The sequence below is a fragment of the Danio rerio genome, chromosome 1 (genome assembly GCF_049306965.1).
Source record: "Danio rerio strain Tuebingen ecotype United States chromosome 1, GRCz12tu, whole genome shotgun sequence".
NCBI lineage: Eukaryota > Metazoa > Chordata > Actinopteri > Cypriniformes > Danionidae > Danio > Danio rerio.
Genome location: NC_133176.1, coordinates 23,921,656 through 24,050,694, shown reverse-complemented (window position 1 = coordinate 24,050,694; position 129,039 = coordinate 23,921,656). Strand labels below are relative to the sequence as shown.

At 36.7% G+C, this 129,039-nt stretch overlaps 3 protein-coding genes and 2 long non-coding RNA genes across 10 annotated transcripts in view; 3 read left to right on the top strand and 2 right to left on the bottom strand.

Moving 5' to 3' along the window:
* Window positions 1-23,268: 23,268 nt before the first annotated feature.
* LOC141375515 (uncharacterized) lies at window positions 23,269-32,906 on the bottom strand. Its single transcript, XR_012383582.1, has 3 exons — window positions 32,286-32,906; window positions 27,954-31,386; window positions 23,269-27,833 (listed from the first exon to the last, which is right to left on the bottom strand). It is a non-coding gene; the product is annotated as an uncharacterized lncRNA (long non-coding RNA).
* Window positions 32,907-43,264: 10,358 nt separating this feature from the next.
* chrnb3a (cholinergic receptor nicotinic beta 3 subunit a) lies at window positions 43,265-94,327 on the top strand. Of its 3 annotated transcripts, none has more exons than XM_073949191.1 (6): window positions 43,265-43,304; window positions 80,222-80,373; window positions 88,437-88,481; window positions 88,573-88,682; window positions 90,055-90,958; window positions 92,665-94,327. In XM_073949191.1, exons 1-6 carry the CDS (start codon window positions 43,274-43,276, stop codon window positions 92,794-92,796), a joined length of 1,374 nt encoding a protein of 457 aa, XP_073805292.1. In that variant the 5' UTR covers window positions 43,265-43,273; the 3' UTR covers window positions 92,797-94,327.
* LOC137490660 (uncharacterized) lies at window positions 46,647-54,202 on the top strand. 3 transcript variants are annotated; one of them, XR_012406157.1, is made up of 8 exons: window positions 46,647-46,733; window positions 46,835-46,927; window positions 47,026-47,081; window positions 48,695-48,779; window positions 48,886-48,995; window positions 49,368-49,482; window positions 51,059-51,162; window positions 52,100-52,857. It is a non-coding gene; the product is annotated as an uncharacterized lncRNA (long non-coding RNA). The 3 variants fall into 3 exon arrangements; XR_012406159.1 differs by lacking the exon at window positions 52,100-52,857 and adding an exon at window positions 53,772-54,202 and having other exon boundaries at window positions 46,658-46,733; XR_012406158.1 differs by lacking the exon at window positions 46,835-46,927.
* On the bottom strand, window positions 52,590-57,610 carry LOC108190615 (uncharacterized). Of its 2 annotated transcripts, none has more exons than XM_017356953.4 (3): window positions 54,558-57,610; window positions 53,953-54,120; window positions 52,590-53,843 (listed from the first exon to the last, which is right to left on the bottom strand). In XM_017356953.4, the coding sequence occupies exons 1-3, from the start codon at window positions 54,847-54,849 to the stop codon at window positions 53,218-53,220; spliced, it is 1,086 nt and encodes a 361-aa protein (XP_017212442.2). In that variant the 5' UTR covers window positions 54,850-57,610; the 3' UTR covers window positions 52,590-53,217. The 2 variants fall into 2 exon arrangements, with proteins under 2 accessions (XP_017212442.2, XP_073807063.1); XM_073950962.1 differs by having other exon boundaries at window positions 54,205-56,552.
* A 17,099-nt stretch (window positions 94,328-111,426) lies between the features above and the next one.
* Window positions 111,427-129,039, top strand: part of chrna8 (cholinergic receptor, nicotinic, alpha 8) — a 135,256-nt gene continuing 117,643 nt past the window's right edge. Inside the window, exon 1 of the mRNA XM_021473897.3 lies at window positions 111,427-111,554. Coding sequence (XP_021329572.1) covers window positions 111,482-111,554 — 73 coding nt within the window. The 5' untranslated portion in view covers window positions 111,427-111,481. The remainder of the gene's footprint in view (window positions 111,555-129,039) is intronic.

Sequence of the window (129,039 nt, the reverse complement as noted above, 5' to 3'; positions counted from 1 at the left end):
TGCAAAGACATAATCCTCTACAACTGTTTACGGGGTGTGGAATTTACAGGCTTTGCAATTTTATTGCCACGTTGTACAGTAATCTAAGGTGAACAATGATTTAAAGAGGAATATATGCTATGTTTATATATTATGTGTTCATATACAGTTGAAGTCAGATTAACCCTCCTAAATTATTCGCCCCCTGTACATTTTTTTTAACGGAATTTGTTTAACGGAAAGAATATTTTTTTTCAACTCATTTTTTAAACAGTTTTAATAACTCATATTTCTAATAACTGAATTATTTCATGATGACAGGAAATAATATTTTACTACAAATATTTTTTAATATATAGTATTCCGCTTAAAGTGCTATTAAAAGGCTTAACTAGGTTAGGCAAGTTTGGCTAATTAAGTGGGTAGCCCTTCGAATGTGCTGCTCGGCATTGTGACACGGCTCGCACATGGCTGTTGAAAGTATCATATACCAGACGCGCAAATTTCCATAATATTTAAAATGAAACCATTCAGATGCCGCTCTGTAGTGCGGCAGAAATATGAATAGTGTCCTGAGTCGTAGCTGGGACAGTTACCTACTTGTGGCACCGATGTGCGCACCCTGATAGAAATCTATGTTTATGTCACCGAGTGGCTCATCAGTTGTGCGACCACCTTTTGGCAAGTCATTTTATAACAATGGTTTGCTCAGTAGCCATTGGAAGAAAAAATTTGCTGAAGGGGGCTAATAATATTGACCTTAAAAACTGCTTTTATTCTAGATGAAATAAAACAAATAAGACTTTCTCTAGAAGAAAAAAAATTATCAGATATATTGTGAAAATATTCTTGCTCTGTTAAACATTTGGGAATTATTTTTTTTAAATCACATGTTTGTTGTTTACATGACATTGCATTTTCACTTTCACGTATAATTCACAATTCATAAATTTAATAAATTTTGTCACTGAATAATATGTCCTCTGGAGTGACTTTATATGTTAATTTTTAATCTGCAATTTCATAAAAAACGGTTGGGGGACCCCATTTAAAATCATGCCACTGAAGCCCCCTGTGACACCCATGAAATGAACCTCTTTTAAACCTTTTTTTTTAACCAATATTAAGTTTTGATGTGCTATGGTGTGTGACACCCCATTTAAGGAAGTTATTTAATGAATTTATAGAGAAACAAAATATTATTCATAATTTTATACAAAATAAATAGTACCATACAAAGTTAAGTCCAACAATGAAGATAAATCACATTATTTGTATATACTTCTGAGTTGTTTTTCTTAATTTTTGCTTTGTCATACAATATTTTTACAGTACAACACAGTAAAAAAGTGAAAGAAATTAAGTTAGTGACTTATATTTTCTCAAACATCAGACTTAAACTACATAAATAGAAAAAAGTTTTACAAAAATATTTTTTAATAGAAAAAAACATTCACATATATTCTCAAATGTAAATTAAGATTTTTAAGCAATTCTAATGTTTTTCCCCTGTATTTGCACATTGTTTTTCTGTTTAAATGTACATGCAAGCAATTTACAGTCTTCTCAGGTGTTCTCTCCTCACCCAGCACCAATTGTGTGGCACCAATATACACACAAGCTATAGGTGCTGAGAAGCAATAAAAAATAAAGTGGTACAGTAGAGACAATTATTAGAAGGTCATGACTGATAAGAGGTAATGGGACCCAGGGTTAGAGTCCAATTTTTTTTCTAAGAAGTGCAATGCTACAGAAAGTCTGGATCTAGATTTAAATCTTTTATAAAGGACTGTGCTTTTTGTCAGAATAATGTCATTATCACTATACCAGTGCATTAGAACTAATAGAGATTGCAGAGTAAGAGACTGTCACTGCCTTTAAAAACAATTAACAGCAACCTAATTTCAAGATTTTCCATCCAGGTACCAAACAGGTTCAACCCTGATTAGTAACACAATACTTAATCTAACCATAATTCATTTATAAATACATTTTCAAATTACTACATAAGAGCAATTTTCACAAATGGTAAATTGAGGGCACTCAGTGCTCCTCCTTTGAGGGAGAAAGAACAAAGCATATGGCAAATGAGATAGAGCAGAAAGACTGTGAAAAGACAGGGCAACGTCTGCACTGCTTAATGTTTAGGAACGTCTGTTTTTTTCTTAATTAATTTCATTTTCTTTTCGGCTTAGTCCCTTTTTTTTCTGGGGTCGCCACAGCAGAATGAACCGCCGACTTATCCAGCATATGTTTTACTCAGCGGATGCCCTTTCAGCTGCAACCCATCTCTGGGAAACATCCATACACACTTATTCACACTCATACACTACGGACAATTTAGCTTACCCAATTCACCTGTACTGCATGTCTTTAGATGGTGGGGGAAACGGAGCACCCGGAGGAAACCCACGCGAATGCAGGAACATGCAAACTCCACACTGGCTCGAACCAGCGACCTTCTTGCTATGAGGCAACAGCACTATCTACTGCGCCACTGTGTCGTCCTTTTCTTTTTCATTTAAAAAAAATGTCTTGAGTAAGAACCGACAGAGATATACTTTAATATAATATGTAAATTATATAATGGATGTACACATTTTATTGATGCATGGTAAAAAAAAAGCTAATTGCCAACATTAGGCTGGTCCCTTTAATCTACAATTTTGCACACAACTTTTTATTATTAGCATGATGGCTTCAGGCAGCAGATGCGCTTTATCACGGGTTTTAGGAAATCACAGAAAAAAATACATGAAATGGCTTCAGGTTTGTTTGTTTTAGTATTAGAGGGCTATCAAGGAGAAAATGCACTTCTCTGCCTCCTCTTGATACATTCCCAGTATTGTATACCCCTGAGAAAACATGTTAATGCATAATACCTATATAACACTTAGTGTGTAAATGGAGCGTGTTGTCTGGAACTTGCTAACACACAAAGTCTTTCATAGTGATACAGTCTAGGGTGAAATTCAGGACATTGAATAATAAAAAGAATATTTTTTTCTTAATTCAAAGGTTATAATACATTTATTTTTTCTATATGTTTAATATGTTTTTCCCATATGTTTATATATATATATATATATATATATATATATATATATATATATATATACACACACACACACGCACGCACGCACGCACGCACGCACGCACACACACACACACACACACACACACACACACACACACACACACACACACACACACACACACACACACACACACACACACTACCTGACAAAAGTCTTGTCACCTAGCCAAGTTTTAGGAACAACAAACAACAACTTGACTTCTAGTTGATCATTTGGTATCAGAAGTGGCTTATATGAAAGGCAAAGACCTCTAGATTACTGTACATTATTTTACCAAAATAAATATGATCATGGCCTGATTTTTTATTATTTAATTAGGACAGTAAAGTCTGACTTTGCTTAAAGAAAAATCTTGTTACAGAAATAATGTGCAGTGCAGAATATAAAGTCATGCTGCAGTGGGTTAATATTAATTAAAAAATGATATTGTGTATTACTCCTATGGGCTTGGAGGACTGCATCCATACATCTCTGAAATGACTCAAATAACTTATTAATAAAGTCATCTGGAATAGCGAAAAAAGCATTCTTGCAGGACTCCCAGAGTTCATCAAGATTCTTCAGTGCCTTCTCCTTCATCTTACTCCAGACATGCTCAATAATATTCATATGAGGTGACTGGGCTGGCCAATTCTGGAGCACCTTGACCTTCTTTGTTTTCAGGAACTTTGATGTGAAGGCTAAATTATGAGAAGAGTGCTATCCTGCTGAATAATTTGCCCTCTCCTGTGGTTTATAATGTGATGGGCAGCACAAATGTCTTGATACCTCAGACTGTTTATGTTGCCATCCACTCTCGCAAACCCTCATACATATCGTAACGCCAAACCATGATTTTTTCTTCAGTAAACTTGACTGATTTCTGTGAGAATCTACAGTCCATGCGAGTTCCAGTAGATCTTCTGCAGTATTTGTGATGATTGGGATGCACTTCAACAGATGACTTTTTTGGAAAAATCTACCTTGAAATATATAAAATCTCAAAACTAAATATAATTTTGATTTTAAATAAATATTTCATTGAAGACAGATATTTATATATATCAATATACTTAAAATATTTTTTGGCAAGGAAAGAAGTATAGGTGCATTTAGATGTCTCTTTTTGAAAAGGGCTTATAAAAAAAAAAAAGTTTTCTATTTGCACATTTTCATCCACTTGAGAAAACATCAAATTCATTTTCTTAAAAATTGTTTGAAAACATCTTACACTTACTCTTTCACCCTTTTCCTTTCTGTTTTCTGTCTGATTCATTATAATGATTACCGTGGATGTGCTGCCATATCCAAAATTAACCTTTGTTTATGCATTTGCATGTTTTTGCATTTGTAATACTGTTCCTTTGTCATTTTTTCTTCGGTTGCTTGGATGTGTGGCTGTGAGAGCTCATAATAAGATTTCGTTTACCTAGAGGAATAGTTTTGATATTTTGCAGCGCTTAAATTCTGGGGTCAAGCTTATCTCAAAATACCCCATTTCTGCCCTTCCTGGATTAGTCAAGCGACATTGTGCTGTTGTCATTTTATTGTTACCCCTGTTATTGTATAGTGGTTTTGAGCTCTTTGTTCTGGTGTGTCTTGGTCTCCGTGGTCCATGGTATAGCTTCCTTGTCACTATATATGGAATCTGAAGCTTTTGTCACAGCAATAGCAGCCAGTAATCCAATAGCAAAGCCTCCTTCTCTGGAGCGTATTGTGTATGTGCTCTAAAAACACACCCGCTGATGCAACTGGGCTGAGCCAGCGGGAGACGGGGTTCTTGTAGACTGTCTTCATTTCTAAGAGCATTCTTATAGCTCAAACAGAAGGACATGTTGCTAGCAATGTCAAGGTCATCTGCAAAATGTATACACTGAATTTAATGCAAGTTGCTTTAGATAAAAACCTTTGCCAAATGCAGAAATGAAAAGCTCAGCTGCTGCACCTGACCTAATTGTTTGAGGATGCTTGTTAGCTAAGCTGCATTCAGCATCAATAGCTTTTGACGTTAGCTAAGCATTCATTCTAAGCAGAGAAAAAAATCCCAGACAAATGCATTGGAAGTTCTTTGGGTTTGTTTGTTTGAGTATTAGAGAGGTGCAAAGGAGAAAATGCATTTTGGAACTTGTTATATCCCTGACATTTAACCTGATGAATTGAAATGTGGTTCTAGTGTATCTGATTGTGATTTTTTGTTCTGTAAGAATTGACTTTCTTTTCATTGTGATGGCGTAAACAATTGAGTCACTGTAACAGTTTCCGTAAAAGGTGCAGTAGGTGATCTGCTGAAAATGCTAACCGGTTAGTTTACTATCTTTCAAATACAATCCATCCCCTGCCGTCCAACGCCATGCCTCCTGAAATCATGAATGCACTCATTAAAGCAACAAAGGCTCATTCTGAAAACGTAGTCCCGTGGACGCTTCTGGAGACTGTGAATTATGTTGGCGGAGGTATGTATGGCTGCATTTCATTTTTTAAGTTACCACTACGGGACAGCATGACACCATTCCTTTTCGCGCTTACTGGCTGACCGCTCGAGTGCTTTCCCATTGCAACCAGTTTGTCCAGTTAGCTCGTCGTGTACTTGGTGGACTTGAGACGCAGAGAGGAGTTGACCACTACGAAAACCGGGTTTGAGTCTGGGGAAGAGCGGTTACAGAAAACAGGTAAGACAAAAACAGAAGCCAAATAATAAAGTGAACAAGTTCATAACAGGGTAAAAATGTGGTAAAATCCAAAAACATGGTAAAAAATCAGATGAAGGCTTTTCTTTTTCTGTATGGCTTTTGTAAATTGTTGTTTGTGTTTAGGGAAGTAAACGGGTAGGTGGGTCAATTGGTAAAATGGGTTGGGTTTAGGGAAGGAGGAGGGTGGGTCAGTAGATTGGCCGGTCAAACATTCAGTCAGTCAGACATCCGGTCGTTCGACAGCAGCTCTGGTTGGTTTACCCGAGAACAGCGCTGGTGCAAATGGCACTCGTGAGAGACATTTGAGATACGAAAAAGCACACAACGCGACCTCTCGTGGATTCGCAAAAACAAAAAAATATGAACCTCCCAGAAACGACCACGGGACTGCGTTTTCAGAGTGAGTCTGGGTTGCATTAAAGATGACAGAGAGCCACTAGATTATGTAATTTACCAGTTAGAAAACTTTATAGTACTTTATAAAACAATTCCCAATGAAAAAAAACTGTATTATATCTAGCACTTTTTAAGTTGTGTAGTTAGCAAGCTAAACTTGTCATAATGTGCAATATTTTACGCATGCAAGGATCGCTGGTCTCACTCTCTCACACGCTGTGATAAAGCAACTGCTAATGCAGAAATTACACTTATTACTCAGCCATACAGACATGCTATTTCAGACCAAATATTCAGGGTAGTATGGTAAACAATATAGGGAGCACTTCACTATATATAACCACCTTGACCTCAGTAAAGCAGGCTAGGCTAAAAGCACTATTTACCAATGTTTTGTGGTTAAACTAAATTAAAATCTACATTATCGATACTGTAAAAGGTACCTCATGAAACTAAATAGTCACATCAATTGTTCACTGGAATATTTCACACAACACAACTAAATCTACATTAGCTTTGTGTGACTAAAATAGTTTTAAAACATAACATTACCTGTCTAAAAGAAATACTTCAGCCATGGTGTCATCCTTCATCCAATGTGCAAAAGTAACTCCAATGTTCATTCAGGATTTTAAAAAGCTTTGATTCAGCATTTGTTTACACCGCTGTCTGCACATGAATGCGTGGGGAGCCTCAAGATGTGCATACATTACGAAATTGTCCAGAAAGAAATGTATGTGTACAACTGAAACTTTATATTCGATCAGAAAGATCAATAAAGTCATGTAATTTGTCTTAACAGATTGTGTGATAACAAAAATAGGCAAGATGGAATGACATGAATGGACAAATCAGCAGACCAAACGCATTATAAAATATATTGTTTTCGTCTTTCTTAAATGCATCAGCTAAACTCCATCATCAAAGTGCTTTGAAATAGTGCTTTATTCACAAATGTCTTATACAATATTCCAGTTTTACACATACTGTAAGTTTAATTCCTATCTTTGAATGGAAACAGCTTATGATGGAGTTCAGCACCAAGGACAGCAAACACTAAAATTAAAAAAACTCAGAGAAATAGGAGCACATGCAGCACATAGCTGACAAGAAAAAAAAAAAAAAAAAAAAACATGAGACTTTTACTGTGTATGATAGCTCCTATAGGGAGGGAATGGTCTCTATATGAATATATACCTGCTGTGCCTCTGTTGTCCGCGGCTGAGATAATTAAATTGTGCCACTTCATAGTCAGAGACCTGGGAGTCTTATTAATGCCAAACTCAGGGCTACTGATCAAAGAATGACATTCAGCACCAGAGACCACATCATACGGCTTCCTGTAGCAACGCACCCTCATAACTCAAACACTAACTCTGCTGCTGTCTGGTTGGTTCATGGTGGACTGACCTATTTGTGGTATGTTTCTGCCCAAGGTATTGTTTTACTTAGATATACTTCAAAGACCAAATTGTCCAAATAAATGGGCTTAATTTGATAAAATCTCGTTTGCTAAATCTCATGGGATGTTCTTAAAAGATAAATGAGTCACGAATAAAGTACATTTTAGGTTTGAAATTCTGAACATTTTTAACACTGTGGTAGTTTCAAAGTTTCAAAGAGCAGAGTGCATGACAAGTTTTGTAAAAACAAAAGAAGGAACGGATTCGAAATTGTCTGAAATGAGTCAGCAGTAATTGTATTTTTATGTTATGCACAATCCTATTTATTTTGGTAAAATAGATAAAAATAAAAATAGTATACATTGCAACCCATAGAAATCTAATATATGGCAACATATGCAAATAAAATTTGTTTTTAACCATTGGAATTACAAGCATGTACATATAGTGTAGGTGACGAAGTGGCGCAGTAGGTAGTGCTGTCACCCTACAGCAAGAAGGTTGCTGGTTCGAACCTCAGCTAGGTCAGTTGGCGTTTCTGTGTGGAGTTTGCATGTGCTCCCTGCGCTCGCGTGGGTTCCTCCGGGTGCTCTGGTTTCTCCCACAGTCCAAAGACGTGGTACAGGTGAATTGGGTAAGCTAAATTGTCTGTAGTGTTGAGTGTGAATGGATGTTTTCCAGAGATGGGTTGCAGCTGAAAGGGCATCCGCTGCATTAAATATGTGCTTGATAAGCTGGCGGTTCATTCCACTGTGGCGAAGCCGGATTAAATAAAGGGACTAAGCCGAAAAGAAAATGAATGAATGAATAGGGGTGTCACGATTCTCCAAATTCTCGATTCGATTACATTTTCGATTCTTAAGTCACGATTCGATTCGATTTTCGATTATGAATAATTAATTAATTAATTAATTAATAACAAATTAATTATTTGTAGTCTACCGTTTAAACTACCTGACCTGTATGGTCTTTGTTTTACCCATAAACAAATCATACAGTAAATGAATAAAGGCAAGATACACACATAATTACCACCTGTCAATCACTTTTTTCTTGTGAATAGGCAGTGATCTCTGTCGTTATAATGGCGTCGGTAAAAAAAGGTGCACAACCAACAGGAACCAGCCAACAGTATCTGAGGTTTTCGCTAAAATGACTAAGTACTAGTGTGAAAGTAAAAGATTGAAGCAGTCTTAACTAGGTTAATTAGGTTAACCAGGCAGGCTAGGGTATTTAGGCAAGTTATTGTATATTGATGGTTTGTTCTGGAGACAGTCTGAAAAACAATTAGCTTAAGGGGCTAATAAATTTGACCTTAAAATGGTTCATAAAAAATTAGGAACTGCTTTTATTCTAGCCAAAATAAAACAAATAAGACTTTGTTCAGAGGAAAAGATATTATCAGACATACTATCAACATTTCCTTGCTCTGTTAAACATCATTTAGAAAATATTTTAAAAAGAAAAAAACAACAAAGGGGGGCTAATAATTCTGACTTCCACTGTATATATATATATTTACAGTAATTTTTAAAATGTTTTTAAGAAAACATTCAGTTCATCAAGGCTACATTTATTAAATGTAAAAATTGTTAAATTGTTAAATACTTATCAAAATTTTAAATAACTGCTTTATTATTGTATGTAGTTTCAAATAAAATTATTACTCCAGAAATTATTGCTTTTGTTACTATTACCATTAATAAATATAATAATAATTAATATTAGTGATTTCTGAAGGATCATGTGACTGGAGTAATGAAGCTGAAATTTCATTTTTAAAATCACTGGAATAAATGAATAAATTAAATGATAAACTACTTTTGAACAGTTATTTTATAGTGCAACATTTCACAATTTGTATTTATGATGAAATAATTGCAGCCTTGGTGAGCAGAAGAAGCTTATTTTAACATATTTAATCATACTGACCCCAAACTTTAGAGCACTTGTGTATAGAATATTTTATAAGTGAAAATGTGCACTATAATTTTAACAACTCACAGACATCGTCACCGAATATAAAGCCGAGGTCAGACTTTCTCATATATACAAAGCCTCATTTCAATTTTCAGGTTTTGTAAAAATCGATCTATTGAATTAATCAATCTATTAAAGGAACGTTGGCTAGAATTCTGCATTATAGGCTTAAATTAGAGAGACATAGCAGATGAACCGAGACTGCATCAGATCAATGTAAATCTTTCTTTCGAGCTGTCAGTGCGGAAATGAACAAAACAACAGGCCTAATACAACATATTATACGATTAAAATATGGAAAAATTAACAGATAGTAATTTCGGTCAATTTTCCTGACGGATAAACCGAGATCAGGCTGGATAAACAGCTCTCGGTAATATTTCAGCATGCTTTCGCATTTACTGGTAAGAATGACATCTGGCCCTGCTCATCATTTTCTCTTCATATAGCCGTATATATATGGCTATTACACGATCATAATACACTGTGATATAGCCTGGGTCGTTAGTTCGTTGCATTGTTTTGTTTTCTCACTACAATCGATCCGCTCAATAGGGCAGAGACCATCTCAGGCGATCTCGGACTGATTGATTTGGCGCGGATGCGAGCGCAACTGCTGGATATATGCCAAACAAACTAACGGGGGAAACGAGACAGATTCCGAAACAAACGTCTATGTGTGAAAGCACCGTAAGATTGTATTTGCACACAATTGACAGACAGTCGCAGCACACAGCTCTGGCTCGATCTGTCAGTCAACAAGGCAGCACTGTACACTGACCCGAGCGTCTCGCATGCTGGCCCCGGGCTATCGGGCAGTCCTTATTGTCGAGCCCTGAAGGTTTAAGCTCTGACGATGGGTCTCCTGCGTCTGCACAGTTTAACAAGCACTTCAACAAGCGTGTTTTTCCCGCTTGGCAAGCCAAGCTGACGTGGCATGGGGGCGTGGCAGCATCGACGATTCTATTTTTTGATTCGATAATCGAAATCGAGCATAAATTTCGATCGATTTTCGATTAAAATCGAAATCGTGACACCCTTATGAATGAACATAGTGACTATTAAAATATGTATGCATGAGCAATATCACACGAGTAGCAATACGATATGGCAGTATATCTGCACTGGTGGGGGGCATGTCTTAGCATGAGGCTGAAGGATGAGCAGAGGATGAGCAGCACATGCGCAGCGCTTATGGAGAGTAGAAGCAGCACACAGGCTTTTGCCTTTTACACACACATTGATTTGATCAGCTCTCCTAAGGATATGGAATGTGGTCTCTGTCACCATCTTGTGGTAAAGCGTCAACTGTCTTTGCTGAGCTCAGTATGACAGCCTGATGGCCGCGAATGCACTGAATATCCGAAATGATAAATCTAAAATAGGCACTATCCTTATAAATAAACTGCATAGTTGCAATCTAAACAACTACATTCTTGCCTGAAAAGCTTCAAACGTACATTATGTTGTCCAACAGCTGCAATATTTGTCAAACTGTAGGGAGTTTATTTATCTGCTGTCATTCTACGTGGGAGGAGTAAAGCACAGTGGTGAAGAGGCTGTATGAGTGCTGTTATTACGGGAATATCGCTTGGCTATTAGTCAATCAGATTCAAGAAGCAGACAGAACTGCTTTATAAAGATGTTCATTTGTGGGCATGTATGTTATTTTTGTATTGAAAGGTAAGCAACTAAATTTTAAAATACTTAAAATAATAACAATTTTTACCTTTCTCTAAACGCATTAAGTTAGAAAAAGTGGAGCACTTTCATATGCCAGGTAAACCTGTCATTCCTTTAATCCCCATTTTATGTTTATTTGTGTCTGTGATATTCTCAAGGAGTTTTGCATGATAAGGAGTCAGAAAATAGAGTTTTAGGCATCTCTGAGGACGACCTGTCAATTACATTAGCAGTGAGGTGCTTCACTTCCTCTGTCTCTCTTTCTCTCCACACAACATAACAAAATCCTTGCTCTTTCCTGTTCTGATCAGGCATGCAAAATCATTTCCTAAGCTTGACTGACTGGCTTGGTTTTTATCTTGTCACTGCTGGTCTTTCAAGGACATCACTTCATTTCAGCCCACAGAATAGCAAACGCTGCACGGATATACGTATTTGAGCTCTTGTTAGGGCTGTCCTCAAATAGTACAAATGAAAGCTCAAACTTTTTATTGTACCTGTTCACCGGGTACTCCTTGTACTCCCGTTTTCTTGTGTTTATGCTGTTGGCTCTTTCTGCTTTGTTTTTTTTTAAGAGGCATATAAAATGGAGCTGAGGAGTGTTTGTTGTTTTCCACACACAGAGACACAATGAAGGAGCCATAGAGAGCTTTTAAACGTCTAATGGATCTCTCAAAAGGCTTTAACAAGGATACGTTTTACCGAAAAATCAATGTGAGCACTCTTTCTAAAAGCTGTGCACTCATCACTGAAGTAATTTCTGCAAAATTACACAAGGAAGAATAAATATTAGCTACTGGCACACATGGAGTATAAAAGGGCCCCAGGTGTGATTTGGGGATTGTTCATCTGCAGGAGCCTCTTGTGTGTTCGGTGTGAAGGGTTCACAGTCCAACACAAACAAGTACAAAAACAGATGCACAGTCGCATACAGATGTCATCCATTCTGAGAAAAAAAAAACACTGCTTCATCTATTTGGGTTAAATTTACAATGTAAAATATTCAAGTGCAAATGTACAGTTGGAGTCAGAGTTATTTTCCACCCTTTGATTTTTTTTTTCATTTTTAAATATTTCCCAAATGATGTTTAAATAAGCAAAGAAATGTTCACAGTATGTCTGATAATGTTTTTTTTTCTTCTGGAGAAAGTCTTATTTGTTTTATTTTGGCTAGAATAATAGCAGTTTTAATCATTTATTAACCATTTTAAGGTCAAAATTATTAGCCCCTTTAAGCTATATTTTTTTCGCTAGTCTACAGAACAAACCATCGTTATATAATAACTTGGCTAATTACCCTAACCTGCCTAGTTACCCTAATTAACCTAGTTAAGCATTTAAATATCACTTTAAGCTGTATAGAAGTGTCTTGAAAAATGTCTAGTAAAATATTATTTACTGTCATCAGTTAAATCAGTTATTAGAAATTATTTATGAAAACTATTATGTTTATATATGTGTAAAACAGAACTTGGGGAAAAAATAAACAGCGGGGCTAATAAATCAGAGGGGCTAATGATTTTGACTTCAATTGTGCGTATCTGTTGATGGTCAGCAAAAATGCATGATGAATAGAGTACAGTACATGCCCATGCAAACTTGTGTTCACATTCACTCACACGCAGTCTAGTCAACTGGAAGTAAAGGGAAGAGGCTATCGCTCAATAATTCATTTCATGTGCAGGGCTTCTGTTCTACTACGTTGTCTGAGCCACACAGACAGCAGCATTTGTTTTAGTATGAAACCTCCCTCATAAACCAGCGCTTTTCCACCATAAAACTCTTTTATTGTGGTGTTATTCTGTAATGTTAACAACTGGGATGTTGTCACAATTAAATTTCTGTTATACTTACTGCAGAACAGGTTACTGAGAACCTCACAAGAATGAATTTTACTTAAGGGGTTATTAAAGCTAATTGCCCTTTTGTTAGATGTCACTCAAATTAAATAGCCACACTTTATGAGCTCATTGTCTGCACTGACAAAAGATCAAGCTTGGGTGGTCTTGGACAGTTTATCTTTACAGTACTGTGAATCAGTATATTGGTATGTTTATTTTTTCATTTCATTTTCCTTCGGCTTAGTCTCTATATTCTTCAGGCCTCACCCCAGTGGAATGAACCGCCAACTATTCCAGCATATGTGTTACACAGCCCTTCAGCTGCAACCCAGTCCTAAGAAACACCCATACACTCTCATATTCACAAATTCCACATGCAAACATGCAAACTCCACAGAGAAATGCCAATTGACCCAGCCGAGACTTGAACCAGCGACCTTCTTGCTGTGAGGCGATGTTTGTTTTGACAAATAAAAAATTTAAAGAGGAAGAAGAAGAATAAAATAAGAAACCAATTCTCTACAACGCTATTTTTCATCAAGTGAGTTTTTACCTTGAACTGTTTTGGCGAGTCTGTCGAGATTTTCTGGTTTGTAAACCAAGGCTTCTTTCAACACACTTCAACATTATTCCTTAGATGTAGGCTGTTTCTTCTTTGTTACCCTGTCAAGGTGATACCACACTGCCTGTATAATACTCTGGTCTCGAGGCCACATCAAGACTGTTGGTGTTCTTTAAGCTGTTTTTTTTCCAAATGTCATTTCACTGCATTAACAGTGTGCTTGGGATGTGTGTGCTGCTATCCAGAAGGAATGACATGATGAATTATTATTATTCATTAATATTTCCAGAAGCAATGGCATGAGGAAATATCACCAACACCACTGGCACTAGGACAGACCCTGCTCCTATAAGGCAATTCTACAGAAAACTACAAAATTCACTCTTAAATCTGTTACAACCAGTGTCTGTTTTTATTTTATGAATTATACTATATTGGAAACAGACTAATACTGGAAACAGAGTATAAAGTATACATTTCCTTTGAGGTGAATGAAGTCAAGAAAACATTGAACGCATTTGAATGCACACAAAGCTGTATTTAAAGGTGGATAAATGGAGAATCAGACTTCAATATTGCTATTACTACCCTTTCACATGAACAGTAAGTTTTAAAGACTTCTGCAACCCCTTTAGCATGAGTTTTTTTTTATTTTTTATGTGACCATTATTTAGAACCCATTGCTTGGGCAAACCCATTGACGAGGGATAAAGTTTATCATGTGATAAACAGCAGCCCAGATGATTTATGTATATCTAATGTTTTTTTTTTCTCTCTTTTATGAATGACAGATGTCCTAATTATATTGTGAAATATTTGATTCTGATACTTAAGTAGGCTGCTTTGTCATTTAAACAGCTCAATGATCTGTGCCACAATGATAGTGGAGGGATCAGAGCTGCTTTATTTACAACATGCTAATTCATCAACTTCTTCTGAATTACACTGAATGTTCCAATAACCCAAACAGTGTGCATCTGATGTGAATAAGGCACATCATCAGATTGTAAATAAAATATGTTATTGTAGCCTTCATAGACATCAGTGCTAAACAATTAATGTTATATTGTTCTAGTATTTATTTATAGAGTACTTGAATGTCTGAAACCTAAATAAACATTTTGTTGGTTAAAAACATACTGCACTGGGGCTCCGTTGTTAGCACAGTCACCTCACAGCTGCTAGATTGCTTATTTGAGTACCAGCGTGGTCTGGAGGACTTTTTGTGTGGAGTTTGCTTGTTCTCACGCTGGAGTTTCCTTCAGGTGCTCTGTTTTTCCCCACAGTCCAAAGACTTGTAGTATAAGTGAATTAGATAAACTAAATTGGCTGTAGTGTATGATTGTGTGTGCGTGTGTGTGTGTATGTGTGTGTGTGTGTGTTTGTGTGTGTGTGTGTGTGTGTGTGTGTGTGTGTGCGTGTGTGTGTGTGTGAATAAGTGAGTGCACAAATGTTTCCCAGCATTGAGATTTTATGAGTTAGTGTACTTTCAGTGCCTGGCTATGTCACTAGCCACTTCAAAACATGCAAGAGTAATTGGTGGTTAATTCCAATGTGGCCTCCTGATACTGTAAATGAGGAACTAGTAAAAGTGAGTAACCGAGAGTCATTACAGGAAATAGATTCAAATGTATCCGCTGATTATCTACATCCCGCCCTGTCTTCTTTTATATTTATATAAAAAATGGTATTGAAAAGCATTGATGTATGTTAAATGTTCTTTAAAATGTGCTAATAGTTATTTAGCTGCAAATGCACTTGGACCTTTTAAAATAAGCATTATCATTATATTATGTATTTCCCCTGTTGTTATAAAGAATAATGCTAAAGACAAAAATTCTTTCCAAACAGTCTACAGTAAATTGTGGTGAACAATAAAAATTGGGGTGTGAATAATTCTGCATTCTGAATAAAGAAATATTTCCACGTGGTATTTTATGTATTTTTTTCTTTTGTTTTTGTTATTTTCATTTATTTATTTCCAGGTTTTTTTGTATAGTTTCATTCCTTTTTTTCTTCATTTTGTAATGTCCAACAACAGCTTTACATTATATGAGTTTGCCTTTATTCAGATGAGAATAAAGCTAATAAATATAAAAACACTGGCTTTTCCCATGGGCGCCCCTGACTTTATTGGGCCACCACATTAAGAAAATCCTCGATAATCTCCTGCCTCCACTATGTTTCACTAAAGGCTGCAAACACTGATTTTTCTTTGTGGAACGCTCTTAGAGATCAAAATTATAAAACAATAATGAAAGTTTTTACTAGATTACGTACCAGTCTCTCACAAGCACAAGACATAATTTGTCTCTCACAGCACTTCACTAGAGTTTTCAGCACATCGCTTGTTTCTTATAAAACATTACTCTATTACAGGACATCACTAGTGTAAGAATGTAAATTATCATATGCATTTGTTTACAGTATATTGCAAAACATGTGATTTTTATCAAGAAGGTCAATAAAGATTCTAAAGATACTGATATGATCAAGGCCTGGTTAATATGTGTGGGGACTTTGGGGGTTTTGTGGGGACTTTGTGGTCACATGTTGATTGGTCAGTTTGTATGTCTCAGTATTTGGGCTTTGGTCACATGGTCAAGAAAGACACAATAGAGGAATTACCAACCTACACACGTGTTCTCGGTTGCAAAAAAAGACCGGCTGCAATAGCAAACATGTCGTGTTGTGAGGTAGGATGCCAAATTCGACTTAACTTTTAGCGTACACCACACTGCTTTTAATGCCAACCGCAGATGTCTTTGACTAAAAGGGAGCTGAATAAAGTGAGGACCTAATTAAAAATGCTCGACTCGGCAGTTCTCATTTTACATCAGGTATGTTCACACTATACTGAATCATACACATTACTCGTTTTTGATTGCAGCAATGATTTCAGCAAAAACAGTTAAATATGGTTAATTAACTGCGGACTTAATTACTGCCGGACTGCGGACACTGAATGCTTAGAATGAAATGTACAAATCTAAGTTCAAACACCCTGCTGTATAGGTGAAGTTCACTGTCAAAATGCAGTTGCTTTGTTTGTTGATGATTACCCAGGCCTTGTATAGCTCTGTATTTTTTCCTTGTCTTTGGCTAGGCAGAACCTTGGTTTTTAGCACTACATAGTGTTGAATCTGGTAATCATGGAACATTATTTCTTGCACATGACCACACAGAACAAAATTGTTGGCATCCAAAGAATTGTAGGCCTTTAACTTCTTGCTTGTAAAATCACTTGGAGTTTCAATGAGTTTCAATGAAATATTTCGGGCTGGATGTTTGGGCATTTTGTCTTATCCATTATCCATTGGTAGGATGCTATGGCAAATTAACCTGTCAGACAAACACCGCTAACTTCAGTGTTAATTTTGCTAAATAACTGTGCTTATAACTGGGTGACAAGCTGTTATAATACACTGAAAGCATTATGTAAATATATATATATATATATATATATATATATATATATATATATATATATATATATATATATATATATATATATATATATATATATATATATAATATGTAATCAATATAACTTATTTCTAAGACAACAAACTCTGTACCTCATCAGATGTCATTCCCTTGCTGTAAATGCTAGCGCTCCCATTTTTTTTTCTGCAACCTCGCTTCGCGTGCATCCTGAATGTTTACAAATTAGTAATTTGTCTATAGGTGGTAAACTTTGCTCTTTCTCTTTTCCTACTCTGCTCTTTCCTTCTGTATCAGGCTCTCTCTGTTTTTTTTCTCTCTCTCACATTTAAGCTAGGTACAATTAATATCATTTTTTTTATCATTTCATGTTTTATAATTTTAAACAGTTTTTTTTTTCTAATTAATTCAGTTGTAACCATAAAGAATTATTCTCAATAAATCATCTTATTTTCAAGTATTTGTGAATTAATTTTTGCAAACCCCACTTATGGTATAAAATTTAAGTCAATTTAGATATTGTAAGTAAAGTATATGTAATTGGACCAGTTCAATCAGAAGATAATGTTTGCCCATGGAGAGAGATGATTCAACAGCAGTGGACAAATTAAGACAACAAAGTTTGAGGAAAGAAGGGAATGTATTGTATTTGGACAAACAAACTAAATAAATAAATAAAAATATATAATAATTTTAAATAAAAGAAGTATGAATAGTTTCACTAACGTGTGTTTCTTCCTTTTCAGAGATGTGATGGTTATGGCTACTCTATGGTAAGTGAACAAGCGGATGTGTTGAGTAGAAACCAGGCTTTAATGTCAGCGCAATCTCATATGACTTTTAAAAGTGAGATAATACAGCATTAAAAATCACACCTATAATGTTAATATATATAATCTATATTTTTTTAGAACAATATAACTTGCTTATAAATTATATTAATGTTTTTAGTGCTTGATATATGTATATAAAAATATTTCAAATCTGTACTTCATTTTAGGCTATCAGATTCTATTTAGTAACCTGGGTTACATTTTAATTTACCATCAACACTTAATTGCTCCATATTGCAATACAATACAATCACATAATGGCAATGCTCTCCCACATTTTTAGCTATTAATACTGCCCTTATTTCAGTTTTTAGTATAAGATTGCAGAAGGATGGTTTGACTAGTAATGTACAGTTTTTCACCATTACCTTTTAAGCCATTAGGCAAAACTATAGTTTAAAACCCTTCCTTATACTATATATATATATATATATACATTTACTCAACCAGCTAGAACTGCCAACTCTTGAACTCTCAGTTGCCCCAACAAATCTCCTGTGCTCAATTAGAGTGGGTCTGTATTTGTGTTTTATCTAGTCCTCCCCCTGCTGTTAAACCAGAGCTGATCAGCTCCGCTCACTGCTCCCTCACTGTCAGAGTGCTTTTATCTGGTCATCCAGCACTTTGTTCATTAGTGGCACGTTAAAGCTGAGTCACAGGCCCCTTGCAACCCTCTAACAGCCTTTTAAATGGCATTTACACTGTGACTGGGTCTCAATGCTCTACCCTTATGATTATAGGGCTTGAAACTTATTGTTTACTGAATCTAAATGACCTGTGGTGGAAGATATATGCCGATTTATTTCATGATGGCTCCAGGTTAGTTTTTATGTGACCATTATGCATGTGATCGGCATTTTAATAAACCTTTTTTTTTTTTTAAAGCTGGTATAACATGGCTACAGCTTTTATATGTCAATATCAGTCAGTGTTGTAATCATCAGGCTGGATGTTACAAACTGGACAGCACAGATATCCTATCTGTTAATACAGATGCATGCTAATCTTCAATTTCTTTTGTATGATTAAAAATATACATTCAAAATATGACAGAAAGGAAGGAGGACCCACATTTCATGGTTGCACATTTTTACATCAGTTTTTAAAAGTTGGAGTTAAATGTCAGTACAGAACAAACAGGAAAAAGTACTAATTGCATTTCTGCCATCAGAGGAAATCGTAGGTGAATAAACAAAGCTAATTAATGACAGGAATTGGCTGTATAATGCTGCTTTTCAGACATTTTAGTCTCTTTATAAGTCAGTGTTTAATTGGCCTCATGAAACCAGCCATTAACAGTATTTTAATTCCCATATTCCCTAAAATCCATATTAATGACAAACAAAACATAGTCCTTGGGTTATTTGGCAAATAGTGTGCACCTGTTTCTCTATCTGAGCAAAAAGTATTTAGGCCAAAGGTATTTGTCTCTCAAGACCTAAATCTGTCTTATTAGTGCCCTAAAACAGTCAAATATGGAGAAGACTACATTTGTAGTGGCCAGCTGAATGCTAAAAAGTAAAAAAAAAAAAGCAGTAAAAAGACATGCATGTGGTCATATCACATATGACAAATTTGTTATTTAAAATGTTATTGTTTTTTTTCATTAATTTACTATAAGTTGTTTTGAGTTTCCTCTGAAATTCCAATTAATAAGACTGTGTATGTGAGAGCCATTCAAAAGTATTTTATAATATTGTATTATGGGTGTCACGGTGGCGCACTGGGAAGCACAATCGCCTCAAAGCAAGAAGGCTGCTGGTTCGAGCCCCAGCTGGGTCAGTTGGCACTGCTGTGTGGAGGTTGTATGTTTTTCCTGTGTTTGTGTGGGTTTTCTTTGGTGCTCTGGTTTCCCCCAGAGTCCAAAGACATGCAGGTGAATTGAATAAGCTATATTGGCTGTAGTGTACTTGTGTGCATGCAAGAGTGTATGGGTGTTTCCCAGTGTTGGGTTGCAGCTGGAAGGGCATTCGCTGCGTAAAACATATGATGGATAAGTTGTCGGTTCATTACACTGTGGCGACCACTGATAAGTAAAGGGACTAAGAATAAAAGAAAATGAATAAATATTATATTTTCAGACATATCGGTACAAGCGAATCCCTCCGTGGTGGGTGAGAATTACTGTGATAATGGTACTAAATGCTACTTTGCCTACGCTTTGTGTGTGTTTGAAGTTCGATTTCTCTTTGTGGAACGAAAAAACAGGCTCAGGCTCAAGCTCAGGCTCAGAAAACAGCTCTCATTTCAGGCGGCTGTCATCTGTTTGGTATGTTCATGGATGGCTTTTTGGTCCAGACACAATCCAACATGACATGACAACACAGTTGGGTGTGATTCTTATTTGGCATCAGCTTGGTGTGTCCAGGCCCTAAAGTTTGGAATAATATTCAGATAAATGTCGGTGCTACTTATTCATTTATTTTCTTTTCGGCTAAGTCCCTTTATTAAGCAGGAGTTGCCACAGTGGAACGAATCACCAACTTATCCAGCATATGTTTAACACAGCGGATGCCCCTCCAGCTGCAACCCACTGGGAAAAACCCATACACTCTCATTCACACACATACAATACGGAAAGTTAAGCTTACCCAATTCACCTATAGCGTTTGTCATAGGACTTGTGTGGAAAACCAAAGCACAAGTAGGAAACCCACGTCAACATGGGGAGAACATGCAAACACACAGAAATGCAAACTTCTTGCTATGAGGCAATCGTGCTACCCACTGCCCCACCGTGACGCCCCTGTCAGCCCTACTCAACAGACAAAAATCAAATCAAAACAAAAGTATTTGAATGAGATATGGAAGAAACTATTACTACATTCAGGAGCAGTTTGAGAACAAAAAGAGTTCGGAAATACAACATTTAAACAATGTCTGAGATAACCATAAGTTGAACAACAGATGACCAGCTGTAAAATTTACATATAATCTATATAATCCAATATACAGTATCCAATATACAGTATTTTCGTAAAAATCCATTTTGACAATTTATCTCATATCAACATGTCAAACTATTGTACTACTATCAACATTTGTTCAGTGAAACTTGATTAATTTATTTAGAAAATGTTACAACAAAGGCTCATTCTGAAAACAAAGCCTTATACATTTCTGTTTATATCTCTATACAGTTCCTTTCTGTGCTTACTGTAGCAGCTGGCTGCTTACCTCTGTGTGGACGGCTTTCTAGCTGTTACCAGTTTGTCCAGTTAGCTAGCCATGTACACCGGCAGACTTGAAAGTTCCAGAAAGTGGATAAGACAAAAAAAGAGGTCAAAAATAAAAAATAAACTTGTACATAAAATGGTGAGAATGTGGTAAATTCTAAAAATGTGGTAAAAATCAGGGGAAGGCTTTTCTTTTCCTGGATTTAAAATCTGTCGGTTGTGTTTAGGGAAGTGGGTGGGCGCTGGTCAATCACTGCTTTGAAAGCACTGTTGGTTGGGTTTCTGGAAGGAGGAGGGTGGATCAGTCGATCAGTCAGTCAGTCAGTAACTCATTTAGTCAGTCAGTTGACAGCAGCCTCTGGTGTATTCACGTGAGAAGAGCAGGCATAAATGGCTCTCACAAGAGAAATTTGAGATCTCAAAACACTCAAAAACAAAAACTAAAAAAAAAACCCAAAAAAAATAGTTTCTAGGATGTATTTGGTGCTCTCCAGAAATGTATATAGCGATACGTTTTCAAAATGAACCTGGATGTAAATCATTTGACCGATAATAAATAAACTTACCCTGGTAAATATTTAATGGTAGTCGATTTCTACCCTATAAGTGCAATCATTATAACAGAAATTTGTTTAACAAAAGACTAAATTAAAAGCAAAGTTTAACATTTCTTTGCAACTCTAAGATTAGCTCATTTGACATTAGAGTTCTCACAAGCTTTACTGTATGCTATATGTGATAGAGCTGTCTATGTCTATTTATACTGAACAAGCCACATTGCTATTGATAGGTAAATCAAAGAATTATTGACGCACACAAAGTTCAGGCAAAGAGGGCTTACTCAGCTTTCCCCCACACATAAAGACACAAACACACAGCAAACATCTTTGAGGAGTTTTTCAGAACAATCCATCTGCCCACAGGGTGAATCTAATGAAAGTAACTCCCTCAAACGCTCTTTCTTTCTAATCCTTCTAACCCTCTTACTGTGCCCTGCAGCTATCTCTCTCTCTTTCTCTTTCTCTGTGTGTGTGTCAGAGCCATGTACAGTAGTATGCATCACTGCATGCTTAACTTTTAGAACGCTGATTGAGTCTAAATGTGGAATAGTAAAAGTTATGCAGTTTTATATCTATTAATTTGCTAAATTTCAAATCAATTAAAATGATTAAAATACACACCTGATTAGAATATTATGATCAGTGAAAGTAATTATGGTGCATCATAAACAGGTTGTAAGTATCATTTAAAAAGAAGCCAAAATAGGAAACCAAAGCAAGTGAGAACAAAGAAAGAGCATGAAATGTCTTGAAACCTGATGTAAACCTAAACAGCTTTTCATCAGCTGATCAAAGGTTTACCAAAAGACCCTAACCAACAAAAGTTCTGCTCTATCTGCGCAAAAATATGCCTTTGTTATTCATGAAGGTACAGCGTTCATCTTCAACTTTTATGTTAACAACTCTCTCTAAACATGGCAGGATTGTTGAACTTTTAAGCTCTCACCATCATTGCCAAGTGTGAACACAGGCTGTTTCTCAATTTGCATGATACAGTGTTTTTGTATCCTCATGTTCCCATGTAATTTCATCATCAACTGCCAAAGTTCAATCCCAAAACTCATGACCGCAGTAATGGAGGCCTTGCGAAAGTTCCCTGATGTGTTCTTGATATCTTGGATCCATCTATGCAGACTTGAGCACCTAACTCCCTCTAGAAGTTCCAGAAGTCATTGCAGCTGAATAAAGAAGGTGGGAAGCATGGCATTTTATATAGATTTATTTTTAAAGTTTGGAGATATACCTTATTTATCTCAGGAGTTTCCCTAAAAGAGACAGTGAAAGTAAACATCACCATGAAAATCTTAATAAAGGCATAAACATTAAGGTTTTTTTTTTTTTTTTCAAAAAAAGTATTTGAATTTTAATGGTGTTTGTTGAACTAAAATTAAATAGTCACACTATTTTATTCTTAAATTATAAACTACACTTCACCAAGCGGTTAACCTAATTAAGGTTTAGGTATAGGGTATGTTTAAGTATGTAATATAAGATTATAATTGCAGGTAACAAGCAAGTAGTTAATAGTGACAATTGGTACTTAAACTAAACTGTTACCTATGATATCCCTACTGAAAAAAAACAGCCTAAACCAGCCTAGGCTGGTTGGCTGGTTTTAGCTGGTCGACCAGGCTGGTTTTAGAGGGGTTTTGGCCATTTCCTAGGCTTTTTTAAGCTGGATTTTTCAGCAGGGATTATATTTGTTGAAATAATATTTCATTGTTGTAATATGATTATTTTCATATATGATTCTTTCAAAAGCAACTCAATCAATCAATCAATCAATCAATCAATCAATCAATCAATCAATCAATCAATCAGTCAATCAGTCAATCAATCAATCAATCAATCAATCAATCAATCAATCAATCAATCTTTCAACCGATCCTTAGATAAAACAAATTTGATCATGAATGTTAGTTATTTTAATAATACACACAGTCTCTGCAGATGAAAGACAGTCCTGAAAAATTAAACCAATTATCTATAGAAGATGTTTTACACAGATTATACCAGAAAATATAAAAGCCTTAAAAAATTCACATGAATACCTAATCTTTTCCATCTTGCAACTAGGTCATGATTAAGCTTTTTACCAGGCAGCATGTGATTTGCTGTCATGTGGATCATCAGAGTTGTGGCTTTTTTTTACCCACCCTTATATATAACCTAGTGTTATGCAGAGAACTTTATGTGGTTTACTGGTGCGACTTTTTATCTCTGATACTAAACTCTGCAGCTCCTTTAGTGTAGTTCTGTGGCTGTGTCTCTTTTGCCAGTTTCTTTCTTTGATCTTGAAAAGTTTTGAAGGTTGACCTTTTCTTAGCGACATTTGTTTTCTTCCACGTACCTCACATTTCCTGACAGTTGCATCAACAAGACTCAGTGGGGTTTCCAAACACTTGGAAAGTGTTTGGTATTTTCACCCAGTTTCTGCAATGGTCTCATACATTAAGTAGTCATTCTCCTCACTATTTGTTACTGCTGAATCCCAGGGCGCTGAATCCTTTGATGAAAGCAAATATTGATGCAATTGTTTGTTTATTAGAGAATGTAGAGAATTTTTGTCTTTTGGATATTGAGGACTGAACTGTGCATATTAATGTAAACACATATACATTTATTTGGAGCTTCTGAATGATTTTGATTTGCTGATAAACATAAGACGTGCAATTATTTTTAGATGAACCCAAAGCTAAAGTAGTTCCAGTAATTCAAAACAAAACAGTAGGCTTTGTAGGAACGTAAGAAACTAGTATACAGGAGAAGCTTGAGGGCAACCAACCAACCAACTAACCAAGCAATCAAACAAGCCACCAACCAACCAAGCAACTAACCAACCAATGAGCCAACCAACCAACCGACCAACCAAGAAACCAACCAAGTAAGCAACCAACCACTCAACCCACCAAGCAACCAACAAACCAACCAACCAACCAACCAACCAACCAACCAACCAACCATCCAACCAACCAAGTAAGCAACCTACCAAGCAACCAACCAAACAACTAACCAACCAACCAACCAAACAACCAACTATCCAACCAAGAAACCAATCAACCAACCAACCAAGTAACTAACCAACCAGCCAACCAACCAACCAACCAACCAAGCTAGCAACCAACCAAGCACCTAACCAACATACCAAGCAAGCAACCAACAACCAACTAACCAACCAACCAACCAGCCAACCAACTAACCAGTCAACTATCAAGCAAGCAAGCAAGCAACTAACCAACTAACCAGTCAACTATCAAGCAAGCAAGCAAGCAACTAACCAACTAAGCATCAAAGCAACCAACCAATCAAACAACCAACCAAGTAATCAAGCAACTAACCAAGCTAACAACCAAGGAAACAACCAGGTAAGCAAACAACAAACCAACCAGCCAACCAACCAAACAACTAACCAACCAACTAACCTACTATCCAAGCAAGCAAGCAACCAACCAACCAACCATGCAACCAACCAAGCAACTAAGCAAACAACCAAGCAAACAACCAAGTAAGCAAACAACAAACCAATCAGCCAACCAACCAACCAAGCAACTAACTAACCAACTAACCATCCAACTTAACCAAGCAAGCAAGCAAACAACCAACCAAGCAACTATCCAACCAAGAAACCAAGCAACCAAGTAACTAAGCAACCAACCAAGAAATCAACCAAGTAAGCAACCAACCAAATAAGCAATCAACCAACCAACCAACCAACCAAATAAGCAATCAACCAACCACCCAACCAACCAATTAACTAACAAACCAACCAACCAACCAACCAACCAACCAAGCAACTAACCAAGCAAACAACCAAGTAAGCAAACAACAAACCAAGCAACTAACCAACCAAGAATCCAACCAAGAATCCAACCAACAAACCAAGCAATCAACCAAGTAAGCAAACAACAAAACAAAGCAACTAACCAACCAAGCAACCAACCAAGAATCCAACCAACTAACCAACCAACTAACTAACCAAGCATGCAAGCAACAACCAACCAAGCAACCAACCATCCAACCAACCAACCAACCAACCAACCAACCAAGTAACTAACCAAGCAACCAACCAAGTAAGCAACCACTCAACCAAACAACCAAGCAATTTGAGCTGTTTTTAACTTACATAATAAAAAGTTTATGGAATGTTTTTTTAAAATGTGCAATTTGTTCAATATGTGAAACCTGATGACAGGGGCAGAACATATAGTAGCTCCTTCCATTCTAAAAAAAAGCTGCCAATAGCGTGTCATTGTCAACAGCTCCACAAAAACAAATAAGAAACATCTTGAAGGGGGCGGGACATATCATATACAAAAGAACATGTGATTGTTCAGAAGATTTGATGAGAAACTGTAGTATGAGATGATGTTAAATAAATAAATAAATAAATAAATAAATAAATAAATAAATAAATCACTAACACATTTCCACAGAAGTGACGAACTTTGAATGCTTATATATTCTAAATGCAAAATTTTTCACTGTCTTGGCACACACAAACTTACAGATATCCTTAAGACTAACATCCTTATACTAACACCTAAAAAGTTATTTTGATTTCACAAGAGCTTTAAAGGCTATGGGCTTTCATTGTTACTTATGTTTAGACATAAAAGTTCAAAACTTAAATAGACGCCTCTTTCAATACAAATAATTCAAAATAGAAACACGTTGAAGGCAAGCTCACTCGACCTTTAATAATTATTTGCATAATCATATATGTGTCTGCACAAAAAGACATTTCTCTCCTATGACTAATTAGTGTTACATCAGTAAATATCCAATGAGTAAATATCTCAATGGATTAAAAAAATATAGATGAACTGTGATGCTGGTACCCACAGCTGTTGTCTGTTGGAAAAATATGGACATGTCACAAATCCATCATCATGAACCCTTGCATGTTGTGCATTACTAAAGTGATGTGAGTGTGGAGGTGTGCTGGTAATGTGAGTGTTCTCTGAGCAGGACACTAGTGGTAGTGTGGCGGAGAAGAGCCTGTGTTATTAATGTCTCCACACCGTTGTGCTCTGTGCCTTTGCAGCAACTGGAGCAGAAAATCGCCTCATCACGCTGTGCAGATTAAAAATCTCTCCGCTGACTGTTTGTATGCATTTTACTGTTTATTTATATATTTATTTATGAATGTATTTGTGTATAGTTCATTTTGTTCCCAACTTGAAGTCTTCACAAGTTACAAAGCTTCTTCTCATTAACGGCTCAACGTTTTTTTATTTTTATTTTTTGTGACCTTGTTGTTTTTTAATTTAAGTTTCTTAAATTTACATATGTACGACTACAAAATAAAATTAAAAATGAATCAACATACATGTACCTGTATATATTACTGTAAAAAGAGATCAAGCAACAATCAACAAATTTTGTAATAATCAGAACATTTTACTTTCAACTCTTCCACATTTCACTTTTCATGCTGGAATGGCTCACCATACATTTAGGTTTATACATTTATAAGCACAATCAGACCCAAAAGAAATATGCCTTAGAAAAAGATGCTGGTGCCTACAGCAAATGTCTGTTGGAAAAATACAGAAATGTTATAAATTCATCATCATAGATCTTTTGCATGTTGTGCATTACTATAATGATGTGATATATTAAATAATATATTTTCACGAACAACCATCTCTAGGGTTTACAGAGAATGGTCCAAAAAAAGAGAAAATATCCATTGAGCGACAGTTCTGTGGGTGCAAATGCCTTGTTCATGCCAGAAGTCAGAGGTGAATGGCCAGACTGGTTCATCGAATATTAAGGCAAATGGGATACAGCAGCAGATAACCACACCAGGTGCCACTCCTGTCAGCTAAGAACAGAAAACTGAGGCTACATTTTGCACAGGCTCACCAAAATTGGACAATAGAAGATTTTAAAACGTTGCCTGGTCTGATGAGTCTCGATTTCTGCTGCGACATTTGGATAGTAGGGTTAGAATTTGACATCAAAAACATAAAAGAATGGATCCATCCTGCCTTGTATTAATGGTTCAGGCTGCTGGTGGTGGTGTAATGGTGTGGGTGATATTTTCTTGGCATACTATGGGCACATTAGAAAGAATTAAGCATTGTATAATAACGCGTGAATTATCTCAGACTGGTGTTTTGAACATGACAATGAGTTCTCAAGGACCATACCACTGGGATGTGATGGAACGGGAGATTCGCATCATGGATGTGCAGCTGACAAATCTGCAGCAACTGTGTGATGCTATCATGTCAATATGGATCTAGTAAGGTGTACCTAATAAAGTGGCCAGTGAGTGTGTGTGTGTGTGTGTGTATATATATATATATATATATATATATAACTTTTTTTTCATTCTATGTGCTAAAGTGATATTCAATGTCAAGCTTGTCAATCAAAATAAAGGAAATAATGATAGAGAGGTTGTCTTGGTCATCTTCAATTAAAATACAGCTAATGTGTTTTGTTGAAACAGAATAGCCTATAAATTGAATTTTAGAACCTACTAGGAGGGAAAAAAATTAGTAATTACCTCTGTTTCAGTTCATGAATGGAGATTGAATTCAGTTTTCCACTTCCCACAGAATATAATTTACACAGAATAGTTTTTTTTTTTTTAATTTGTACATATTTTGTGAATTTTATGGTTACTGTTATGGTATGTGGAGCAGTTGTCACTTTTTATTTTTTACCTGTTGTGACATAGGGATGGTACTTGATTTTGTCCATCAGAAATGTATTAGAATATTGGATTTTTGTTTGGTAATTGCTGTAATCACAGCATGTAGAATGCACTTTTCTGCCATTCATACTTGCACATTTTTGTTTATACAGTATATTTCAGTTGCAATATTGTGAAGGATATTTTACCGCACCACTTTCCTCTCTCATTTCATCAAGTAGAAAAGATCTAATTAATAATTTTTGTAATTCATTAACATTTTCTATATGGTTCACCTTTCTCATATGATTATTTTCCTATGTTTTCCATCTTTTATTGATGTTCTTTAAACACTAAATGTATGCCTTGACTACTGTGTCTCTGTGCTTAAGAGAGAGGAATCCAAACTCTCAGACTCTCTCAAGACATCAGAATTTCAGAGTAGTGTTTTCCAATCATGTTCCTGGAGGAACATCAGCAGTGTCTCTCTTTCTTTCACAGGCCATCAAGTTCAAGTCTTGGAGTGTCTACTAACAAGATGATGTGTTTGATTAAGATGAGTTTAAAAAAAAGTGCACTGCATTTGAGAGAGGAAAAACTACTGGCAGCAAGCGGAGGTAGGCAACAAGGCTTGACTGAGTGCTTTGATCATGTCATATACACCGAGGAACCTTCATCTAATTGATTTTTTAGGGCAGCATAGATGTGTCCTCTGCTGCTTATGGTGTTCCACTGATCCAGAGTTACTCAAGTTCAGAGGCCAAGGCCACATTAAAAGTAAAAAAATGTAAAGAACCACAAATTACAATTTGCATAATAGGGCTTTATTTAAGATAATATTAGCAGATTTTTTTGGATTTAAAAGACTTTTATCACTAAAATGTGGAAAAACAGTGCATTAACAATTACCCCATATTAATAAAGGTACTAAGCCAAAAAGAAAATGAATGAATGAATGAACACCTGTGAATCAATTCAGTTGTTCCGAAACAGTGATTCAAATTGTTACATTGTTGCTCTTTGTACTTGGTGTGGTTCACTTTCACATGGCAAAGTTTCTAAACGGACCAAAAGAGCTAAAACAAGTCACGTGTGAGTAAACTCTCCTCACATTGGTCAGAGTTTCATGGTTTTTTTTGCAGAGTCCCACTCAGCTGTCAGGGGGATGGTAGTGGTTTGGTGGTGTTTGACAGGGTGCACGCGACGTGTCTGAAGAGCGAGGAGGGATGCGGTGGGGAGGGGTGAGAAGGGTGCGCGACGTATTTGAGGACCGGGAGGGAGAGGTGCGACTCTCGAAACTTCCGGGAGATTTTGGATGTCTGTTGAATGACCTCCCGGCTCCCGCCCTACACATAATTCTCTCTTTATATAACCGTATGCCGTAACTGTATTACATCTCCATAAAACACTGTGTTATAACCAGGCTCGGATCGTATCGCTTTCTCACTACAATCATTCTGCTCCAGAGTTCGTTTCAATCGAGCCGAGACCACCTCATTCAAGCTTTTTCGGAGCGATTGTTTTGGCGCGGATGCGAGCGAAATTGGTGATTTCACCAACACAATCTCACGGCAGTTCGTAACTTTTTTACTAGCGGCTAATTCATATGATTTTGTACAATCTATTACGCACAATTTAGTACGATGTGCTCATCCCCCAATGACGGTTGGGTTTAGGGGTGGGGTTAGGTGCCATGCCTCCTTTTTAAAAATGACAACTTTGTACGAACCGCGCTAACTGGGCAAATGAGACAAAAGTCTAGGTGTGAAAGCACCCTTAAATAGATAAGTTGTTGTAATGATGTTGACAGGACTTCATAGTTTAAGTGTAATGGGCATGGTTTAAGTTTAGTGAACTTAAATATTGAAGTTGACTCTCTCATATTCACAAACTACAGCCAATTTTGTTTATTCAATTCACTAATACCACATGTCTTTGGGGGAAACCGAAGCACCTGGAGGAAGCACACACAAAGACAGGGAGAACAAGCAAACTCCACACAACGACCTTCTTGCAGTGAGGCGACAGTGCTGACAAGAAACAGGTAACTGAGAAGACCCTCATACAAACACACACCACAACATTACATTGAGAAAATGGCCATTCAAAACGTCCAAACCTACCCATATTTTGTCAACCTACTTAAGCCTTTTTTTTACAAGTATAATCAAATTTCAGGCCTTCAGAAAGAGTATTATAAACTATTTTAGCTTAGAGCTTTCAAGTCTAATAAGTTCAGCCAAGTAAACCTTTGATATAAATTGTCAACACATTCAATCCAGATTAGTTCTCAATCTCAAAATTGTAAGTTGTGATAACTAATTGGTGCAATCACTTTTTACAGTGTAGTAGTAGTAGCAGTAATTATATATGTATCAGTACTTGTACATTATCTTTTAGTAAGTCATTTTTACTGCTAAACTTAGCAATTGAAATCTGCACAGATGAATCTCTCAGCACGACCAACCAAACAAACAACAACAAAATCAAACATCTATTACACAATGCAAGAAGTATTCTATGCATTTAAACTGGCTTGGGAAAAAGCATTTTGTTATATCTAGGAGTGTTTTCAACAGTGTTCTAGAAAACATTTGTTTTTAACTAAAAATGCCACAATGTTTCTAAAAATAGCCTCTATATTGTGTGTATAATGTCTTATTCATGAGCAATTCCTTGTCTATAAATATATGTGCATGAATTAAGAAAAAAATAGACTTCTTAATTTTACATCAGTCATTGTATTCTCATTTACTAACACTTCAGCACCTGATTTGATTCAAATGCCTGATTTGGTATGCACATTTTAATTATGAATGGGGATATAAACAAAGACTATAAAATTCACAAGAGTGTCACTCGTAGGCCCATAGTCTTTATAAAGTATGGGCATGGATGCTCTAGCAAAGTAAGCCTCATCTTAATCATGCTGATGATTCTCCGGGGTGGTGCTCAGTCTAAATGTGTGACTTAATGACAGTTCCTGCAAATTTATTGTTATAAACCCTCTGGGGTCAGGTAGCGCACTGGAAACTCAACGAATGCTTGCCTTACATGAGAATAAATATCTACATCTCTACTTTTAAACAACCCAAGAACCCTTAAAAACAAATGTTCTTTGTGTGGCAGGAGAGGTAATTAGTTGCCTAGTGTCATTAATTTACAGGTCCTTTTCTCTGTCCTATCACAATACGGCATACGGGCTATAAAAAGAGGGAAGCATTTGCTACCTGGGATGCGTCACTTGATTAGTTGCGGCACCGTGAACGCGCTTCGACACTTCCCACACCTGTTGAGGGCGATGAGGGGTTTTGATCGGGCTGGAAGTTGCTTCGCCTGAATTGTTTGGCTGCAATCGCCAACGCTAGAACGCGTGTAAGGACTGGAAAAGCTGCGAGAACCAGATGCAGGTGCGCGACTGTTTGTTGGCTGTGCCGGCTGTTGACTGAAATGTACGTGCTATCTGCCTTTTGATTGACTGATTGAACCCCGATTCCCTTCGGTGAGCAGTAGGCCAGTGGTCCGACTTTAAGGCTGGTGACAGAGCCAGAGCTCCCTGGGGTGGGAGGCTAATTTTATTGGACATTTTAGAATTTCTCACAGTGTGTAGTGATCACTGTGTGCTGGTTTGTGCGTGTGGGTGCTCTCTTTTTACACAGTGGATTGTAGTGGTTTTCACTTGCCTGAAGTACAGTTTGGCCACTTTCCCTAACGCTGGCGAGCTCTGGCCCTGGGGCACCTTTCATAAATTTACAAACTGTCATCTCAATGTCGAAATATTGGTTTTAATCCTGTTTTTTTTTATTTGAGATTTGTAAATAAAGAAATCTATTTTTGTACCGTGCCAATGTCTCTGACTGCAATTTGGTGGAACGAACTTGTGCATGCCTTTTATATGGGTGGTGCGTGTATTTAAATTCTTTGGGTGAAATTCCCAAGGTGGCGTAGTCGGGTAAATCATTAATATTGTCAGATTGGAGGTCTAGCTCCATCCGCCCACCTGCCACCCCGTCACATCTGGTTAGGTATGAAACTACAGTGAGGTCTTTCCCATCAGACCTCATTATTTTAAATGAATACCCATCTGCCATTCAAACGCAAAACAAATGATGGCTAAGTAACATGTAATAGAAATAAAAGCTGTATTGACATATCATCCAAATGCTCTCTTTAGATGTCTATGAGCACAATCAGTTGGATGTCCACAAACTTAAACCAAGAGGTTGCTATCCCTTTGGGAGAATATTTTTTGTCCAGAATAAATAGGAAAGTACGTCAGAATCCCAGCAAAATCATACGAGAAGTATTCAGAGGATGATATTGTGTAACACATGTTATGCATTCTTATACACTCCAAAAATATTTTTTTGCTCGTTTAAACTACTTACTTAAAATGAGCTGAACCAACACAATTCTTGAGATTTCATTGAGACAACATAATCTTTTTTATGTGCTAGGTAAGAAAAATAATCTTGTTTTTCGATTTTGGTAAGATTATTTTGCTTAGCCCATTAGCAGATTATTTTGCTTGATTTCAAGAGTTTACACTTAGCTGATGATTGGTAATAAGCTAGTTTGACATGCTGTCCCGGGAGAGAGGCGCGAGCTCATGAGAGCCTTGAACCCGGAGCTCCCTCCCATTGCAGGGTGAGAGGGGAGTTTGAGCTCGGGTAGATCTCGAGAACCCCCCCTCCCTCCTGCTGCGTAACGATTGCTAAGGTGATGTGTTGCTGACAGAATTGAATTTGGTGCTAATTTGGTTTAGTCAATTTACTTAAGTCTCATGTTTTTGGGAGTGTGGGGGAAACCGGAGGACCCGGGGAAAACCCACGCAAGCACTGGGAGAACATGAACACACGAAAATGCTGTCCGGTTGGGTGGATACCCGAGTATTTGCTGTGAGGCCGCAATGCTAGCCACTGGGCCGCCGTGCTGCCCTGTAGAAAAGAGGAGGAGAAGGGGTGGAAGGGGGGATTCTTCAAGACGAAGATGACTAAAGGTAAGATGTTTGGTTATTTATACTGGGTTAGGAATAGTCTGATTGGTGGTTCGTACATTAGCTTGACTCGGGGCCAGCCGTGTCAATAATAAGCACGTGATCTTCTCGTAATTAGTTTATGAATAAGCTTCACTTAGGGAAAAACTCACTTGATTTTTGGCATATTATTTCTTAAAACAAAACAATATGTTTTGCTTGTCATGAAAATGCTTCTTGATTTAAGAACTTTTAGATATTTGGACTAGAAACAGGAGAAAAAATCTAAGTAATAAAAGCATTTTTTGCAGTTTTTGTTGCATGTGCCTTAAATGCTGGTTCTCCCTGCCCACTGTTCCCACGTGCCTGTCAGAATGTGCCTCAATCTCCGCCTCGGCTATGTCAGATTAACAGCACAGTGACAGACAAGGAAACAGATCTTGTTTAACGTTTGTAAGAAGTACTGCAGTAGGAAGTTTCCCAATGAGTATTTGATGTATTTGTGGTGGAGTTAATTTAACCTTTTAGATGATTCAACCACAATGTCAATACAAAGTCCACACACAGTGGACACACACAAATGTCAAATGTGAAAGTATAGATGTTAATATCCATTGCTATATGGATATCCGTTATGTTAATGTACAAAATAAATCTGATGTAAAGTCTACAAACCGGGATTGACGCATCTTCTTTTATACTTTTACTGGCATGCTGCTTCAAAGTAAAAATGTTAGAAATAGAGATAGGAGCTGCACTTGCATGCCTGAGAGATGTTTCAAAGATCAAGCGAAATGATGATTTGCCTTAAAGAGACATTGATGCGTTACTTAGCCACTTTAATTCTTTTGTTTGTCTGTTGATCTTTATTGGATTGTCATTGACAAATATACTTTGAAAGGCCAAAATATTCAAGTACTGTTTTACAAATTTTAAATGAATAGAAATTCAGTGTCCTTAAATAAACAAACAACGGGTCAACTGATGTTTACTCACTTGCTGACTCACTTTAGACTGTTTTACATTCTCATTTAATTCACTTCAAACTGCCTAAGGCACTACATTTATCATACATGACCATAGGTTTTCATCTAAGAAAACACACTGTTTAAGAATATTCAGAATGTTCTAAATACTTAAGTGAAATATTGGCATTGCCAGAAGCATTATGATTACATCATATCCAGCTTGTTCTCCTTAGCGATAGTCAATCTGTATTAAATAGTGAGGTCTTCCCCATAACTTTGCACAAGGTGTTCTTGGAAAAGGTTTTTTCTTTTTTATCCTCCCTCATCTCAGCAGTCCTTACAGACTTAGAAACAAGCATGCTTACAGCAATGACTAACTCTAACATTTTACTTAAATAACCACCTATCAAAGCTAAATATTCACATGAAATGTGACATTTTTATTTAAATTTTAACTTTTTTATGAATTTTTGGTATGATTTTGGAGATTTAAACATCTAAAGATCATGAATAATGTTCTTATGAAGACAGCCAAGTATCAGTTTAAGTCACCATCAGTCTAAATGACTTATCATTTCTGCTCACTGAGACTATAAAGGACCTTCTGGAAAAAGAAACCCAATGATACCCACAAGAGTTAATGCATTCGCTGCCAGAATCCACATCCCTTCATCCTCCAGTGCACATTGTGCTCAGGTCTCCTCTGAGGGTTTTCCCACTTTCCACCTGCCTTTATATGAACACAATCACAGCTGGGTAAGCAGTGAAACACCAGCTGTATGAGCAAAAACAGACATTATGTTCAATGCTGGCTATTGCTATATATATATATATATATATATATATATATATATATATATATATATATATATATATATATATATATATATATATATATATATATATATAWTTTTTTTTTTTTTTTTTTTTTTCTAACTGACCATGAACATTTAAGGAATTAACACTGTAAAAAAAGCAAAAAAGTTAAATTTATGGAAAAAAATGGCAGCTGTGATTACCGTAATTTTACAATAAAAAAAATGGGTAGGAACATAAAATAAACTTTACAATTTTATAGTGAATTACTGTATTTCATTGATCTATAGTCATACACCAATGTTTGGAAGTAGACAACCATATAAACAATACAGGAGTGGATGAGAAGGTCATATAATGAATCAAAGCTCATCACAATCAACTTTTCCCACAAAGCAGAGAAGCATATTTATATAGAAGATGCTCAGTAACATTTACTAAACGACTAAACACCATCCTCATAACGCACATGCCAATAAAGTAATGCAATGAGGGAAGTTTATTTATGAACTCATTTTAAAAGGATTGTGTGCTTATGATTGATCAGGACTAGTCCCATTCATTCATTTACTTGTCGGTATAGTCCCTTTATTAATCTGGGGTCGCCACAGCAGAATGAACAGCCAACTTATCCAGCACATTTTTACGCAGTGGATGCCCTTCCAGCCACAACCCATCTCTGGGAAACATCCACAAACACTTATACACTACAGACAATTTTGCCTAGCCAATTCACCTGTACCACATGTCTTTGGACTGTGGGGGAAACCGGAGCACCCGGAGGAAACCCATGCGAACGCTGGGAGAACATGTAAATTCCACACAGAAACGCCAACTGAGCCGAGGATTGAACCAGCGACACAGCGACCTTTTTGCTGTGAGGCAACAGCACTACCTACTGCGCCACTGCTTTACCCACGGCTGGTCCCACATTATCCAATTCGTGATTCACCTAAGTCACCATAAATAGTCTAAGTTCCATATCACAGCCATCTTCGTTTTGAAGAAGCCCCCCCTTCCACCACTACTTCTCTTTTCCTAGATGGATGGCACAGCGGCCCAGTGGTTAGCAATGTTACCTTACAGCAAGAACATCACTAGTTCTAGTCCTTACCAAGCTAATCAATGTTTCTGTGTGTAGTTTACATGTTCTCCCTGTGCTCGCCTGGGTTTCCCTGGTTTTCGACTTAAGTTAATTTACTAATCCAAGTCAGCACCAAACACATACGCCTAGTAAGTAGTTATCTCTTCATAGAAAATCCCTAATTGTTAATTAGCTACAACAGTAGGAGTAGGAGAGTTCTGGATATCTACCTGAGCTCAAACTCCCCTCTCGCTCTGCAAATGGGAGGGAGCCCTGGGCTCGAGTATCTTATGAGTTTAGGACTCCTTCCCCGGACAGCATGCCAAACATGCTTTATAATCAATCATCAGCAGTGTTGTGCAAGTTACTTCCAAACTGTAATACATTACAGATTACTTGTTACTGTTATTTAAAAGTAATCCCTTACTTTACAATATTACAATAGTCTCAGAATTGTAATATGTTACATTACTCTTATATTACTTTTTAGTTACTTTCACCAAAGTAACTACAGAATTAGAACTTAACATTCTAAAATGACAAAATGTACTGCTGAGCATTTTACATTCAGTAGTAAGCGATATGATGTAGCAGAATGACTGTGACCTATCCAGACTACTAACAATATAGTATATAATTGGCAACGTGAAGGCTCAAGACTGAATGCAGGAAAGGATGACAGTCAGAATCAAAAATGATCTAAGCCTTTTAAAAGATGGTAGAGGTAAAGTGATTACCTGGTAATATCTCTGAATAGCTTGGGTATATTCATATTAGACACAACAGGCCATATGTAAACACCAATACCATGACAAGATGCAGATTTTTTCTTTTCTATTTGTTGCCATTATTCTATTCACTTTACATTCAAGTGGTTCACCACATAAAACTGTCATGCACAAAGTGAGCATGATGAACATAGCTTTCTCAATATAAGTTATATATAAAGTCAATATAATAAGTTTGACGGAACGTGGCTTAACGTTCCTGTGAACCGGGCTGAGCCAATAGCCCTGGACTTCAAGCTCAGAGGCTGAAATGATTCCGCATTCAAAGTTAAAAGTTCCAATAGCCAGAGAGAGATTAATGACAACACACACGTATGTTCACTAACTAGAACAGGAAATAGAACTGCGGTATTTTTATTTGTTAATGTCTTGCGGGCGAAATGTTGGTTGTAACACATGCGTTACTGAACATGTACCGAGTAAAACATTACTAAAAATGTATTAGTAATGCCTTACACTACTGTGTTACAGGAAAATGTAAAACTCCCAACACTGATCATCCGTGTGAACTCTTAAAACATTATATATCAGGATTATGTGTAAAATAAAACTCTAATGTATTTAACTGATGTGAAAAAAATAGAAATAACCATAGTCATGTCAACAATGAGTGTAAAGCAGGGAATTCTAGGAAAGTAAATTTACAGTTATTCATCGTGTATACTGTATTAAGGAAACCTACTTTTCAGTTTTTTTTTTGTTGTTGGAATCACAGACAGTTTTACAGTTTACAAGATCAACAATGTTTGCTTACCATGTTTTCATATCAGCTCAAAACACACTTTCTAACACCAGCAAGTATTTGAACTGACCCCTGCTTGTGATCTAATGTGGATTCTGATCACCAAATAAGGCAGATATACATTTATTGTTTCATATGCATTATATAATATTCAATTAAGCTAACAACAGGCATAATAACTAATCATTGTTATCATTATTATAATCATTGATTATTATAATATTATATACCACTTTAATGCATGTGCATATTTAGGCTTTATTTCCTGATTCATCAGGGGTTGCCACAGTGGATTGAACTGCCACATACTCTGGCCTATGTTTTATGCTGCGGATGCCCTTTTAGCTGTAACCTAACACTCGGGAACACCCATACACTCTCTCATTCTTAAACACTGTACAGACAATTTATGGTTTATTCAATTTACCTTTACCACAAGTCTTTTGACTGTGAGAAAAACCAGAGCACCCGGAAGAAACCCATACAAACACAGGGATAACATGCAAACTCCACAAATAAATGCCTCCTGGTAAGATAGGATACTAACAACCTTCTTGTTTTGAGGCAACAGTGCTATTAAGATTTAGCCACCTTATAGCCCAGAGTGAATTGACTTGCCTTAAAGTGACTTTGACTGGGGGTTTGTTAGACTAGTCTGCTAGCGGGTTACTACTTTTCAGTTTATACATTATTGAAATGAGACCTAATGCACATCCCCAGTTGATTTCCGTTTCTTTTCTTCATAGTGAGCTTGTATGACTGAGCCTTGTGAGACTACTTCAACTTAAGGACCAATCATTTGTATGTTTCATGTGAGGTTTGCAACAGCATGAGGTTGAGTAATTTCGGTGGATTTTAATTTTTTTGGTGAACCATACTTTTAAATATCTCAGCACTCTGTGTGACACTCGAACTTTCACAACAGATCTTCACCTCTGTTTGTCACTCTTTTTCACCCAGTACTTCATCTCGCCATTACAACATGCGCACACACTCAGATACTCTAATCCTTCATGACAGGCTTTACTCGCATCAGTTCTTCTTACTCTCATGTCTCATCAACTGCTCTCCATCGTTATCCACTTGAACTCGCATCGACAATTTAAAGAGACATATCATAAATATGTAATAAATATGTCTGTTTATGAACTCTCCACCAAGCAAGTTTGTGTTTTAAAAACATCCAATAGACATCCAAAATAGACATCTTGGTTAAAACAAGGCTGAATAGGCTGTCAGTTAAAATTGATTAAATGTCTATAGACAGTTGTTTAGAAATAGACTAGCCATCTAATAAAAAGATTTAACAGACTTAATGTGCAGTCATTCATTCCTCTCCAGTTGACGATTAATATATTTTTGTACTGCTGTTTGACGTCTATCAAAGTTTCTCTAAAAGATTAAGCATTGTTTTAGCCAAGACATCTATGTTTGGACGTCTTTTAAACACATACACACACACACACACACACACACTCACACACAAACACGGAGAAAAAATGCCTTGCTGTGTTGATCTCTCTCTCTTTCACATTTAATCTTGTTGTATAAGCTCATGCAATGACGGACTGCAGTGAAGACAACTGTTTGCTGCCCTGCAGGCCGTTTTTATGAAAGCTGACTCCAGCCTTGATAATTATGAGTTTAATTGGCTGTGCAGAAATTAGAGAATGTGGTGAGCCGTGTGGTAACTGAAATTGTGTTTCTTTTTTTAGGAAAGGATTTAGGCTGGAAACAACAGTGAACAATCAAAACCATGTGTAATAATAGTTAAAGTTAAATTGACATTGTTATTTACAGGAAAACCACATGGATTTCTTTGTTCTGTGAAGCACAAATGCTGTAGTTCTGAAAGATTTTTTTTTTCTTTTGAGCTTTCAAAGCTTCAAAAAGGACACAAAGAAATAATAAAAGCATTGTAAAACAGTTCATGACAGATGTTGTCAGATTTTGAAATGTTGCTAATTTGAAATGTCTTTCAATACACAGATGCGTGGTAAATTTATCATCAAAAATGTATTTGTTTTGGGAAATTATGGTCATTATGACATCATTTTCAGTTTAAACTGCTACAATAATTGAATTACAAATATATTTGTAATTATATTTAGAATGGATACAAATATTTCTTTTAATATGTCTTTTGTATTCAAATTAATAATTTGTACAAGGAACACGATAATGCAGGAATACAGTATATAAAAGTGGTTATTCTATTCAGCCATACATTTTTATTCATTCTTTTTATTTATTTATTTATTTGACTTGGACATCACAATTACACATGAAAGCTAAATGCATTTGTTTAAGTATTTTAGCAGACTTGCTAAATCTTAACACCTGTCCACGGGAGGCTTGACAAAATAAAAGAATATATACACAACATTATAATTCTTTACATAAAATCACATCACTGTAAGCCAACAGCAAAGGCAGCATGATCAAACAAACTAATAGTAGGCTATTTGTGCAAACACTGCTGTTTTGTTTTAACCACTTTTTAGGAACACTACTAAATATATTTATACTACTTTCTATTTTAGGCTAACAGGTAAATCATTCCATAATTTGCCTCCCTTAACAGAGAAAACAGGTTGACCAAAAGAGGTCTTACACTTTGGCACTAGACAATCATCATAGATAAAAACACATATCAGCTGGATAAATTCCTTTATAAGCAACCAAAGCTGTTTTATTTGTGAGTTTTAAATAATAATTCATTAGAAATTGATATATTTAATGGCAGTAGACTCAAAAAAAAAAAAAAGGTTTTGTGAAACTCAAACAACAATACTCCCTTCATAAATACATTTTAAATAATGTATTTAAACGGGATTATTTTAAATACTGAATGATTTTCCTTTATTATTATTATTATTATTATTATTATTATTATTTCTTAGCAAAACTACATTTTTTTTGTGTTTAACTAGGGTTTTAATGCACTGATATGCTTAATTTTGAAATATGAAACCAGCTAATATTTCTAAAAGGGTTAAAACATTTTGTAACACACACTACCCTGGTTTGGCAAGCTAACTTTCGCAAAACATGTCTCGTTTATGTCTAGTTTTATACATTTAAAGTTTATACATTTGGAAAAAGAATAAATGTATATCTTACACATGCACGCACACACATATACATATGTATATGTTGTGTGTATGTGTATATACAGTCTATGTCTATGTGTATATAACGTGTATGTGTATATACAGTATACTTTATTAGGTACACCTTATTTGTACCGTATTGGATCCCCTTTTGCCTTCAGAACAACCTTAATCCCACTTGGCATAGATTCAACAAGGTCCTGGAAATATTCCTCAGAGATCTATGTTGACATGATAGCATCACGCAGTTGCTGCGGATTTGTTGGCTGCATATCCATGATGTGACTCTCCTGTTCCACCATTGCTCTACTGGATTTAGATCTGCTGACTGTGGAGGCCATTTGAGTACAGTGAACTCATTATCAAGAATCCAGTCTGAGATGATTCACACTTTATGACATGGTGCATTACCCTGCTGGAAGTAGCCATTAGAAAATGGGTACACTGTGGTCATAAAGGGATGAACATGGTCAGCAACAATACTCAGGTAGGCTGTGGCGCTGACATGATGCTCAATTGGTACTAATGAGCACAAAGTTTGCCAAAAAAAATTCCCCACACCATTACACCTTTGTGTGTGTGTTACACAACCAGCGATCTCGCAGTACTCCATGCCCTCTTCAGCCTCATGACCCAGGTCCACTACAGCTCCACGCTCCAGGGCCTCCGCTGTCACACGATCCAGGGCCACTGCAGCTCCACTCTACGGGTCTTCCGCAGCTCCACTCTCCGGGTCCTCTGCAGTTCCACTCTCAGGGTCTTCCGCAGCTCCACGCTCCAGGCCCTCCGCAGCTCCACTCTACGGGTCTTCCGCAGCTCCACTCTCCAGGTCCTCTGCAGTTCCACTCTCAGGGTCTTCCGCAGCTCCACGCTCCAGGCCCTCCGCAGCTCCACTCTCCGGGTCTTCTGCAGCTCCACGCTCCAGGCCCTCCGCAGCTCCACGCTCCAGGCCCTCCGCAGCTCCACTCTACGGGTCTTCCGCAGCTCCACTCTCCGGGTCCTCTGCAGTTCCACTCTCCGGGTCTTCCGCAGCTTCACGCTCCAGGCCCTCCACAGCTCCACTCTACGGGTCTTCCGCAGCTCCACTCTCCGGGTCCTCTGCAGTTCCACTCTCAGGGTCTTCCGCAGCTCCACGCTCCAGGCCCTCCGCAGCTCCACTCTCCGTGTCTTCTGCAGCTCCACGCTCCAGGCCCTCCGCAGCTCCACACTCCGGGTCCTCCGCAGCTTCACTCTCCAGGCCTTCCGCAGCTCCACGCCCCAGGTACGCCCCAGCTGCATGGTCCTGGCCCTCCATCCCTCCCCCTGTTCCACCTCCGCTCCGCCTCTCACCTGAACAGTAGTGGGGTGTCTGGAATCTACTCTAGAGGGGGTTATTTTACACAACCAGCGATCGCTCTCCAGAGATCGCTGCTTCTCACACGAACACCAGGACTACACTTCCGCATTTCCCAGGACTACATTTTCATACATGCACTGCTCCCAGACACCCATGCTCACACATCTAGCTTGATTGCACTCACCAGCTGCACCTTGTCAGAGACTGATATCACACCACTCATGAACCCTTCCAGTTTGCCGAGTCTTATCAGCTGTATCAGTGACATTACAACGCGTTTCTCCTTGTCTTGTTTCCTGTGTTTAGACCTTAGCCTATTTTATCCATGTTCTCCTGTTTAGCCACCTGCCTTATGACCTATTGCTTGTATATTGACTATACACTGTAAACGATTTCTGTTGTTTTCACAGTATTATACTGCATTTCTCAACAGTTTTTTACTATATAAGCTCTGCACAGTTTGTTACTTTATATATTGTTTTTTACAGTATAATAATGTATTTTCAACTTTTCTATACTGTGAACATGGTTAATAGTATGTTACTGTAGATTTTATAATGAATTTTGGGGAAAAATCAGTTACTGTGCATCTAAATACAGTACTGCAAATTACCAAGAACAACTCCACACACACTATATATTATGATTTTTATGTTTATTTATTTTTAGACGAATTATTTTGTGAAGTAAACAACCTAACCAGTTTCTTCAGACTGTTCAGTGCATTAAACTGTCCCCTGGTTTTCCATTTTTGGGTGCACTGCACTTTCATTTTATAATGGAAATATTAAATAATATTTAATAAACATAACTTTGTGCTAAACCAAAACGTAAATTGGAACAAAAATAATTGTTTCAGGTAACCGACTGTTAAACACACAAAATGATTTCAAAGACAGCTTAAATGTCAGAGTGACCAACCTGCTTTAGACGGATTCAAGAATATTGGGCACCCATATGGGCCACCGTAGAGGTCACATATCTCCGCATTTTCAAAACAACATTTTAAAATATGCACTATCTTAATAAATAAACCACAAACTTGAGTTTAAAACAACTACATTCTTGCATGAAAAACAGTTAAAACTTTATTTCATAACACATTTATTATCTAGTCATCGAAGACAGGGGCATGTCTCAATAATGTCTAGGCCGATTAAAGCATGAGGTTTGCCGGATACATGAGTGATGGAGCGCCGTCAACCCCTGGAGGTCAGAATCTCCCCTATCCAAGTACACCCGTCTGCAGCCCGCAGATCGGGGCGGGGCTGAATACGGGGCGGGACTAAACATGTCACTCCGCCTACAAGTCTTTCATTGGTTCACGGAAACAGACGTTGATGTAATGTATGCTTTCGATTCCGGTTTTCATCTCTGCATGGTAAGAACACATCTTCTGTCATGTAAATGGTCAAATTATAGTCCAGTACACCTCACGTATTATGTGTCATTTATTTAATTAAAGGCCTTTAAGGAGATATGAAGTTTTAAAGCCTTAAAAAAAGTTTTCTGTGTTAGGGTTGGCGTTTTCCAGGTTGATCGTACAGTTGGTGGTTTTATTCACTTAGAAGAATAATGTAAACTTTAAAGAGTTTTGAGCAAAACAGTCCACATGAAGTTTATTAATATCAAAGATAACAAAATATATTTTTCTTTGTGGCATGTTCTCTAATTTATATATTCTGGTAATGTTAATGCTAAATATGTACAATATAAAACTTGATTCTTAACTTACTGATCTACACTACATTCTGTTTGCAGATCATTGGCATTGATATATAGTCATCACTATGATTCCTTAGGAGCATATTCTCTGTTTTATTTTATTTTACCTCAGTTCTTTCTCTCTTTTTGTTTTAATAGATTTGTGCATTTAATAATTTTTATTTTTATTTACACTTCATGTTCTCTTTTTTTTGTTTACTTTATAACCCATGCATGAAACTTATGCAGAGGGGAATGTGAGGAGGGGGCATGCCTAGTACAAACATATTTAATTCTTTGAGTTTAACTTTAATATACTGTATGTTAAGCGACATGTTGATGATTGTTGGTTATTTTACAGCGGTACAGATGCCGCCTGAGATCCTGCAGTGGATCCTACTGAGAGTTGTCACACAGGATGGTGATGGGACATTTCTGCAACTCTCACTGACATCCAGGACCTTCTGAGCCATTGTCATTCATTCATTCATTTATTTTCTTGTCGGTTTTGTCCCTTTATTAATCCAGAGTCACAACAGCGGAATGGACTGCCAACTTATCCAGCAGGTTTTTACGCAGCGGATGCCCTTCCAGCCACAACCCATCTCTGGGAAACATCCACACACACATTCACACACACACTCATACACTACAGACAATTTAGCCTACCCAATTCACCTGTACCGCATGTCTTTGGACTGTGGGGGAAACCGGAGCACCTAAAGAAAACCCACGCGAAGGCAGGGAGAACATGCAAACTCCACACAGAAACGCCAACTGAGCCGAGGTTCGAATCAGCGACCCAGCAACGTTTTTGCTGTGAGGTGACAGCTCTACCTACTGCGCCACTGCCTCGCCGAGCCATTGTCAGTAATCCAAAATTCAAGAAGCAGGGTGTGTGTGTGTGTGTGTGTGTGTCTGTGTACACATGATAAAGAGTACAGAATATGCCAAGCACTTTTTACTGCAGATTGTTACTAATGCTGTGGTGGAATTTCCCTGTAAAAAATATATAATTGTTTTTATGTTTATTAAAGATAATAATCACAAACTGCTGTATCTTAAATTATTATTAATATTTTCTATAAATTGTCAGTCTTCCTTTTGTACGTGTGCATGTGCATACTCAGATGTTCTGTAGGTGAGACATCTGACATCTAAAAAAACACAGATCTGCCAGATTTTTACTTGAACCGAGAAAGAGGGACTTTCAACTGACTGTATTGCTTTGTGTTAGTGTTTTTACTGAAGATGAAGTTGGTATGTATTTATCAGGATTTGTCATATAAAAAAATCAGAAGTTTACACGAGTGCTGCACTTATTAATGTCAAATTTATTTTCATTAATTTGTGTCCTGATAGATAAGTAATAAATAAAACTGGCCGTTTGTGCCACACTATTAATATAATATTAAGTGTATTTAATATTCTAATTAAATGAAATAGAATAACAATGTTGTACGTGACTCTTAATAACCAAACAAAATCATTATAAAAAATATTTTTAAAGATCTACAGTGCAGAAATGGATCCAGAAGGGTTGTTAGAAAGTGGTATACGTTTATATTCATAGCAGCGTCAAAGTAAAAATAAATCCATTATATGATGAAATAATCTGATTTAATAAGTAAAAAGGTTACAAACGTATACTTCCCTTAATAAATAATAGCTTATCCCTGCTCTTAATAAAACTCAAAGCAGTGCAGTATTGAAAGAGAAACAATTGGACACATGCCCAATATTTTTAATAGTATAATTTTAATATTTTCAATTGTAAATTTTCCAGAGAACTCTCCCATTCAAAGGGAAAAAATTAAACTGAACTAAAAGCACTGCATTTTTATTTATTTATTTTTTCAGACTCCACCTTTATTTGCTGTAAATATGCAATATGCATTTGCATTTTGAAGCAAAATAATAAACCATTAAAATAGAACTAAAATCACTGAGTTTCTGAAGTGACACCATTGTGAAAAGAGTCTTTTGTAATATTTTTTAGCAGGAAAAATACCATTATGAAATTCACATAACTGTTAACATAATTAACATATAAAACACTCATCAAGAATGCCCACTTTTGTGCATTTTTGTGTTTATTAACAATAAAAACAATATTTAAGAAATTGTACATGCATTTCCTGTTTACTGACACCACGTAGTGGGCATTCACTCTATTGCGTTTCCCCTAACCAATGAAATTACAGGTGGGCGTGGCTGAACATGCAGCCCCGCCCCACATTCATCCCCGCCCAGATCTGCGGGCTGCAGACAGGGGCTTCTCCCCCTATCGGCAAAGCACACTTAAAATTAGACATGATATCTAAAGACAAACCACAGATTTGAGTTTGGAAGAACTACATTATTGCATTAAAAACTGTTAAAACTTCATTTCGTGACATATTAAACGCAATATTTATGATATGATCTGGCTTTTCTCATCCGCCATTATAGTTGCTTGTTGTGAAATGAACCCAGGGAGAAAAAAATATTAATTCTCAAAACACTTCAAGCGAACCTTATTCTTATTGGTAAAGTCAGATATATGTAATATTTTCGCTGGTAAAGTGAGAAAAAAAAACAATATTACTATTTTATCAATATCACGTTCGCACTGGTTCGGTTCAGCACTCAAACGACACCGAATCTGATTGAACCGTTTGCTCGGGAATTATTTTATCACACATGTTCACAAGCACATTCAGCAATATGTGTATAAATGTGTGTGGCCGAGCAGTATAACGAAATAGTAATGATTTATTGTTGTCTCTTACAATAATATACATAAAGGAATCGGTTTTAGGCGGATTCGACTCTTTACTGTTCAAAGGAGCCGATTCATAGAACCGAGCCGACTCGAGTCGAGCTTCACCAGGCAAGCAACGGCTCTTCTAATTTGAAATCCACCCCTCGCCTTTTCTTCCAGTGAATTCATCCTCGGTAAGTGTTTAAAAGTCAAATTCTGTTCGTTAAATGATTGTTTTGTGTATATTTCCGTGTAGTGTGTGTATAATTTAAAATAATTAACCAAGTTACTTTAGTTGTAGGTATGTCACGTTATTCGACGCCAGACCGTGTTTTTTTACAGTCATTGGTTTGTAGTGATTGCGAGGTATTAGATAACGTAACTTACAGTGAGTATATCTTGAGTGAGTTTTTGACCATAGTAACTTTACCTATAAAAAAACGTAACTTTTTACTTGGGGTTAACTGCATGAATTCTCTATTTCAGCACAACACTGAGATGAAGGCAAAGTCACCATGAAAAGTTAAACGTTTAAGATTAAGGTAAGCTCTGGTCTTCATGTGGTCATTATGACTAAATTATCATTATGGTTAAATTTGTTAACTGTAAGTTAGTTATTTAAACTAAACTCACAATGAAACAAGTCTAACTGTTCTTTTAAATTGAGCTGATAATAAAAAATGTCTTTTAAGCTAACGTTAATATTAACATAATTCATATTAATTGTCTATTTCTCACTGGTTAATGAGCTTATTGTATAGTGTATCATTAATTGTACATTTTATTTTTGGTGTTCAGGTGTAGGGAATGATTTGTATACAAATTTATTTGAATCCCATACAGATTGGTATGGTTGTACCATAGATTTAGATTATTAAATGTTAAGTCTTATTTTACTCTTATTATATTTATCTTTTTTGCAGCTACAGCAATTGATGTTGAAAAACTACGGAACCCCGGAAGGGACGTAGTGGAGGAGAAATAAATTGGCTGGGTGAAAAAAAATAATGGGTGAAAGAAAAAAATGGGTGGGAGGAAAATATATATTTCTAAGTTTTTGCGTTCTCTCGCTAAGTTTTGCGTTCCCTCGCAAAGATGTTTTGCGTTCTCTCGCAAAACTGTTTCTCCACAAACACTTCCTGTTCACTTCACTCACGTAAACCCTCCCGTTTTTGCTGAAATTCTCCCATATTTTACCATTCTATCCCACTTTCTTTACATTACTGTGCGCTGATCGTCGCCTTTCACTTTGCAACCTCTGAACCAGTGAATGCATGTTTAAGCACTGACTGACAGACGCGCTTCGTACAATAAACTGATCCCAGATCAGCGTCTGTACACGCCATTTAAAGGGACACTTCTGTTATCAAACAAGTGCGCAGCAAATGAATCTCATGTATGTTTAGTTTGATAACAGAGGTGTCTCTGTAAGAATGCACAGATCTATAATGAAAGCAGTCCATTACTTTAGAAACTGTTTGTGCTCATTTAAGAGAAAATAAGCTGTTTAAAATAAAACATGCAGGACGGAGATGTTTCATATTATTCAGTGTATTTGTCTGTTTAAACATACAACCGCTCCTCTGTAAATGGTGTGTAAAGACGCTGATCTGGGATCAGTTTATTGTACGAAGCGCGTCTGTCAGTCAGCGCTTATACTTGCATTCACAGGTTCAGAGGTAGCATACGCACAGTAATGTAAAGAAAGTGGGGTAGAATGGTAAAATACGGGAGAATTTCGGCAAAAACGGGAGGGTTTACGTGAGTGCAGTGAACAGGAAGTGTTAAACATCTTTGCGAGATAATGCAAAACATCTTTGCGAGGGAACGCAAAACATCTTTGCGAGGGAACGCAAAACATCTTTGCGAGAGAATGCAAAACATCTTTGCGAGATAACGCAAAACATCTTTGCGAGGGAATGCAAAACATCTTTAAGTGGGAACGCAAAACATCTTTGCGAGATAACGCAAAACATCTTTGCGAGATAACGCAAAACATCTTTGCGAGGGAACGCAAAACATCTTTGCGAGGGAACGCAAAACATCTTTGCGAGATAACGCAAAACATCTTTGCGAGGGAACGCAAAAACTTAGAAATATATATTTTCCTCCCACCCATTTTTTTCTTTCACCCATTATTTTGTTTTTCACCCAGCCAATTTTTTTCTCCTCCACTACGTCCCTTCCGGGGTTCCGTAAAAAACTGATGCTACCAAACTCTCCTCACTTGATTATTCAAGGTAATGTTGATGTCTTCCTCATTTTGATTAGATTTTGAAATGTCAAGTTGTTCACAGATTTGTTGTGAGGAGTTTCATGTACAACCTCTTTTTCTTCTTCCATTAGCAACGCAGTGGCAGTGCTGTCACCTCACAGCAAGAAGGTTGCTGGTTCGAGCCTCGGCTGGGTCAGTTGGCTGAATACAATGGCATAATGATTCTGCTTGCTCACAGGAGGTACTTGATTTAGTTTTCCTCAAGCGATACATCAGTTTTTATGAGTAATGCGTGACACTTGAATTGAAGGGACAGTTCACCCAAAAATGAAAATAATGGCATCTTTGGCATCCTCCACTTGTTTCAAAATAGTTAGTTTTTTTTTGGTTCCATTGAACACAAACTCATATTTTTTTTAAAGATATTTGGTTCAAATATGGATGTCAATAGTTTCTAACATTCTTCAAAATATCTGCTTTAGTGTTCAACAGAAATTTAAATGGATTTAAAACACATGGAGTAATGGTGGCAGAAAAGTAAACTATCCTTTTAAATATTTTATTCTGAGACTTATTTATATGTGTCTTGTCTTTTGCCATATTGTCTTTCTAGCTCAGATTGTGATGGACCTGGAATGCGACACCAGTTACTTTTAAGTCAAGAACCAAATAAAGCACAGATGTGGAGGGATCTGCATCTAAACTAATTGGAGGAAATGAACCTTTAGGTATAAACACCTGCTTTATTTAGATCTGAAGTATTTTATTTGGCATAGAGTATTATTTTTTATTCTTATTCTAATTTTATTTTATGTATATACTTGGGATGTAACGGTATTGTAAATACCGTCATACCGCAATATTAATTTTTTTCGATATTACCGTAGTCGCATGACTCGGTAAAACTATAGGTCTTCTGAGAAAATTTGCTCAGGCGAATGAAGCGAACGGGAGGTAGCAAAAACTACAATTCCCATCAGCCCATGCTTGACCATCATCCCTTGCGGTCTGTTGTCGCTACAGATCCAGTAATGCGGAAATGGAGTGTGCTGCTAGAAGCGGGGATGAAAAAGAGCTGGAAAACTCTAAAGCAGGTGTTGTCGCCGCGCGCGTACTGAATAGCGGTGTTGTCGCGCGCATACTGAATAGCGGTGTTGTCGCGCGCGTACTGAATAGCGGTGTTGTCAGCACACTGTTCAGATTGATGCAGACATGAGACCTCTATCTCACTCATGGTTTGTCCTCTTAAGTGGGGGAAAGACAATGCACAACGTTACCCACTGCTGTCAACCTGGGCCAAGTCATATCTCTCTTGTCCCAGAAACCTCAGTGCCAAATGAGAGAGTTTTTTCTGTTGCAGGGGACATTGTAAATACCCAGAGATACCAGCTTTTACCAGATTATATTTATATGATAATTTTCCTTTAAACCCATCTCTATCTAAGTGAGTGAGTGATTAAATGTTGAATGTGATAAGTTTTCAACAATACTAAATTGAAACTTTATTTTTTTACATGGTTTAATATTTTTTTGTTATTAAAATTGAAGTTCCTGTTTCAAAGCTTACAGATAGATGGCTAATTTGTATGTCATTGACACTTTTGGCACTTTTTTGGAGTATTTTCATAAGTTTTGTTTTTTCCTGTAAATGATTCAATAAACACCGTACCGTGACATTCATACCGAGGTATTACCGAACCGTGAAATTCTGATACCATTACATCCCTAGTATATACTGAATAGAAGTCATTTAAATTTCACAAATGATTGAATATAAAATATCATCTAGATGTCTTATTTTTCATTGTCTTAAACAGGGGTGCTCAACCCTGTTCCTGGACATCGACCTTTCTGCAGAGTTTAGCTCCCACCCTGATCAAATGCAACTAAACAAACTAAATAGTATCTGAAGGAGTACTTGGTAATTAAAGACAGGTGTGTTTGATCAAGGTTGCAGGTGAGCTCTGCAGAAAGGTAGATCTCCAGGAACAGGGTTGAGCACCCCTGATCTAAATGCTCAAAAATGCTGTTTCCGAGGCGAGGTTGGATGTAGTTCAGAAATAGATTCATTAGGATCAATGCTTAAAGTAAATGTTTACTTCTCTCTGTAGACCAAACATGCTTAGTATCCCACACATTTTAATAAATTATTTATTTTGGTTACTTTTACATATATATATGGGTAAGCAAGTATTTAATAAATAAAATTATTTTAAACCACTTGATTTAACCAAATGACTCTATTACCCTAGCTGCTGGGAAAAAAACATGTAAAATAACAGATTTTTTATTTTTTTTTTACAGTGTGAGTGAACATACTACCTTGATGTCCAACAAAGACTGCACAAGAGCTCATTTGATGGCACATATTCTGTCCTGTCTATCTCTGACGAAATGCTTCGACATCAGTGAGTAATAAATCTTCATATTATCATGCATTCAGGATTTATGTAAGCCTATCTTTAATGTTAGTTTGTAATCAGCAGTGACTGTTTAAAAAAAATTGGTATTTAAATTATTCTTAACGTTTTACTGATGCTGTGCACGGTAACGTCATGATGATTTAATTTGAGGAAATGTCACTAGTGAGGTGTAATAATATTTATTTGTCTCACTGACATGCCATCACTGCATATTGAAATACAGTAATACGAATTGACCGAAAAATATTATCACAAACATTTTATGAAGTAGACTGCTTGACTACTCTTCAGTTCTCTGCTCAACTTTGACACATTTGATTGTGTTGCTGCGCCTTTCGGCAGATTTTGCCAAAAGTGAATGCTTAGTGATTACTTTGTTTTATGCGAACCAAATGTCAGTAACTTATCATTAGCATTATTTTCAAAAATCACCCACGGCTTTCATGTTCTCTAACGTAATCTTGTCTGTAAGTTAGAAGTAGATTTTCACATGTTAAAAGCCTAAAAGTACTTGATTAACATTAGTCACGTTAAATTAGATTATTTTATTTATTTATTTTAAATATGTAGCCTCTTAAGGTCAGAATGAACTGTGTTCACCCCTCTTAAATTCGTGGAAGTGCTAGTGTGGTCATGGAATCAGATATTCAAGCTATACAGAGTCAGACATTAAGTTAAGATAAGACTTTATTTTTTACATACCTGTGTGGACACTTGACTAGTGTTGACTTGACTGATCTTTTCCCCATTAAGGTTAGTGTAATTGTAAATAGACAACAATCTGTATTTTGCCGACAAAAACGATAAAAACGTGTTTTATATATAAAACAGCAGTGCGGTGTTTGGTTTCTGAATGAATGAAATAATTTGAGGTATGATAAGTTTTTACTCCAGTGATTGATTTTGCCTGTCATTTTTGCAGGATCATCAGAAGTGCTCCTGTCCTTTTTCACTGTCCCTTTTCCACAACATAATTTGGCCTTCATCATTTCGTGTCTTGTAGCAGTATTTTCACCTGTTTTTAAAATTGTAATACTTTTTGATACATTAATTGTTGACTAATTTTAATGATCAATTGTTCATTAATTGTCATTAGTGTTCTGTTGCTTTGATATATTGAATAATTGCTACTGTTTCAGTGGGGTTTACACAATAAACTTTTATTGTGAAGTTAAAGTTTCTGTTTCTGTATTTTTCTTGTATTTCTTGAACAGTTTAAATAACATTTGTGCAATTTTTGAACCTTTTTTTGCTCATTATAAAGTAGCACTATTAAATACAATAAAATAACATTTAATAACTGTAAAATACTATACAGTAATAATGAAAGTAACGTTAAAATACCATAGTTCTGCATGGTAAAAATGTACAGTAAAATACTGTTTTCAGTTTTGCAGTATGTGTATCAATACTGTAATTGGTGTTACAGTAAAAAAATAAAACAGTAAAATGATGTATTACATTTTACAGTAAATGTAATACTAAAGTAATTAGTATTACAGTAATGTTACTGTTTTATGAAATACAGCAGCTACTGGATAATTGTTGCCAGTAACTTACTGTTAATTTAACAAGAAATCGTTTACAGTGTACGATTTTGGATTTGCCTACACATACCTGTTTACACCTGATTTGACCATTGCTTGCCTGACGCTGAATAAACCTGCATATTGGATCTTACCTCCAGTTGTCTCTGTCACTCCCTCCCCGGTTGTAACAGTGTGTGTGTGTGTGTGTGTGCATGTGTGTGTGTGTGTGTGTGTGTGAAGCTGCGTCTTAAGGTGACGGAGTGCATAGGGCCCTGGTAATTTAGGGGCCCAGCGGCAGGTTACACTTTTTTTATTTTCCTGTTTCATCTTCTTATCCTTCTCCTTTTACTTCTCCTCCTCATCGTCATCCTGCTGCTGATTATTATTATCTTTTTCAGTTTATTTACAACACCAAGAGTTCATTTTAATCAGATATTTGAACAGATGAACAAAACAGACGGGGACAAAAGAATTTGAATGCATCTTTTATTGTTTTTCTCCACCTCCTCCATCATCCTCTCATTCTCCTCCTCTTATTTCTCTTTCTCATCATTCTCCTGCTCACCCTGCTGCTGATTTTCCTCTTTCTGTTTCTCTTCTTCACCTCCTCCTCATCCTTTATCTCCACTTTCAAGTCCATCATCTCAATGTCCTCCTCATTCTCCTCACTTTCCTTCTCTTCTTTTATCCTGCTCATCTCCTTCTCCTCTTTCCTCCTGCTCCTTCTCTCCTTTTTCTCCTCTTTCATCCTTCTCTTTCTCTTTTTCCTTCCATCCTCCTCCTCCTCAATCTTGTCCACCTCCTTCTCCATCATTGTCTCATGTATTTCTTCCTCTTTTATCTTTCTCTCTTTCCCTCCGTCCTCCTCTTTAATCTTTTCCTCCTCTTTCTCCATCACTGGCTCCTCCACCTTTTCCACTTTCTTCCTTCTCCTTCTCTTTTTCTTGTCTTTCACCTCCTCCTCCATAATCCTGTCCTCCTTTTCCTCCTTTTGATCTCCGCAGGATAAGTTAGTGTGTGTCAGTGTGATTTCTCCTTTACTGACGTCCATGTCGTCCTCCACAGAGCGTATTTCATGAATGATGACAGAATTCACATCCAGACAGACCTCAAACGTGGAGCAGCACAGAGAGTCATCTGTTACAGGAGAAATGAAGTGGATACACATTTTACACTCTCATTTTCAAGATGTCTGTGTGAAGAATACAATGTGTTAATAGCATTATAGACTGATGTGTTTATTTACCATCAGTGCCTTTGTCTGGAGAGTTTGGGAGCTCTTTCTGCTCTTCCTCCTCTTCATCCTCCATCTCCTCTTTGTTGGACGTGAGGCAAGAGATCTTCATGTGTTTTCTGCACGCTCTGAAGAACGACGCCAGCCGGCTCTTTTTCTTCCTTTTATCTTTCAGCTCATCTGTAAAAAGAAACAATTGTAGTACACACTTTTCCACAGTCATTTGAGAGGAAATACAAAGAAAAACAATATTTAAAGATGTACCTTGGATTTACAACATTTATTTTTAAGTTAAGTGCTTGTAAACAATTTATTTGGGCTGAATTTAAACAAACAAATTAGGTTGAATATTACTAAATTTGATTTGTTTGCTTAAATTTAACATATAAATTGTTTGCAACAACTTATATGAAGCTCTCAAATTTAATCTAAGATATATTCATCTGTGTCCAGAAGATAAAGGGAGGTCTCATGGTGTTGGAACTACAAGAGGTTGAGCAATTAATAACAGAATTGTAATATTTTGGGTGAATTAATCCTCAAACTGTATAGAATGTGGTTTAAATAATCTCATATCAGGGAAACCCCTTTACAATGTAGGCCTAAATACCACTCACCATTGGAGCTGTCAGGTGTTTGACTGGACTGCACATTTTTCGGGTGAGCTCTGAGGAAAGAGGGCAGTTTGAAGAAGCTCTTTTTCCTCGGCTTCACCACTGGTTCCTCCATTCTCGATTGGTCGTCCTCCAGTTGGAAACACATTGTTGACGGTGTGTCACTGGGATATTTCTGGTCCGCAGTCATAGCGATGGCAATCTCGGTCTTACACCGTGGATTGTCAAAAAACTTCGGGGTATGTAGCTCGGACATCAGCAAATCACCAATAGCCTCGCTAGTTTGAAAAGCCATGAATAGCTTAAGTTTTTCACAAGGAAAGATGTTTAGTCGATGTCAGCAACTGCTACAACCTCCAAGCCACTATTGCAAACTGAGTTTTCAGAGTGCTGCACGGCTCTACGTACAGCTCAGAACGCGTTCTAAATGATGATTCTAAACGGTAACTATGGCAACGGGACACTTCTCTGAGATGTTTTCTTTCTATGAGAAATGACTGAGGATGAATTAAAAGTACATTAATACACATCTCAGCTGGATAACCTCCTTTATAAGCAAGCAAAGCTGTTTTATTTGTGAGTTTTAAATAATAATAGTAATTGATATATTTGATGGCAGAGGACTCAAAAAAAAAGTTTTGTAAAACTCAAACAACAAAACTCCCTTCATAAATACATTTTAAATAACGTATTACAAAAATACAGAACTGCAATACTTTTGTAGGCTACTACACTTTCAGAAAAAAAGGCAGGATAGGGACATTTGTACCTAAAAGGTCCCTATTAATACATCAAGGGTACATATTAGTACCTGAAAAACACAAAAGTCTACCTCTTAAAATGTTTAGGTACAAATAAAAGCTTTTGAGGTGTCATTATGGACCCTTTATAGTGCAAATTCGAAAAGATCCACCCCAGTGGCAGCTCTTGTACCTTTATTTCTGCATACTGCACAATCAGGGGCGGACTTAACCAATAAGCAAGGTAAGCAACCGCTTAGGGCCCCGGGAAATAGGGAGCCTCGGCCAATGCCAAGAAGCCTATATTAATAATCCTAAAGCTAGTTAATAATGTTCCTATTATATTAATAGAAACATTAACTATTAACGTTATTACTTCTTTTCTAAACCGGGGCCAATATGAAAAGTGAAACGTTCCTTCCTTACTGGACATGCAAATATTAAAATCTAATCACAAATCACGGCTAATGAACTGTACATAATTTGTGAGCTTGTTTTTTTTTATTTGTGAATTTAAGCAGTTGCTCGTGTGACTCTGTGGGAGATCTTATGCCTGATTAAATCTAAAGACAGCATTGGAATATAATTATTTAAACATTTAAAAAATAATTAAAGATAATCAAATTTAATAAAACTATCAAAACTTAAAAGGTTATGTTTACATATAACTTCACAATGATACCATTGCATTTAAGGTCATAATTTAAATTGCTTGTTTATATATTGAGTCAATAGGTTTCAATGTAGTTAAAGAGGCTTGTGACCATGAGGCAATGCAATATGTCAAGTGAGAGAATATCATTGTGTGCATGTATAATTTTGCAGTTTGATATTTAAAAAATCTTCTGATAAAACAAAAACAGTTTTGACTGTTGGCTTGACCTTCTTACACATATTTTAAACATGAATATGACATTTTAAATCAATGTCTAAAGTTATGCCAAGAAACTTAAATTCATTCACTTCTTCAATAACTTAATTTTTAATCAGCACCACAAATTTATATAACATAGAATCTGTTTTCTTGACATTTAACGTTAAATGAGGCAGCTCAAGCCATTTTGAAATATGGTGTAAAGCCTGAGTCAGTTGCTCACCTGCCCAGCAAGGTGTTTTAGCAGACATATAGATGTCTAGGTCATCTGAATAAAACTGGCAGTTAACCCCTGGGCCGCAATCTGAAAGATCATTTATGTACACTGTAAACAACAATGGGCCAAGAACAGACCCTTGAGGTACTGCCATATTGTTAGAACCCACAGATGACTTCACCCCACTGACCCTTACATATTGCTGTCTCCCAGTCCCACCCCAAAAAATACTAAACCACTGTAAGGCCTCTGCTGACTATTTAGCAGACGCATTCATTCAGAATAAGAAATTAAACAAAAAATATGAGTCAAATATACAAAGGTGCCATATTATTAATTAATTTATTTATTTATTAAAATAAAACTAAGAACAAACCAATAGACAGATTTAAAATTGGATGGGCTAGAGTAAGAGAGTCAAGAATTTATAAAAACGTCTGCCTCATTTCTGCCTCTGGGATGGCTACACCTGCAGTTAAGTGACACATATACGTCACATATATGTCAAGAGTGCAGACATTTTTTTTTGGCAAATGTCAGTGCATTGTATTTGATGTGAGTGGCTACTGGCAGCTAGTAAGTATTGATGAACATATGTGTGACATGCACTCTTCTTTGCTTATTAAAGACCACTCTCGCTATACATTTGCAGAGGTTTGAGAGTGTTGGTTAGGTAATTGCTTTTGTAGGAACATCAGGTTGGAATGAAAGCTATAGTTAAGTGTCATCAGCAAACCAGCGATAGGAAAAAGCATGTTTCCGAATGACAGATTCAACTGATGTCATGTAGATGGGGATGTGAAGCGGTGCAAGAAATGAGCCTTGAGCCATCCCAGTAGCTAGATGTTATTACTTGAAATCGTCACCCTTCCAAGACATCCTGAATGACCTACCTGAGTGGTAAGCTTTGAACCAATGTAATGCGGTTCCTGAGATGAGAATTTGGTGGTTGACCATGTCAATAGCTGTGGGTAAATCCAGCAAGATGATTACTGAGGATTTTGCAGTCACAGTTGAATCTCCTCTTTTGGAGCCAGACTGGTTGCTGTCCTGCAGGTTGTTCTACATAAGAAACACTGAGATTTGATGGAAGTTCAAATCAGTTTTATTGTGAAATGCTATTGGCTCACATTGTTTGTGACATACTGTATAATGCAAATTTTGGATTAGCTATAATGTCAGATTCATATTTTAAATTAAATTGTATTGATGAAGCTGGAACATTTACGACAATTAAAAACCTTAAGTTTCATTTTTTTCCAAATATAAGGTTATTGTGTGGCTTTAGAAGTGTCGAATTGGAAGTTATTTGTGATGCTTCTAGCAATGTTTGTAATTAGTTATTAATGTACATTACGTAACAACAGTCTTGTCGTCTATCCAAGTTTTAGAAACAACAACTAATAACTTGTCATCTAGTTGTCCATTTGGTATCAGAAGTGGGTTATATTAAAGGTAAATGTCTCTAGATTATGCTTATTTTACCAAAATTAAATATGATTATGCCTTGATTTTTAATTATCAATTTAGGACAGTAAGGTCTGACTTTGCTTAGATAAAAGTCTTGTCACCTAACAGAAATAATGTACAGTATAGAATATAAAGTCATGGTGCAGTGGAAAAAGAATTAATATTGTGTATGACTCCCATGAGCTTGGAGGACTGTATCCATACATCTCTGCAATGACTTAAATAACTTATTAATAAAGTCATCTGGAATGGAAAAGAAAGCATTATTGCAGGACTACCAGAGTTCATCAAGATTCTTTAGATTTAAATTTAATGTCTCTTTCTTCATCTTACCCCAGAAATGATCAATAATGTTCATTTCTGGTGACTGGGCAGGCCAATCCTGGAGCACCTTGGTCTTCTTTGCTTTCAGGAACTTTGATGTGAAGGCTTAATAATTTGCCCTCTCCTGTGGTTTGTAATGTAATGGGCAGCACAAATTTCTTGATACCTCAGGCTGTTGATGTTGGCAGATCTCTCACACGCCCACATACTGAATGTAACCCCAAACCATGATTTTTCTCTCACCAAACTTGACTAATTTATGTGGGAATATTTGGTCCATCTGTGGGTTCCAATGGGTCTTCTGCAGTATTTGTGATGATTAGGTTGCAGTTCAGCAAAAGATTCATGAGAAAAAAAACTACTTTCTGCCACTTTTCCAAATTATTAACTAGAAATCAAGTTATTATTTGTTGCTTTATAACTGGGATCGACGACAATACTTTTGTCAAGTAGTGTATTTAATTTAAATAAAAAGTCAACCCATAATATAAAACTGATGCAAATAATTAAATCTGTTTGGATCTGAAGCATAAGGCAAACAACTGAAAGTACTGGAGAACACCTGAAACCAGTGCGTATTAGAACATGATGTCAAGAAGGCTTGACAGAGTGTCTGAAGATAAACAGACTTTTCTGTTTTCTCTTTTCTCTGAGTAGAAAAAAAATCACCCTTTAATCTCCAGCTACATATGAATTATGACTTAAATTGTGGTGTTTGACACTAAAGAGAACAATGACACAAGAAAAATGTGATTTAGCATATTAGGTTATATGGAGTACTTGAGCATTTTACATCCCAGGCTCATTCTGATTATATTCTGATTTCCATACAGTATATACATATTTGGAAAGGGCCAATGACGACCCAAGAGTGTTTTTTTTTTTTCTTTCTTAAATCTGCTAGAGGCCACTGTGTACGCTTTTTCAGATCTCACATTTCTTTTGCGAGTGACTGACTTACTGACTGACACACCAACCGACCAAGCAAACCCGCATTTCCAAGAATAATTGTTAAGTAAATTCCTCATAGTTTTTCCTTTGGCAAGTCAAATAAAAAGCAAGTAGGTTTGGAACAAAAGGATTAAATGATTAGATCGTTAAAAATAGTATTTAGACTAGTCCCTTAAATCATAAGAATATCAGACAGCATCCTACAAATATTTCTGAGTAGACATGTTCTTGCCATCACAGCTTTATTAGTAGTAAATTTGCATCTTAAAGCTGTCTCCATTTATTTTCTCCTCACCCTCTACCTACATGCTAACTGCATTTCCCCTCAGCTGTGTGTCAGCATTGACTGGAAGAGATGAACCACTAAAGTGCTGTCTCAGCTAGAGCTCTGGCCAGTCTTTCTCTGCATTTCTCACTCTCTCTTGGTGAAAGCAACAGTCTTTTGCATAAATATTTTAAACCGAATAAAGTTTTACAGACACAAAGTTTTCTCCCACGCCGTCTCTCCTGTCATTTAGTTCAATTTTTTTGACAGGATAAATGATACCTGTTCAGGCTCAACAAGGAAATAACACATTTATGGACAAATGAGAGAAGCTGAACTTCTGCTGTGTATTGTTCTGTCTGTGAACATGAACGAGCTTGGCAGAGGGTATTGGAGAGATCAGGTGCTGGATTTCCGTGCTGTTTGATGAGCTTTTCATGCTTAATTAGACTCACATTTCACACATCAGAATTCAGAACCTCTTTTTCTTAGCAGGTTTGATGCTTGCGTGTGGTTTGTTTTGCCAGTGCTTATCAGAATAGGGCTCCCTTGTGGCCCAGCAGGGAAACACATGCAAACCTGCTCACTCTCATACACACACATACGCGTGCACACACACACACACACACACATGCATGCAGTATAAAGGTGCAAGTGCGTAACAGGACCCCTGCTGGTCTCTGCTGATCTGTTCTGCTGAGAGTTTTAATTAGTTATGGGAGATTTACCCAGCATGCTCCTTTAAACACATGTCTCTGTGGCCTCAGCATTACTCTACTTTGCTTTGTTACCCACAAAGTGTTTATCCCATGTTCTTGTTTCTTTTTTGTAACTTTCATTATTGTACCAGATGCATATTTCCAATCATTCATTGTTTTTTTTTTTGGCTTAGTCCCTTTATTTATCAGGGGTCGCCACAGCAGAATGAACTGCCAAGTTATCTAGCATATGCTTTACGCAGCGGATGCCCTTCCAGCACTGGGAGGCATATTTCTGATCATTATGTTTATTGTAATAATGAATATTATTTGATTTGAGTTACATTCATTCACATTCTGATAAAAGCTGTATTGTTTTGATTCAGGCTGGATACAACATGAACACACCCAACTATTGGGTTAACATGAAATTTAACTTCAAATTGGGTTGAAGCAACTCAAATAGTTTTTAAATGTACAGTATTTTGTTTTATACACTGAGAATGGTGTACATTGAAATAAAAACATAGTATAAAGGTTATATAATGTAAACTAAATTTAATGTCACCTATAAAGCAGCACAAATAAGGCCATAAGCTCAAGTTTAGCTCAATATTGGTTTGATTTACAGGTTCAATGTTTCAATTCACCTATTTCGTCACCTTGGAGTTATAAGGCTCTATGCATGCATTCTAAATTATGTTTTGCATTCCATATAGCTAACAATATGTGTGTAACAGTTCTCTTTCATGCATTAACATGACCCTAAATGTACTCTAAATGTAAATTATCAAATTTCTCTTGAATTTGCAAATTGGGGTAAAACAAATAGGGGTGAATGTAGATAGAACCTTCTAATTCTAATAGTCATTTTCTGCTTGGAATTATAAGGTTCTGTCAGGCAGAGAATTAACTGACACATTACCTTTCCACAAATACAATCACAAAAAATAAAAATTGTTGTTGTGACAACAGTGGCGTTAAGAGTACTGAAAAATTATACTAAAATAAAAGTACCATTACTTGCCTACAAATATAGTGCAAGTAGACTCAAAGGGCTCTATTTTGATGATCCATGCGCAAAGTGCAAAGCGCAGGGCGCAAAAGCATTACTATTTGCTATTTTGAGGACATAAAAATACACTTTGTGCCGTGGCAAATGGTCTAACTGGGTTGAACTTATTCTTTTAATGAGTTATAGGTGTGTTTTGAGAATAAACCAATCAGAGTCTCATCTCCGATTGCCTAAGAGCCAGTTGTGCAGCGCCATAGCGCATTTGCTATTTACATGGCAGACTTTGTAAGTGGAAAAACTGAACACTTAACTAGAGAGAAAACAGTTATACTGAGCGTCTACAGCACGGGAATGAGAGATGAGCCTCCTCCTTATTTTATTTTACTTTCACTCTTGTGGATAGGGAAACGTGTTGTAGGCACAGATATCAATTTGCCTATACATAATTCATTCCATTTGTTAAGCGCAAATATTTGTTTCAAAATTTTCTAAATTCAGTTCTAATTTCCAGAAAATGAATAAATAAACAATAATAAGGAAGTGTGGTCAAAAAACCACCAAATACACATGCTATGCCCCATATGATCTATAACCTGACAGGTGGACAAATCTAAGCTTGTTTTTAATAAAACAAATATAAATATGCATATAATAAATAATACTGCTGATAAAAATAACATTATACAAAAGCAAATTGTTATGAATAAACTGAAAATGCCCCCCGAAATGAAGAAGGCATGAAAGTATTGTTTTTTAATAGGCTAGAAAATAATATTTTTTGTAATATTTTATTTTATTTTATTTTTTTATTTGTAAAGATTTTTGGGTATTACTGTACATCCTGAGTGTTTTAAGCAATGTGTAAGCAAGGCACAGAACTAATGCGCTCTCCGCTGCACAATAGACCAGCTTTGTTCTGATCTATTGAACCGTCTATTGAAGTTCATCAATATAGCAACGCGCCAGCAATGCGCTTCAACACACCTCCTTTTTTACACCAGAACGTCTATGGGCACACACATGAGCGCAAATGCATTTGTTATTTAAACAGCATGGCGGAAAACGTCAAAACGACTCTTGCGCCTAGCTGAAACTAGCAAACAACAATTGCATCGCGCCTTGCGTAGCATTGCGCCGGGTGTATGATATAGGGCCCAAAGTATCTTTCGTAAATATTACTCAAATTATGAGTAAAAAGTAGTTCTTTCAAAAGTACTCGTTTATTATGATTTATTATGCTGTAAAAAGCTGATGCATTTACATGTCATTTGTGGTTGTCTTTAAAATAGCATTCTGTGGTGAATTTAGTTATTGCCTAGCAGGCACATAACATCTTAAGACGTTAACATTAGGTTAGATTTAGGTTGTGATGTATATATCGCTGACGCTAAGGACAGCGTTATTTTGATGTCTAATAATGACGTCAAATGAAGTTGATATTTGGTTGATTTTACCTTGTGCTAGAAACTGACCAAAATCCAACACCGAACCAACATAAAAGCAACTTAAATCAGCGTTAATCAACTTAAAGCAACGTTATATTGACGTCAAATAGGGACATGTATACATCAGGTATGGCAACCAAAATCCAACATCTGATCGATGTCATAGTGTTAACGTCTACACAACGTCAAACTGTAACATGATTAGACAGTGATATTTGGTTGATTTTTAGGTTGGCCGTTAGACATTGATTTCGGCTTGACGTTGGGTTCTGATGTCAACCCAATTTTCATTTCCAAACAAAATGTGCCCATGGCATTGGGATACAACTTCAGTCTGACGTCATGTTGAATTCTTGTGCCTGCTGGGTGTTTAAGCCCATTTCAGTCATCATACAGTAAACATCCGTCTTCTTCTCATCAGTGACATGCATCTAAACAATCTCTGGGTCAACGCCAGTAAAGATTTTGGACATCTTCTTGGACACTTCTAATCCTTCAAAAAGTTTGTTGCAGTTATAAATAACCCATGTCTTAAGGTTGTTCTTCATGGAGCGATTTACCTTCTATGTGCAATTTGTTTGGACAGGAATTACATGGCTGATTTTTCTAATCCCTATAAAGTAGTGACTGCATGTTGAAGGAAAGTAGTGGAGTGAAAGTACTGATACTGCACTAAAAATGTACTCAAGGTAAAGTAGAAGTTCACATTTTTAAAACTACTTAGCAAATTATAATTTCTGAGAAAAAACTACTCAATTACTGTAGTTTGAGTATTTGTAACTTTGTTACTTTTGATGCTTGACAAAGTATCATTTTTGCTTTCTATAACATCTGATTAATGTTAGGATAAATAATTTTCCTTGGTCAAATTAAGCATAAAAGTCTGTGCTAAATATTGTATCCAGTGCAAATGTTAATTTTAAGTAATTAATATACTACTATTTATTGAATTTTGTTCTTTATTTGAACTATTGAATTATCTTTATTGAATCATATGTCCCACAAATTAAATTAAGTAGACTATTCTTGTCAGGACCCAGCCCTTACAGTTCTGTCACTCCTGTCTGTGTTTAATCTCTTTGTTTGTTTTGTGTATTAGCACATGGTTGTTTCTTTTGTTGTGTTGGCCATGTGCTCCCCTTGTCCTGCCTCCTTGTTTTCCTATGCCTCGCCCCCTTGTTTAATCCTTGTTTGTCTAATTTTGTTCACCTGTTCCTCGTGCTCTCTACTCCCTTCATATGGAGTTCAATTTCCACTTGTCTTTGTCGGTTCGCTATGTGTGGTTTATTCATAAACTAATTTCGAGAGGATCACGTGCTTATAATCAACACGGCTGGCTCCTTGTTAGCTCCGAAATCAGCCCTATTAGATGGTTACGGAAGCATTATAAATAACCTGAGTTTTTCACTCCAGTTATCTTCGTCTTGAAGCTCCCCCCCTTTCCACTCCTACATCCTCCCACTTTTTCTGATCGGGCGACACGGTGGCCCAGTGGCTAGCACTGTTGCCTCACAGCAAGAACACCGCCAGTCCAACCCATCGGGCCGGTTGGTGTTTCTGTGTGGAGTTTGCATGTTCTCCCCATGTTCGCGTGGGTTTTCCCCGGGTTCCCCGGTTTCCTCCCACCGTCCAAAAACATAAACCATAGCCAATCGACTAAAACAAATTATCACCCAATACAACCTGAGTTTACACTTCTCACGGTGACAAGCAGGGGAGTTCTCGAGACCTACCTGACCTCGAATTCCCCTCTCGCCCTTCTAATGGGAGGGAGCCCCGGGCTCGAGGATATTACGAGCTCAGGGCTCTCTCCCGGGACAGCATGCCAAATACGCTTTATTGATTATCAGCTAAGTGTGAACTCTTGAAACTATATTTAGAGTGCATGTCTACCTAATCTTGTTTGGTGCATGATTGAGGTTTTGTGCATGATTGAGGTTTTTAAATCTAGTCTAGTTTTGTTTCTTTTGTGTAGTCCTAGTCTAGTACTAGTCTTTTTGATCTTTATCTTGGATTCATTTATTCTTTTGATTCGGTCAATTAATTTTTTTTCCTCTTTCAGCAAGGTTGCAGCAAGGTTGTCGTTTTATTTCTGTTTGTAGTTCAAGACTAATTTCAAGTTTTCGTTTTGTCATTTTTGTGATCCTAAGCCCCAGTCTAGCCCTAGTCTTTTGTTGGTTCTTTATTTTTTAATTCATGTTCCTGTGTTTTGCTTTGTTTTATTTCTAGCTATAGCTTCTTTCAGCCTTTTGTTTTAATTTACTTTGTTAGTTTTTTTTTTTTTTTTTTTTTTTGCTTGCTCTTAAATTTTCTTGTTCCCCCTAGCTGTCTGGTCCTGTTGTATTGCTTGTGTCACTTGCCTCTTGAGTTTTCACTGGTTGTGGATCCCCTTGACTTAATAATCCATCTGTTTGCCACCCCTCTCCCAAACTGGTTTTGCTAGCTACTTGTAGGCTGATTTTACGCGGATGCCATTTTTAAAAGTGAAATCGAGGCTGTGGTGGAAAGAAATCCAGAAGTATTGTTGGGAGTTACATAGAAACATTGTGTACTTAGCTGTATATCTTATCAGCGAAGAGAAAATGACACAAATTTATAATTTCAGCACCTTCCGAGTGACCCGAAGGTCCGAATGGTGAAAATAATAAGGGATGTTAGAGCTCATTTTCAGCAAAGTTAAGGGAAACAGCTAAGGTTTTCTTTCCCAAACACATGTTTTAGATGCCATTTATCAAACTCGAGTTAATGAACTGATTCTTTCACTAGATTAGACTTGTCATGATGCTGAATTAAAAGAAAAAACAACAATTTCCTGCTAACATTTAAGGCACTGTTGAAGGCTTTCAACAGCGCGGATTTGCCTTTGTGTTCATGATAAATGCTGGTGATTGGCCGAGAAGGTCATCAGTTCACCCACCGCTTTTTACAGAGCACAAACACAGAAGAGCAATCTGCTTGATGACTCGACTGATCTTCACGGCTGCTTCGCGCTCCCGTATCTGTGTTTGCACTGGGTGAAGAGCGGTAAACTAAGAGCAAACACAGCTACACGAAGATTATCACACAGCATAATCATCTCGATTGTTATTTCAATATTTCTGAACTTCCAGAGCTAAAATGCCTCATCAAAATAGGTTTGTATACTTACCTACCTTAACCACAAACAGCAGGCACTCTTCTCCAAACACAAGAAAGGTGCAGCGCATTTCTTATGGGGGAAAAAATAACTTTTTTCCTACTTGCAGAAATTTTCATATTGATATCACTCTCGATTCTCAAAAACTGTGGATTATATTGTCTTGAATACATGGGTTTGAAACAGTGCTTCATATGCCAATGTTTTTTGTGATATTCTAGTTTTATAAAATAAAAAATACTTACACAATTTTGGATGAAAACAGATCCACCTTCTATGTGTTGGTATTTTAAAGTTTTGAACCAAAATCAGCTTAACAAAGAAGCAATAACATTATCATTTTTAATAAGATCAAGCCATTTCAGTTTTCAGTTTAGTTAAGTAATTGTTCAGGGTTCGTTAAATAAATTATGAAACAATGCTTATAGAGCTATAAACATAGAAGGCAATAGTCTCAGGTCAGGTCGCGCAGGTCAAGTTGGTGTACAATATATGCTCTGCTGACTTGTTGTTTACTACAGCAGCTACTTTTTTGTCTTGTGTAAAACATTTTCTCTTCATCACGTGTATTAATGCTAAATGCCATTTAAATTAAATCTATAATACTATCACACTCTGCTCTGATTATTTTATTAACCAGCAGGGCCTCATCTTAGCATGCTATCTTGTTTTCATATCTTTGTCCAGCTGGCAGGCTAATCTCTTATTTCATTACACGGATATTAAGTATTTCAGGCAGACCACATTAATGATAATACAAATCCTTACTGTGCCCTTTCTAAAGTTACAAGTCATAAACACTTCTAGGTCATTGAATGATAGATGAGCTTGAAAAACATATACAATAATAAAACACTATGTGTTTTTTTTTGTTTTTTTGTTCTATGATCTGTTTGAAGCTGTTGATGAACAACACAATGCCTTTAGTCTGTAGCAGTATGCATATTTTGTCAGTACTCTGCATATTTTAATGCAGTTTGGGCTCTTCTAATTAGGTATGCATGATCACATTAACATAATCACAGTATTCTGCTTGCATTAGCTTCAACTTAATCAAAGAGCAGCTTTAATCACATTTCAAAGGTAGATTATATCTTTAAGATCTGAAAGGAAAATCACAAATCTGAAAGGAGGAGGTTTTAGTTTTATTCAGAGAAGGATGTCATCTCTGTTTTCAGTGTTAGGTAGGACAAAAATGTATTTAATTTGACAAGGAACTGGGTGGCACGGTGGCTCCTGGCCAATTCTGCCCACTGGCCTCTGTCCATCACGGCCTCCTAACCCTCCCCAAATCATAACTGGCTTCATCACTCTGTCTCCTCTCCACCAATCAGCTGGTGTGTGGTCTGGTGCAAAATGGCTTCCGTCGTGTCATCAAGGTGGATGCTGTGCACTGGTGGTGGATGAGGAGATTCCCCCCTATGTGTAAAGTGCTTTGAGAGCCCAGAAAAGCGCTATATAAATGTAAGGAATTATTATTATTATTATTATTATGAATATTAGTGGTTAGCACTGTTGCCTCACATCAAGAAGGTTGCTGGTTCAAATTCTGGCTGAGCTAGTTGGCATTTTTGTTTGGAGTTTACATGTTCTCCCCGTGTTGGTTTCCTCATGGTGCTCTGGTTTCCCCCACAGTCTAAAGACAAGAAGCATGCGTTACAGGTGCATTGGATAAACAAAAAATGGCCGTAGTGTATGTGTGTGAATTAGTGTATGGGTGTTTCACAGTACTGGGTAAAACATAAACTGGAATAGTTGGCAGTTCATTCCGCTGTGGTGACTTCTGACAAAAAAGGGATTAAGCAAAAGGAAAAGGAATGTATTGAATGAATGAATAAATGACAAGGAACCCAAATAGTCAAAGGTAGAGAAAAAATAAGTGTCTTAATGCCTCCGGCACTTAGACTGCAGCTCTGCACAAGATGTTTGGCCAGTGGAGAAATGGTCGTGCCCATCTGAGCCTGGTTCTCTCAAGGTTTTTTTCTTCACTTTCGCCAATTGGTGAAGTTTTTTTCCTCGCTGCTGTTGCCACTAGCTTGCATGATTTGGGATATGTAGGGCTGCGCATCGATGGATTTAATCTTCAGTGTTTGGACTCTCACTAGAGATTATTAAACCACACTGAACTAAGCTAAACTGAACTTAAACTTTAAAATCTGAACTACACTATTTCAATTTACTCTGATCTTTTATGTGAAGCTGCTTTGACACAATCTACATTGTAAGAGCGCTTTAAAAATAAGGATGAATTGAATTGAATTATAACCTTGTTGGATGCCATTGATAAATGTGTGGATGATCAGTCTCACAGTTTTTTTTTTAAAGAGTTTTTAAAATGCATTTTAAAATTCATAATTTTCCTCCAGCTTAGTTCCTTTATTCATTAGTGCAGAACAGCAGAATGAACCGCCAACTTGTTCTTCCTCACATGACATTTAGATCATTTTGATTACATCATGGATTTTGACATGGAACTTGTGTTTATGTATTTATGGTTTGACCAGCAGGAGCTAACAGAAACATAACAGCAAAACGTTTACTCTTATAAACTGCTCCAGCCATGACCCCAAAGATGTGGGTTTCCTTAAAATAAATATATTTTGAACTATACTATTGCAGATAAGATATTACTGATGGACAAATTTTATGTTTCAACAAAAGCTCCACAGGAAACATGCTGATTTTAGACAAAAGTAGACTGAAAAGTTTTCAAAATAAAGTAAAATTGACATTATAGCCTACAGACAAGCATGTATCCTGTTGTGATAAAGGTCTTTGCATGTCTTTTTTGAACTTCAGTAATGTGAATAATAGAAATATACTCCATAGGTCTTAATTCAACATTGGTTATACTTGTAGCCAGATTAAGATTATAGAAAATCTCTCTTTAGATGACCAAGAGCAGGGGTTCCCAAACTTTTCAGCCCGCGACCCCAAAAATAATCATATCAGTGGCTCGCGACCCCCATTTTTCAAGGTGGTTGTACTGTAAATATGTAAACGTTGCAGACACAACTATAGGCAAATATAAACATGAGCTTATTGACAACACAAAAATGCAACAGTCTATTAACCATATAATGTTTTTTAAAGTCATTTATAGATTTAATTACATTTTGCTTTTAAAATTAAAGGCTGATGGCTGATTGTTATTTTTATGTTGTTGTTTCTTTAATGCAACTATTAACTATATTCTGTCGGTTATGAATAAAATATGGTAATTCTAATAGTTTAATAAAATTTATTTGAGTTTTGGATATCACCAAGCGACCCCTTGTCATTGTCCCGCGACCCCCCCAGGGGGTCCCGACCCCCACTTTGAGAACCACTGACCTAGAGTATTGTCTTAATTGTTGTAAAACCAGAGTACTGATGTTCTCATATAACTATATTTCTGGGAACTTTTTTGAACCTGTTTTTTTATGATAAGAGCAGAAATGGATTTTGTTTATTCTCCTGCCTGTCTGGGTACCTGCTATCTGCAAGTCTCATTAACGATAACTTTTTTACTAATTTTCAAGAGGGCAAATGTTCACATTAGATGGTGTCTGGCACATTGTAGAGCAGTTCTTTTCACAGATGAATCCCAGTTTTCACTATACAGTGCAGATGGCAGACAGCATTGTGGTTGTGGGATTTGCTGCTATCAACAATTTGAATTGAATGGCCCATAGTGGCAGTGGAGTTAAGGTATAGCATATGTTGTGGATGATGAAAACAGCTGCATGTTATTGTTGTCATTTTGAATGGCTGCGACAAGATCCTGACCCCCATTGTTATGCCCTTCATCCATGAACATCACCCCATCCCAAAAACATATATTTGAAAATAAAAGTAAACATTTAATGAATTTCTTTTTAACTAGCCTATTTTTAAACAATTTAAATTTTATTGTAAAACATATTATCATTTAATAATATTGCATTTGCATTAAACATTTTTTCATTAAAATATAATGAAATTAGATTTTTGATTTCATTTGAGCCTCACAGTCACAAAATAAAGTATAAATATGCATATTTAAACTAGATAATTATTTATTACTAATATTAATTTAGTTAGTTTACCGCACAAGGGTCGCCACTATGACTACTGTAAACTCTGGCTCCTGAAGCCAAACCAGTTGATAACCACGTCTTTAAAATCTGTATGTCAAAGCACATTTGATTCTTAAGATGCTGGTTTGTTTATCTCCTCCCCTCACGGTGCTCTCGAGCGCTCATTTCGCCCTGCTCCGCTGCGGCTGCTCGGCGAATGAATGGCATCTTTTTCGACATCACGTAAACGCCGAAGGGGGAGCGAGAGCGCGAGCCTCTTCCTCTTGTGCTCGCATCGGATGGAGCAGGATGAAAACCCCACTCCGTTGATTATTAATTTACAGCTTTGTCACACAGCGGGTCGCAGTACATCTGATCGTTTTTCTAAACGGCCCGTGTCCAGCCGTATGAATAACGGACACTATATATTTACTCCCCCCCTTTTGTCGATGTCAGGGACTCACTATGCAAACAGCATGAAATAATTCCATCGCACGAAGGACCTGGAGCCGGGAAAGACAACATGAAGTTACAAATCTCCGGTATTCTGCTCGTAGCGGCAGTAGCCTATGCAACAATAGAGGGTGAGTATAACCTACTTCAAGACTTTTCCAGCATTTATCCGTGGCCGTTGAATATTTCGACGCTTAGATTTGCTTACTTATTGAAATTATGCAAGCATGGACTGTACTATAATTGTGACCTTAAACGTTAATCAAAGAGATCACAATCAATTGAGCAAGTGTATTATCGGTTTTACCTTGAGCATTCAACCCTACAATTGACTGATGGAAAAGAAATTTGGCTCATGTTTAATTTACGCATATTGCTTGACTTCTAGCGCCCTCAACTGGGTCTCTGAATGTTATTACTGTTCAAAGTCATACATGCATGACTGATTTGGTTTTCCACCATTTAGATATGTTGAATGTTATTTTGAACCAACTTTAGAATGAAAAGCCACTATTAGGTGAGAAACATGTTGACTGTCTTGTGTTAATAGTGAAACACTGAAGCACTAATGCAAGAAAATGTGTTTTGTCTGGGTTTGGCAGTGTGTGAAAGTGAACAAATGGGGGTTCTTATCAGTATGGAGGCAATGAAAGCCTTCATCTGCAGCTTTAATCTGAAAAATGGAGCCACTGGACTGGCTATTCATTAATTTTGTCAGTCAGCATATCTGGAGAGAAATGCATGACAGCTTCTCTCTTCGTGTCTTTGTTCATTTTAAACAAGAGAAAGTGTTTAATCAAGGGGACTTTGCTGTCAAACATGACAGTCATAGATTCACAGAATATATATTCACAAAAGGAAATTCTGAAAGCTGATTTTTCTTCATGGGCAGTATTACATTGAAGCCTGACTGTTGCTCTGAATATCAGCATGGCAATATAATGAGTAACTAGTATTTGATTTCCAGGACAGCTTGATTGCAAGTTTGATGTTACTTTTAATCAACAATTTATTCCAGAAGCTGACCAAGAGAGAAATCAACTTAATTATTTTTGTAGAAATGAAATATGATGAAGGGGGTCTTTTATCACCCTGAAGCAGTGGCAAGGCCAGAAATGTGTAAGTTAGTGAACTTTGGTGAAATAGGGTAGAACTCAGTGCCTTAAACTTTGTGCACATACTGTATGTAAAAACAAGTTTCTTATATTTATCATCACTGATAATATAGTAATTAATTTAATGAGATGTGAGCTGACATTCCAACACTAGGGCTGTTCCTAACTAAATAATTTCTTAGTCAACAAGTAGTCATTCATTAAAGCCATTAGTGGACAAGTTTACCAAAATTGTTGAATTAGGCCTATTTAAATACCAGGGGAAACGGTTTGAGCTTAAGAACTGAGAAAGAGTGTCATTTGTAACATTGTTTTATGCTGTACAGGAATACAATAATAATACGTGTTAAACGTTGACATCAAGAACTTGCACATGCATAAAACTGCCCAGAAAAAAGATATGATAAGGATTGTGTTATGAAAATATGTCATGGAGCTTTACTGAATATTTATAACTTATTAATAAATCATCACCTTAGAGTTATAAGGTGCTATCTGGCATTTTTGTCAAAATTGAGTTATTGATATTCTTATTAAATGACAACTTCTTTACATTATGGGATGTTTTTGTTTATAAGTTGTTTACATCTTTAGTACTTTTTATTTAAAAAAACAAATGTTACACACATACTGTTTGCTATGGAATACAAAAACTTTGAAGCTCAATATCTCAAAATCATTCAGAACGCAGCTGGAACCTTATAATTCAGAGGTGACGAAATGAAAAGGAAAACATTAACACAAATTAAAATGTATGAATTTACAAAAAAAATAACAAACCCACTGCAAAAAAACTAAAACAAATCAATGTATCACAAAATGCAACTGAGACTGCCTAGTAGACCTACGGGGAGAGTCACATAGTCAAAAAGAGAGTCTTTTCTTATCAAATAAATATTTGTGTAAGTCAAATATACGTTTGTTCGTTCATTCGTTCAATCATTCATCCATTCATCCATCCATCCATCCATTCATTCATTCATTTTCTTTTCGGCCTAGTCCCTTTATTAATCTGGGGCCGCCACAACAGAATAAACCGCCAACTTACCCAGCACGTTTTACACGTTTTATGAATATACAATAAATATGAATATACTACAGCTGCACGATATTAGAAAAAAACTGACATTGCAATATTTTGCATTTCTGCTATATATATATTGTGATTAGAATAGAATTTTACAAAATAACATAAGTGGCAGTTTGAAAATAAATCATAATTTTTCATTAATTGGAATGATTTTGCAAGATCTGCATAAAATATAAAAAAAAATTCAACAAATTAAAGCACAGATGAAAACAACAGAACAAAGATAAATGAAATATGACATAAACAGCGATTTATCGTTTTCGATGGAATCTAACAAAGTTAAAATACATACATTTAACGATCAAATCTAAAAGTAACTTGTAATTAAAATGTAATCCTTTATTAAGCAGCAACATGTTATACATTCTTTGGCCCAAATTATTTTACATTTGCTTTAAATCTTATAATCGTAAGCCTTAAAAACACATCCAAGTAAAAATCTTTCAAAAGATTATGTTGTAGATGAGTGCTGCCGACAGATGTCAAGACAACAAACTGTGTTATATTATATGATGCATAACTGTTCAATTATTAAATGGAATTCAGTTAATTAGCTATTGAAAAATAATATTTAAACACCATATACATTCAAAAAATATTTTTTTTTTGCTCGTTCAAGCTACTCATTTAAAATAAGCTTAAATAACGGAATTCTTCAGATTTTATTGGGAAAACTTAATTTTTTATGTCCAATCCACATAAATTTGTTAAAAATGTTAAGTTAATCAGTTTTTGTGATCAATGAATGAATTGTGCAGATGTGCACATTGCGATATCGATGCCTAAACAATATATAGTGCAGCCACGAAATATTAAATACGGTATGTAATTAAAATGAAATGAAAAAAAAAAAATTCATTTAGAAGTTCTCAAATTAAATAAAGCATATCCTATATATATATATAAAAAAACAAATTAATTAATACTAACCAATTAATAATTAACAATATTGTCAAGCTAAAAACACTGTTTATAGAAATTAAAAAATTTGCAGCTATTGCCATCTCTATTTTCATTATCCTCAATATTTTTTTTTTCTCTCAGCCTTAATCATTCACTTTGTCTAGAATTCTAAATCACTTTGTGAAGGGGATATAATGTCAAATTGTAACACTTATTATTATAGTATTCCTGTACAATGTAAAACATTGTCACAAATAAAACTCTTACTCAGTCCTTAAACTTTAAATGTTTCCCCTTGGTTTTTAAGTATTCCTAATTGAATAAATTTATTAAATATAGTAAATTAATATATTAGTTGACTATTGGCTTTAATGAATGACTATTCGTTGACTAAGAAATTATTTAGTTGGGGACAGCCCTAGTGCTGGATACTCCAAAGCTCACATCTCGTTAAATCAATAACTATATCAAAATCACTTTGTCATGAGGCCTAAAATAACCTTATTTAAAATATGAATTCAGAAAAATTTATTTTTTAGATTTAGTTTTGACTTTTGAATTATAAAATATAAAACACACCTGCAGAAAACAGTGGACAGTCTGAATAAAATGGCTAATTCTCTACCAGTAGATGGCACTTAGTCATAACTCCATCATGAACACTGCGCTGTTCTGCAGGATCCGATTTATGTTTCAAATTTAACCAGACTCATTTTTAAAGCGATGAAATGACTTTTGTGTTTCGACCATAGACTGTAAAATATATGGACGTAGTGTCCGTGACGTCACTTATAGGTTTCTGAAGAGCGCAAAAGAAGCCACAAGTAGGCGCGGCCAACCGTCGCCATTTTGGTCACGCGTCATAACACCCACGGCGGGATACCAAACAAGGGCAAAGAGGCGGAGAGTGAGCGGAGCTACAGACACCTGCTAGCATTTAGCTTGGACCTGGTTCAGACACACTTTACTTTGGGAGAAATGCTTAATACTTAATCACTTGTGACTCGTTTGTATTCTGACCACTTGTGCTTGGTTGTACACTATATCAATAAAGTGTTTAGACTTTTAAAAACACTGCTGTAATACATTGAGCCACTAAACATTGTTCTTATGACTTTTTTAAACAGGAGGAAAACGCGAATTACATACAAACACTTCAGATATAGTCTGTGTTAGTTACTGTAAGACTATTGATAAAATCCAGCATAACACTGTATGACAACGCTTCAGATGACTGTTCTAGAGCCTACAGCTAATCAATCTGACAGATTCTGGAGTGCATTACAGCTCTAAATATAAATATAAACGATAAATGATCTTAAATAAAACAAATACATGTATAGAGATGGTATATAAGTATATAACTTTACTCACATGGGAAACGGAGGCCACGTGAATGGTTTGTGAGCACAATTAAGTGCCCTCAGCATGCCATGCCATCTAATAATTGTGGGAAACAAGTCCAAAAGGCAGTTGACTTTGTAAAGCCACATAAAACAACGCAGAAATACGATAAATATGCCGAGTTCAGTGGCTAATCTGCAGAGGTGACGTGACGGCGACCAGCGAGACCTAACTGTCACTCAAGTGGCCACTCCCTTAATTATGCAAACTTAATATAACTTAATATAAAGGAAACGGATGAGTTATAAAAAAATTCACCCCCCTCACAGTTGTCATGAAGGGTAATATTAGCTGTATTAACCAAAATCTTTTTTTGTACCAGGCTGTAAACACCTTTTTTTCTGCTGTAAAGTTGGCCATTTTAACAGTGGGCTCAATTGAAATTTGCTCTGTTTTGGAGCCAGGAGCGGCCAGGACTAGCGGAATTTCGGATGAATTGCAGTTTTAGTTACTTCCGTATTGGCTTCCTGAGGGAGAGCGGGAGGTTGCCGCTTGGTTTCGACTCATTCGCAATATTTTCCCCAAACCAACTTTTCCCCTTTAAAGCTTGCTTTGGCCAGATGGCTTGCTCTAGGGGAGGATCAGAGGTTGTCTGCACATATTTGCGGCCAATGAATAATGAGGTCATGTCTGTGAACTTTGTTCACACAGAAATGCAAAAAGCTTGTATGATATTTTATTTGATTCTGTATTAAGCGAATAAACATTGAAATAATTATTCTATATAATATATCTCTGCAACAGATGGACACAGATGTCCTTGGACAGAAAAGGTGATTTACAGTGAGCGTGTTTCTTCTCTTTGTGCATTGGATGTCCTATGAATTGCAGCATGTTTGAGTTCATTAAAGTGGCTTTGAATGTCCTGATGCAATTGACAGTAATCTTACTTCTTTAGAAATGAAAAAGAACTCATTATCACAATAAATGAAGAACAAATAACCTCATGCATAATCCCTTTTCTCATAGTCCTGGATCCTTCAAATAACATCTCTGTATGCAAAAAAAGCTTCTACAAATACACTTCTGTTTTTTCCTCCCACCCTCATCTTCCTTGTTTTTTTATTTATGCGTCCCAGTCCACTGCCTGACTGGTTGAATTGTAAACCCTGTAGAGATGGCTATCCCAGCACACAGTCTTTATTTATGATGTCACTTCATATAATTGCTGTTGCAAGACCCACAGCCCTGTTGAGCGGAAAAAACAAGTTTCCCAAAGCCAGGCAGAGAAGTCCTTTTTGCCATAGTAGGGTAGGCAGTGATGAGGAAGGAAGTAAAGGCTGGTCGTTCAGCAGCGATGGGCATAACATCCTGTAAAAATCTCATTAAAGTGGTAGAGCACAGAACGCTATGCCACTAATGGTGGAGGAGACCATTCAGAAGACATTTATGATCAACCCCCAACACGAATACACTTAATGTTTATTTAATGTCTATGGTCTGTCTGTGAAATATGTATAAATAAAATAAATATGCATAAATAAAAAGTATATAATGTAAATTCATTTATTTAAACTATATAGAAAAAAGAATAGTAAATGGTAGTAGTTAAACAGTTGATGAACAGTTGCTTAATAATTATGTATTTTAGCATGGCTGGAGCACAATGTGTTGAACAATCAGTATCCAAGCCTGGAAATATAATTATGAATTATACTGTATAATAAAATTATGCACTCGCAGTGAGTGTATGCATGTTCTGGTTGTACTCTTAATATAACACTAGGAGAGTGTAGATATTTCTTCAAGGTCTATAATTCTGCTGCACTTCCAAAAAAAAAAAAAAAAAAATATATATATATATATATATATATATATATATATATATATATATATATATATATATATATATATATATATATATATATATATATATATATATATTTCAAAATGCTTGTTTCATGTGATACACAGAAAACCTATTTCCATTTCTGAAATAGTAGGTTTTTACATGTAAAGAGAAAGTGTTGAATGTAAACAACTTTTTTTCAGTACTTACATTGGAAGAATTAAGTATTGAACACAGTTTTTTTTCCTGTAAATAATATTTCTAAAGCTGTTAAAATGGAATTGCGCTAGATTTTGATAAAAAAACAAACAACACACACATAAAAATAAAACAAAACGAAACAATCTGAAAAAACTGTTATGTGTAATAACAATGGAACGACACAAGGAGAATGTACAGAACTTTATATAAGTAAAGTTTCACAAACTAATTTCATGAGGAGAACATTATATGATTGATTACAGCTGGTCTCTCATCCGTAATCATTAGTGAGCCAATCGGATTAATCCATACTCATCTACTATAAATTCTTTATCTGTATTTTTTGAAGAATCTCCCGTCCACTCTATCTCTTCCTTTTCCTCCTTTACCAGGGAGAGCTCTCGAGAACTACCTAGTCTCGTACCTCCTTACATTCTCATCAATCAGGGCTTTAGGCTCAGTTATCTCTGAGCTCAGGGTCCTCTCTCTCTTTTGGTTTCTCTCTTTTGTTTTTATTACACTTAACTTCATTTGTAAACTAATCAGATTTGTTTGCATATTTATGGATTTCTTTGGTTTGGTTTATTAACATCCGGTGAAAATGTCAAGTCAACAGCACTGTTAGAAATAGTTTTCTGAGAAAAATGGTGATGTGTTGAATATTTATTTTCTCCACTGTATATAATGTACAAATGCGTAAATAGTTTTGTTTGGTATAAGTGCTGTGTAATTTAGAAATGCTATTAAAATGCAAATTAAAGGCATATTTTACCCATTAAGTAATATTGTCATTGTTCGCACACATGCTTGCTTGGTTTGGGACTTGTGGAGCTGCCCATTGATGGATTTGCTTTTCAGTGTTTGGACTTTCAGCAGTGAAATTAGAATCTCAGAAAACTGGACTGACACAGCTTCAATTTAATAGCACTTCTGTGTTAAGCTGCTTTGACACAATCTGCACTGCAAAAGCGCTATTGAAATTAAGATAAATTGAAAGAAACAAATTGAATGTGGTTCAAAATCCATAAGACTTGTTCATCACCTTTATGTTCCCTTCTTCATAGGCCAAAAAGCCAGTATGCCCTATGTTCAAGTGAAACTTATCGTTTGTCTGTTTCCTGGGTTCGAACTGAAACAGGGATCGAGCCTTTAGTCATGCCCACCCCCTCATCCTGGAATACTCTTCAGTCTGAACTAAAAATGTCTGAGCTCATCCCAATAAATCATTTCTCTTCATCCTTTATACAAACAACAACAGTCTATTTCTCAATGTACAGTTGAAATAAAAATATTAGCCCCTCTGGGTTATTAGCCCCACTGTTTATTTTTTCCCAATTTCTGTTTAATGGGGAGAAGTTTTTTTTTTCAGTACATTTCTAAACATAATAGTTTTAATAACTTATTTCTAATAAGTGATTTATTTTATCTTTGCCCTGATGACAGTAAATAATATTTGACTAGATATTTTTAAAGACACTTCTATACAGCTTAATGTGACATTTAAAGGCTTAACTAGGATAATTAGGTTAGCTGGGCAAGTTATTGTATAACAATGGTTTGTTCTTTAGAATATCAAAAAATAGCTTAAGGGGGCTAATAATTTTGTCCTTAAAATGGTTTAAAAAAAAAAACTGCTTTTATTCTAGCTGAAATAAAACAATTAAGATTTTCTTCAGAAGAAAAAATATCAGGCATTCTGTAAAAATTTCCTTGCTCTGTTAAACATCGTTTGGGAAATATAAAAAAAAAATCAAAGGGGGGTTAATAATTATGACTATATGTGTTTTTAACATATTGTAATGGGGTATAGCTGAATAGTATGGAGTCAATCTAGGGTCATATATATTTGCAACTTAAAAGAGAGTTTTGCAAACAAAAAAATAAAGTATTTTGCAAAAAATAATAAAATAATGTAAATCTCAAAAAATCTGGAAATTAAAAGCAAATAAAAATCAAGTAGTGCAAAAAAAAAAGAAATATTTGCAATTTAAAACTAGATTTTTATTTGCACTTATTTGTTTTTGTTTGCAAAATTCCTTTTTATTTCTCAAAACTTAATTTTCCTTTGGGATTTTTTTTGAGATTTGCATTATATTTTTACATTTTTTGTTCAATTCTTTATTTTTTTGTTTGCAAAAACTTTCTTTTATGTTGCAAGTATATATGACTCTAGATTGACTCCATAGAATAACTTAATTGTAATTTATCATTATTTTTTAGTTTTATTTATTATTATTAGCTTTTTTTTTTTTTACCAGGTCTGTGTTGCGGACCTCTTGGCAAGGTCATCCTTGTAAATGAGATCTTGATCTCAACGTTTTTTTTTTTTTTTTTTATCTGGTTAAATGAAGAAACACATATCTTGGAAAACCAACGGCATTTTTAAAATGATTATCCATTGAAAGTTTATATATTTTACAGTTTTAAAATGTACATAACGACACTGTAAAATGAACTCATATGTATTGAGCAGGTTAATCAGAATCAACATCACTTTAAATGGTAGACAGATTTTAACTTTAACTTAAGTTTTTTTATTTATAGTTATTATTCATTCATTTATTTTCTTTTCGGCTTAGTCCCTTTATTAATCTGGGGTCGCCACAGCGGAATGAACCACCAACTTATCCACTATAGGTGTTACGCAGTGGATGCCCTTCCGGCTTCAACCCTTTTCTGGGAAACATCCACACACTTATTTACACACATATTGTACACTACAGACAATTTTAGCTTACCCAATTCACCTGTACTGCATGTCTTTGGACTGTGGGGGAAACCAGAGCACCCAGTGACCTTCTGGCTGTGAGGCGACAGCACTACCAACTACGCTACCGTGTCGTCTACTGTTATTATTGAAATGTTAACTATTCACAATAACATACCTTATTGTCTTTTGTGTTTGGAAGGACATGAATAAATGAGAACAGATTTAAATTGTGACTTAGTTAACCATTGAAATGGTTAATTCAAAATTACAGCAATTTATGATTGACTTTTACTTCTTGAGATTTAAATATACCTTTTAAAAACACATCTTTTATTCCAATGTCTTTTTAAGCGATAGTCTTCTATATTTTAGTCAGTGTGTGTGTGTGTGTGTGTGTGTGTGTGTTTGAGAGAGATCGAAATCATTAGTAGTAAGAGTGTGTATGTGTGTGTAGTTTTGGGCTTGCCTTGTTCTCCAGCTGCTCTGTGTAGTGCTCTTGTCTGTGGTCTTCATGTCATGGCAATGCTTGCGTCAGCAGCTCAGATGAGCCTCGGCCAGCTGTCACTTCATGACTCTGCGCTCATTTTACACTCGTGGGAGAGTGTGTCTGAATTTAATGTGCCATTTCTCAAGATGGCAAATCAAATGTGGTCCTACTTTCTTCAGACAGTTTGTGTGTAGGCCTGTTCAACACTGATAATCAGCATGGTAGCTTTAGGTTATGCTATACCTTATCACCACATTCCACCTGAGGCTGTTATGTCATTTTAGGTTTTTTTTTTCTTTTTCTATCTAAATGGTTCTGAAATTGTTCCACCATCTCTTTCTAGCTCCTGAGGAGTTTGTCTCATTGGCTGAAATGGAGGACACTTTATTGAGGAATCTTTTTCGGGGATATCAGAAGTGGGTGAGACCTGTCCTTCACGCCAACGACACGATTACTGTTCGCTTCGGTCTGAAGATCTCACAGTTGGTGGATGTGGTAAGACACACACACACATATGCAGTATGCAATGTAGCATATGTGGCAGGTTGCATAGACATAGGCCTTACTGGTTTAAACAAGTGCATTTACTGTACACAACAGTTTTACTTTTCAGATTGAAGTTGGACTGAATTCAAAATTATGAGTGGTTGATGGGGAAAGAATTAGTCCTAGCTCTTTGGAATAAAGAGAGCTTTGGCATTAGGGGGCATAAATTGGCCTCTGTTGTTCAAAGGCTGATTTATACTTCTGCGTCAAGCATACGCGTATGCTTTAGTGCAGCCTATGCATGGACACATAGCGGTGGACACATTGGCATCTCTCAAAAAATGTAGCTACACGTTGCAACGACGCGTAGCGCAAGCTCTGTGATTAGTTGGCTTGGTATCGCTGCCGAGTGTGGGCGGGACTGAGAGCCGTGCGAGCCCAATGGAGCAAGTGTTTACAAGTGTGGAGTCCATTGAAGAAGTTTAGGATGGAAAGATTTGTTTTGTGTTTACCTCATGGTTAAAGTTGTTGCCTCAAAATGAAAGAGTTTGAACCACTTGTACATTAAGGAAGCGTTTCGAAAAAAATAAAACACCAGCGAAGAAACTCGACACAGAGGAACATTAACACCTCACTGCCAACTAGCGTTTCGGAAGTGTTATTGCAGAGAAACAGTAACAGCACGCAAAAGTATGAATGCACAGCTACGCGTGTTGCATGCGTTGTGGGTCATGCCGATTACTGACGCAGAAGTATAAATGAGGCTTAAAGCCTTGTTTATTCGAATACGCTTGAGTTTTAGAACGCCGTTTGAAAGCGATCCACGTCCACACTGGCGTTTCACCTTGCATTTCTGAACAGCTCTTCATCTACACGCTAAAAACGCACATCACGTGACCATACACATGCTCTGGCATACACTGCAGTTTTGGCTGTTTTGGCTGAGCGCAAAGATAGGTTAATATACCAGCGAAGGTCGCTGGTTTGAGCCTCGGCGGGGTCAGTTGGCATTTCTGTGTGGAGTTTGCATGTTCTCCCCACGTTTGCATGGGTTTCCTCTGGGTACTCCGGTTTCCCCTACAAGTCAGTGGTACAGGTGAATTGGGTTAGCTAAGTTGTCCATAATGTGTGTGTATGGATGTTTCCCAGAGATGGGTTGCAACTGGAAGGGCATCCGCTGCATAAAACACATGCTGGATAAGTTGGCGGTTCATTTCACTGTGGCGACCCTAGATTAATAAATAGACTAAGCCGAAAATAAAATGAATGAATGAAATGGTCTGGTTTTACCTTATTTGGAAGGGTTATAAGCATTAGAGCTCTGATTATCTTTTTCACTGTGGCTCATTCATGAGCTACCAGCCTCTCATAGCAAACAGATATATATTGTCAGGTGTGAATGCAGTAACTGTGATAAGCGTGCTCTGAAATAATCATTCTTCAGTTGCCAAAAAAGTTTTTAACAAATTGAGTAAATGTCTTGTCAAACGACAATCATTTAAACTTAAATGGATAGTTCCGCCACATTATTAACCATAAGATAAGTACAGCTACAGTAGCTGACTAATATTAACATTGTTATAGAAGCATCTATATATGCATACAGTGCTGGTCAACACTGCTAGAGCACCCACTAACGCAGAAATAGAGGTGACCCAAAACTATTTATAAGAGGTGAAAATAATTAGAATTTGATGTTATTATTGATGTGAGAATTTGGTCACCACTGTATATGTCTGTTAAGTCCAATAGAACATAGAACATAGAATGTAGTACACTCTTTTGCGGCTGCCATGCACACTTGATGCTCCCCTCTGCCAAGTTTGCACTGAGACAAGCTCTGAGACTTCTACTCGACAGTGGCATTACGTCACAAAACTGCAGACTCAGAGGAAACCCATTAGGATTTCAGGTGCCATTTGGGATTGGGCTAATGCAACAGACTCATGGTCTTAACTTGTCCAGTCAAATGACCTGTGCAATCATGTTTACATGTGGCAGTTTTGACTTTGTCATCTCATCTGCCTCATCTTCCAGATCCTAGATCCTCATTAGCTCAATAAACTGCCCCTTTTGTATTTTTATTGTTTTTTTCTACTATTTCTCTTATAAAAATGTGTGCTTAGATTCACCAGCATCTGCAAATCAGTAATAATAAATTAATTACAGGACTTAATATATTGTATAACTTTAAAGGGCCAATTTACTTAATTTTAATTTTGTCATAATACATTAATACATTACTCGCACTTAAAGAGTTATTTGTTCTTGTTGATTACTGTTGTATGCAAATGAAACACATTTTTTAAAAGATTGTTCCATAACTATGTGAGTGAGAAGATCTCAAGATCTGCATATTTAGAGTGACATGAGCTTGAGTAAAATGATACGAGTCAAAATTGTCAACTAACATTTAAAATAATTTGTTTTGGTAATTATTTAATAATCATCTCTACTTTTCACACTGCTAAGCACAATGATTTTTTCAAGTTGTACAAAACATCTTTAGATGCTGCTTGACATCACAAACTGGTATTTCTGACAAAACTATTTTAATGAATTGTCTTAATTATTAACACACAGGACAGTTTTGGCTTTACTGCACTTTGTTGTTTTGATGAGAACATCATTAAAAGATCAACGGCATAATTCTGTACAGCATAATTATTTTATAGTTAATGCATATTTATGTTGAGTAGTTCTAGAAAGCAGACTTTTCTATCATAATTAATAGTGATTGTTTCTTTTCTGTGCGGATTATTCATGATTAATTATTCATTCAATTTGACAGATATATTAAGAAGAGAGTGAGACTGGAAGGGACATGAGAGAAAATTCTCTAGTTATCATAAACTGTCATGGAATGCTAAATGCTGTATATTTTGTTGTTGTTGATTTTACTGTTTATCTCTCTGATCAGTTTTGTACGTTATAATTTTATGTTACTTTCTTATTTAGATTAATACAGTCTGTTGCAATACTTTAGTCATGTGTGTTACCATAAGATGGTGTTTAGTTTACCGATGGTGTTTAGTATACTATACTGTATATATCAGTATGTTTCTATATTTCTTGACTTATATAAAAGCTGTTTGGGATTAGCAGTGGTTCCTCATAGGGGTTCCACATGCTTTTTGGTTGTGATTTTGTCTTTGTAATATACACTCATCAGTCACTTTATTAAGTACACCTGTCCAACTGCTCGTTAACACAAATTTCTAATCAGCCAATCATATGGCAGCAACTCAGTGCATTTAGGCATGTAGACATAATCAAGTCAATCTGCTGCAGTTCAAACCGAGGATCAGAATGCAGGGAACAAAGGTGATTTAAGTGACGGGTTGGTGTGAGTATTTCAGAAACTGCTGATCTACTGAGATTTTCACACACAACCATCTCTAGGGTTTACAGAGAATGGTCCGTAAAAGAGAAAATATCCAGTGAGTAGAAGTTCTGTGGGCGCAAATGCCTTGTTGATGCCAGAGGTCAGAGGAGAATCCAGCTGATAGAAAGGTAACAGTAAGGCCCAATCCTAATTCTACCCCTTAGCTTATCCTCTTACCCCTCCCTACCCCTCATTTTGCGCATGCCCATGAAGGGTTAGTGGTGTCCCAATTCTCTTTAGCTTGAAGGCGTAGGGCTAAGGGCAAGGGGTATACACCCCTTCAAATGAAGATTTTTCAGGACCACACTCGAAACCAAGAGGTAAGAAAATCTCCCAGAATACACCAGCCACAGCTGCACCTGGAAGCAAGGAGATCTACAAATTAGTATTTTTTGCCATTATTATGAATTTTTACAACAAACAAATAAACACGTTTTAATATATTCATAACCGCGTTCGTGTTTTACAGTCAACATAAAAAAAATAAATAAATAAAATAAAAAACACTAAATTTCACAATCTATAATTCCTAATCATAACTCCTATACAGCAGTACCACAACATTCTGACACTCAATGACACTGGAATACCCTGCTAGAAAAGTCTAGTGGCTGTCAATGGGCTTATTACAGTGTCTTGTCACGGTCGTGGTGGGGAAAAGGAGCGAGGACTCAAGTGCAAAGAAACAATGGGTATTTATTAATAATAAAATAAAAATAAAAGGCAAAACAAAACTACCCCGAAGGGGAAAACATGAATACAAAGGCAAAAACAAACTTGACAGGGCTGGCAGGACAAGACAGGGCTGGACACAACAAGACAGGAAACTAGCAACGACGAACTGGCCAAGGACTGAAAACATGATGGGGATTATAAAGCAAAAAAGTAAATTGACACACAGGTGAACACAATTAACTAATGATGGGTTAACAAGGAGGGTGGGACTAGACAATAGACGGGAGAGCGCATGACACAGAGGGACAATACAAGCCATGCGCTCACATAACACAACACTGAAGCACACGACAAAAGCACGTGACCACAATGTAAACACCGAGCCACGTGCTTTGACAAAAGACGCAAGACACGAGCACACGATGAATGAAAGCACTCACCGTGCGCTGACACACGCAGCGTGCATGCTTCATCCCAGCGCCGACCAAAACCGAAACCAACAAGACTGAGACGCTGGGAATGAAACACCACGCTGCTGACAGACGAAAACACAAACACGAGTACAAGAGCGCACGCGTCTGAGGGACGCAGAGCGCGCGCGCGGCCGCGTCAAGCAGAAGCGCGCACACTCTGCGTACACCCACGACGGCGCGCGCACACACAGAGACAGAAACAGGACCAGACCTGAGTAGTGTCAGAGCTCTGCCACCAAAACAAGAATTTACAAGACCAAAGTGGCAGAACCCTGACATGTCTACTATAATGTTAATGTTGTTTTTGTGAGTTTACATAGATGAATATGGCCACTGTGTAAATGAACAGCACAGTTACGATCTTATTGCCACATTACATCATTATGATAACAAAATATATGCCTTCAGTGATTTCCAGAAGATAAAAACCAAAACATAACACAACTGCAATCACTACAGCTGTCGCGATCGTCTGATCTCATATGAAGCAAGAGATCATGATGACGTGTGCAGGTGCTGTAGTGCTATTTCAATTCTAAGGGGTACATTTTTAAGCCCTTCCCCATAACCCTCAGTTGTAAGGGCCAAGAGGAAGGGGTAGGGGTACTGCAATAGAATTTGGAATGGGCCTAACTCAAACAACCACTCGTTGCAACCGAGGTATGCAGAAGAGCATCTCTGAATGCAGAACACGGCCAACCTTAAGGCAGATGAGCTACAGCAGCAGAAGATCACATCGGGCGCCACTCCTGTCAGCTAAGAACAGGAAACTGAGTCTACAATTTGCCCAGGCTCACCAAAATTGCTCAATAGAAGATTGAAAAAACGTTGCCCAGACTGATGAGTCTTGATTTCTGCTGCGACATTCAGATGGTATGGTCAGAATTTGGTGTCAACAACATGAAAGCATGAGTTCATCCTGTCTTATATCAACGGTTCAGGCTGCTGGTGGTGATGTAATGGTGTGGATATAGATATTTACTTGGTACACTATAGGTCTATTAGTACCAATTGAGCATCGTGTCAACGCCACAGCCTACCTAATTATTGTTGCTGACCAAGTACATGACTTTATGACCACAGTGTACCCATCTTCCGATGGCTACTTCCATTAGGATGACGTGCCATGTCATAAAGCATGAATCATCTCAGACTGGTTTCTTGAACATGACAATGAGTTCACTGTACTCAAATGGCCTCCACAGTCACCAGCGCTCAATCCATTAGAGCACATTTGGGATGTGGTGGATTGTGAGATTTGCATCATGGATGTGCAGCTGACAAATCTACAGCAACTGTGTGATGCTATCAAGTCAATATGGACAAAAATCTCTGAGGAATATTTCTAGTACTTTGTTGAATTTATGAAGGATTATCCACAAAGGATTAGGGCAGTTCTGAAGACAAAAGGGTGTCCAATCTGGTACTATTAAGGTGTACCTAAAGTGGTGGGTACAATGTGTAGATGTTAGTATTTTAAATAACTGGTATATTAACACTATAAATTAAATAAATACTGTAGATTACCATAAAATTTAAGTTTAATTTTGGCAACCACAGCTGCCATTTTAATGTTGAGCTAGAATAAAAGCAAAAAAATTTTTTTTAAGTTTTTCATTTCTCAAAAGCCATTTTAAGGTCAAAATTATTAGCCCCTTTAAGCTATATTTTTTCGATAGTCTACAGAACAAACCATCATTATACAATACCTTGCCTAATTACCCTAATCTGCCCAGTTAAACTAATTAACCTTGTTAAGCCTTTAAATGTCACTTTAAGCTGTATAGAAGTGTCTTAAAAATGTCTAGTCAAATATTATTTACTGTCATCATGGCAAGGATAAAGGAAATCAGTTATTAGAAATAAGTTATTAAAACTATTATGTTTAGAAATAAATCTTTTCTCAGTTAAACAGAAATTGGGGGGAAAAACAAACAAGGGGGTTAATAATTCAGGGGGGCTAATAACTCTGACTTCAAGTGTGTGTACATACATATTGTCACCTTAGAATTATAATATTCTATCTGACATTCAGAGAGATTCAGACATTCAGAACACGGGTAGAACCTTATAATCCTAAGGTGAAGATATATATATAATATCTATATATAATTTAATATAATATATATAATGTTTTTTTACAGTGCATATAGTTTTCAAATTTATGAACTATCCCTTTAAGCTAATGGCAGTTGACAGTTAAATCCAATCAAGGAATCTGAGTCATGCTTGCACCAGTCCATTAATCAAATAATAATTCAATTTACATAAAGTGTGTGAATAATTATATCTTACCGTATTTGCATCTGACAGCACCTCCTCTTTGTTCTTTGTATAACATTTTTTTGTGTTCTCAATTTCTCTACATAAATAATTAGCATCTTCAAAAACAGCATCTTACAATTTTAAGATGCCCTTATCAATAACCATTGATTAAATTTATAAGTCTTGCCATAATTCCAGTTATTTAATAAATATAAAATTTCCTTATCTTGACTTATTATCTATATTTTTTATTAAAAGCACATTAAATACATATCACCTAAATAGTTCTGTTTACATTCAAACTTATCATAATCAATACCAATTTGCTTCTGTCTGTCATCTTGATTGACTAATCATAGCAGATATGAAGTTTCCTATTGGCACCTTATTTTTGTACTTAGCTTGTAAAAATAACATTGGGAGAACTTTTTTTTGGGTGAACTCTTTAGGTGAGCTCCCATTCTTATTTCTTTATTAACCGGAAGTGCTGAGTGTCAAGATTTTTGCCTTTGCAAGTAGTATAAGGAGATTGGAAGTCGTCCAAATCCAATGTTTACATCTTCATACTGTAACATACTGCCAGCGGAGATGCCTTTGTCAGCTTGATTTTTGAAAGATCTGGACAGACCCCACAATCCTCTGCATATTTTTATCTGGTTTGTGACAACAATTAAAATATAGGATATAGGATGAATGTTTTATTTAAGCTGCATATGAACATAAATTCTTGCTAACATTTACATTGTGTTTAAGTCATTATATTTTTGCCTGACTGTGTCTAAAGCTAATTTCAGATATAACCAAAGTGACAATGTCTGCGTAAAGCTTTTTTTATTTTGACTAGTGAGGCAGCAAGGAACATGCCATATTTAGCAGTGCTGCAGAGCCACCTCATGGTCATATTCTGTAATCAACACTTCATGGTTTTGGGCTCACCTTGTAGTCACGACTTGACAGTGAGAATTTTCTGGCTGATGAACAATGAAAACTGTTGGAACAATCGATTTCACACCGTTCTTATTTTAACAGATGTGTCAGATTATAAGTTCCTATTCAGGGTCTGAAATTCCATTTAACGAAACAAAGGACATAAGATTATTTCTCTTGAACTGTATTCATTATTAGCACAGCTAAGATAATAATCTGTATGACACAATTAGTTCAATGGTGAAAGATTTGTCCAGTCTTTGATTTGGATTCCAGACGTCATAGTGTGCTAAAATCATTTTTGTAACAATATATTTATCTCTCTCTTTTTTATATTTCTTCCCCAGGATGAAAAAAATCAACTGATGACCACAAATGTCTGGTTGTGGGAGGTAATACAAAGATAATTAGCTTTTTATGTTTAAGTATGTATCATAATACCTTCTTGATTGATTATTTATTTGTTTAATCACTTTTTTGCAGGAGTGGACAGACTACAAACTGCGCTGGAATCCAGAAGACTATGGGGGAATCACATCTATCAGAGTACCCTCAGAAACGATTTGGCTGCCAGATATTGTCCTTTATGAAAAGTAAGCCTATTATGACCATATAAAATGTCATACAGGTGCACATATTTCATACTGCAGTTGCTGATCTTGGTTTTGGTGCATTTGTTCGGATCTTTTAAAAAATGTGTTTAATCTCTTGAAATATTCAAATCTGCATTATGTCATGGAAAGACAGATTAAATAACTGCTTGATTGTAACTGATGGGGCTGGCCGATTAATCGAAAAGTAATTGAAATTTTGAAAAGTTGTGTAGCGCCATCTAACGCCAAGGAGTGATTTTGCATAATCTTCTGCTTGACGGCAGTGAAAATCGATTGGTTTTTGAATCCGGAAAAACATCTTGTAAAACGCTGACGATAAACGCAAACGAAAAGCAACCCGGTGTGTACGAGCCTTTAGCCTTACTCCTCGTTTTGCACGTTCAAATGAAGGTGTAGGGATGTCCAAACTCTCTTTATCTTAAAGGTGTAGGCCTAAGTGGAAGGGCTACATAGCCCTTGAAAGAGAGATTTCCCTGAATACACCAGCCACAACGGCTGCATAGCACTAAAATAAAAATTGCCAAATTTTGCTATCTGTAATAATAACTCCTGTATAGTAGTTCTACAACATTCTGACACTTGATGACACTCGAATACCCTGTCAGAAAAGTTTATTGGCTGAGAATGAGCTTTTTACAGTGTCTACTATAATGTTAATGTTGTTTCCTTGTGTTTACAATGATGAATATGGCCAGGGTGTAAATGCACAGTACAGTTATGATCTTATTGCCACATTAGATTGTTATGATAACATGATATTATCCTGAATATATTATCCAGGGTAATAGATATTATCCTATTATCCTGATTTTTTAGCATTTACTACAGCAGTCTCGATTGTCTGATCTCATATGAAGCAAGAGACTGTGATGAAGTGTGCAGGTGCTGTAGTGGTGTCCCATTTCAGAGGGGTAAAATTTAAAGCCCTTTCCCTTCACACTCTGTTTGAATGGGGAAGGGGTAGGGTACAAAAACAGAATTGGGATTAGGCCTATATACTGTATTTGCATATTTTTTAATAAAAAAGCTGAACCTAGTGGCATTGACATTTCGTCACCTTATAATTACAAGGTTCTATCTGACATTTTTGTCAAAGTTGAGTTATTGACATAATCTTAATCAATGACAACATATTTACATTATGGGATGTTTTTTTATAAGTTTTTCACATTTTAAGACTTTTTATTTCAAAAAACAAATGTTAAACGCATACTGTTTGCTATGGAATGCAAAAACTTTGAAGCTCAAAATCATTAAGAACGCAGATAGAACCTTATAATTCTAAGGTGACGATTTGTAGTCACATTGTCTTCAAAATAATTGCTAATATCGCTGTATGTTTCTCTCTTAGTGCTGATGGCCGATTTGAGGGATCTCTAATGACTAAAGCCATTGTAAGGTTTAACGGTACCATCATGTGGACTCCTCCTGCCAGCTATAAATCCGCCTGCACCATGGACGTCACCTTTTTCCCCTTTGACAGACAGAACTGCTCAATGAAGTTTGGATCATGGACATACGATGGCACTATGGTGGATCTGACCCTTGTTGACGCTTACGTGGACCGTAAAGACTTCTTTGACAACGGCGAATGGGAAATACTCAATGCCACTGGCCAAAGAGGCAGTCGACGTGACGGCATTTACTCTTATCCTTACCTCACATATTCATTCATCCTTAAGCGTCTCCCTCTGTTTTACACACTCTTTCTCATCATCCCGTGTCTCGGTTTGTCGTTTCTCACTGTGCTGGTCTTCTACCTTCCATCAGACGAAGGGGAAAAGCTTTCCCTCTCCACTTCCGTCCTTGTGTCTCTCACTGTGTTTCTTCTCGTCATTGAAGAGATCATTCCGTCTTCCTCTAAAGTCATTCCTCTGATTGGAGAGTATCTACTTTTTATCATGATCTTTGTCACTTTCTCGATCATCGTAACTGTCTTTGTCATCAACGTTCATCACCGTTCCTCTGCCACTTACCATCCCATGGCACCTTGGGTGAAGAGTCTTTTCCTCCAGAGATTACCCAGACTGCTGTGCATGAGAGGACACACTGACCGATATCAGTACCCGGACATCGAGCTGCGGAGCCCAGAGCTCAAACGAGGGATGAAGAAAGGGCAACAGAAGAGTGCTGGAGGAGGACGAGCTGGAGTTAAGGAGGATGAAAACCAGGCCTGGATTGCCCTGTTGGAGAAAGCCACCCACTCAGTGCACTACATTTCCAGACACATCCGGAAGGAACACTTCATCAGAGAGGTGCTTTATGGATTTTTTTCAGCATTAGCATTTAGGTTAATGATTTGTTCACATATGCTGTGCTGTTCACATGGGTTTTTCTCCGGGTGCTCCGGTTTCCCCCACAAGTCCAAAGACATGCAGTACAGGTGAATTAGGTAGGCTAAATTGTCTGTAGTGTTTGTGTGTGAATAAGTAGGTATGGACGTTTCCCAGTGATGGGTTGTAGCTGGAAGGGCATCCCCTGCGTAAAACATGTGCTGGATAAGTTGGTGGCTCATTCCGCTGTGCCGACCACAGATTAATATAGGGACTAAGCTGAAAAGAAAATGAATGTATGAATGATGCTGTGCTGTGCTGTAAACCAAACATTCATTCATTCATTTTCTTTTCAGCTTAGTCCCTTTATTAATCCGGGAGTGCCAACTTATCAAGCACATTTTTTGGATGCCCTTCCAGCTGCAACCCATCTCTGGGAAACATCCACACACACAATCACACACACACTACGGACAATTTAGCCTACCCAATTTACCTGTCCCACATGTCTTTGGACTGTGGGGAAACCGGAGCATCCGGAGGAAACCCATGTGAACGCAGGGAGAACATGCAAACTCCACACAGAAACACCAACTGAGTCGAGGATCAAACCAGCGACCTTCTTGGCGTGAGGCGACAGCACTACCTACTGCGCCACTGCGTCGCCCTTGTAAACCAAACAGTAAAATTAAATTACAATTAAATTAAACAAGTTCATTTCACTCCAATAATTAAAAAAATAATTACTTAATAGAAATAATTACATCAACTCAAAAGTTCTGTGTATTAAGGTGAACTTAAACTCATTGAGTAGAAGCAGATTGCTATTTCTCAGCATATGTTGCATCAGACTGTTTAAGGAAAATCTGTACTGAAATTAGGTGTTAAGCTGCAGTCACACTAGAGTAACAAGTTTCCCTATACTGGGTTGTGGCTGGAAGTACATTCGCTGCGTAAAACGTATGCTGGAAAGTTGGTGGTTCATTCTGCTGTGGCTACCCGTGGTTAAAAAGAGACTAAGCCGAAGGAAAATGACAAAATGTTTTATAAATGTATTATTTTAAACTTTAATGTAATTTAATAGTTTTAAATAAGTGTTTATGTGTCAATTTAAGAAAAAAACTTATAAACAATAACAGAAATTAAGGCAAGAATGCTTCCTGCATGAAAGTCCCCATGCTAATTTTCTGCAGCAAAATTTACACAATTTACTGTGTTAGCTCACAGATGAACAGTTAATCTATGCGAGTTCATCCACTGAGAAAGATGTTTGTCTTCGTTATCCTTAATCAAAATCTGTAAAAATATTTCCACCCTGGAATGCATCCATTATCTGATGATGTCAGTTTGACAGCTTGGGTAGAATATTCTTAATCACTCTGACTATCCCTCCTCTATGAAGATAGTGAGGAGTGCAAAATAAATGCAAATTAGCTATCTAGCTAATTATCTATCTAGCTAATTCTGACACAATATTTGTGTTGTGCATAATAAACTAATCCAATGAAAACTACTACATTTTCCCTTTCAGTAAGAAATACATCACAATACCGAAGTAATGTTGAGCTTTCAAATCACACATTCAGTTTGTTACTGATATAAATTCTATGAAACATGCTTTGTTATTAAGATGAAAAACATTTTAATGATGTAATGTATTTACCGTTTGGTCTGTGTTTCTCTTTCAGGTTGTTCAGGATTGGAAATTTGTGGCTCAGGTGTTGGACCGGATTTTCCTGTGGGCCTTTCTCACAGTTTCTGTGCTTGGGACCATCCTCATCTTCACCCCAGCTTTGCAGATGTTTTTTAGCACATCTTAAAACCCTTTTAAAAATCACCTTTACCCCCAGTAACGTTCTTATGACCCTAAGAAATAAATGTAGTTCCCACAAGATTACGGTAATCCCTCTGTAAGTCTTTTTTTGACCTAGCCACATCTATAATCCCTCAAAATTCTGGGAGGAAGCAAAACTCAGCAGAAATGAAGTGCAGGAGTTTTATTTTTATTTATTTTTGCCAAGTTGACACATTATTAAATAAAGTTTGAATATCTCTATAAGGCATCTTGGTTTAGAAACCCTCAAAAATGTGACTTTACACTTTGTATGTCACTGTTTAACTATGTCTCTTAGGCCTGTCATTTTTGCTTTCGGGTTTTATTGATATTTTATTTTTAAAACTAGAACTGTGCTCACTATCCATGTAATACTGTGCTGTGTAATTATGTTACTCAATAGATAGCAAACTATTATGGTTTTTAATTTATCTCTCTTTTTGAAATAAAAATGCTGTCTGTGGGAAAGATTTTAACTTTAGAATTGATTTTCATTGAATTAATTAGTAGGATTATATTTTAATGGAACACATTTGTATTCATTTACCTGAAGCAAGATATATTCAAATCAAGAATAAACTTAAAAACTCATTATTTCAAAACATCCGCTCATTACGTATCCATAAATACATTTCTGGAGAGAGCAAAATACGTCCCCGGAGCTAAGTTTTTTGCGTTTTTTTTTCACGAATTCGCCAGAGGCCGCTGTGTGCACATTTGCGATCTCAAATTTTTCTCGCAAGTGCCATTTACGCCTGCTGTTCTTGCGTAAATCCACCAGGGACCGCTGTCAATTGATTGAATGATTGACCCTTCCCTAAACCCAACCAATCCGCTTGTTAATTCATTTATGGCCACTTTTTTGTCATATCGCACTCTAAGTGAATTTTGTATAAAATCATAGTGTACACATCTGTCTCTGGGCTTGCTGCATCACAAATACCAAAATTTTAACAATTTCTGAAAAAATAATCACTTTCTGGCCACCGGATATTAGGAATGGATATACATTGCGATCATGATTTTCGAAAGTATTACATCACTTTGTAAACGTTTAATATTAGCATTTGATGATTCTCCCCATACAGTTTAATTTAGCACTTACGCCCAGAAGCACACGTCACACTTAACAAGCAGATAGCGTTTTGACCCGCCCACCCACTTTCCTAAACCCAACTGACAGTGATTTCAAAAGCAATCAAGAAAAAGAAGAGCCCTTACAGCAACCTGATTTTTACCACGTTTTCATATTTTACCACATTCTCACCCTGTTATTTACTTGTCTATTTTATTTTTTTGGCTTCTGTTTTTACCTGCTTTCTGGAACTATTCCTCACTGGACTTGAATCCCAGCATTGTTGCGGTCAAGTCCATGTTATTCTACTTCAAGTGTTATTTTTGTGCATTACTACACGGAGTTCTGCAACCTAGTGGATAAAACTTTAGTGTGGTCTTACCAATGCATTTTTTATTTTTATTTTTTGGAAATACTAATAAAATCAGAGAAGTCAGAATTATCAGCCACTCTTTTATTCTTTTTTTCTTTTTAAAATATTTTCCGAATGTTGTTTAACAGAGCAAAGAAATTTTTACATTATGTCTGATAATATTTTTTTTCTACTGGCGAAAGTCTTATTTGTTTTATTTTGGCTAGACTAAAAGCAGTTTTTAATTAAAAAAAGAAAAAAAAACGTTTTGAGGTCAAAATTATTAGCCCCTTTAAGCCATATATATTTTTTCAATAGTCTACAGAACAAACCATCATTATGCAATAACTTGCCTAATTACCCTTACCCACCTAGTTAACATAGTTAAGCCTTTAAATGTCACTTTAAGCTGAAAAGAAGTGTCTTGAAAATTATCTAGTAAAATATTATTTTACTAGATAATTAATAAACAGGGAATAAACAGGGGGGCTAATAATTCTGACCTCAACTGTAAAAACCATTGGGTAGCATTATGCATATGGTGTGTTGATTTTAAAATAATTTCTATTTTTGATGTGTCCGTGCATGACACAAAGCACATGTTTACTGTATTTATGTTCAGTCTTCCACTATCTGAAATTTATAAATTTGCACGGGTTTTGTCACATACTGTAAAATGATTAGCAAGTCTTAAGTGCCCCTATTAACTTTATTTATTTTTTAAATCTCATTTAATATCACCTATCATTCAATCTGAGCCTTTTTATTGCAAAATGTTTGATATATTTTTAAATTTATAGCCTACACCAAACAAAGTAGCGTAAAAGAAAGAACTATTTCTAAACTGCCAAAACGAGTTGACAGCAATTTCCAAACTCTGGCATTTTAGTGAAAAACCAATGATTAATATGAATGATGCATTTATAAGCTCAACGGAAATGTGATGGATATTATTCTCAGTACTCAAAAATATGATGCCATGAGTGCATATTTAAATGTGCTGTATCTATGACAAATCACGCAATGTATATTTGACTTATGCAGGGGGTTCTTTCCCTCATCATCTTGTATTTTGTCTATCTTTGTTCATTTTTCAATTACGTCTTGTTAATTCCTGATTGATGCAATTGTGCAAATATCAATGTAGCACAAATTGCGGGAAAAAATACTACAGCTGTCCGCTAGTCATATATGAAGTTTCAGGTTGTTAACTAGTAATTTTTTTTTTCAATTGAGATGGTAAAGTTGAATTTTGAAACTCAGATATGGTAACTGGTATTTGTTTCTCACACAAATGCTAAACATATAGTATGAGAAAAGGCAAACCTAATGTTTTCTAAATATGAAAATTTTAGAATAGCACAATATTAGGCGTTTTAAATTCTTTTATTTGCAATTTTGCACACCTTTGGATGAAATCTATGCCATTTGTTAAACATTAAGTCTCCTGATCTTTTTGTCGCCAATTCAGTGGAAGCAATAGTAGAGATTGCCTGATCACAACTGATTTAAGATCAATAAATGGATATATTGTATAACTTTTATAATGTTTATATAAAAATGATACAATATTTAATTGAGCAAAATCAGTCGCACAAATTTATGTAAGTCTTGTCAGTGATTCATGTTTTTTCGTGTTTTGTACTTACCTTAATTGAAGCACTTCTTCATGCTTCAGAATAGGCCAGCATTTTGCTTGGAATAAATTGGTATAATTGATTGATTATTAAATTACATATCTGATTCGTTTCATTTAAAACTAATTAAAATAATCAAACAATTAAGGCAAAATGAATACCTTAATCATATAGTTTGACTGAATATATTCACAATGATTAAAAAAAAAACATTTTTTTTATTTCAATAACATAAAAAGAACAGTTGTCATTAAAATTATTTAAAGGTTATTTGAAAACAGAATATACTGTATTGCCAACATTTCACTTCCTCTCTAAAACATCTCTCTTTTTTCTATTAATTACACTGAAATCATACGTTAAAGTCAGCATGGATTCTGTACATGAATAGTCAGTGCATCCTCTGCACATTCAGACACTTTATTAATGTATTTTAAACATGATTAAAGGAATAAATTGAATAATTCCTGTTTCATGTTGCTTCACTGCATCTTCATTTGATATAGAATGCTGTGGGGTGTTACTAATGGTGTAGTTTGCTTCTTTGATAGATAGGCTTTATCCTAGAAGCTCCTCATCCAAGAGTTATATCGTCAGTGTTCTCAGAGTGTGAACTATTTCTATTTGCAAAGGGTGTGAACTCCTCAGATGTATTTTCAAGCCACATCTGGGCTCTGTAATCATGAAATAGCAACTGATAATGTGTAAACAGTAGATTGAATTTCATGCTGTTGTGCCATTCCTCTCTGTTCAAAGCATGAGCTCTTGCTGGATTCTCATGAGGTCCACATGCGCTTGCAAATCACAGAGCTGCTCTCTGTGTTAACACATATTCATACACATACTGTATTTGTCAATATCGAATACATGTCACAAAAACAAAATGGTTTAGTGTTAGGCCTGCACATTATATAGTTTTAGCATCTATATCGCAATGTGATCATTTGCAATTGTCAGATGACATCGTAGAATATACAATGTTAATTTGTATTAAAATTCAAAATTTGCTTATGTTTTTGAGGCCTGTGATTGTGTAATGATTTTAAAACATCCAGGCGTAAGATTTGTGCTGTTTACAACTTTAATAACCGTTTATTTGAGTGTATTATTTTTATTGTTTAATTACTTCACCTGAACACTGTTAAATGGCAAATGGCAAAACACTGTTTATTTCAATTGTATCTGTTTCCTTATTTTATTTATAGGTTTAAAAGATTGTATGCAGATGTGCTCACCCAAAATCATCATAACCTATCTAAAGTGATCAATTCTTCCCAAACAAAGATATTCAAGTTGTCTTTTGAAATTGTATTCATATAGCAACATTCATTCATTCATTCATTTATTCATTTTCTTTTCACTTAGTTCCCTTATTAATCAGGAGTCACCTCAGCGGAATGAATCGCCAACTTATCCAGCACAAGTTTTACGCAGTGGATGCCCTTCCAACTGCAGCCCAACACTGGGAAACACTCATTGACTGTGGCCAATTTAGCTTATTCAATTCACCTATAGCGCATGTTTTTGTACTGGGGGGGAAACCAGAGCACCCGGAGAAAACATGCAAACTCCACAAAGAAATGCTAACGAACCAGCAACCTTTTTGCTGTGAGCTGATCATGCTACCCACTGCACCACCGTGACACCATATCGCAATACATATATCACAGAAAAGCAAAATATCACAATGTTAGATTTTTCCAATATTGTGCAGCCCTAGTTTCTGTTCTGTTTTAACACACAGCCAACATGACAAAAAATGCTGTGCAAAAATGGTGTAAGCATGGTTTTAGAGTAAAAAAAAAATTCTGATAATTCCTTATGGAAATTAGCCATGTTTTTTTTATACATACAGTAGTATAGTAAAATTATAGTAACTGTTTTTTTTCTCCCATAGAGTTATGGTTTCGCAAATCTAACCATAGTTTAACCATGGTATTTGTCGTAAAACTCTTGATTATGTGGAAGTCAATGTGCAAACTACAATTACAATTAACTACATCTTTTGCCCAGCGTATAATTTTCATAAAAGTATAATAATTAAATAAACATGAAAATTTTGATACATTTTTGGTTTCTTTCTTACAAACTGGTATGATTTTTATCAATAAATTACCAGTAAGTATAGACAGTTCATTGTACCGAAGAATTAAAAGCAATAGAGTGTCATGGGGTGTTGTCTCAGCATCTGTCTGCAGCACTCATCTACAATGCTGCATGTTTTGGACTGCTGTTCTGTGAACTGAACTCAGTTATGTGTCGGGGAAAAAGGCCTAAGTTTAGTTAACTAATACTATTACTTCTGTTGTTTATGCTATCTTGCAAACACTACTGCTGTACATAATCACTGACAATAATAGTTTGTTGGTAGAAAGGACATTATTATTTTTAAATGTAAAAATATTTTTAAATGTACATTTAAATCTGTAGGTGGTGACACGGTAAGAAGGTTGCTGGTTCGAGTTGTGGCTGGGTCAGGTGTTTTTCCATATGAAGTTTGCATGTTCTCCCCTTGTTGGCGTGAGTTGTTCCAGTTTCCCCCACAGTCCAAAGACATAGATGAATTGAATATACTAAACTGGCCATAGTGCATTAGTGTGTGTATGTGAATGAGTGTGTATGGGTGTTTCCCAGTATTGGGTTGCGGCTGGAAGGGCATCCGCTGCATAAAACATATGATGAAATAGCTGGCGGTTCATTCCACTGTGGCGATCTCTGAAATAGAGACTAAGCTGAAGGAAAATGAATGAATAAAGTTAAATTTCCTGTACATTCATCCTGCTAAATCAACAGGCTTTGATCAACACTGTCCAATTTGTACAATTTGTAATTAAAAATAAAAATAAAAAACCTTACAATACTACTACTACTACTACTACTACTAAAACCTTAAGGCATAAAATAGTTTTAACACAAAACAATGTAATAAATGTATATACAAACAATAAACACATTTCATGCAACTATGAAATTAGATGAGATGCCGGGATGTGGTAGTGGATGAAGTGATGAGGAATATATAAGAACTGATGCAGTGTCTGGTGATGAGGAGCCAGATATCCCACAATGAGATGTTTTGGAAATCAACCAAACTGTTACTCAATAATAATATATTTAAATCACAGAATATTAGTTAGATAACAAAATAAATTAAGCTATTCCAGATACTGTTTTTATAATACACACAACAATATACCTAAAGGTCCTGTCCGTTTTCTGAAGGAAAAAAAGAGACATAACACAGGCAGCTTCGGCTCTTGAGTAGTCTGACCTCATTTCCTCCTGTATAATTTAAATCAGAAACCTCATAACATCATAACAAATTTACCTAACCTACTTCGTAATACCCACACTCTCATCTGTATTTCTTCTTTTACAAGAGTCAGAGTACATAATTCTTTAACTGACTACTCTCCATAACTATGACCTAACACACAGTTATAAATGAATCTGTACATCAATCCTCAGTTGCATTTCTTGTTAAATATAATACATAAAATCATGATCAAAGTTTGGAGTACTGTATATTTTTGAGTTAGAAGAGTAGGATGATAGGAAAATGTACAGAGCTCTGCATATATAAGTACACCCATTAAAAAAAAAAAAAAAATTATATATATATATATATATATATATATATATATATATATATATATATATATATATATATATATATATATATATATATATATATATATTTAATTCATATTTTAATAAGAAGCTATACAATATTATAATTGTGCATATAAATTATATTAGTCAGTACTGAAGGCAAATCTGAAGCTTATAACAAAATAACTTACGATAAAGATCCAAAAACTAGCACACCCAAAAATAAAATATTAATTACAAATTTTAAAAAGAGAAAAAGTTAAAAGAAGAAAAAAAATTAGCTAAAATTTTGTTAAAATTTTTGTAGTTTTTTTTTTCTTTTGCAAAATTTTGTTTGAATTTAATTGTATTAAATTCTAAATATGTCTGGTGACTAAAATATTATAATAATATTTTTAAAAATATATCTATTTAATAAATCTGTTTTGTTTAAATGCATCAAAATATATTGCCTATATTCAGTTAGAAATGGATAAAAATATTTATCTTCAAAATGGGGTGCACTCAATTATGCTGATTTATCATCATATAATCTATAATTAAAGGGAGGTTTACCCAAACATTAAATTCTGTCATTATTCAGTCACCCTTTACTTTTTTCAAAACTTTATGAGTTTTGTTCTTTTCTTCTGTTGAGCACAAAAGAAGATATAAAGAGTTCAGATGCAGAAAGTTCTAAATGCCATCAGTAATTTGTTCCTAAAATGAGCATGAGCATTTCTCAACCTCATATGTTTATGTTTAGCTATTTTACTTTAAAGGCAATGAAAATAACCTATTTCTCACTATAAAAGAAAATTGTTGAGCCTACCCACCATAGTTGGAGAAAAAAAATATTAAACTGCATTTAAATGTGTTTGCATCTAAACAAACACAAAAAAGTTGGAAAACCGTAAAAGTCGACTTCCATAGTATTTGCTTTCTGGTTACTGCATTTCAGCTGCATGGTTTTCTTTTTTTTGTGTTCAACAGAATAAAGAAACTCATAAAGGTTTGGAACCTCTTGAGGGTGAGTAAATCGAGTTTCGTTTTTGAGTGAAAAATCTCTTTAATGTTTCTTAAATAAAAACGAAATTGTTTTCCTGACACACGAAATTTGATCAGCTAACTTCAAGACTGTATCAAATGACTAAATATCATAAACACTTATATTCATCATTAATGACAACATGGTAAAATTAAAAGCACAGCCACTTTTCAAATGTGTTGCCGTTTTGGACAAAAGGGTGGAAAGCAACTTATTGCCAACAGATAGCAGCATCCTACGCTAAATATATTGGCTCCAACAACATTTAGCATTATAACCAGAATTGATTTTGCATGGGTTTTGTAATGAATGAATGTGTATAACACTGTTATATGCTAATATAAAACAAATACATGTAAATAAATATTACACAGGCTGCACTGTACTCTCTCAGAGAGGCTTAAAATAACATTTTGCTCTCGGTATTGTCTTTCTAAGTGTAATGTACATCCAACACTAACAGATAATGTGATATGACAACATATGTAAAACTATAGTGTGTGATGTATTTAAGATACAATAGGTCTACATACAGTCGGTCTTTCAAGTGCATTTATCAGGAAAGCCAAGAAAATATAAATTAAACCAAATTTAATTCCATTACGCTTTGCTTTTTGAGTCCTTTATACAATATTATTTGAGTTACATCATCTAATAGTTGTTGCTGTGGTAACATGATCGTGAAAAAAAAAAAAAAGTCACCTGCTAAAAGTAGCATGCTCAATTAATATAAAGGGACATCATGCCAGTCTGTATTAACATAAATGCACACCTACTGTACATTTCAATGCAACTGTGCTGCATCTGTATCTCTATATAATGAACTGGCCTGTCACAAAATATGTGATTTAGACAAATGAAATGCAACTATGCAAGTGATTGTAATGTATCATTTCATTTCATTTGAAGTGAAATCAGAAAAGACCATTTTTTTCCTTTCTTCATGTCTTCTCTGAGTTGATTGAGGGTCAGAGTCACAGAAGTTGCTTTCTTTTTCTGCAGTTTTTCCCCTCCTTGCCTTCTGCCCTCCAATCTTTGGAGCTTCAACTCCAATCTTCTGAACACTCATATTCTTTCTTATTTGATGAAAGGCGAGAGAGTGGAAGAGTAAAAGAGAGGGAGGGAGATATGGAAACCTTGATAGTCTGCCCACTAGGGTCTTCTGGGAGGTTATAAGGGTCATTTAATATAAATCTGTGACTGGAATATTTCCTATCATACAGTATTTCTCATTCTCTCTTGAACTTTATATGATGTGATCTAATTCTGCCCCATCTTTCGATGATTTAAATATCATTGTGTCTTATTTTGTCTTTTTTTAATTTTATTTTATTTAGTACAATTTTCTGGAAGCTACTTTTTAGAATAGAGAATCCAAACCAAAAGTTTTCCACAATAAAGGAATAATTCACTAAATATACTCCATGTATTTGATTTACTCCAAATGTATTTGATATATGTTATTCAAATGAAAAGCTCAGTGTAGACCATTCGTGATGGTCCTATTTTAAAGTCTTATCCAAGGTATGACCCCAGTCTTCAAATTCACCAAAGAAACAATCAGTACATTCCATAAATAAAAGAAAAATAAGAAAACTATAATAACTTAATTTTACTGCTTTCTGATGCTCGTTGAGGAGAGGGTTTCTTTTCCCAGGTCGACTTCTAGCTGCCCACTCTAACAGCAAATATTGAACTCTTAAACAAAAACAACAACTACTGTAAATGGTTAAGTGAAGAGGTTTATGGAAAAGGGGTTTGAATGATTAATAATCAATATCTGACCTGATAAAAATATTTATTTAATGGAATCCATATTGTGAGGCAGTGGCGCAGTAGGTAGTGCTGTCGCCTCACAGCAAGAAAGTCGCTGGGCCACTGGTTCGAACCTCAGCTCAGTTGGCGTTTCTGTGTGGAGTTTATGTTTTTCCTGCCTTCGAGTGGGTTTCCTCCGGGTGCTCCGGTTTCCCCCACACTCCAAAGACATGTGGTACAGGTAAATTGGGTAGGCTAAATTGTCCGTAGTGTATGAGTGTGCGTGTGTGAATGTGTGTGTGGATGTTTTTCCAGAGATGGGTTGTGGCTGGAAGGGCATCCGCTGTGTAAAAACTTGCTGGATAAGTTGCCGGTTCATTCTGCTGTGGCGAACCCGGATTATTAAAGGGACTAAGCCTACAAGAAAATGAATGAATGAATGGTATCCATATTCTAGTTCATCTGTAAACAAATTTGGTTTTTACTTTTGAATTTATCATTATGCAAATACAAACGCAGATCTTTGCACATGAAAGACAGATGAGTAGCAGATTAAAATGCTACTTTGTCTTCAATTTGGTAGAATATTAAACAATTTGTTCACCAAAAGCTGAAAATTCTGTACCATTTGCTCACCATTCATTTGCCACAAACCTTTAGAAGTTCCCTTTTTATCTGAGAACACAAAATAAAACAAAAGTCTCTGTTACTCGCAGACGATGATGTTCTGTTGGCGGTTTGCTGCCAAGTGTGATGAGGCTGAAATGAGTATCAGCATCTCCAAGTCTGAGTCCATGGTGCTCTACTGGAAAAAGGTGGTTTGCCATCTCCAGGTTGGAAGAAAGTGTTTACCCCAGGTGGAGGAGTTGAAGTATCGTGGGGTTTTGTTCAAGAGTGAGGGAAGTATAAAATGTGAGACTGACAGGCAGATTGGTGCGGCGGCAGCAGTAATGCGGTCAATTTATCAGTCTAAAGTGGTAAAGAAGGAGATGAGCCGTAAGCCAAAGCTCTCAATTTACCATTAATTCTAAGTTTCCACTCTCATCTATGGTCATGGGTTTTTTGTCATGACTGAAAAGAGAACATCTCAGATACAAGCAGCTGAAATGAGTTTCCATTGCAGGGTGGCAGCGCGCACCCTTTTAGATAGGGTGAGGAGCTCTGTCACCCGGGAGGAGCTCGGAGTAGAGCCACTGTTCCTCCACATCGAGAGAAGCCAGCTGAGGTTGCTCTTTCAGATGCCTCCTGAAAGCCTACCTAGGAAGGTGTTCTAGGCATGTCCCACTGGAGGGAGGCCTCACGGAAGACCCAGGACACGATGGAGGGACTCTCTCTCGGCTGGTCTGGAAACCGACATCCTGTCAGAGGAGCTGGAGAAAGTGCCTGTAGAGAAGGAAGTCTGGGTTTCTCTCCAAAGCCTGCTGCACCCATGACCGACCCTGGGAAAAGCGGTTGAAAATAAATGAACGAATGAACACAAAAAAAAGTTATTTTGAAAAATATTGAAAACCCTTTCTACTATGGATGTCAATGGTTACAAAGAAAAAATATATATTTTGGAACCACTTGCATATTTAATTTTGGTTGAACTAAATAAAATAGAGGATTTTTAGGATGTTTGCTTATTTAGCATGATCAGGCTGCTCTGCACTGCACCTCATCAAGCTCCTTCTAACTGCACATCTTCTAATCCAGGCCCCACGTCTTGGATGGATTATTGCAATGCTCTTTTGGTTGGACTTTCATCATGTGACATCAGACCTCTACAAATGATTCAAATAGGATTATTCTTCAATAAACAAAATTTTGTAAAACATCTCTTTATCCCCCTGCACTGGCTAGCAGCTGCAGCTTGCATCAAGTTGAAAGCATTGATGCTTGAATACAGAACAACTAGGATCTGCATCCTTCATATGCTCTTACAGTATAAGTCTGTATAGGTGTTTCCCAGTACTTGGTTGCAGCTGGAGGGCATCTATCGCGTAAAACATGTGCTGAAATACTTGGTGGTTCATTCCGCTTTGGTGACTCATGATAAATAAGAGACTAAGCTGAAGGAAAATTTATGAATGAATGAAAGGAACAATTGAAAATTAATTCTGAAAAAAGAAATCTGTCTCCCTATTCTGTTTTTTTATTTTCTAACAATGACAGACATTTTGTATTTCTCGTGTTGTTTTTGCTGAATCACTTCTTGTAAGTCACTTAAATAAATGTAAATAACAGAATCTTAATAGGCCTTTTTACATGACAACATTTTCAGCCAGATTTTTTATGCATTTTGCCTGTTTGTTTATTCGACATCTGTCAAGTCTTGTCAAAATTACTATGAAAGTGATGGGAGTAAGTAAGTAAACATCACTTGTATCATTCTATAAGTTGTTAGTTTTTAGTAATGCACGAGCAATAACGAATAATCCAAAACTACCTTGATGGGTCTGTTTAATGTCACTATTGTTGAAAAATGTTACATGTTTTTTTTTTCCAACACAAATGTGCTGTTCTTGGACAATGGGGTATAACTCAATTCAACTGCATTTTTGGAAATGAAAACTTCTAAATCAGGAAACAGGAAACAAACACTGGTGTGTAAACAACCAAAAACAAGATTTGTTTGTTAACTATGAGATAGTACATAGATACATAGTACTTGCTTGAGGAGGTATAGTTTAAATTCAAGCACAAACACACAACAATGGAAGAGTAGGTGGTACAGTAGTATTGTTCGCCAACACTTCGTCAGCAAAGTGTAGATTTCCCTACAGGTATTATTTACAAACAAGGTGACAGACACAGAAAAAAATATCTGCCTGCCATATAAAATACCTAAAGTATTTTTTGGTTGTTTTCACAGAACAATTTGAAAACTTTCTTAAAAGGCAAGGAAAAAACTTTTTAGCTACATTTTTGTCATGTAAGTGTAGTCTTAATTAAAGGGCACCTATGATAAAATATATTTTGTGAGCAGTTCGGACAGAATTGTGTGTAGGTACAGTGGAACGATATAAAGACAATAAGTCTCTCTTTTTAAATTTCCTAATATTAAAATAGGATCCAAATTCCTCCCATTTCGAGGACGTCTCCCAGATAGCATACGAATATGGGCCTCTTTAGGCAGTTATGCAGCACTGATGGTATTCCTTCGGCCCAGACAAAATGCATGTGAGCTTAAATTGGCCGACCTGTTTAATGGCGGTGGGGGGGGAGGACAAATGTAGGCCACTGTTGGCAAAAATGTGGCATAGTCATTTAAGGGTAATCTGGGTCTAAACCTAAAGTGGCTCACATGTATAAGTCTAAATGTGACACAGTTATCTTAAGACAAATGTGGGCCACTTTTGGCAAATATTTGGCACAGTCAGCTCTGGTTATTGCAGTTGTAAGCCTAATGTGGCCCAGAGAAGATATGGCAAATGTGGCCCAGTCATTTTAAAACATGTGTGGGCCACTTTTGGAAAATAAATGGCACAGTAAGCTTTCGCTAACGTGGATTTGAGCTTATAGTGGCCCAGATATGATATGGCAAATGTGGCCCAGTTATCTTTAAACAAATGTAGGCCACTTTTGCCAAATATTTGGCACCGTTAGCTCTGGCTAATGTGGCAGTGAGCCTAAACCGGCCGAGAGAAGATATAGCAAATGTGGCCCAGTTATCTTAAAACATATGTGGACCACATGGACTAAAATCAACATTATGGAGAAAAATGTTTGCTTTAGTTGAGCTCATAGCCCTGAACCTCTTAATGTAAATTTTCTTTTGGGGTGCTGTAACTTTTAAGAACTTTGCTTGAAAAGTTTATTCATTACAGCAAACAAGCCAAGTAAAAAAAAAGAAAAACAATAAAATTAAGTGAGGCACAACCTGTGATGAAATAACATAGTTCACTGAAGTTAACCAATGTTTAATCCATTATTAAAAGTAATGTGATAACATGCTTGCACATGCCAGAGAATTTTGAAGGTTTATAAGTTAAAAAACTCTATGGTTCAACTTCTGCTTACAGAGACATCAATAATCAGTGAATGAACCCCAACAACGGTGGCAATTACCAAAATGAACAAAACTCACAAACATCACAAACAGGAGACTAAAAGTGACTAAATCAACAACATCAGCATAAACAGCAGAATCAACAGCAAATAACGAAAACTGGAGCACTAATAAGCTATAGAATTTGTTTATACTGCAATGCATGCTCGGATTTTTGTACTTTGCCACACCCAGCAAGTGTAAGGTGTAGGCCAGATCTGGGCCAGAATAAAAGCAGAATGTGGCTAAGAATAGGCTCAGTTCTGGTTCACTTGGTTGAATTCTCGCTGGCATGTGAAATGTCTATGGCTTAATTGTGGCCCATATCTGGCAAACAGGAGTGGACCGCCCTATTGCCTTCTCGGTAATAATTGTGTGCCATATTGCGGTATGTGGGCCGGAGTGTCTGGCGTGGGCCGAATTTGAGCCACATGAATTTTGTTGTCTGTGCTGCAACGTGACGTAGGGGTGCAGTGTCCCCTCCCATCGAATTGATTGACAGAAGCGTATTGACATCTCTCCATAGTAACGCATATATTCATATCAACAAGACAGGACGTGTGCAAAGCAACAGCGATTAAAAGATCTGTTTAGCTCGCTGTGATTACCAGTCATCATCAAATGAGTTCAAGAATGAGGTTTACAAGTTTAAAACGTTTTTAAAAACAGTGCATGTTTTTCAATAAGACCCTAAAATAGCTACATAATTAATCACGACAGCAGCATATCAGTACAATTATAAAAGTAGACGCTTCAATTCTGGTTTATGTTAAATCAGGTTTACTTTGTACAGTAACATAACAAATATCCATACAGCAGTGGATGCTATTTCCTACTATAACTATTTCCTGTTACATTCGCATGTAAAAACAGTGCAAAGTTGAATGCTCACACTATGTGTGTGTGTGTGTGTGTGTGTGTGTGTGTGTGTGTGTGTGTGTGTGTGTGTGTGTGTGTGTGTGTGTGTGTGTGTGTGTGTGTGTGTTTGTGTGTGTGTGTGTGTGTGTGTGTGTGTGTGTGTGTGTGTGTGTGTGTGAGAGACGGATATACATTCTGATAGGCACGTGGGAACAGTGGGCGGGGAGAACCAGCATTAAAGGCACAGGCAACAACATTGTGTTCAAAGCAGAAAAATACAATATTCTAAAAGGTCTAATGAATAATCTGATGGGTGTGTTGAGCTGAAACTTTATAGACACTTCCTGAAGACACAAAAGACTTATCTTAAATCTTGAAAAAGGGGTCAAATAGGTGCTCTTTAAACTGTGAGAGATGACTGGCAGAATGCACATAACCAAGCAACAGAACTCTTAATGACAAAGTAATATGTCCTTGGCATATACTTTGCTCACTCTTCTGTTACAGACTCAAAAGTATTTAATTTTTCTTCATAATAACAGTACATGCTTTTGAAATATAGTACAAGCTGGCAAATTATGACACAGTACACCACATTTTTGCAACTACTGTAAGAATTAAATCCATTTGTAAACTCCAATGATGAATTGACTTCCAAAGGCTATGTTTAATTAATTACAGTACATTGGTATTCCACCGAATGCAGGATTTCCATGGTTGTAGGCTCTATGCCAGTACGGATTGAGGAAATGACTTGTGATATCCGAAAAAAGAAGAGGGAGCTGCGTGTTTATTTGGCCAAGATAAAACTGCCTCATTTTTATACAATAAAAGTTAGTTCATGCGCTCTGAGTCAAGCTGACGGTGCATGAGGCTTGTCTTTTTCCCCCAACTGCTCTCCGCTCTCGACTGATGCTGAGAGACAGTTGTGCAAAGCTTGTGGATGCCTTGAGAAGGAGAAAAGAAGGAGAGGTCATATACCGGTGTCTGCCACCGATGGGGTTTTGGGGACTGTCAGATTCAATGCCTCGCTCTCTCATTCATAGTCCTGCGTGAGAACAAACGTCTGCCGGGTCACCAGTGTGTGATGAATCTGTTTGCAATTTATGCGGTGCAGCACCCTGTAAAACCATATGTGCTCTGAGGGCCAATTCAGTTTTGCAAATCTGCAATGTCAAAGCAGAATAACAAAGTGTTTGAAATTGTTTTTTAATTACGATTGTTTTGTATGGATAAAGTGTACTATTTAATAAGCAGGTGCTTGCTTGTATATCACATGGGTTTTCTGCTTTATTGGATAGATGAAGCACTGCATCCCTTATCTTGGGAATACTCCCACACTTCAGGTAAATGCACTTACATGCCTCTGGATTATTTATTTAAAAAAATTCTCCTGACATAACAAAAAACACCAGCTAATAATGCAAAGATGTATTTTAAAGAAAACAAAAATGCATTACAACAGGTGAAAAGTAGGCTATTTGGTGTTTAAATATTATTTACAATAGCTAACTAATGGAATTGAGTTTAATTATTGAACAGTTATGCATTATATAATATAACCCTGTTTGTTAATATTATTCAGCAAAGATGCTATAAAACAATTCACAGTTTTACAAGTATTTCAAATATTAAATGATACATTTAAATGATGAAAACTATATTTATATATTTAGTTTGAGCTCTGTCATCATTTAATCTGAAATTTTTGATTTAGATTTTTTTATGGATTTTATTTTAAATCCATTCATTTTATATCTCATTTGCTATTTATTTATCCAAATTTCTGTATTTCTGCTCTGCGTATTACTTAAATTGGGTAAAACAAAATTGGCCGTAGTGTATGAATGTGTGTGAATGAGTGTGTATGGGTGTTTTCCAGTTCTGGGTTGCGGTTGGAAGGGCATCCGCTGTGTAAAACATATGCTGGAATAGTTGGTGGTTTATTCTGCTGTGGTGACAAAATGTATGGATGAATGGAAAATGTATGAATGAATGAAGGAATATTACTTAATATTTATATTATGATATATTATATTAATTTATTAATATTATATTATAATTACTTATAGGGCAGCATAGTGTCGCAGTGGGTAGCACAATTGCCTCACAGCAAGAAGGTCGCTGGTTCGAGCCCTGGCTGGGTCAGTTAGAATTTCTGTGTGGAGTTTGCATGTTCTCCCTGTGTTTGCGTAGTTTCCTCCAGGTGCTCTGGTTTCCCCCACAAGTCCAAAAACAATTGGTATAGGTGAATTGGGTAAGCTTAAATTGTCCCTAGTGTATATGTGTGAATAAGAGTGTATGCATGTTTCCCAGTGATGGGTTGCAGCTGGAAGGACATCCGCTTTCTAAAACATATGCTGGATAAGTTGACGGTTTATTCTGCTGTGGTTACCCCAGACTAATAAATGGACCAAGCCGAAAAGAAAATGAGTTAATGATTTATTTAGTACATTTTTAGAAATCAAGGTACACAAACTGTCACTGGGGTGGTACTTTTTTAATAGGTAAACATTTTCACTTTTTATTGGTCGCTTAAAATTATATATTAGCACCTAAAATATTTAAGATGAACATTTTTGTACTTTTTAGGTACTAATATGTTGCCTTAAAGTATTAATATGGACATTTTAGGTACAAAACTTTACCTTTTGAAAAGTGACAGCTCGCATACCTTTATTTCTAAGAGTGTATGATTCATTTTTTGCTTGTATCTGAAAGGTTAACCATTGATTGTTTTCGTATATTAAATACATACAGTACATTGTTGTAGTTTTGTTTGTTTTTTACTTTTTACTTAAAATATTCTTTATTAATATTCCAAAGAAGAGTAGTCTTCTAAAATTACTGTCTAAAACAACAGGTTCCTTGTGATAATTTATAAACGTGTCTATTTCTTATAAGAATTAATTAAAAAGTATTACATTTTCTTTGTAGTCAAGAACTCTAAAAATAAGCCAAAATATATGCCATTTTAAGAGACATTCAATTTATACAAGGTGCATTTTCAGATTTAAAACGTTTATAGATTAAAAACTAATTAAATTTGCTGATACTGTATTTTACTCACCCACAGGCCAACTAATATGTAGGTAAATTATTTTAAACATTAGAATAAAAAAGAACATTTTTAGAAACAATGGTCCTTGCTTTGATAGCACGTTTGCATCGCAGAGACATCTATTAGATGTTTTTATGTTACTATCTGGTATACAGTGGTGTGAAAAAGTGTCTGCCCCATATATTTTAGGTATAAGTATAGTGTGTCCACTGTCATATTGGAGTGATAAAAACACTTAGTCGCTTTTTTTTGTGGAATTTTTATGTTTTATTTGTGATTTTTTTTGTATGTTTGTCACACATAGACTTAACATAGTAAACACGTCATGCAGTTTTGAAGATGAAGGTTCATTATATATATAATATAATATAATATAATATAATATATATATATATATATATATATATATATATATATATATATATATATATATATATATATATATATATATATATATATATATATACATATGTTCATTTATTTCTAAGAATAAGTATTTTAACAGCAAATTTCCATTGGGTGTACAGGGTACTATCTCTTTAAGTGCTTTGCTCAATTTCGTATTCTGACAGGAATCATAAATTAAACTTCACAATATTAAAACAGCGACCTTCTGCTTACTGATTAACGTCTTTAACCTCTAAAATAAATTAGGCAGAGGAATGTAATACTTTAGATTTGGAGCACTGATTGCAAACACCTGATGATGCGTTCGGACTACAAACACATCTTTATAAATCCTCACTGAACCAAATAATGATCCATGACGAACATTACCCAATAAGAGGTGCTTAAATCTCCCCTCGGATTCGATACTTTAAATGTAGATTTTACAACCGTCACGTCGTGCTTGCAGCGTATTATCCACAGCAAGTGGTAGAGTAAAATGATTCCTGCAGATAACGCGTGTCCAGATGGCGTCTTTACGCATAATGTTGAAGCGCGCGCCAATCTCGTAAATTGTTTATGTATTGTAATGCATAGTGATTAGACTCTTGGATGAGATTGATCAAACCACAGAATATACAGTTAATGGACCAGTTTATTTAAAAAATAACATGCTGATTATAGACATGCTCTAGCGTGCGGTCGGTCAATGATTGTGTGTGAGAAATTAATAGCAAACAGGAGAGAGAGAGAGACAGAAAAGGAGAGAGGAGGAGGGCGCGCGCAAGTGCTTCCTACCCAAGAACACAAGCATCGGATGCTGACAGACTAAAGTTTCGTCGGCTTGTGTGTATAAGGACAACTTCACAGTACAGGAATGATGCAGAAGCAAAAATGTTTTGGAATTCTACATCTTGGAATTTTTATATGGACGTCATTTTGTATTAAAGGTAGGTGTTGTTTTTTTATATATTTTTTTATTATAATTTTATTATAAGCAATTTGTAGCATAATCAAGTTTACTTGGATTTGTTATGATAAAACTGAACTCACTCAGCATTATATCTATTATATGTTCTACTTCAGCGATGTTAAGCAACTTACATAGCCTAATATGCATAAGCTTTAATAAAGTATGACAAAATATTGACTTAGACTTGTTAAATTTTACCGAGTTTGTGTCATTTCACAGTATAAAACATATAATCATGTGTTTATTTTTATATACAGCTTGTGTACAGTGTCTGTGCGATTTGCCTTGCAGCATCCCGACCTCTTTAAACCCCGTAACATCTGGCATGATCGCACTGACGCATGAGAACTGACAAAAATACCGCAAAACATCCTTAGATCTAGCTGTTCGCTAATACGCGTATGAGATGTGAGCAACAATAACAAGGACTGGACGGAAGGCATGCTTCAGAACCTGTGATTGAAAGGGAGTTTATAGGAGTAGGTATTGATTGAGTGTATAAGTATGCACGCGCATCAAGTGCATGTTTGTATGCTTCCTTTTCATACATTCAATTATCGTCTCGCATATACATCTAATAAGCTCCAGTGATGATATATCTGAATGACATTTCATTCTAACAGGTTTCAGACAGAGTTATTCGCTAGCACAGACAATAGTTCAAAAAGAAAACAAAGCATCAATAATTTGTGTAAACAGGAGTGTAGAAACTGAAGTGTGAATTAAATCCATTGCTGTTGGACTGCATATCAGGACTGTTGGAAAACGAAACAGACTATCAATTAGCTACAAAAAAACAAACAAACACTTTTTTAATGTAATCTACCACTCTCAGATAAGCACTGAAACTGCTCTGAAAAATAAACTTAAATTAAATAAGCTGTACAAAACTTGATTTATGTTGACTTTTTAGATGTAATACATTCCGTTTCTAAAACATGAAAGAGGTGCCTCCTTGTGTTCTTTATTCCCCTTCAAATAGAAAAAAAAGATAAAAGCTCTTTGATTGATTTTGTCTGGACATTCAGTGTGTGTGGGGTTTTACTTCTAACCATTTAAGGTCTGGGATTCCCCTAAACTATTTACAGGGGTCACTTCCCCCCAGCGCCATAAGTATTTCAGCAAAATTAATTCAGTTTATGGCTCTGATCAGCTCTGAGCCAATTATGGTAAAACTGTAAGGCTGAGATTGCAGATTTCTTTAAAAGGTAGAACGGTTGCAGACAAGGGACCCAGATTCCTGAGCCACTCAACAAATTTATAAAATTAATTTGCCTCACAGCGAGGTCGCTGGTTTGAGTCTCGGCTGGGTCAATTGGCGTTTCTGTGTGGAGATTGCATGTTCTTCCCGTACTCTCGTTGGTTTTCTCCAGGTGCTCTGGTTTCACCCACAGTCCAAAGATATGCAATATAGGTGAATTGAATAAACTAAATTGGCCGTAGTGTATGTGTGTGAATGAGTGTGTATGAATGTTTCCCTACACTGGGTTGTAGCTGAAAGGGCATCCACTGTGTAAAACATATGCAGGTTGACAGTTCATTCCGCTGTGTCAACCCCTGATGAATAAAGAAAATAAGCAGAAGGAAACATAAAGAAAAACATTAAAATAACTTTAAAAGAAAAACTTTTTTTTAGAATGGCATTGTTTTCTTTTTAGTTCAAACTAATAGAAATGTTTAGTTTTTCTAAAGAAAAATTGTTTTTCTAAGAACTATTTTACCAAGAGACAATTTCTAATTAATTCAAGCAATGTAATTCAAATAAATTAAATAAACAACAAAGAAGCTTAATCCCTAGTTCTAAAGATATATACATATATATATATATATATATATATATATATATATATATATATATATATATATATATATATATATATATATATATATATATATATTCATATTCTAATAAATCCATAAACTTGGCTCTAATTTTTGAATTAGCACAGTTCGAATTGCTATTACTGTCTGTACATTCCTCACCAATTTTGAAAATATATTTGTTGTTTTTTTTCTCCTGGGGACCAGAACAATGGATAATGTCACCAAGCTCTAAAATTGACACATATGTGAGAACCAGTGCATTTGAAAGCAGGTATATACTAATGAGTTTTTTCTGTTTTGACAGCAAAATGCCCTACACACACAAACACACACACACACACACACACACACACACACACACACACACACACACACACACACACACACACACACACACACACACACACACACATATACACACACACATATATATATATAGCCTACAGAAATGTAATTTTATCTGACATTCAGACAATATTCACAGCACACTCCTGGCTATCATGGAGAGTTAGAACTTATATCCTGACCTTAAAATCCCATAGACCAGCAGCTTACACTATCTGGCTGAGAGAAAATGGCCAGCATGTAGATTATAGAGAGGGAGAAAGGGGGGATGGCAGTGTTATGTTTTGGATCAGTAACACACTGGAAAAGACAGACTTGAACATATGGTAGACTAGACCTGAACCCCTATGGAAGAGTGAACCAAGGTTCATCATCATTTTTTGGCTTTCATAACATGGCAAAAAGCATTAAAAGCTGCAAAGCTTTTTTTTTGGAAGCTTTTGTTTTATTATTAGTACATAGGCAATGTGGACATTAATTTGTATGCAAATTCTAAAATAAAATCATCTTACTGCACATGAGTAAAAACAGCCCGATCTTTATTTTGCGCGTCAGAAATGTGTCAATTTGTATGAAATTGTACATTTTTAAAAAACCTCATCCATAAACTCAAGCAACATTTTAGTATTACCAAATTGTGGGAATGAGCTTGTACTGTTTCATGCAAATTAGCTACTAAATCAAAATGATACAAATGATTCCTTGAATGTAATTCCTTGGTAATACATAAGTAAGGTCACTTAATACAGAAGCTAAATTAGTAAAAATATCAGGCTTCTGATAAACTTCTGATAAACTGTTCAGGTGTTTCTAAATGTATCCATCTCATGTCTGCACTAATGTTTTTGATTAATATGCATTTTTTTTACCTTCTGTCCATGTTGACATATTGTTCTTGTTAATTTAACTTAAGCTCTTTAAACATGCTCTACAAAACTATAATGCATTGTCTGTTGATGGCCAACGTGTAGAAAACAAGAAATCTTTTCAAATGACCACTGACATTCCCATAGGGTTCAGTGTAATTCACATCTGAGCTTCTAATTCCAATAAATAATGTCCTGGAATGGGAAGGGGGTGAAAGGTATGGTGTAGCAATTGTGAGGACCCTTTCAAATGCAGGGCCCCAGACAATGTCTGCCTTTCCAGTCCTTTTTCCATGATTGTATTAATTGATTGCTGAAATTGCTCAAATAAATTTAAAAAGCATAGATGCTGTGATTTTTTTTGTCCATGGTTTATCCAATCAGTTTTTTGATTTGGGTTTAGATCTGTTAAAATGTTACAATTAGCCAAAACAAAGACAGCTGTTGTAAAGGTGCTTCTCCTAACATCATTATAAATTACCCTAGTTCTCCAGAGTATACAACACAAACACCATCTGGACCATCTGATACACTTTTTTTTGAAAATTGTAAACGGCTGTTTCATTCTAACTGATTGGGCGCAATACAAATTTCAGAAGTCAGAAGGTACATGTTTTCAAATTTACCAAGTTATCAAATAGTAGTATGCACTGGGCACTCACTAGACTAATTAAAGTTTGCTCAAGATATTCTAGTGTTTTTGAAATCAATAGCAAAAAAATGTTAGCTGTGAGTATAAAGTATGCTTGAGCACAAATGCCTTTCAGTGGTTATTTCATTAATTCATTTTCTTTTCAGCTTAGTCTCTTTATTAATCTGGGATTGCCACAGCAGAATGAATCGCCAACTTATCCAGCATATGTTTTACGCAGAGGATGCCCTTCCAGCTGCAACCCATCACTGGGAAACACCCATACACTCCCATTCAGACACAATACGGACAATATAGCTTATCCAATTCACCTGTAGTGCATCTCTTTGGACTTGTGTGGAGAAACAGGATCACCTAGAGGAAACCCACGAGAACACTTGGAGAACATGCAAACTCCACACAGAAATGCCAACTGACCCAGTCAAGACTCGAATCAGCAACCTTCTTGCTGTGAGGCATTCGTGCTACTCACTGCGCCACCGTGTTGCCTCAGGGTTTGTTTCAGTTCTGTTATTGAAGATTCAATTCCAATCCAGACATAACCAATAATCAAGTCTTCCAGAAGACTTAGATAATGAGATTAATTACATAATTAGATTATAGGACTGAGCAATTGGATCTCCATAGACAGGACTAGACACCCTGCTCTAAAATTATTTTTGAAAAACAAAACAAAAAAAGGGATTTTAACACAAACATCTGGCTTTTATTTCACTGCATTTATTCCTTTGTTAGTTGCTGTTTTAAGCAGTGCTTTAAAACTCCACAGTTCATACCTAATTAGAAGTGAGTTTATCACCACTTTTAAACAGGGTTATGAAATCTTTCTTCAAAGCAGCATTAGCAATTTTGTTAACCCCATTTTGCATTGTCACACTTGTTTTTGATCTCACGAGGAAACATAAGTTTTGTCAGTTTAGTGGCTAATTCGCACGAATTTGTACGAGTTTAGTCATATTAAAATGTATGATTTTAAAAAGGCGGGGCACCCAACCCCACCCCTAACCGTCATTGGGTGATGAGCAAATTGTACTAAATTGTACGAATTAGATTGGACGAATTCATACGAATTAGCCACTCAAATCAAAAAGTTGCGAATTGCAGTGAGATTGCGTTGAATCTACAGCGGCTGAGAGAACTCAAATGCGCTGCAAGTTAAGAAAGCAAATGCAAATGGAAAAACAGTTTGACAAAAATCATCAGTTTGACAACACATGTGAATACAGAAATGCACTGCAAATAGCACAGACCACAGCAGAAATGTATCAGGGGAACCCCAAAAAGTGACAAACCCACCTGCTTCCTGTTTAGAGGTGTTGTAGAGTGGTGTTGTCAGAGATCAACAAAAACTTACTTCTCAGATCTGTCAGATCTCTGACAATACAGCTTTAAAGCAATTCCACAAAAGGCTGTGTGCCGAATTTGTCAAATCAATGACACTGGCACATTCCAAACTTTTACAAAACAGAACGTTCCCTCAAGATTTAGGATTGATTCACTTAATGTAATGTCAGCGTATCAATACCTATGAGAAATTGTCATCCCATGGGTAAATTATTCATTCCTTAATTTTCCTTCGGCTTAGTTATTTATCAGGGGTTGCCACAGCGGAATGAACCACCAACTATTCCAGCAAATTTTTTATGCAGCAGATGCCCTTCCAGTCGCAACCCAGTACTGGGAAACACTCATACAGTCTCACATTCACACATGCACTCATATGAGACGGCCAAGTTAGTTTCTTCAATTCACCTATAGCGCACGTCTTTGAACAAGTGGGGAAACCAGAGCACCCGGAGCAACCCCACGCTAACACAAGGAGAACATGCAAACTCCATACAGAAATGCCAACTTGCCCAGCCGGGACTTGAACCAATGACCTTCTTGCTGTGAGGTGACAGTGCCAACCACTGAGCCACCATGTCGCCATTCCTTCCTTCTTTAATTCATAATCAAATGTGATTCAGTTGGGAAGAATATTCCCAGATCTGAAGCAAAAGTTCTGGCAGGCATATTTTTATACTATACCTCTCGGTGCACACCCAAGGACTGTTCTGTATGCCATCATCACTTAATGCTGGCGGCAATTGGCAGCCAGTAGAGTGAGACAAAGAGAGGTGTAACATGCACTCTCTTTGGGTTATTGAAGAGCAAATGCACCGTCATCTGGATCATTTTCAAAGGCTGATTGTGCATATAGAGTAGGTAAAATCACTGCTGTAGTCAGTCAGGATAGAAGTCTGATTTGCCTAATATTGTGAAGCAGAAACTTTTCTCATTGAAACTCAATATAAAATAAGAGAGGGGGAAAACACAGTTATATGCCATCCACAAAAAACATCAACAGATTTCATATCCCTGTTTATACATTTTAATGATTAAATTTATTGACAGAAATTTTGTGACATTCATTGTTTTTTTTTTCTCTGCTTTTACCAAATTGGTAACCAATTTGAATTTCTTCAGAGCTGAAAAATCTAAAAGTAATGATTTAAGTTAATTGCATTAGTGCGTTGTTGTTTTTTTAATTTTTAATTTAATGTAAAGTTAATATTTCACACAATACATAAAGTGAGTTACATTCTTTAGACTCTAGAAGGAGAAAAAGATATTACTTGCTTTTCGGGGTCTCTTCACCCCAATTCTCTTTCTCATGCCCCCTTTAGCACAGTACCTCCATTACTGAATGAATTTATTGGAAAAGTGGATTTTTTTTACCCCTTTCCCCCCTCTATATCTTGTATTTCATCAGAGAAAGAGTGGTGTGATAGCCATTCAGCTTTTAAAGCCATCACTAATCTGGACTATAACACAATCCAGAGTGTGCTGACCCATTTATTCCTCAGGGATTTTCTGTTTCTCTCTCTTTTTCCTCACTCACTTTCCCCCCAATGAGTAACTTGATGTGTTATTAGACCGGATGATTTGATGTTTGAGTCAAAGAATATCTTGTTCCTGATCAGGCTTCCATAAAAAAAATGATTTACTCTTTATCCTCAGAGGAGAAGAAGAGTAATAAAATGGGTCATTTTTCACATACAAGTGTACCAGAAGATTAAAGAGAATTTACAACATTTCTGATGCTGATCTAAGTTGTGCCTCCATAATCATACTTAGAGAAATCCCCATAAAAGGCATGGACTGTGAGTAAGCAAACACACACAATGCAAAGAACATCTCCATCTCATCCTTTCTGGCAGAGGATTCAATCAGACAAACAATAGCTTAAGAAAAAGAGCAAACAATATTGTTTTTATAAATTTTTTCTCACTGTAATATAATGATTGTCAAAAAAAAAAACAATATTAGTGTCATTTAGTATGTAATAACCATTAAATTAAAATAATAAAACTAAACATAATTATGAAAGGTATTATAGCTTTAAACTTAAATGCAGTGTAAAAAAAAATTCTGACATAAAAATAAAGACAATCAGTTTATGTTCTGTTATAATCAGTAAATCTTGTTACTTTTTTATTCAACTTGATGTTTTTGGTCAGTTATTGTAATGTAAGTTGAAATACTATATTAAGTTACTTTGATTCAAGGCAACATTTAATTAGTTTAATTAACAAATCTCAACAGTGAAGAGAAAATGTTTTCCAAATGCCATGCACCCAATTACTCTTCGGAATATTATGGCACAAACTTGAGAGTAAAGCATTTAGAAGTATTTTATCATAATGATATTTATTGAATAATAATAATATTAATATTCATATTATTATTTCAGAACCCCGCCACCACCACCACTACTACTACTACTACTACTACTACTAATAATAATAATAATAATAATAATGCATAAAGGAATTAATAACAACAGAGGTTTCAAACTGCATGACTTTACAATAGGAGAATCGCCAACAACTTTGTCTCGGTACACAACGGTCTCACAACCAAACGCATGCGAGAAGTGACATGGAAACAATGCAAAGTCACGTCATATATATTTTGTTAGTAACTACATAATGAGAAAGAAGTCCTAAGTGTTTCACTTATTTTGCCCATCTGGCCATTGAAGGGAATTTGCAATGTCTCTCAAACTTTTTTTTTATCTGGTTGTGGTGATGCTCAAATAACACATCAAACAGACAAATTTCTATTAGTTTGTCCATTACTTGGGTCCAAATAGACGGAAAACCTCTTTTAACTTCTCCGTCAATTTCCCACTGGCCTGTAGATATCCATACTAGTGGATGCTGCTCTCTCATTGGCTGTAGGTAAATGCCAATTTTATTTTCAATCAGAACACATTTCACATGACATGATTTGAATCATCGACATATCTAGATATTTAACATGCCAAATATCTTAACGGTATCTCAATAAGCAATTCTTTCAGATTGCATCTTTGATAGTTCACACTGTGTGATTGTTACTTATGTGAACGAGCACCGATTTGCCTGTGATTTCAGGCATTTGTCAGCAATTTCAATTTGTCAGTCAAAATCGGGGCTAAAGTCATGCAGTCTGAACTTTGCATAAGTGAATGAAAACCATCCAACTGAGGGTTAAATCTGAAAAGGCACCTTGTATAAAAATTTTGAATTTATTAATAAAAGATTCGACTTAGAGTCATGAAAATGAGTCGTCGTTCATCCAGATCTTTTGCCTGTTTGTATCGATGTCACTACAAAAAATACCAAATATGATCTGCCGGATCGGGTAAAACGTGAACAAGCCTTTCCTTTCAGACACTAGCAGAGTGCAAGGGATCATGGAAGAGATAGCCAGACATGTGGCTGTGGGCAATAAAGGGTTAAAGTTCATTTTCACAACAACACCACAGTATAGCCAACCGTGTGCTGTGTTTGTTCCATGTCATTTTTTCTGATGATTGATACAATAAGAATAGAGTAATATGCTGGTGTTTAACTGCATTGCTTTAATGCTTAAATATGCTCTGACCACTTCTTAACTGTGCTGAACGCAGTCGGCCAATCACAACAGACTGTGTCATCAAACCAATCAGCACAAAGGAGGGGTTAGGGAACAAATCAGTTGCTGAACAAATCATATGGGAGTCATTGGGATAATTAATTAAAAATAAGTTCATATTATAAGACAATGGAAATGTTTTTTGACCTTACATACATATCAGACTGCTGTTGAAGACCCCCCAAACCAAAATATGACCTTTTATAATGCATAATAGGGCCACTTTAATTTTTTTTAATGAGCAATTGCTATACTGTGTCACCATTTGATATTCAACGTAAAATCCTAAAGCAAAATCAGCTGAGATTATTGTACTCTCTTTTCCCCCCTTGCTATTCTCATTTTCTTTTCAACCTCTTTTCACATTATGTCCTGCTTTCTCTTTTGACCAGTCTCACTTTGACAAAGCTTCCATTGAACTCTCCTTGCTATTAAGTTTCAGCATTTGCATGGAATTCAATAAATCACCCATCACAACAATCAACGTTGTGTTGAGAGTCTCTGTGAGTTTGCAGATCTCATAGCCTCAAGTCTCTCCCTCTGGAGTCTTCTTGTTTGTTGTTAGCACTATATGCTAGCGCTCAAGTGAGGTGTGAGGAAAAGTTCAGCGAGCGCTTGTTTCCCAGGCAGGCTGAAGTGACTTGTTCCAGTCTGATTAAATATGTAATATCACTCTGCCCCACATTACAGTCTTTCACAGCTTCTGTTTGCTCAGCTTGTGATTTCACACCTTATTTATTTATCCACTTCCTTTGTCATTTGTGCTCGTAAGTAAGTATTTTGTGTACCAATTTAAGTTGTTTTTGTTAGATTCAGGGGTAACATGGTTGCTCAGTGGTTAACACTGTTGCCTCACAGGATTCGAGTCCTGGCTGGGTCAATTGGCACGTCTATGTGGAGTTTGCAGGTTCTCCCCGTGTTGATGTGGGTTTCTTTCTGGTACTGCAGTTTCTCCCACAGTCCAGAGACATGTGATATAGGTGGACTTAATAAACTAAATTGGCAGTATGTGTTGTGTATATGTGTGAATAATTTCACATATATGTATATAAAACATATGCTGCATAAGTTGGTGGATCATTCCGCTGCTGCAACCCTTGATGGGGTGGTGGAGCTCAAATACATCTGTTTTGTGTGTATCCTTAAATGCAAATGAGTTTCTTCTTTCCAGAAGAGGGCAGAGGCTTTAATGTACACACTATAGAGGGTATGCGTGTATTACCAACATCATATGGTGCTTCTGTGATTCCATCTACTGTTCTGGGGTGTGTTTCCCAAACAATGACATAACTCGTGGCTAAACTATCATAGTACGATCCATTGTTTGGGAAAAGAACAATGTACTAGTGACGAGTTTCCCAAAACCGTAGTTGCTTTGTCGCAGATCTATCATTTGAACCACGTTAATTATAACTTAAAAGGCCCATAATGATGCTCTGAATGGGGTGGAGTAACAACTTCTTTAGAGAAAACCTTTTTTGTGCAAATTATTGTGCAATTGTTTCACATGCACATGCATAAAAAAATGTCAATATTAGTTTTGGTAAAAACATGCACTTGCTTTCCCTAATAATTTAAATGTATGTACATGGCACTTACTGTATAGGACTTTTTCTTTTGCAAATATTATTGAGAATATTCCATATTCTATTCTAAAGCAATAACTTAGATCACTCATATATAAATCATGTAAATCGTTAATGGTTGTAATTTACATTAGGCTTTTTATTAAGAAAAGAAAAAATCCTACTTGATTATCAATTAATTACTAAATTATTAATTGTATTATTATTATTTCTTATTGTTACTATAATTAATTATTATATAGAATCTTGTTTATTTTTTCATTCAATTTTATTTATTGTAAAAGTCTACTTTTACAGTTTGACACATTCAAACCACTGCAGAAATGTTCTAACCAACAGGCCCATGTTCTATACAGTACAGATACATTTCTTAATAAATAACCTACTACGTATAAATTAAAGCTATTAACGTATGCTATACTGTATATTCTGTTTTCACAAGCTTTGGAGACGAAACGTAAATTCCGCTTTTAAATAATAGGTCACCCATAGCTTTATAATGTTCAAAATGACATCAATGTTTTCAAAGAGCACTGCGAAGGAAGCACAATTGTAAACATGAAGATGGCTAAAACTGAACTTTAAAAATACTTGAAAAGCAAATTACAACTTAGAGAGATGACTTTGGTGCTTTAAAAAAAATCCTTCCAAGTTTAAATGTTAGAATGTTTTAAATGAATAAGATAAAGGGGCGGATAACTGGGAATAGAACACCGTTACGAACTATGTTTCTAACTACAGCTCCTGAGGTTTAATTGCAAGCATAGAAGTTTGTGACGCAGTTGCAAATGTTTGTTGCATAATGGATTTGGGAAACACCAAGTACAGTATTTTTTTACTGTATTTTGCAAAGTCCAAAGCACAGGGCGCAAAAGCATTAAGGGCATGTCGGAATACACTTTTGCTATTTTATGGACGGAAAAATCCACTTTAAAACAGAACGTCCTATGGGCGCACATATGAGCGCAAATGCATTTGCTATTTAAACAGCGTGGTACAAAACATCAAAACAACTCTTGCGGCAAGCTAAAACTAGCAAAAAACAATTGTGTCGCGCCTTGCACCAGGTGTATGCTACGGCCCCAAATCAACAAACTGTTTTGTAATGACACAACTTGCGATCTTAGTTGGCTAACAATGGTTATCAGAAACACACCCCTGGCCAGCATTCGCATACACTGTGAAATTTATAAACGTTTACAACAGTTTCAACAAAAAAAATGTTATATACTTGAGCGATTACATCTCAGATATACCACCATCTCATATTCTGTGCAATTACAAAGTTTTGTCAGTCAGCCTTCACAACAACAAAAAGAAATCTGTTATCTATTGTACACTAGGTGGGACGGATAGTCTTAAGTTACAGTAGGCACCTCAAACAGGTTTTTTAATCAGTAATGCAACACAAAGCATGGATAGATAGAAGATTAGACTGACAGGTTTTTTACAAATTTGATTGATATAGGCAAAACAGCAAAGTAGATTGTTTATTCCATTATTATCCTCTGCCTGATGCCAACAGCTATTCAGATGACTCTAAGCTCACAAATTATATTATTAACATTTAAAACACATTATAATTTACATAAAAAACGTATTGTTGAAACAAATTTGAAATAACATAAAGCATGTTGTATTAAAAGGCACGAATAGCGTGTTTTTATGAATACTTATTTCGAACAAATACTTGAAAAATTATTTGTATTCGGGAGCAAGAAAAACACTATATCAAAAAGCAGCGTTTCCTCATGAGACCACAGTGCATGCCCGCGTGAGTGAGTGAGTGAGTGAGTGAGAGAGAGAGAGAGAGAGAGAGAGAGAGAGAGACAGTCGGAGGGCGGGGCGGAGGTGTCTGGCACAATCTTCTCCACAGATACAGACAGAGAAGGCTCGGCTGAGCGAAAAAAATACTTTAGTGCATCACTATTTTTGTTAAATAGATTTTTGTACCTTAATTGGGTTCCAGATGCAGTTTATAAACTTGTAGCGGGGTTTGATCGGGATCGGGAAGTTTGCAATCGGGTGCTCTCTGTTTACGCAACGTTAGCTCTGTAACGCGGTAATTTAGACAATAGACTGTTGACAGAGTAACATTAACGTTCGTTTATAAAGGTTAAAACGATGCTTGTGCAGTTATGTCGAATAGTATGCACTTATGGGAGTTATATGGTACGTCTACATTACTGTCTTTTGCAGACAGCAAGATATATGCTATAGGCTAGTTAACCTTAGCATAGCTTCCCGTCACTTTTTATTAACTTGAAACTCCTCAAATACATTTGGGCACCCGAATAGAAAAAGAGTGAGACTGCTTCTGAGCCATTTCTTGGTCCTCCACCAGTCAAAAAAAAAACAAAAAAAAAAACATGTTCTTTGTGGAAGAATTTTACAGTCAGTGGAGCTGCAGATAAAACAAACTGATACTGTATAATGTGTGCAAAAGTGAAATCGGCCGAGATATTAAACATCTGTCAACATCTTCTATGCATAATCATTCATTTCTTTTCGGCTATGTCCCTTTATCAATCTGGGATTGCCACAGTGGAATGAACCATATGATTTACGCAGTGGCTGCCCTTCCAGCTACCACCCAGCACTGGGAAACATCCATACACTCTCTTTCACACACATACAATAGGGACAATTTAGCTTACCCAATTCACCTGTATTGCATGTGTTTGGACTGTGGGGGAAACCGGAGCACCCGGAGGAAACCCACGCCAACATGGGGAGAACCCAGTCAGGGCTCGAACCAGCAACCTTCTTGCTGTGAGGCGACAGTGGTACTCACTGTGCCACTGCGCAACCTTCTATGTAATGTATTATCACATGCACTAAAAGCATCCTCTCCTGATACTGTCTGTGCACCTCCCACAAGCATCAATCCCCTCAATCAGCAAAGCTATGTTCTGCTAAATCCTCCACAAGCACCAAACCATCAACACAGCCACATTCTGCCCCAGCAAGTCAGTTTCAAACATAAAAAAAAAAAAACTTTGTGTCTGTTTTGTGGCAGGCAGATGACAATAGCAGGGCTGTATCTTTTAGTATTATATAGAATACTTTTGTTCTGCCAGATCTCCCAGGCAGGGTTTTATTTAGATTTATTTAGGTAATTTTAGTTTTTGGAATTCTGTCCATTGGAAAAAAGTTCTTTCAGAAAAAGAACAGTTTTTTTGAAGTATTATTTGTTTTTATTCTGTCCATTCAGTGTCCTTCAACATGAATGGTGGTGATGGGGTTCATAATATTCACAATGGTATTTTATTAGTTGTTGGTTTAACCATGGATGAGATAATTGCTTCTATGTTATTTTCTTTTCAATGACGTTTCTTGTCACATGTTCAAAAACAACAACCAATATTGCATGTCTATAATTTATATAATGGGTATAATTAAACAATACTTTCACTATAATGTAAATTAGAAGTGTAATAGAAAAAATATATATTTTTGCGCCATTTTGAATTTTACTCGAATACAAATACAAATACTTTTCCCCCTCAACAAATACAAATACAAATACAAATACCGGCTGCTCCGCACATCCCTAATATATATATATATATATATATATATATATATATATATATATATATATATATATATATATATATATATATATATATTATCTATAAAGCCAGTTAAACTAATATTTTTAATTAAATATCATAGCTGTTGTAGCAGCTTGTATTGAGCGAGTTGTAGCTCAATACAAGCTCAATACAATCGAGTGAGCATGGTTTCAGCACTCCCAGTGGACACACCCCCAGCGTTTGAGAGAAAAATACACTCCCTATTATTTTTAATGATTTTTATGTCTTAGTTTAGTTACTTTTTAATCTTTCGAATTGGCCTGGGTGGATAATAACATATTTTTCTGTTGTGTGACAACCTTTTTCTTTGTCATACTTTGCTGTTTGGAAATCACTTTGGCTAAATCCAGTTGTTTTTAAATGTGAGATACAAATGGAAAACCACCGAATAATAGAAAAACACTTTGCTTGTTGTTACTATAATTGTAGGTTACTCAGTTGTCTTGTCCAACTAAATTTAATTTAAACTGATAATTGTCAGTTATACTATATATTACAACGAGCCACATTTTAGAATAGTTTGCCACACAAGGAAGTGCATACCCTCTACTCTGACACTTCAGAAACAACAAAACAAGCAAATCTCATATAACCAAAATGAAAGTATAATTACAAGTAGCAGAGAGCAGTTCCCCTTCGGTTGGGGAACTTCAGTGCCATGAATGGGAGGATTCGGATCAGAAGCCGCTTATCTGGAGAGTATTGAACGGGCCAATGAATGAATTAATTGGCAGCATAAGCTTGCGCAGGTGTGCGACATCTGCAATTATCTCAGCATATAAGCACACCTGAAGCCAGCAGACGCCATCCTTTTCGCTTCAGATCCTTTCTGAGTGAGTCGATGAGGGTTCCTCTTGCTGATCAGCACTTCAGAGCGAACGAGTGTGTCTCCCGGTCCAGAGTGGGTCTTCGCGGTGGCAGACGGTCGAGCTGGGTTACTCCCTTGCCTGCGGTTCTTTGGGTCCGGTCCTCCAGAGCGGTGCGTATAGTTGCAACTTTCCTAAAAGAGCAACACAGTCGTGCAGCACGTCCTTTTCAGGATGGCGCTCCGACTGTGCGTTTCTGGATGCGGGGGTTTCCTGTCTCCGGATGATGGACACGATCACTGCATTGCATGTTTGGGGGTCCAGCATGTTAATGCGGTGCTCGCGGGCGGTTCATGTCGTCATTGCGATGCCATGACCGTTGCACAGCTAAGATCGCGGCTAACTTTCGCAAGAGAGCGAGCCACCCCAGTTGCCTCCTGCTCTAAAAAAGCAGCGGGCGCTCGGGCAGATCTGAGGGTTTCAGCGGGAGCTAATCCGCCGCCCACGGGCTCGCGGACCTCTCGCTCCTCACGGCGCTCCATCCAAGCTTCGGGTGGTGAGAGTGATCCGTCTAACCAGATGGTAGCTCTCACACTCGCTGACACCGGAGATCAGATGTCCTCCGCGGCATCGGAGGGTGGGCTTTCACTGTCCGACGAAGATCCGGACCCGCTCGCCCCCTCCGGGCAGGTGAGCGCTGTCAAATCGGATCCTGAAGCGGACATGTTAGCCGTGCTTTCCCGGGCTGCTTCGGCCGTGGGGTTGGAGATGGTTTATCCCCCAGCTCCGCGGCCGGACCGACTAGATGGGTGCTACGTAGAGGACCAGAAGGCGAAGCCTTCGAAGCCTCTCGTCCCCTTCTTCCCGGAAGTGCACAGTAGGCTCACGCAGTCCTGGAGGGCACCTTTCTCTGCCCGTGCTGCGAGTGCCTCCGCCCTCACCGCCCTTGACGGCGGAGCTGCCAGGGGGTATGAGGCGATCCCGTCAGTGGAGCGCGCTATCGCGGTCAATCTTTGTCCGCGCGGCGCCTCTACGTGGCGGGGTTTGCCCCGCCTCCCGTCCAAAGCCTGTAGGTTGTCTGCCTCCCTCGGAGCCAGAGCTTATAAGGCTGCGGGCCAGGCTGCTTCTGCTTTGCACGCGATGGCCACCTACCAGCGCTACCAAGCGCAGGCGCTGGCCGAGCTGCACGAGGGCGGGTCCAACCCAAGCTTATTACATGAGCTGCGCACCGCGACCGACTATGCTCTTCGGACTACTAAGTCCGCCGCGTGTGCGCTGGGGAGGACGATGTCCACACTTGTGGTTCAGGAACGCCACCTCTGGCTAAACCTGGCCGATATGCGCGACGTTGACAAAGTTCGCTTTCTTGACTCGCCCATATCCCAGGCTGGCCTGTTCGGCGACACCGTCGGTGAATTCACCCAGGAATTCAAGGCGGTGAAAGAGCAGTCGGATGCGATGGGCAATGTCATCTATCGGCGTGGCCGTAAGCCCGCTCCGCCCGCCGAGCCATCCACCTCCGCTGTTCCTCGCCGAGGGCGCCCGCCAACGAGTGCTGCCCCGCCCCCGCCTGCGCCTCCGGCCAAGCGGGCGCGGCGTTCACCTCGAAAGCAGGCAGCCCCTCCTGCCCAGGGCGCCGTTAAGTCCGGTAAACGGACCGCGAAGCGTCCCTGAGACAGGCCATCCGGAGAAGAGGAAACTTGCTCTTTCCCCGCTGGAGGGCGGGGCCCCGATAACAACGGTACTTTTCAGTGCCACCAAAACATCAGTAAAAGAGCACTTTTTCCCTTCCCCGGATGTGACTGCACGAGTTCTGCCAGTCCGGGACGCGCTGCCTTCCGGCTCGCAGACTCTACGTGCTTCGCCAGTGGCTCACGAGCGCTGGGGGGACGGTCTCCCTTTCCTCAGCCCTCCAGCCCCCTCTCCGGAGTCAGGGTGCGGAGCCAGAGCGAATCGCTCTCCTCCAGCTCTTCCGCGGGACCCTCGTACTTCCCGGATCAGCACACCCACTCCGCGCTGCCCCACCGCTGGTACGTCAGCGATTGTAGCGATGACTCCATTAGCGAGGGCTCTGCCTGCCTGGTTAGCGCGGGCCAGCCCCTCGCGGTGGCTCATACGCACAATCAGACTCGGTTACGCGATTCAGTTCGCGAAACGGCCCCCCAAGTTTACGGGCGTGTATTTCTCCAGGGTCAACCCCCTGTCCGCCCCTGTCTTGCGAGAGGAGATTGCTGCCCTCCTGGCGAAGGGTGCAATCGAGCCGGTTCCTCCAGCCGAGATGGAGAGTGGGTTTTACAGCCCATACTTCATCGTACCCAAAAAGAGCGGTGGGTCACGGCCAATCCTAGATCTGCGCGTTTTGAACCGCTGTCTGCACAAGCTGCCGTTCAGAATGCTCACGCAGAGGCGCATTCTCCAATGCGTTCGTCCTCGGGATTGGTTTGCAGCCATAGACCTGAAGGACGCGTATTTCCATGTCTCCATTCTTCCACGCCACCGCCAATTTCTGCGGTTTGCGTTCGAGGGTCGAGCGTGGCAGTACAAGGTCCTCCCCTTCGGGCTCTCTCTGTCTCCGCGGGTCTTCACCAAACTCGCGGAGGGTGCCCTAGCGCCCCTTCGGCTCGCGGGCATTCGCATACTCAATTATCTCGACGACTGGCTGATTTTAGCCCACTCGCGGGAGCAATTGATTATGCACAGGGACAAGGTGCTTCGGCATCTCCGCCTACTGGGGCTTCAGGTCAACCGAGAAAAGAGCAAACTCGCCCCCGTGCAGAGGATTTCTTTTCTCGGGATGGAGCTGGACTCGATCACCATGGTAGCGCACCTCTCCGAGGAACGCG

What these genes read in the sequence shown, in the direction of transcription:
- chrnb3a (XM_073949191.1), top strand. Translation starts at nt 43,274, where the DNA reads ATGAGTGATGGAGCGCCGTCAACCCCTGGAG. An exon ending in AGCGCCGTCAACCCCTGGAG is followed by an intron (nt 43,305 to 80,221) that starts GTCAGAATCTCC and finishes ATCTCTTTCTAG; the next exon opens with CTCCTGAGGAGTTTGTCTCA. An exon ending in AGGAACACTTCATCAGAGAG is followed by an intron (nt 90,959 to 92,664) that starts GTGCTTTATGGA and finishes TTTCTCTTTCAG; the next exon opens with GTTGTTCAGGATTGGAAATT.
- LOC108190615 (XM_017356953.4), bottom strand. Translation starts at nt 54,849, where the DNA reads ATGGCTTTTCAAACTAGCGAGGCTATTGGTGATTTGCTGATGTCCGAG. An exon ending in AACACCTGACAGCTCCAATG is followed by an intron (nt 54,121 to 54,557) that starts GTGAGTGGTATT and finishes TTCTTTTTACAG; the next exon opens with ATGAGCTGAAAGATAAAAGG. An exon ending in TCCAGACAAAGGCACTGATG is followed by an intron (nt 53,844 to 53,952) that starts GTAAATAAACAC and finishes CTCCTGTAACAG; the next exon opens with ATGACTCTCTGTGCTGCTCC.